This window comes from Dromiciops gliroides, chromosome 3 (genome assembly GCF_019393635.1).
Source record: "Dromiciops gliroides isolate mDroGli1 chromosome 3, mDroGli1.pri, whole genome shotgun sequence".
NCBI lineage: Eukaryota > Metazoa > Chordata > Mammalia > Microbiotheria > Microbiotheriidae > Dromiciops > Dromiciops gliroides.
Window position 1 is genome coordinate 653,556,982 of NC_057863.1, and position 144,179 is coordinate 653,701,160.

Below are 144,179 nucleotides of genomic sequence, written 5' to 3' on the forward strand. Positions count from 1 at the left end.
AATGGGGGTTAAGTGACTTGCCCAGGGTCACACAGCTAGTAAGTGTCAAGTGTCTGAGGCTGGATTTGAACTCAGGTACTCCTGAATCCAGGGCCGGTGCTTTATCCACTTTGCCACCTAGCTGCTCCCCCAACTTCTTACCATAGTATCCCATGGGAGGAAAGTTTCACCATGCTTCTGTGTCAATACACCAACAGCATCCCCTCCTTTCTCAGAGGCAAACAGATCCAATGGGAGGGAAATGTTGGAGAGACCCAAAGTGGGTGGGTTTGGGAGGGCCAATTTCAGAGTCAAAGGCATTCTGAGGCTCAGTGGGGAGAGCTAAGGGCTCAGGTCCAGGTTTCTTTAGGTCATCAAGGGCTGTGCATGAAAGATCAGGGATCCAGAGATGACAGTAGCCCCCAAACCAAAGAATGCACAGAGCTGACCCTTAGGATGTGGCACAGGAAGCTGAGTGATGGATGGTCTGGAGGGGGCATGACTTGAGTCAAGGCAGAGGCTGGATGGAGGCTGAATGGAGGCTGAATGGAGGCTGAAAGGTGGAGTCCCAACAATTTTCCAGAGGGGAGAGCAGACTGAAGTTTGTCTCAGGAGGCCTTGTGGTCTCCTGCTGCTAACCCTCTGAGAAGATAAATAGAGTCCCCAACCAAAACAACAGGGGAGAGGGAACAGAGGAGCAGGTCATGGACGATCTGTAATGAAACAGAGTCCTCCCAGTCTGAGGAAGAGAGGCCTTGTTTTAAAACCTGGGAAAAAGAGCTCAGTGCCTTGGCTGAACCTCTGTGGGAGAACAGTTCAGGTAAACTGATGCCCCTTCCAAGTGAAAGCAAAAATGAACTGGCTTTGGAGAGAAACCAGGACTGAGAAAAATGCCCTGCAGAAGTCAGCCACTGTGAAATGAGCAGCCCAGGGCGGGACAAGGTGAAGAAGAGTGTGGGGGTTTGGGATGACTGGTGCTAGGGGTATCACAGTAACATTAATGGCCCTAAGATCATGCACAAGTGGCCAGCCCCTGCCACCAGGCACCCACGGGGTCCCCACTGGGGAAGTACATGGAACCAGAAGGCCCTTGGACAAGAAGGCCCTGACAAGGGGCCAGACTCCCTTGGTATCCTGATTGCTAAGTGGATATTGAGGGATCAAGAGTAAAGGTTTAGAGGGGCCTATCTGCACAGTAATGGCTGGAGCAGTGCTGACTGCCCCAATGTCAGGAGGGGACTTGTGCTCTGAAGGGGTTAAAGGAAAAGGCCTATGGGAATGGGGACACTTTCAGTGGCATAGGGTATTGAGGACAATAGACACCAGGAAGGCGTCCCTTTAAGATCAAAAGAGATGGTAGACTGTATTTATGGAGCAGATCTCAGCCAAGCAGATGACTAGAGGCTCCAGGGACCAGGAGAGAAGGGTGAAAGGCATTAATCTCTCCAATAAAAAGGGGGACCAGCCTCAGAGACCTGGGTTGCAATAGCTTTGTTTAGCTATCTCCCCAACAGAGATGCACTAAAGACTTTGATGAAGGGGAGTAGGGAAGGCAGAAGAGTTTTGAACTGAAAGTGTGGCCCAGCATCAACAAGGGCAGACACCTCTTGTTTCTGTGTGAGCAATGAGACATCCCAAACAGGAGTCATGGGGATGTGAGATTTAAAATTGGATATTAGATCATAAATCTCCCCTACTTAACCTTTCCCTTAATTTATCTCCCAGACTAGTAAATGGAAGAAGCTTCTGGTTTTCTAGATAGAGCTTTTATTGTTATCGTAGTCACAAGGTGATGTTGATTAGAAGGATAGGAAAGTAGAAACACAATACAAATAGTCTTAAGTCTAAGCTTAGTCTATATTCCTTATAAAAACTCACCAAAACCGAAGGCCACCTTTGGAGAGAGAGAGACCGTCTGTGCTGCGCAGTCAGGAGACCAGCAGAGCAGGAAAAAAAACCCACTTCCGTTCTCTCCTTGCCTTTTAAACTCGCACCCCAGAAGTCGAGTGCGTAGCAGGCAGTCTGACATGTGCAGCAGGCACACTGGCGTGTGTAGCTCATGCCATTGGTCTCCTCCCCAAAAGGGTGGTCCTTCAAAAAACTGGCGTCTTTCAGTTATCCTGACTGTTAAAAAACTTTCATTTTTTTTTACCACATTTCCCCCCTTTGCTTCCTCAAGAAACGGAATGTTTCCTTGATGGAACAGTAAAAAGAATATAATAACTATTGCTAACTAATAATATGTGAATAACAATATAGAAAAGGAAGAAAGGAAAGTTTTGTCCAGAGGGGCATTTTTTTGTCCTCATGAACCGACGCTTTGACATTAGTCTGGCAAAGGGAGAGCCTCTGCAGAGAGTACATGTTACAGATAGTATATATTATAACAGAAAGGAGATAGTAAAAACTAATAAAGCAAAACAGTTCATATAAAGTCTCTGAGTTCTGTTGTCTTCTTGAAGTGGTAAGATGTCATCAGGAGGAAACTGGATTCTGGTCTGGAAAACTGGATTCTGGACTCTGGTCTGGAAAGCTGGATTCTCTTCTTTAACTGTTTGAATTGCTGTATTTTTTACTAAACCTTAGCATAGCATTGTCAATGATCAAATTAATAAATTCCATTACATTCCCTCCTTTATATCCTTAGACTTGTAATAGAGGGTTGAGGTAGTTATGGAATGTGTAACACTTTTTACCACCATGTGTCTGGATCAAAGTCAAATTTAGTATGTGTTCATGACACCTGAAAATGTTATGGAAAGGTTATCATACCATATCTCATGGTTCCGAGACAGCCAGTGATTGTGCTAGGCCACAGGGTGAGATAAAAAGATAAATAAGTTCAGTTAAATTAGGTTAAATTAGGAGGGAGAGAGGATGAATACTGGACTGTGCCTAGTAATTGTGCTCTACATAGTCACCATCATAAGCAAACCATGGACTTACGTATACCTGTCTCTCCTTTTGTTGCACATATATTCTCTCCGGGGCCTGCATCAGAGTTCACAGCAAGTTAGTCTCTGAAATGATAAGTTTCCATACTTCCGAAATCTCATTAATTTCACCAAAGACAGTATGATGGTAAAAATTCATGCTATGCTGCATAACTGAGAGTATATTCGTGATATATACAATAATTCCAAACCATACCCAGAGTATAATGACATATAAATAATAAACGAATGTAAATAGCTGATTATATTAAACATTATTACATAATCTTCTTTTAGCAAGTAGACCACATCATCTTATACATGAATTCTCTAGTATAACAGTAGCAGATACTTAAAGTGGTGATTAATTCATCAAAAAGAAATAAGACTTCAATTAGCAAGATTCAATATTCAATGTTTTCAGTGAGGTATCAAGCAATAGGGTTCAATAACCCTTTCTGGTCTTTTTTAGTTAAACAGAACAACATAAAAGAGAAAGGAGGAAAAAAAAATAAAAATAAAAACAAAACTCATTAGAACTCATGGTTCTCTCAAAAAGAAAGAGTAAAAAAAAAAAAAGAATTCTGGTAGCTTCTGAGGCCCGATGGCCTCACCCACAGCATATACTTAAAATGTCTCTGAATAATCACTTAGTTTACAAAATTTAGTTTTAAAGAAAAGCAAAAGAAGCAAAAGTCAAAAAAAAAACAAAGCAAAACCAAAAACCAAAAATAAAAAGCAAAAGATTCGCTAAGCACCCTTTTGTGCTCTTAAAGAACTTAAAGGTGTGGTCAATTCCAGGTCTTTTCAGTGCCTTTCAAAAGTCAAAACAAAAACAAAAAAAACAAAAATTAATTAAAAAAAATAGTTGAGGTGGGCCAGAAAACTAGGCCATGTGCTTTAGTGGTTTGCCTGTAGAAGGAAATGCTTGTTAAATTATAAGGTATTTAAGCTGCTAGAGTTTGGGGCATGCCACATTGTTTTAACTGATTCCCCAATTCTCTGCATGCCAAAGTGGCAGGGGTTTCTAAATTGTCATTGATCTTTCTAATGCTGTCATAATGTTCTTTATGGTAGAAAATGTGGAGTTCTCTAGCATCAGTTTTGTCTGTGCCACTGATTTTCAATAAAGGCTGATTTAACTGATGAACCACCACATTCAGCTGATGCTGCTTAGCAAATGCTACAATTGTATCATTTCCTCCCCACTTTCCAAATTTCTTTAATTCATCAACATATTCTTCAAAAGGGGAGTCAGTTACTCTAAAAGACTCAAACTCTTGTCTATGGTTAATCACATAAGAAGCAGCTTCTTATCTGTGTCTGAGATGATTTCTACAGTGACCTTCTAGCTGGTCTGCTAAAGTCCTAAAAAGGCAATTTCTGTCTCCTGATACTTTACGAAGGCTGAGTCCCAAAGCATTTAACTGATCAGTGGGATTATCAAATGGGAACTGCCTATTTCCTCTGAACTCTCTTTGCTCTTTAACAGTTGCTATCGTTAGGGTTTTTAGCTCTTTAGCGTCTACCTCAGGTCTATCTGAAATCTCTTCACCTATGAATGGTGCAGGCTTTACATGAGAGCAATGAATCCATGAGTCTTTTTCACCAATTTTAATGGCAGTAGGAGTTGTCAATAATACCTGAAAAGGTCCTTCCCAGGCAGGTTGGGTTCCACTGGTTCTCTGAAAATTCTTTACATATATTTTATCTCCTGGGTTGAGGTTGTGCAATGAAAAGTCTAATGGGCCTGCCTGGACCACAGCTCCTGCCTCATGGAGTTCACGTAGCCTGGTCTGTAATTCCTGTATATAGGAGGCAACAGAAGTATCACCTCCCACCAGTGATGTATAAACTGGGGAAAAAGTTTTAGCTTGGATAGGAGGGTGACCAAAAAGCATTTCATAAGGAGATATATGAAGTTCTCCTCTTGGTCTACTGCATAGATAGAATAATGCCAATGGTAGAACATCAGGCCATTTCAAATGGGTTTCAGTACATAATTTGCCAATCATACTCTTAAGCTCTTTATTCATACGTTCAACTTGGCCTGAACTTTGTGGATGGTAGGGCGTGTGGAATTTTGGAGTCACTCCCAAGAAAGAGTAGATTTGGGATAAAATCGAATCAGTGAAATGTGTGCCTTTGTCAGAATTGATGCGGGCTGGTGGGCCAAAACGAGGTACTATCTCTTTAAGAAGAATTTTGGCAACAAAGGCAGCTGTGGCTCGGGGGCTGGGAAAGGCCTCCACCCACCGAGGTGCTTCAGTGCTTTGCCTGTAGAAGGAAATGCTTGTTAAATTTTAAGGTATTTAAGCTACTAGAATTTGGGGCATGCCACATTGTTTTAACTGATTCCCCAATTCTCTGCATGCCAAAGTGGCAGGGGGTTCTGAATTGTCAATGATTTTTCTAATGCTGTCATAATGTTCTTTATGGTAGAAAATGTGGAGTTCTTTAGCATTGGCTTTGTCTGTACCATGAATTTGCCATAGGGGGTTATTCAACTGATGAATGATTACATTCAGTTGGTTATATTTCGCAAAGGCTACAATTTCATTGTTCCCAACAAAAGCACTAGCTTTTTTTCAGTATAACTTTCAAGCACCCTGGTTTAATTTCAGAGAACCTGAAGTTGTGGCTTGTGAGGTATTTAATGACTGCTGGTTTGATTCTAGCAACTCCTCCCGGACTATGCTTTCCTCTTCCCGTAATCACAGAGAGATATGGTTTACCACCATTCTGCTTATGCTCTTCAGTTTTTTGTTCCAATATAGCTATTAAATTATTTATGGCTTCATCTACATGGAGTCCATGGAGGTCTAAAACATTCTTTGGTAGTAGGGAAGCATTGACTTTCTCAAATATCTGCACAGCAGCAAGATGGTTGGCTTCTCTCATCTTCTCCTCATGGAGACTACCCTGCTGTGCATAAAATGTGGCAACATTTTTTTTCCCCGTGCGATAAGCTTCTTTTGCCTTGCTATAGCATTCCAATCTCTTTTGCTGGTGAAGGACAGCCTCTGCCCTATAGTCATCATACTTAGGGGTTTTGTGCTGACCTTTAGATGCCTGACCAGAAAGCACTGGTGCCAGAATGCTCTGTTTAGGCTTATTCTCCTCATTTGACTCAAAGACATAATTTGCAACTTCCTTAAGTCTATCAGCTGTTAAGCTCCTCCAATCTGGACATTGGGTCAGAAAATATTTGCGTACTTCTGGCAGTGAATTACAAATAAACATGTTGAGAATAATATAAGAATCTTTTGAATCAACTGGATCTAATCTGGTGTATTGCCTGGCGGTCTCACAAAGCCTATCGTAAAATCTGCTTGGTCTTTCATTAGCCTCCTGAAATGTGCTCATAAATTTCGTCCAGTTTTCGGGTTTTCTAGAGCATAATTCCATTCCCTTCAGAAGTGTTTCCCTAGCATCTTTTAATCTTTGGAAATCCCTGTCATTATTATAATTCCACTCTGGATCCTTTAGAGGCCATTCCTCATCGGCCTTACCCTTCGCAACAAGGGCATTTCCTGCTGAGATAATATCTGTAATCTCAGCTGGGGACAGTAAAGTTTCCATAAGGCAAGTAACATCAGCCCAAGTGGGTTGATATATATTAAATATAGTCCTTAACTGTGAAACTACACCATTTGGATGTTTCTCAAAACTAGGGAAGATTGTTTTCCATGAGCTCAAGTCAGTTGCTGTAAAGGGGTGATATTTTCTAACCTGAAGTGACACTCCCTTTTTATTAAATTCTATATCTTCCTGCAAGGGAAGTAGTTTCAGCTGATTTGATTCTAAAGACTGGCCAATATCCGTTTCTGTAACTGGGTTACCTCCAGTAGGGGGAGCTATCTTAGCGTCTCCCTCACCACGTGGTGAGGCTGGGTTACCTTCAGCAGAGGGAGCCATCTTAGCGTCTCCCTCCACACGTGGTCTACCTTTAATCTCTTCCCACATTACAACCATGATAATACCCATAATGAGAGTTATAGTCATGTGAACTATCGTGAGTATGGTATTACAATTTATTTCAACTGCAGGCATAAAATTCCTACTAATATTAAACACATTTTCAGTGGAAACAGTTACACTCATACCATTATACCAAAAAGATTTTGCTGTGTGAGTGAGGAGGAGACCGATAACACAATGAAGGAATACCGAGTAAACTAGATGTCTAAGTTTGGACAGTATGGTACCCCAACACGCTCCAATGCAAAAAACCGAAAAAACCAAAGGGAAAATGACATATTCGATCATATTTTAAACTGGACTGGCTTTTTCCTTTAAAACAAGGCTTTTAGAGGCTTAAAGTCTTTAAGGGAGATTAGACAAAGGGAAAATCCGTGGGAGGGGGGGTATTTGGAAAATCCACTGAATTAGCCGGGCTGTGGCCAAACTAGGGAGGGTGGGAGGGTCCTTAAGGTCCCTTCAGGGTCGCCAAACTGTGAGATTTAAAATTGGATATTAGATCATAAATCTCCCCTACTTAACCTTTCCCTTAATTTATCTCCCAGACTAGTAAATGGAAGAAGCTTCTGGTTTTCTAGATAGAGCTTTTATTGTTATCGTAGTCACAAGGTGATGTTGATTAGAAGGATAGGAAAGTAGAAACACAATACAAATAGTCTTAAGTCTAAGCTTAGTCTATATTCCTTATAAAAACTCACCAAACTGAAGGCCACCTTTGGAGAGAGAGAGACCGTCTGTGCAGCGCAGTCAGGAGACCAGCAGAGCAGGAAAAAAACCCACTTCTGTTCTCTCCTTGTCTTTTAAGCTGGCGCCCCGGAAGTCGAGTGCATAGCAGGCAGTCTGACATGCGCAGCAGGCGCATTGGCGTGTGTAGCTCATGCCATTGGTCTCCTCCCGGAAAGGGTGGTCCTTCAAAAAACTGGCATCTTTCAGTTATCCTGACTGTTAAAAAACTTTCATTTTTTTTTACCACAGGGATGACCAGCATAGTCTGAATGTTCCCCTCCCTGGGCCATCCTGTCATCTGCCACCCCTCTCCAGAGTCTACTCACACTGAATGGTGAGGGTTGTGGGGAAGGTCTCTCAATATTTTCTGGGTGTCTTTCCCTTCTTCAGCATCTACTCTACCCTTCCTTTTACCCTCTGACTTTCAGTGGCCTGGTTTTCTACAATAATGACAGGCTCCTAGCTTGTGTTTCAACTTATTTAAAGGAGCCTCACTCTCCTTTTCTGGGGATGGTGCTGAAGGGAAATCAGAAAAACAGGTTGTTATAACTGCATGGTAGTTGCAAGGAAAATTTTTCTTTTAGCATCTCTGAGTTCCTTTTTTACTGATTTCAGCCTCCTCTGCCAGAGTGGCAGCTAGCCATGCTGCAGACTGTAAGGAGAAACCCAGTGTCAGAATGTGTCCATTCAGAAATAGCTTAATTTGTTTAGAGACAGGGATATGGAGATTTTTTTTTTTTTGGTGAGGCAATTGGGGTTAAGTATCTTGCCTAGGGTCACTCAGCTAGTAAGTTGGCAAGTGTCTGAAGCTGGATTTGAACTCAGGTCCTCCTGACTCCAGGGCCAGTGCTTTATCCACTGTGCCACCTAGCTGCCCCAGGATATGAAGATTATTAACAAAATAGGACATGAATTGAGCCTGCCCCACAACATCATCTTACTGGAGACCAGCATTAACCTCAAAAGCCTGGACAATCCTGTCATAAAATTGGTAGAGGGAACCCCCCCCCCCCCCCCCCCCCCCCCCCCCGCAAGGCCCTGCTTGGTATCTCAGACCTTTGTTAGATCAATAGGCTGGGAAAAATAAAGGGTATGACTTCCAGGAGCTTATCACTCATAGCTTGGCCAAGTTGATAGTGCTCCTTACCCCAATTCTCCATGTCCGGTCTGTCTTAAGTTCCTCCTCTGGTTCTTTCCAGCCAGCTTTTTGGCAGCATCTTTTTGTTTCCCCTTTCCCAAACTGGGCAATGACGAGTTGGTACAAATCAGGAAACTCTGGTTTATATAAATATATAATGAGTTGGGACTGCTCGGCCAAACCCACTGGGTCCTCCCTGGGGTTGAGTTACTCCTTGGCAATAGCTTGGAGTTCCCCAGGTTGCCTGGGTGTGAAACCATAGGTTGTAACTAAGCAAGTGTCATCAGAGGAATCTCCCTGGATAAGTTTGGGGCTCTCCTTGAAGGGAAATGGGTGGGGTATTTTGGTAGGGGCAGATACAGTTTGGGCCACTGAAAGGTTTGTGGGCCATCAGGGAGAGATTTTTCAAATGACTTGATCCACTCTCTTCATGGGCTCTGGCTCTGCCCTATGGTCCTTTTCATTCCCCTCCAAATACCATTTGTTGAAATTATTCCCTTTGAGAGGCAGAGTTCTCAAGTTCATTAATTTCTGCCCCAGATATTCTAATTTGGCCTTATCAAAGCTACCCCAATGGGGCCAGGTGAATTTTGGTTCATCTTTAGTCAAATTTATCCAAGCCAGGGGCAGCTAGGTGGTGCAGTGGATATAGCACCAGCCCTGGATTCAGGAGGACCTGAGTTCAAATCCAGCCTCAGACACTTGACACTTACTAGCTGTGTGACCCTGGGCAAGTCACTTAACCCCAATTGCCCAGCAAAAACAAACAAACAAACAAATAAATAAAGGGGAAAGAAAAAAAAGCATGACCAAAAAAAAAATTCATCCAAGCCTGCTGTAAGAGGGACCAACAGAGCCATGTCTCTTATACATTTGAAAGGTGCATGTTCTTTTAGCAGAATCCTCAAAACCAACTCCATCTCCAAGGTCAGATTACACAAAGACAAAGAACTATTTAACATCACTTATTACCATCATACAGGTAAACGACTTAAGCACTTAAACAACAAATACAAGCATTCCACAGAGGTCATTTTGGCCACGGACCCAACAAAACCAGCCATCTGTTGGGTGAAGCAAGTCCTTCACAATGGGCCCTCCACCTTTTCAGTCTTCTTGTACCTTCAACTCCACCACTTGCTCTGGGATCCTTACTCTAATCTGTTAGTACCTCTCCCAACTTTGGGCATTTCCTCATGCGTAGAATTGTTTCTTTTCTTTATTTTTATTTTATTTTTTATTTATTTATTTTTTATTTTTGCAGGGCAATGAGGGTTAAATGACTTGCCCAGGGTCACACAGCTTAAGTAAGTGTCGAGTGTCTGAGGTGGATTTGAACTCGGGTTCTCCTGAATCTAAGGCCAGTGCTTTATCCACTGCACCACCTAGCTGCCCCGGGAGTAATTCTTTAAAGAGGAATACCTAAGGACCCCCACCACAACCATTTTCCCCATGATACGTATGATATAAGTATGGTTGAATAATTATAAATATGAGATAATAATAACCTGGAAAATATTTTGAGGAGAGATAATTTAGGAACCATGAACTACATGAGCAACATAAGGCCAGATGTGATATTTTAAGAAAATAGCTTGGATCTGCTAGAAATAGAATACAAAGTATAAATAGGGGGAAAAAAACACTTGTTGCCTTCTTAGGACTTCCAGATCAAAGGAAAACGACTTGCAGTAGCCAGAAAGAATTCAAGTACTAAGGAAAAATTGTGGGGCTCACATAATATTTAGCAACCACAAACCTGAGAAGCACAGAGGGAGGGTAGAATACGTCAAAGATATAAGTTACCCAGTGAAATTTAGTAGAATCCTACTGGGAAAGTAAAAGACTTGGATGAAATACAGGATTTTCAATATTTCCTAATGCAAAGTCATATCTGAGGACAAACATACCATAACCAACACAGAAATAAAGAGAGAAAAAAGTGATAAATACAAAGGAGCAAATGGCAGGCACATTTTAAAAGGTGAGTTATTTACATGCTAATAGTGGGGAGGGGAAGGTAATCCAAGTGTTTTTTCAGGATGATAATATTGGGTGTTATAGAAAGAGGTAAATTAGACAACGGGTTTGGGAATGATATTTTTATGTTCTGATGATGTTAAAAGAAAGGAATGGCAGGCAGGAAGGGATGTAGTAGGGAAGAAAAGGGGAGGAATGGGAAGAAATCTCAAAGAAAATTAACTCACCCAATCAGGGCACACAAGAAAAATATGCAAATAAGGAAGGACTGGTGGAGGCTGTTATTACTGGAACCTTTCATCTTTCACTGAACAAACCAGAATAGGAGAGAGGGGGGTAGGGAGAGGGAAAGTGAGGGAGAGCTCCAGAGCAAGAGACTTAAAGAGTATGGTACAAAAATATATAGATTCCTTCCTTGTTTTTTCTTTTCTTCTCATTGGTAGAGTCCACTGCATTGATTGACAGCGTGGTTCAGGATAAGAAGGCATTTCTGTGAACAACATCTATAAAGTCTGGGGTAACTCTAGTCTAAGGATATTCTTTAGTTAGAAAAGAATATGTTTTCACCTTCCCCTTGAAACATGAGAGAATGCTAATAGGAACACAAACTAACTTTCAGAATTGTGCCTGACATCCAACTTGAGATTGACTCCCCTACCTCTGTTGAAGAGATTCTGCCTTCTACCCAATCCCCAATAGTGTCCTGCCACATCTCATTGAGGAGTAAGGAGAACTCATATCTTCTCGTGTTATATCATCTACTAATGTAGGATTGTTAACATCTGCTGTACCTATAACTAAAGGAGGGACTCCACCCTCTAAGCCCCAAATACCCCCTATCTAAGGAAGCCATAGAAGGTACTGAACCCCATTAACCCTCTCAGAGATCAAGGTATTATTATTCCATCGAAGTATTCCTGCAATACTCTTATAGTACCTGTTAAAGAACCAAAATTGAGTCCTAATGGAAAACCAGTTTACTGATGTGTACAAATGGTGTCTTTTCACCCCTAACCTCTATATAATCCTCCAACACTCAGTGGAACCTAATCCTGCTACTATTTCCTGGAATGCAACTTGGTTTACAGTAATAAATCTTTGTTCAGCCCTTTTCAGTATCTCAGTCCCCCCAGATTCCCAGTATCTCTGCTTTCACCTGGAAAGAGACTCAGTAGACAGGACCCCGACGACAATAACCCTGGGAATAAAGCACTATTAGTAGTTTATCCTATTTTATACATAAGGAGGCTGAGACTCCGGAGGTAAATGATTCCCCAAGGATCACCAAGCTGATAACAGGAAGAAATGACTGCTTCTTGAATCCAATTTTCTCTCCAATAGGGTGTAAACCTTTCCTAAGGAAAGATGGAAAAGATAGAATCTTATTGCAAGTAGGTCTAGTAGTCCTGTCTTCAGAGGCTGAACTGTGAATCTGGACGAGTCAGACACAAGTGTAGGCTTGAAGGGCCTCCAGCTTGCTACAAATTCGAAGTGTTAACTGGCCTCAGTGCCAGAGCACTAGAGCAAAGAGGATTCCAGTCAAGGTGAATTCACACCTTTCCAAATCACGGTGAGTTGTCAAGGAGTCAAGAAAGGGGGTGGAGCTACTTCCTAAATAAAAGGACCCGACAGTCAGATCAGACAGATTTCCTTTGGGGGACTGAAGGTCAACAGATCCCAGCTGCCGCAGGAAAGAAGCAGTAGAGCCAAGGAAGATGTCTTACAAGGGCAGGCCAGCCCTGGCCGGGCTGTGGCGCGCGTGTTGGGGTGCGGGCGCGGCGCCCTCACGGGGCAGGAGACCCCGCGGCATGCTGGGGCGCACTTGGGCCAATGCGGTGGAGCCGCAGCTGCCCTGGCTGTCCCGGATCGCCGGCCCCGACGACAAGGAGAACATTCAACCAGACGAGTGCGGCGGGCGGGCCGAGCGCACGATTCGTGAGAAGCTGGACCTGGTGCAGACCCCCAGCCCCAGCCCCAGCCCCCGCTGTGCCCTTGACCTGGCCCTGCAGAAGCCCCAGAGCCTGGGGGGCGTTGCTCCTCTCTCTGATTCTCCCGTTCATGATGAGCAGGATATTGGCCCATCCCGCAATCCCACCCGTGAGCAGGCTGCTTTCACAATTCATGGGAATGATCCAGGGCGGGAGAATGGAAAGCAACTCCCTGTCCCTAAAAAGGTGGAGCCTGAAGATGATGTGCTGGATTTCCTGTCAGCTGTGTCCCCCGATTATCCAGGGGATGGTCGTTTTGAATCCCCCCTTCCTATGGACACGTCTGCGGTACTGGAACCAGAGGAAAAGCCACCCAGTGTCGTCGATGAAGCCCTCGACTACCACGAGGACATCTATGTGTACCTGAGGGGAATGGAGGTTCGGTGCAAGCCGAAAGCGGGTTACATGAAGAAGCAACCACACATCACCAACAGTATGAGGGCTGCCTTGGTGGACTGGCTGGTGGTGCTGGGGCAGGAACTAGACCTCCAGAACGAGACTCTGCACTTGACTGTGAACTACACTGACAGATTCCTGTCCTCCATGTCAGTGTTGCCGGAGAAGCTTCAGCTGGTTGGCACTGCTGCTATGCTGCTCGCCTCAAAGTTTGAAGAAGTCTACACGCCCACAATGCTGGAGTTTCTGTACCTGGCAGATTACATGTACACGAAAACGCAGTTGTTGAAAATGGAGCAGATCATGCTGAAAGTGCTGGCTTTTAACCTCGGGGCACCAACAACCCATCAGTTTCTCACGCAGTATTTCCTACATCAGCAGCCGGCCAGTTCTCAAGTGGAAAGTTTAGCAATGTTTCTGGGAGAGTTAACTTTAATCGACGCTGACCCCTACCTGAAATATTTACCATCAATTATCGCGGGAGCTGCCTTTCATATAGCACTCTACACAATCACTGGGCAAAGCTGGCCTGAATCACTGATCCAAAAAACAGGGTACACCTTGGAAAGTCTGAAGCCATGTCTAATGGACCTCCACCAGACCTACCTCAGAGCACCACAGAGTGCCCTCCAGTCAGTACTAGAAAAGTACAAGATGCAAAAGTACCACCGTGTAGCCCTCCTCAAGCCTCCAGAGACACTCAACTTGGAGTGAGGGAGACAGGCAGGGCTGTCCCTGCAACAGAAGCCTTGATGTACTTGTCATCATAGTTCCAGATGTCTTCACAAAGCACAAGTTGCCACTGATTACAGATTATGAAGGACCTTTTTTGTTGTTTTTATGATCTTAAATATAAATCTTTTGTATACACAACTGTCCTGTGTGTTTACCTACATGTGTAAGTGGTTTTGTTTATTCGTCGTATTAACCAAGCCCATACCTTAGGATAAGAGTTAATGTGGTCGCCTCTGGCTAACAAGTGTAAACTGTGGTCAGAACCTGTCTCACTTACAGGAGTCTGCAAATCAACAGTGTGCTGCAAGAGAGCCCAGGAGAAGGGTTTTTCAGGATAAAAAGTTTATAACGGGGGGCAGCTAGGTGGTGCAGTGGATAGAGCACCGGCCCTGGAGTCAGGAGTACCTGGGTTCAAATCCGGCCTCAGACACGACACTCACTAGCTGTGTGACCCTGGGCAAGTCACTTAACCCCAATTGCCTCACTAAAAACAAACAAACAAAAAAAACACAAAAAAGTTTATAATGTTGGCTACCCTCCCTCTCATGTCTGTTTTCCTTTTTTGTCTTCCCTAGACATGGCTACCATTAGACACAAATAGTTGGTGTATACATACATATATATATATATATACACATATTTATATAATTATATTACATGTAATTCTAATAAAGTATTTTTTCCCATTACATGTAAAGATAGTTCTCAACTTTTGTTTATACAAGCTTTCCAATTTCAGATTTTTCTCCCTCCCTCCCCCCTCCCCTAGACAGCAGGTAATCTGATATAGTTTTTATATATATATATATATATATATATATACACACACACACACACATAATAACATTAAACATATTTCTGCATTAGTCATGTTATAAGAAAAAAATCAGAGCAATGATGAAAAACCTCAAAATAGAAAAACAACACCAAAGACAAAAGAAATAGTATGCTAAATGAACCATACTTTCTTTTGTCTTTGGTGCTGTTGTTTTTCTATTTTGAGGTTTTTCGTAAATCCTTATTTTTAATAGCATTCTTAATAATATAAAAGAACCTTACGATCTTTTGTCAGATCTGATTAGATCAAGGGTTTTTAGCCAAGGTTTTTCATTCGCAGAAGTAAAAAAAAATTTTATGTATTTCAGTATAATTGGTTTTCTTTGCAGTCCTATGAGTATGAGAAGGGGTCTATAGGCTTTACTAGCCTGACAAAGGATCCAGGACTTAGAAAAGCATATGATCCCTTCGATGAGATGTTTTGTTTGGCTTTACCTTAAGGTGCAGCTGATGCTACTAATATAAGGAACAGGAGAAAGAAGGGCCAGCTTTACTCATTTCCCTACTCATTTTAGAAGAAGCAGGATATGGTGGCAAGCTCACAGAACTCAATGTGAAGAGACTAATTTTCTAGAAATAACCAGTTGTGTCACACAACTGAGGTCTAACTTACAAAGAGAAGAACCCTAGTTTTGAATGCATCCCCTACATATTTTACTTAGTCTGGGACAACAAATCAAGCTATCAATTAGAACACAGCGACTAAAAAGCTAAAATAGGAAGACAGCTCCTCTCTCAGGAAAAACAAAACAAAACAAAACAAAATTAAAAGAAAAAATAACAACCAAATACCTTAAAGCAGTCAGAGAAGAATTTCAGTTTATGAGGTATACAAAGAAATGGGTACATTTTGAATATAATTCAGTTTCAGATTTTGTAGCTTCTTTGTGTCGATGAATTTTAATAGTCCTGGATTTATCATTTCATAGTTCTCCAGATAGTTTTCTTTCTCAGTCTTTTTTTTTTTTACCCTATCCCTATTACCTTGTCTTCTCCCCCACTCTCCCACCTCCCACTTCATCCACCCCTCTAAGAATTCTCCCATCTCCTTCCCCACCCTCCCAAACCCCAGGCCACATACCCCTCTAGAAGTCCCTCCCCCACTCTGTCCCCCAGTTTTCTCACCTCTCTACATGTTCAGAATACTTCTACAACATTTCCTCTTCTACCCCAATGAGAATAAGGTTCCAACATTACCAGCCCTCCAGCCCACCTGCTTCCTCTGTATTAGTTCTTCCATCCATGGTCCATTTTTATAATTGAGAATTAATTATTAATAACTAATGTCATGGGGAAATTCTCACCCCCCTTTTTAAATTAATGTTGTTATTTAGTCTTCCCTTTGTAATACTTAAAGATTTAGATTCACTGTCCTGCACCAGACCATACCCAGGTGGAAGCTATTGTGCTTTGATCAGCTTTGAGGTGGGGGGGCCTACATTCTTTTTCTGATGTCTCCTTGACCAAGATTTGAATGACCTAAGTCACATATCCCAAGACCTCACTTTAATATAATCCATCTCCAATCATGTCAGCCAATTAGATTTTCTTGCCATTTGATGAACTACCTACTATTTGGAAGGGTATGTAAACTGTGAGTCCACCCCTATTTTGGTCTTTGGTCTGAGAGAGATGGTCACTGATCACTTTTATAAATAATCTGCCAACCTTATTAATAAAATGATCACATTACCCCAAAACTATGTCTCATGCTTTCAATCATCATATAATTGCTCCCTTTTACCTTTTCCTACCCAATTTTGTTTTTTAGAATCACCCCGTCATATACAATTCAGCCTCAACTTTTCTTTTAAACTAAGTTAGTAATGAGGACGGTTTTAAGAATACTGATAACAGGCGGCAGCTAGGAGGTGCAGTGGATAAAGTACTGGCCCTGGATTCAGGAGGCCCTGAGTTCAAATCTGAACTCAGACACTTTACACTTACTAGCTGTGTGACCTTGGGCAAGTCACTTAACCCTCATTGCCCTGCTCCCCGCCAAAAGAATACTGATAACATTTTCATATGCAGAATAAGTAAACAGTTTGATCTTAATGAGTGCCTTTTAGTGAGTCCTTAATGTTTTCCTTATACTTCTTCTGGATCTTTTATATTGAATTTTTCATTGAGTTCTAGTCTTTTTGTTCTAATACCCGAAAGTCTTTCAGTTTGTCAAATTAAAAGGTAAAATACTGAAGCTAAAGCTTAAATGCTTTGGCTACATAATAAGTAGAGAAGACTCAAAGGAAAAGACCCTGATGTTGGGAAATACTGAAGGCAAAAGGAGAAGGGGATGGCAGACGATGAGCTGGAGAAATAGTGTCATGGAAACAACAAATATGAACTTGTAGACTTTGGGAAATAGTGTGGGCCTGGTGTGCTTGGGTCGATGGGGTCAAAGAGTTGGACATAACTGAATGACTGAAGAACAACGAAGAAAAGACATTTTCAAGGAGTCTTTTAACCTAAGTATCATTTGGTACTTTTTTGGTGCTAAAACATTATGTTTTAATATTTCCTCCATATCTCTAATTTATCTTCTTGTTCCTTCCCCCCCAATTCTCATATCAACTTAACTAAAAACAACAATAAGAAACAAAAAACTATTGCTTCATTTCTAGAAATTTCTATAGATCTTATGTCCAAGCTCTATTTTGCATTTAGGCCTTACTTTTTGTTATTTTAAATTCATTTTTCCCTTCTGAGTTTTTATTTTTGGCATCCTAATCATTGCAAGAGCCTTATATCCATTTTGTTAAATAATTATCCTAACCTTCCTTCCCAGGTTTCAACTTTGGGTTAGGACCAGGTCCTCTAAAATTCTCATGGTATTGTAATAAACTGGAATCGACTGTCTCTCAGGGACCCCTCCTCCCCCTTTTTTGGTGAGGCAATTGGGGTTAAGTGACTTGCCCAGGGTCACACAGCTAGTAAGTGTCAAGTGTCTGGGGCTGGATTTGAACTCAGGTCCTCCTGAATCCAGGGCCAGTGCTCTATCCACTGTACCACCTAGCTGCCCCAGGGACCCTTTTACTACTTTCTTTGGAGTTGTGTATTCATTAATGATCACCAGGACAGCTTGAGCCAGAGATGCACACTAGTCACTCAGTCAGCTTTTCTTAAGTGCCTACCAGGTGCCAGGCACTGGGCTATTCTCTGGGGATACAAAGAAAGGAAAAAAGCCCCTGCTTTCTGGAAGCTAAATCCTCCATGCAAATAACTGTGTATAAACACGTTGAATACAGGGTAAATTGGAAATAATCAACAAAGAAAAGACACTCAGAAAGGCACTGGGAAAGGTTTCCTTTAGATGATGGGGCATTAGTCGTGACTTGAAGGAATTCAGGAAAACCAGGAGGCTGAGATGAGGCGGGAGGCAATTCTATGCAGTGAACATCCAGAGAAAATGCTCTGAGTTGGGAGAGCTGCTGATGCACCCGTGGCCAGCACTCTCCTCTAAGAAGCACTCTCCTTTGCTCTGTAGATTTGGCCCCTTCCATGGCCCTTTCCCACTGTGCTTCACTTCCATAAATATACCAATTCCTCTAGGTTACAGAGCGGACAGTGACCCACAAAATGACCCCCACCATATCCCTGATTATGGAACCTACTACCGAGCTTTTCCCCTTCCTCCCCCGTGGCTTCATGCCCTCACTCTCTGCCAGGTGCTGGCTGCCTCTATAAGCTCTAACTGCCCACTCCTGAAGCAGTACCAATATCCTCTCCAGCCAGCAAATCCCCGCAGACAACTAATACAAAGCTCCCATTTCTCTTCCAGGAACATCTCTCTTTACTCCTAGGAACATTCATCATTGGCATCACCTCCCACTACATAAACAGCTTTCTCCTTTCCCTGCTCTTTCTGATCTCTACCCATCCTCCTCCGTGACTCCCCCCCACCCCCACCCCAGGCTTTCCTCTTCTTGAGAAACCACAGGAAGCCCTTTCCCCTCCTTATCAGCTCTCAACTTGATCAGGACACATCACACAACCCAGCATGCTCATAGACCCCTGCCCCACTGCTATTCTACCTCTCATTGGGTAATTTAGTCCAACAAAAACTTTGAATTCCCCGAAGGGGGTGTGCCCAAAGTTCATTACATAATGATTTCCCTTATGATCTCGTCTTCCACCTTCACCCCAGTCTCCTTGTATACATTTAGAAAGAAGTTTCTTACTGGTCTCTCTGCTGTCACTTGGTTGCTGTTGCTTTCTTTGTCTGTTGCATTGGTTTTGCCCTCCTGAATTTCTGTTATATTAACTTTTTGAGAAACAAATATACCCCTTGGTAAGGTACCCTGCCCTGTTCCCTCTTCTCCTCTTTTCTCTAGCAAAGCAGCACAGAATGTTGCCACCCTACGGCTATCGAAGCCTGGCTGATTGCTGTCCTTTGCAGTTTGGATCTCTGTGAAAATGGAAGGAGGTGGGGGTCAGGGTGTGGAGCTGAGCTCTGGGATAAACCTAGGCACATACCCTGCCCAGGACTCTCTGCAGGATATAGCACTTGTACTATGTTGGCCATCCTGGCCAGTTTGGAGTTTGGATCTCCATAGTAATAGAAAGGGAGAGGAATCAGGGTGGGGGATTACTTAGATTCTTTGGCAAGTCCATGAGTAGAGTTAGCTTGTGCATCCTTACTGTTGGGAGGATCGTGAGTGGGGGGAGAGGGAGCTGAGTGAGCAGGGATTAAACACTGGCTCCTTGAGATTTTATTTTGAGTGTTTAATGTCCTAGATGTGGAGACTCCTGACACTTCTTTATACTTGGTGCAGTTCTTGTTCAGAGAGGGTTGAGAGGTCATTTGGAGTCCTACATACTGATGACCACACGACCTGAGAAATCTTGAGATTTAAAAATTAAATAATTAACTTAAGGGTGGAAGGAGGGATGAAGTTCTAATTGCTTTTAATTCCCTCCCTCCTCTCCTCTTGTTATATAAATTTGCTATGAAAGGGAAAAGGAGAAACAGGCGGGAAAATTTCCTGTTCAGAAAGGATATAGCCCAACGGGGAAACTGGATCAAGAGGATACTACTTTGGTGAATGAAATTCTTAAAGACAAAATTCCAGGTGTTATTAATTAATGCATTATCAAGGCTAGGATCACCAATAAATTGAGGTCATTGATTTCTCTAGATGTTCAAAGATGCCAGGGGAGCATCCTAGGCCCTTTTAAATCCAAATGTCTTTCTTCTGACAGCACATCATTGAAACTACCCCTAACAAGTGACAAGAAACCCTGATTAGTGGACATTAAATGAGGAGGTGGGCTGAGTTTTCAACTCCACCCTATTACTTCATCATTGGGGAGGGAAGAGGGGGACCAGGCAAGTCAACTGGGGAAGGTAGCCTGGTCATGAGATTCAGCTGCCTCTAGCAATCTAAACTAGGAAAACCACCCTAATCAGGATCTCCCTGACTTCGTTTCCCCTTTGTAGACCAAGTCACTCTCCATGTAGATCAGAAATCAAGGACACAAGAATCGCCCGTGGTAGTATGGATGGGCTCAGCCTGGCTTCTATGCTCATGGGGTCAATAGAGAGTCCAGCCCAGGCCTTGGGAGGGGCTGCAATGTGATCACATTCCTTAGCAAATTTGGGCTGGGAGAGGTTTCTCTATTTGAGCTAAACTGAAAGGTGGGGGTTTTGACAGAAAAGGGAGCATTATATATTAAACTAATAGTCAAATTATACAGCATTAGAATTAATTTTCCTCACTTACCATTGTATTTCCATTGTCATCCTCTCAATTTTTCCAGGCACAGATATCCACCTAGGATAGTTCTTAGATCACACACATGACATTTCCCTTGAATGGTGTATTATTAGCTTTATGAAAATTCAAACAATCATACCTGAAATCAAAACTCAGAACAATATCAAATTACAGTTCCAAGAGATGTTTTTCCTCATGTCCTTGCAATAATAATAGTTAACAAGAAATACACATGAAGTCTTATCTTATTCATCCTTTCTAGTTCAAATCCATCCTGGAGAAGAAATCAATAATTAGAAATGAAGAAAATAATCACATTCTGAAGTTTTATAATATATTGAATACAGGAAAGTTCACTCAAAATCTAGAAAACCACTGGCTATTGTGAGCCTTCAGGCTTGACAGATATGTAAAGGTATTTGTATGTTAACCCCTAAAGCAAAAATAAATTCTTTGAATCTGGGATTTGTTGACAAGAAGTTGGCTCAAAGATACTATTACATAATAATTACATATCATTACACACTATTATATACTATTACACACTAATACATACTATTCAGGTGTAATTCCATATTTTTCATAAGCAATGATCACAAAGTAAAATCACTATTTAAAAAAGAAACTTGTTAGTCCCTTCAGCTCTGAGGTCCTAGTTTCACATTAAACTACTTCATTATTTTAGAAATTCACATCATTCTTTCAGTAACTTCTCACATCAAGCTGATAAAATTTTATGACCTTACTAAGCTAAAAATCCAGGGGACTGCAAATCTGCAAAGCCTCCAAAAAACTTCAGATATTTACAAAGTCTGGGATACTTTCCCAAACAATAACTATTATTATTCATTTTAAAGCAAAATATACCCAATTAAATACTTGAAAGTTTGTTTTAACCATAATGACAACAATCTCTATCAAAAGAGTAGGTTCTTTTCCAATGATAAAAATTTGCATGGGCAGCTACATGGCAAAGTAGATAGAGTGAGTGCCAGGCCTAAAGTCAGGAAAAGTCATCTTCTTGAATTCAAATCTGGTCACAGACACTAGTTGCATGACACTGGGCAAATCACTTAAACCCTGTTTGCCTCAATTTCCTCATCTGTAAAAGAAGCTGGAGAAGGAAATGGCAAATTATTCCAATAACTTTACCAAGAAAACCCGAAAAGAAGTCACAGAGAGTCTAATGCAACTGAACAGCTATATGCATATATGTGTGTGCATGTATGCACACACACATACACATATGCCTGAACATATATACATATGCATATGTGTCTTTGTATGTGTATATATACACATGCATGTATTTGTGTATATGGTTTGAGAAAATAATTATTAATAATGGGTTTTGGGGGACCAGCTTTCTCTCTACCTCTACCCCCTTCAGAGGTAAATTTTTAGTAGAGAAAATTCTAATCTCTTTCAGGGCCTAATCCTGTGCAGGGTATACAAAGAATGGAGATAGAAACCATACCTATCTGAATATGCCTTTGCCCACAGGGGGTCTGTCTTTCACTAGACCTTGATGCCATCATGCTAGAGCTTATTTTAATATGGACCACCCTCAGTCAATGGAACTGAATGACACTGACCAATTAGCTTTGATCAATATGTAGCGACACACCTCTATTCAAAGAGGATAACAGTCAGGAGCAGAGGAGGTTCCTGGCCAGCACCATCTGGAACTCACTTTTGGTCGGGACCCACAGTCAGTTGGTGAGCACTCTGCTCATTAGGTAATGTAGGGCTTGAGGCCATGTGCTTTCTCTCTTAGAAATATGGCACCCGGGGTTTTCAGCTTGGGTTAAATGCCAGGAGGTCAACTCTTAGTACTAACATTTAATATGATTTAATAATAAATGCTTAATACCTAAACTGGTGTAATAACCAATTTAGAAAAACCTAGTCTGGCCCATAATGATTTAGCAAAAAATAATCTAGTTCCCCAATAATTTATATAACTCAATTTATATGAAGATGCCTTCTGGGTATTAAAGAACACACGTCTATCACGTGGTGATTGTGTATGTAACAATCTTGAATGAGTAAACTTTAGTGCACTTGTCTTTCTGTACCCTGAGTTGCCTTATTCATGGTATGGCTAAAAGGACTCCAAAAATTCTTGCAACAGGATGGTTATTGGGAAGATCAAATGACATAATTATAAAGCCCTTAGCATACTATGAGGCACAAAGTAAGTGCTATATAAAGTTTAGCTATTATATCTTAAAGTCATGAACAGAATAAGAGCCTAAACATCCTATTAAAAACAAAACAAAAAAACCCCAACAACTGTCCAGGTCTCTTTAGAACGTGAGGTCAAAGTAGAGATAGAAAGAATTCACCTGTCACCAATGAAAAGCAACTCCACAATGAAGGTCAAAGAAAAAATACTGCAAGCATCCAGAAAGAACAAATTCAAATGCTGAGGAGCTATAGCTAGGATCATACATGATTTAGCAATCACTACTACAAAGGAGTAAAGAGTTTGGGAACATTCCAGAAGACAAAGGCTTACAACCAAGAATAATTTACCCACAAGAAAAAAGTATAATCCAACAAAGGAGAAAAATATCTTAATGAAATGGAGGGCTTCTGACCATTGGTAGTAAAAAGCCAGGGCAGAATAGAAACTTTGAAAAACAAAGACCAGAGTCAAGAGAAACATAAAAAGGAAATACAAATAAAAAATAATTGACTAAAGAAGGATAAAGTTCTTATATTATAATATGGAGAGATGATACATATGCCCCCATGAACTCAAGCATATCAGGGGTGATAAGAGGAATTATACAAAAGATCTGAGAATGGGTGTATGATGTCTAGATGACCTTAAAAGAATGGAAAGGGAAGGGAAGAGGCACCCATTGGGAAGAGTAGGGTTAGGAAAAATCATGTCCCATAATCAAGAAAAAAGGATAGAAGTCTATACCACAAAAGAAGATTTATTTGGGGGATGAGCTGATATTTAAACCCCACTCTTATCTCAACTGAACAAAGGAAGAACTCACATATAGATTTGGGTACATAAAAACATAAAGGATATAGAAAAAGTATTTATCTCTTTTTGCAATGATGAAGAATTAAAACCAGAGAAGGGATGCCCATCAATTGGAGAATGGCTGAACAAGTGATGGTATATGAATTTGATGAAATACAACTGGGTTGTAAGAAAATATGAAAGGGATGGCTTCAGAGAAACCTGAGAAGACTTCTATTAACTGAAGCAAAGTGGAGTGAATAGAGCCAGCAGAAAAATTTATACAATAACAAAAATATTATAATAAAAAGAACTCTGAAAAATTGAGGAACTTTGATCAATATAATTACAAACTATGACATCAGAGGACAAATGCTGAAATATGCTATGTACCTCCTGATAGAGATGCAGGATTCAGAGTGCAGAATAAGACATGGTTTTTTTGGACTTGGACAATGTAGGAATAGTGTCCTTGATTATACATATCTCTAATAGGGGGCTTGTTTTCCTTTCATGCTTATGTGAATTGGGTGTAAGAGGTAGGTGGAATTTTCGTTGACATATAAAAAAAAAGCCTAGAAGAAAATCTATTCAGGTACTATTCACAATTTGGCTTGAGTTTTACATCTGACATAGATTTTGTTTAAAAAATAGATAATTCTAAGTATATAAAATTTAAAAGGTTTAAATATAGGAAATGAAGATCAAATAAGAAAAAAAAATTGTGGAGTGAAGAACATATCAAATGTGACATCAAAATGACCAATAAAATTAATTTATATCCAAAATATATACATCAACACCATTGAGTACTAAGAGCCATTGCTAATGAGCATTGAACAGATATGAAGTTTTCAAAAGTACTGAGAACTATGAAAGACCACATAAAAATACATCCTAAAGTGCCAATAGTAAGACAAAATCATGTTAAAATCATTTTGCAATTGCCTGTCATGCCTTCAAAATTGGTGAAAATGACAAAAAGGACCATCAATATTTATTTTGAATTTTGAAATTCACAAACATCAAATAGGAACACTTTATATATGCCATGAAATATGAAAAGAAGATTACACATGAAACAAGTTCTCACATACAGAGCTGGATTTTTTTTTTGAGTAATTAGAAAATTTAACATAGCACTTTCTTTTTCTTTTTTTGAGGCAATTGGGGTTAAGTGACTTGCCCAGGGTCACATAGCTAGTAAGTGTTAAGTGTCTGAGGCCATATTTGAACTCAGGTCCTCCTGAATCCAGGGCTGGTGCTCTATCCACTGTGCCACCTAGCTGCCCCTAATATGGCATTTTCAAAGCTATACTCATCCCTTCTGACTTGTTCCTGTTCTATTGCATGTATTTTAAAAATCCAGCAATTTCCTTTCCTTTTCTTCTCTCTCTCTTTTTTTGGGGGGCAGGGCAATGAGGGTTAAATGACTTGCCCAGGGTCACACAGCTAGTGTCAAGTGTCTGAGGGCAGATTTGAACTCAGGTCCTCCTGAATCCGGGGCTGGTGCTTTATCCACTGCGCCACCTAGCTGCCTTTTCTTCTTCTTTTTTTTTTAAAGTGGGGGAAGGGCAATCCTATTCCTAATCTCCTTTAGTGCCATCCTCTCCTACCTAAAATTTAAAACAAAAAAAAAAGGTCAGGAAAGCAGTTAACCAAAATAAATTCCCACACTGTCCATGTCCTAAAATCTACATATTATATACATCACCTCTCATTCAGGAGGCAGGTAGTGAAGACTTCTGCAATAAAGGTTGGTCATGACAATAATTAGAATCACATCTTTCAAACTGATTGTTCTTTACAACAATGTTATTATTATCAATTAGTCATTCATTGTTCCTTTTCCTGACATACAGAGCACGACAGTATTTGTGGAAGGATTTGAACCTGTCTTCCTGATACAAAAGGCAGTGTCCTACTGTTACAATTAGTGCCTTCCTCTACCATGTTCTGAATATCAATTTGAACTAAAAGTGACTATCTACATTTTAGCCTACTAACTCTACTATGAGACTTAGAGCTTATAAAATAAATAACAATACCTACTTTTTTCCATTGTGACTTAATACTTGCAAAACTCTTTACTGAAAATACTGTCTCCTTTGTTCCTTATATCAACTGTAGGAGGTAACTGCTATTATTATCCCATTCTATAGATGGGGAAAATCAGGCAGGAATAGGTTGTGACTTCCAGGGTCACATAGCTAGTAGTGTTAGAGACTGAATTTCAAGTTAGGTCTTGTGGCTCCAGGCACAGCACAATGCTCGTTGTGCCACCTTGTGTTTTATGAAATCACTACAGAAATAAATGTCCAACAGATATTTATATCAGGACTAACATTTATACCAGGACTTTTTGCATCACCAAAGAACAGGAAACAAAATGAATCTTAATTAATTAGGGAATGGCTAAAGAAATGCTATGGAATATTATTGAAGAATAAAGACAAACATTAGGATTTCAAAGAAAAAATTATTATATTTATAGGGCTTTATGAACAGTATGAAATTTGGGATGTTTAAGAAAGTCTGTACCACAGCAAGAGGCCTACCCTCATTCTTTTCTTTTCTTTTCTTTCTTTCTTTCTGCAGGGCAATGAGGGTTAAATGACTTGCCCAGGGTCACGCAGCTAGTAAGTGCCAAGTGTCTGAGGTCAGATTTGAACTCAAGTCCTCTGAATCAAGGGTCCATGCTTTATCCACTGAGCCACCTAGCTGCCCACCTCCCATTATTAAGATCCAAAAGTTTTATCTCCAGGATGATTTCTCCATTTTAAAATCAAGCATGAGTTTTATGTAAATGCCTTGACATTGGTAAAAGGCATTGCTTTGATAAGCCTTCTTTCCAGTATGAATATTCTCATGTCTAGTGCTCTCTTTTTTCCAGAGAAAACCATAACCCCAGTAAGCAAGTTCATAATATTTCTCTCCACTATGAATCCTCTGATGTAAAGTAAGAGATGCACTCTGATTGAAGGCCTTCCCCCACTGAGTCTATATAGGGCATCTTCCCAGAATTAATATTTTGATGCTGAACAAGCTCTATAGTCCATTTGAATGTTTATTCTCATTCATTGTGGCGATAAAATTTCTATGGTATGGGAATTTTTTAATGGGAAATAGGGATGACTGTTAGTTGAAGGTTTTGCCACATTAATTATATATGGGAAAATATGGGCCCCCCTCAAAAGCTGATTGACGTTGTCTGGGGAACAATTAATGTCTGGGAAATGAATATCAGTTGGGAGAAGGGTGCTTACTAATGGTTCTTTTCCTCCCCCTTCCCCAGCAATCAGGATCACATGATGAGAGAGACCCAAGGCTGGTCATGTGGGGGAAGAGTTTAGAGGGCTGTTCCTGCCTTGCCTCTGAGGAAAAAGGGAGGAGTTTAGAAGGCTGCCCCTTTGACTAAGAAGGGAAGAGTTTAGAGGGCTGCCCCTTTGACTAAGAAGGGAGGAGTTTAGAGGGCTGCCCCTTTGACTATACTGCAATCCAATTGGCTAGCATTTGTCACCAGTGTCTTGGCTCAAAGATTGTGACTGAGGAAAAAGGGAGGAGCCAGCTGGGTTAAGAGATAAAAGGGCTCCTGAGCCCCTCGCTGGAAGCCATTTCCATTAGGGAGCTGGCACATCCATGACTGAATGTATAAATAAAGACCTTTGATACTTCTCCCACACTGAGTCCCAGAAATTTTTAAATGGGGTCTCTCATATCATATTCATAAGGTTTCTCTCTAGTATGGATTCTTTAATAAAGAGGAAAACTAGAGCTGTCTGAAAGCTTACCAACACTGATTACATTCCTATAATTTTTCTCCAGTGTGGATTTTCTGATGTTGAGCAAGCGAGACCCTCTGTCTGAAAGTCTTTTCACACTGATTACATTCATAAGGTTTCTCTCCAGTGTGACTTCTCTGATGTTGAACAAGAGTGGAGTTCTGTCTGAATGTCTTTCCACACTGATTACATTCATAAGGTTTCTCTCCAGTGTGGATTCTCTGATGCACAGCAAGACTGGAGTTCTGTGTGAAAGCCTTCCCACACTGATTACATTCATAAGGTTTTTCTCCAGTGTGGATTCTCAGATGGTGAGCAAGATTGGAGTTCTGCGTGAAAGCCTTTCCACATTGATTACATTCATAAGGTTTCTCTCCAGTATGGATTCTTACATGATTAGCAAGATTGGCCCTATCTCGGAAAGCCTTCCCACATTGACTACAATCATAAATTTTCTCTCCAGTATGGATTCTCTGATGTATGGCAAGAGTGGACCTTTTTGTGAAAATCTTTCCACAGTGATTACATTCATAAGTTTTCTCTACAGTGTGAATTCTCTGATGAAGATAAAGACTGGAGCTCTGTCTGAAAGTCTTTCCACAGTGATTACATTTATAAGGTTTCTCTCCAGTGTGAATTCTCTGATGTTCACTAAGACTGGATCTTGTTCTGAAAGTCTTTCCACATTGATTACAATCATAAGGTTTCTCTCCAGTGTGGATTCTTAGATGGTTAGCAAGAGTGGACCTTTTTGTGAAAGTCTTTCCACATTGAATACATTCATAAGTTTTCTCTCCAGTATGGATTCTTTGATGATGATAAAGACTAGAGCTCTGTCTGAAAGTCTTTCCACATTGATTACATTTATAAGGTTTTTCTCCAGTGTGGATTCTTTGATGTTCACTAAGACTGGATCTCGTTCTGAAAGTCTTTCCACATTGAGTACAATCATAAGGTTTCTCTCCAGTGTGGATTCTCTCGTGTATAGCAAGACTGGACCTATTTGTGAAAGCTTTTCCACATTGATTACATTCATAAGGCTTCCCTGAAGTGTGAATTTTATGTTGGCCAGTGAGCTTTGAGTTCTTGCTGAAGGTCTTCCCATCTTCATTAAATATATAAACCATTTTCTCAGTGTAATTTCTCTTATGTCTAATGAGGTCTGAACTCAAATTAAAGGTCATTTCCTGGTTATTACCTTGGCATATTTGCATTTCAGGAGGCTTCTCAGAAGACTGTATAAGCCCAACCTTTTCAGTAAAGCATTCTCTATCTTCATTATATTGAAAACACTCATTCCTGGAGGTCATTTTCTTACACTGAATTAGGACTGAATATTGTCTGAAACCTTTTCTATCTTTATCACATTCATAGTGATTATTTAAATTTTTCTCTATCTTGATATTCAAGTCACAGATTTCTCTCAAATTGAAGTCACAGAGACCACCACTCATCAATCTTTGCTGGTGAGAGTCTTCCACAGACAGGCTTAGCTTTGCAGTAGTCTCATTCACCTCAGACCCTGATTCCGCATCTAAAGGAAACAAACATATTTATAGATCTACAGACATGTAAATAAATCTTCTCTCCACTGGAAAAAAAGTAAACTGACTTATATTTTATCCCCCCGGTCAAAAAGAAGAGTTTTCAAACTTAATGGGTAGAATCAATCAATTAAAAATACCATTAAGTCACATCTACAGGATGATTTAATTTATGAAGAACTTCACAAACAATAACATTGGACCCCACAATAAACTTTGACACAGGCAGTGTGGGATTCTCATTACACTCTGCTGTTCTGAGCTCATGGCTTCAGTTTTAGAGTGACAAAACCAACATCCCTGCAAGTGAGACTAGAACTCAAATCCTGGGACTGACTATACTCAATCCCCAGTACTAGATGGCCTTATTCCACTTCATTTGCAATCCTTCACTGACATACCTTTTGCTAATTATTCTTTTTATTTTATGGTACTCAGGAAAGCTTTCTGCTCTTCTAAACTGACCAGTTTTGATGCATTAGCACTTTGTAATCCTTTATAAATTTCATTTGTTAAGCTAAGAAATAGTTTACAGTTTTCACCTGTTCTATTTATTTTCAGTGTTACATTCAACTCTTCTTATCTTCTATTCAGATCCATAGATATGTCACTTGCTGCACAGATACTAAAAACCAATATTATTTAATTACCTACCATATCTTTGAGCATAATGTAATGTTCCTGGTGATCTTTTTTAATCTAATTGGTGGTTCATGAATACTTTGGGGAGTTCATAATTATGGTCTAAGAGAGCTAAGCTAAAAACCCTTTAGTGGCACCTTAAGCAGTAAATGCCCCATTTTGTTACAAATATATTTTTCCCTTGGGATAAAATAAGCATGTCCATGTTGGAAACATAATAGTTTTCTTTATGCAGTGATTCCAAATAGTCATGATCAGGCATAAATTTTGGTGTTCACATAGTGATTATAGCAAACTTTGACTCTTTTCAACTAAGTAAAACATATCAATTCTCAACCTATCATCAAATTGTTTCTAAACTGCCAGAAAAGTTTGATATTCAAGCACAAATCAATGCCCACTGGATGGTCATAGATATGGACATACCTTCATTTGCTACCTATAGTACACTGGACCAGAGTAGTTCTCTTATTCCAGGCTTGCCTCGGAATTGTATCTCATTAGTGCTGTAATCATCCATCAAGATGGTGCAAATGGCAGAGTCTTTGAAAAACATGCTCACTAGGCATGAGTATTACAAGACATCTTGAAATCATCAGGGACCATCCCAACCATTCTATAAAAAACACCTGGGGGCAGCTAGGTGGCCCTGGAGTCAGGAGTACCTGAGTTCAAATGCAGCCTCAGACACTTAACACTTACTAGCTGTGTGACCTTGGGCAAGTCACTTAACCCCAATTGCCTCACTAAAAAAAACCCCCAAAAACCCCCTTATATTGTCGCTTATTGCAATGTTAAAACTATTTTAAAAATTTGAACTTTTCTTCTTCTACCACACAGATTTTCAAAGGATCTGACTGGCAACATAAGGCCAGTCATTTGACAGGGTTTCTAAGAGAGTGGAGACAGTGAGCCAGTGGTAGAAAGAAGAAACTTATGTCTGAAGAGTTCTTTCCTTACAAATGTTGCTTTATATAAAAGCATTCTGTTAAAAAAAAGCAAATTTCAAGGAAATTTATCACTTAATACACTACTTGTCATTAGCAAATAAAAAAATAAATATTTTATATATTAACTAGTGATTCGTTTTGGTGACTGGTTTGTGGGCTAAAAATAAAAAATGAATTTCCACCCCTCAGCAAGAGAGGTTGTAAAATTCTCCTACCATTTTCCACTTCATCCATGTATGAGTGAGCATTTTCACTGTATTCTGGTTACAAACCAAAATTCAAATGGATTAGAGAACTGGGTGTGGCAGTCAGGAAGACCTGAGTTTAAATCCCACCTCAGACATTTATTAGCCCTGTGATCCTGGGCAAGTCATTTAGCCTCTTCTTGCCTCTGTCTCCTCAATTATAAAATGGGGATAAATAACATCATCTATCTCACAGCATTTTGAGGATCAAATAAAATAATATCTTAGTCCAGTGTCTGGCACACTACAAATACTATGCAAATGCCATTTATTAGTATAATTTTTATTGTTTTTCTTAGTATTAAATAGACTTGTAAGCAGAACCACATTGAAGATTGAGTTTGGCAGCTGCTGAAGCAAATAGTGCACATTTCTGTTCAAAGATAAAAACCCAACTTTGAAATGAATTTCATATATTACACTATGGTTAACAAATGAGATAATATTTGTAAATCATTTGACACATAGGGTCTATATAAAACCTCTTATCATCCGTATTTTGATTTTGATTATTTCCTCACCAACTCTGATCTCCTTAAACTTTTCTTGTCCTCTCCTCTTCTATTCACTTATTTCCTTATTAAACCAAATGTATTTCCATGCCAAAACATCCTCCTTTGCTTAGATCAGCTAAAAGTGAGGTTCCTGATTTGCTGTTCCTTCTCAAACCATTTCTATGTGTGTATACCACGTTGTGAGACTGCCTTTGTATCCTCAGAGCTGAGCACAGTGTCTAGAACATAGTAGGTGTTTAATCAATGTTTACTCACTGACCAATCCCAGGGTTGATAACACAATCCAACCTCTTCCTTGTTCCCTGAATTCTGGTCTCCTGCTTAATCCTCAAATGCAGGTTCTGGCCTCAGCCCTGTATCATCTATTTCTTGCATCTTATCACCTACAAGGAACTACTTTTGTGTAGTTCAAACCCAAATGGAACTTGACCAGACCAAATATAGGACATCACAAAGGTTTCTAGGCTGCTGGGATGCCTCTGAGTCTCTGACTTTCACCTCAGTGAAAGTGGCCTAGACAAAATGGGTCATCAAGATCAGGAAAGGCACTTAAGTTTATGACACGTTCAGCCTTGGATGATTAATTCCAAGTAAGGGAATGGCCTTCCTTCCTACTGATATGCTGCTGAATGGAGACAAAAACTTCATGAAAACCACTTGGCTGGGTCCAATACAAATTTAGGTTACATAAGATCTGCTAACTACTCATTGTGGCAAGTAATCCATCGACATCTCCCTATTCCACTCATCACAGCATCTTTTCTAAATCTTTGCATCCCTCCTCAACTCTCCTTTTTGGTTTACTCCCCTCCAAACTCACCTCATGTTTCACCGAAAAACTAGACATTTGTCAAGAGTTCTCCTTTTCCTTCTTTACCCCAGCCTCCTGTGAAGAGGTGGCCCTTCTGCTGACCAAGGCAAACCCTTTTATTTGGATAAATGATCCCAATCCATCCCATTTGAACTCTCCCAGCTCAAGCTCAAATCACCTCATGTCATCATCATGTTGGCAACTCAAGCACTGACTGACCCCATGCTCCTCAGCCTGCTCTACCCTTTGAGGGCTGGAGGGTGGAATGCCGAGCTTTTCCCAATGCCTTCCTTTATAGAGGGCAGAAATTGGACTTGTCACTTACTCTACTCTGCTCTGCCTAATTTGAACTGTACAGAACAAGATGCCCCCACACCACATCTTGAAGGTCTAGGGGAGAGCTAAGACAGGACAGCCTCAGCCCTTTCTGGATGCTTTCAGGAGATTTCCACGCCCTCAAGTTCTAAACAATAACTTCTTACAGGACAGTAGATCCATCAGTAGAAGGGAAGTGAAAGGGCATGGGGTCCAATTCCTAATTTCACAGATGGCAAAATAGGCTCAGAGTGACATGCCCAGCATCATGGTGCTAAAAAGCATAAAAAAATAAGAATTCCAAGTCACGCCTTCCTGCCCCCAAGCCTGGACTTCCCTTCACCACAACACAGATGCTTCTTGTAATAAAAGCCCTCACATATGGGCTTTCATCTCACTCACCTGGGCAGGAGTTCCTCAGGCCTATTTGACTGAGGATCCATGATGCTTCCCTTTCCTCAAAATGGGAGATCAAATCTTCTCTGAGAACTGGAATTCCTTGGCATGGAGAATAAGGAAGGGATGAGGATGGAGAACAACTTATACCTTACTCCTCTTTAGGGAAAGGGCACATGCAAACAAAGACCACAGGATGGTTCCCAGTACTCCTCAAGGATGGTTGTTTATTGTTGGGAGCTTGGAGGTAGGGGGAGATCACAGAGCCAAATTGGAACAGGAAAATTCTGTCTTTGTTTGCTTCCTCCATAGAAAGATGGTCACATTCCATAGCTGCCATTATTTAGAAGTCAGTGTCAGCTACTAGTTCAGTGGTAAGAGACCTGGGCATGGGGTCAGGAGACTCGCCTTTAAATCCAGCGGCAGACACTTAGCAGCGGTGCGCCCCTGAGCAAGCCACTTAACCTCTGTTTGCCTTGGTTTCCTCAACTAAAAGATCAGGATAATAAGAGCACCAAACTCACAGGGTCTTGTGAGGATCAGATGAGATAAAATCCATAAAGTACATAGCACAGAGTAGGTCTGTTTAAGTTTATATCTTTTCCTATGATCTGCGCTAAAATTTGGGGGAAGAATAAAGAACAAAGATATACAAAGCAGGACTAGGAGTAATCAGCTTTACATTTATGCTTGTTAACAAAAAGAGCTTAAAGACTAGACCTACCCAAGGAGGAAGGGGTGGCCTTGTTGGGTAGGGGGTTTGCTTCACTGACCATCTTCAAGGAAAAGGTGCATGAGTAGTTTTCAGAGCTTCTGCAGACAAAATTCATTTTCCAGGCAAGGGCCAGGCTAGATAATCTCTGAGATTAGTTCCAAGTCTGAGATGCTATATATAACCCTTGTTTGTTTTGTAACCTGAAGTTACTTAAAATAGGAAAGTTTCCTATCACAAAATGCAAAGACCTCTTATCAAGAAAACAAGGCAGCAGGAGGACCCTGTTGAGAGACCACCATTTCTGCCTTTCCAATAATTGATTACTACTCAAGCCCTGTTTACTGGGGAAGGAAGAGAGACACTCTTTTGATGACAGATTCAGTTTCCAAGGGGAAGTTGTGCTTACCCAGGAAGAGCAGGTTCTGGGAGTTTTCCACCATCACTTCCTTGTACAGCTCTTTCTGAAAATGGTCCAAAAGGCACCACTCCTCCTGGGTGAAGTCCACAGCCACATCCTTGAATGTCAGTGACTCCTAACCATCAGAATTCACAAGGCTTAGAGCTGAAAAAAACTTCAGAATTGACCTAGTCCAACCCTCATCAATTTACGTGAGGAAACTGAAGCCCAGAGAAGAGATTTCCTAAACATCATATAATTTTGATTGTCAGGAACAACACTTAAAACCATAGTCAAAATTTAGAGCCCAATGGAACACTGAGAAAAAAGCATTTTATAATCTGCAGTTGAAAGAAAGTTGACAAATATATTACTATGAAATGTTTCTCCCTTTAGAATCAGGGAGAAGGTACGTGTTTTATAAAATAACTTAGGTCTTTGCTTGATGATTGCTTTCACTAGTTAATGGCATATACTCATTAATATTTATATCGAGTTATATAGAATGAGAGTAATTATGATGGGGAAAGAAGGGCCCCTTCAAAAGGTAATATTTCATTGCTTGAGGTTGGAGATGGAGCTAATTCATGAGGAAGACATTACCAGTTTATGAGAAGTAAGTTATCTAAACATAACTCTAAGACTCTAGGACACTGGATGGCAAGAGTAAGGATAATGGGTTAAGAGGCAGATGGATAATTGAAATACAAGAGTGGCCAGATATAAAAATAACTTAATACTTGAGAGGGGTCATCTATTTTTCCAACTGGCTACATGGACAACACATGTTTAGCTAATGCCTTCTTATTTGATACTGTCTCATTTCATTATCTGCTATTTCCATTAGGGTTATGATGGATTTATTTAGAGGTTCCATTATTTATGGGCAGCTAGGTGGCACAGTGGATAGAGTGCTGGGCATGCAATCAGGAAGACCTGAATTCAAATTTGGCCTCAGACACTTACTAGCTTTGTGATCCTGGACAAGTCACTTAACTCTGCTTGCCTCAGTTTCCTCATTTGTAAAATGAGCTAGAGAGGGAAATGGCAAACCACTCCAGTATTTCTCTCACGAGAATCCCAAATAGGGTCATGAAGATTCAGACATGACTGAAACAAATGAATAACAAATTCCTTAGGAACAATTTTTGATCAGGTAGATAAAATTGTCTTTTCATCATTTCATTTTTCATTATTTTGATTACCTCTTTAACACATCTGGTTTATAATTTTTTGAAATCCATATTTTCCTTTAACTTCCTTTATTTCTAAATTATTTAACTTCTCAGTAATTAGTGCATTTATTGCTCTTTTCCCACTTTTTGAGATTCCCAAGAATTTACAAACCTTTTCTTTTTTACTAGGGTCCCTTGAATTTTAATTCTTTTTTTTTTTAAATAGAATTTTATTTTCCAAAATATATGTAAAAACAAAATTTTAACATCTATTTTAAAAAAACTTTGTGTTCTAACTTCTCTTCCCGCCTCCATTCCTACCCTCCACCCACAAGAACTCAAGCAATTCAAAATAAGTTACACATGAGTAGTCATGGAAAAATTCCCATATTAGCTAGTTGTGAGAGAAAACAATAAAAAAACCCAAAACTTCAGATTAAGGAATTGTCAAAGAGGAAATGAAAAAAAAATTTTAATGTGTTTCCATCTGTTTTCAGATACTATCAGTTCTTTCTCTGCAGATGGGCTGCAATCTTCATAAGTCTTTCAGGGTTATATTGGATCATTGCCTTGCTGAAAATAACCACATGCTTCCCAGCAGATCCTCCCCCAATATTGCTGTTATTTTGTATACAGTACATTTCACTCTGCTTCAGTTCATGTAGGTCTTTCCAAGTTTTTCTGATAGTCTCCTGTTCATCATAACCTTTACATAGTACCTTAAGCTTGACAGAGAATTTTCTTCATAAAAGCTCAGCAAAGTAGGTACCACATGTTTTGCCATTATAATAAATCATCATAACTATTTCCCTCCATCCCACTCCCTTCCCATGACATTTACTCTATCTTCTTTTTACCTATTCCTCCTCAGAGGTGTTTTACTTCTGACTATCCTCTCCCTCGCTCTGCACTTCCTTTTTTCACCCTTCCTTCCTTATCCTCTCTTCCCCTCCCATTTTCCTACAGGGTTAAATAGATTGCTCCCCCCAATTGGGTATGAAAGCTATTCCCTCCATGAACCCACTCCAATGAGATCAGGGTCCCTGAGCTAATTCTGTGTTCTAAATTTTTCTTCCTCCCTCCCTCCTCAACCCTCCCTATGAGATCAAGCAATTCATTATGTCATACTGGTGCAGTAATGTAGAACATCTTCATCCTTGAAAGTGTTTTTATTTTTACTGCTCTCTCCCCAAATTCGCCCTTTCCTCCTTCCCTTCTCCACCCCACCCCAGGGCAAAAATATATTACTATACCTACTTGAGTATCTATGTTAGTCCTTCTTTGAGCCAATTCTGATGATATTAAGGTTCACTCACTCCCCAACTCCTTCCCCCTCTTCTACTCTCCTCCATAAGCTTTCTTCTTGTTTCCTTCATGTGAACTACCTCTCCCCAGACCATCTCTCCCCTTCTCCCTCTCCCAGTTTATTCCTCCTACACTTCAACCCTATTTTAATGATATCATCATGGATTAGTTAGGTGGCACAGTGGACAAAGCACCAGCCCTGGACCCAGGTGGCCCCAAGCCCAAATCCAGTCCCAGACATAAGACACCCCACCCTGTCTGCCCTACAAAGAACAAAACAAATCCTTTACAGATATCTTCCCTTTATATTCAGTTCAGCCCTGTCTTCTGTGATTTTCTTACTGAGATAGTTCTTATGATTTCAAAGTATTATCTTCCCATGTAAACAGTTTGATCTTTTAATATCCCTCATGAAGTCTTTTTCCTGTTTATCTTTTTATGCTTCTCCAGGATCTTGTATATGAAAGTCAAATTTTCTATTCAGTTCAGGTCTTTTCATCACAAATGCTTGAAAGACCTCTTTCTCATTGAAATCCCATTTTTGCCTCTGAAAAATTATACTCAGTTTTGCTGGGTAGTGATTTTTGGCTATAGTCCCAGTTCCTTTGCCCTCTGGAATATCATATTCCATGCCCTTCGGTCCTTTAATGTAGAAGCTGCTAGATCTTGCTTTATCCTTGTTGGAGCTCCACAGTATTTGAATTCCTTTTTTCTAGCTGCTTGCAGTATTTTCTCCTTGACCTGGGAGTTCTGGAATTTGGCTATAATATTCCTGGAGGTTTTCCTTTTTGGAATCTCTTTCAGGAGGTGATCAGTGGATTCTTTCAATTTCTATTTTAGCTTCTGCTTCTAGAATATCAGGGCAATTTTCCCTCACAATATCTTGGAGGATGGTGTCTAAGCTTTATTTTGGTCATGGTTTTCAGGTAGTCCAATGATTTTCAAATTATCTCTCCTAGATTTATTTTCTAGGTCAGCTGTTTGTCCAAGGAGATATTTCACATTGCCCTCTATTTTTTCATTCAATTGGATTTGATTTACTGTGTCTTGGTTTCTCATAAGGTCACTAGCTTCCATTTGTTCAATCCTAATTCTTAGGCATTTATTTTCATCTTTTTTTTGGTGAGGCAATTGGAGTTGACTTGCCCAGGGTCACACAGCTAGTAAGTGTTAAGTGTCTGAGGCTGCATTTGAACTCCTGAATCTAGGGCTGGTGCTCGTCATCAGACAGTTTTTTTAATCTCCTTTTCTATTTGGCTTTTCAAACTGTTGACTTTTTTCTCATGACTCTCCTGCATCGCTCTCATTTCCCTTTCCTCCTTTTCTCTACATCTTCTATTTCTCCTACTTTCTCTTCAAAGTCCCTTTTGAGAGCTTCCATGGCCTGAGACCAGTTCATATTTTTCTTGGAAGCTTTGGATTGTTGGAGCTTTGACCTTGTTATTATCTTCTTCTTCTGAGGTTGTATTGTGGTCTACCTTACCTTCTGCTTTCTCTGCCTACTCATCCTGGCTTACTATTTCTTGGCTTTTAACTTCTTCTTAAAGTGTGACGCTGCTTCCAGGACACACTGTTGAAACTACAGCATGGCCCGGGGGATGGTTAGGCTTCTTCTCAGCCTGCCTGGCCTCGCTTTCATTTGATTTTAAACTCTCCATTTCGGGGTGTGTGTGTGTGGGGGTGGTGGCTGTTTCTTGGCTCCACTCCTGTTCTCAGCTTCAGAGAGTCCCAGGTGTTTTGGGTTGAGGGGGGGGCAGGTTTTAATCTCACCTGGCCTGTTCTCAGGTCTGGACATAACCTCAGGCGTACTTTACTAAGCAACCAACCAGCAAAGCTCTCTGTGGTGTGGTTCTCAGCTTCTGATGAGACTGCTCCCCTGCTCCCTCCCCAACCTGGGTCTCTTGCCGCTTAGAATTTTTTCCTGGTTCCCTGCTGGGGTGGGACAGTCAAATCCTTCCCCCCAGTCCACTGGTACCCCTGCACTTCCCCCCCACCCCTCAGCCTTTCAGTCCGACCAAGTGCTCAGTTCCAGAAGACACCAGTGCTGCAGCTGATTCAGAGGCACTGGGGCAAATTCCTCTGGCGGGTGGCTGGTGTGTCGGCCCGATTGCAGGGTTAGGCTTTATTCGTGGCCCAGCCCGGCCCCCTGAAATCTATCTATAGCTGGAGAAAACTCTCAGCCCGTATTTTTGTGTGTTTTTCTGCCCAAAGGGTTCTTTTATTGCTATTTTGGGGGTGACTGTATCAGGAGCCCTGTAGGTTTAATGTCTTTCCTCCGCCCCCTTAATTCTTTATTGCATGGTATTTATTCATTCTATGGGCTCTCACTAGAAGGTGGTACTTTTATTGACTGATAATTCATGCCTAATTGATTCTCTAAGTCATGATAGAAGCTGTTGCAAACCTCTTCCTTCTCAAACCTTCCACATACACCCTTCACCACCATGCAGTGAGGTCATGAACCCCACATGTCCTTTTAAGGAGAAAGCTCAGCTCACACATCTCAATTCTCACCTGACACCATTACCTTTGGACTTCTCTGAAGGCCCTCTTCACCATTCTGCAGGAAGCTTATTCTTGGGACAACATTATCCTGTAACAGCTTATCAGCTCATCACTATTTCCTGCCTCTCTCAAAAGAGGGTGGGGCCATGAATTCCAAACTTCCATTGGAGAAAAGGCCGAGCTAAGACATTTTCTCACCTTGCTACACTACTTTGGGACTTCAGACTCACTTCTCTACTGTGCTCCAGTGTCTGTTGTGTTCTCCCCTATCCGCTTGTGGGCTTCTTTTTGTATGTTGTCTTCCCCTTTGAGATGGTAAACTCCATATGGTCAAGGACTGTCTTTTTTTGGTATTTGGATCCTCAGCCCTTAGTACAATACCTGTCATATAATAAGCACTTAATATATGTTATTGACTATTGACGACACAAACACTCTCATCTTTTATTTTGTTTTGGGTTTTTTTTGTTGTTGTTGTTGTTTTTGCGGGGCAGTGGGGGTTAAGTGACTTGCCCAGGGTGTCACAGCTAGTAAATGTCAAGTGTCTGAGGCCAGATTTGAACTCAGGTCCTCCTGAATCCAGGGCCGGTGCTTTATCCACTGCGCCACCTAGCTGCCCCTCCTCATCTTTTATTTTACTTTTAAAACTGAGGCCCTTCAGCCTCAGTCACGTCTGACCACAACTTCCTTTCAGACATCTCAAACTGGATGTTCAGTAGATATCTTACATTCAACATATCCCAAATGGAATGCATTCTCTTGTTCCCTTAAGGTTCTGCCACCCTCCTCCCTTCCCTATTACTGTTAAGGGCAAAAGCTCATAAGATGTTACAGGATGATGGTGTCCCAAACCTTAGAGCTCACAACTTATGTCTCATCTTCAACTCCTGTACCTTATCCAGTCTGTTGCCAATACCTATTCATTTCACCTTTCCAACATTTCCCAGATAAACCATCTTCTCTCCTCTGATGTTGCAACCACCCTGGTGCAGACCCTGATCATCTCATCCTTGGATTATACCAATAACTTGCTGGTGGACTGGCCTTCCTCAAGACTCTCCCCAGTCCAACATGTCTTCCATTTGTGAATTTCCCTATATTTTGGGTCCATCCATGTCATTCCCTCCTCAACAAAATCCAGTGGTTCCCTATCATCTCCAGGATCAAATACAAAATCTATGACCTAGAAATAACCTGCTTTTATGGTCTTCCTGTTCCTTATAATCCATCACCTAGTTTATGATTCAATGATACTAGTCTCCTTGGTATTCCATAAAGAAGATACTCCATCTCTAGGCTCCACACACTTTCTCTGGGTGTGCTAAATGGCTGGAATTCTCTCCCAACTAAAATCTCACTGGCTTTAACTACTGAATAGGCACTTTCTCAAACAAACTGAGACCCAGAAAAGACCTTAGCTTAAAAAGGCTAAGGTCTCCCACTGCATCTGGGGCCAATGCCAATCGTCTTGGCATATGTCTTGCCACTGGACTCAGATAAATCTAGAGGAGAGTAAGAGGATGATGACTCCACAGAGCTCTAATCTAATTAATCTAATCTAATTCACTTGCAAGTCAAGACATCACCCTGCTGATGTCATCAGTTCTCTTCAAGAACCAAGGAAGAGGGGCAGCTAGATGGTACAGTGGTTAAAGCACCGGCCCTAGATTCAGGAGTACCTGGGTTCAAATCCGGCCTCAGACACTTGACACTTACTAGCTGTGTGACCCTGGGCAAGTCACTTAACCCCCATTGCCTAAAAAAAAAAAAAAAAAAAAGAACCAAGAAAGAACAACAAAATCCCACCTTCCATAGGAATCCTTTCCCAACCCCTCTTAATTCTAGTGCCTTCCTTCATTAATTATATGCTATTTATCCCAAAAAGGCTTGCTTCTACATATTTGTTTCCTTGTTGTCTCCCCTATTAGATTGTAAGCTCCTTGAGAAGAGATATTTTTGTTTTCCCTTTTTTATAGCCACAGCACAGTGCCATGATTGTCTTTGGTCTAAGAGAGATGGTCAAATGACCATCCTTTTATTAATAAACATGCTGACCTTATTAATAAAATCATTAAATTATCCAGAAACTATGTCTTTTAAACCTTTTTAATCTCCACACCTGGTTCCTGAAACTGCTGGATCCTTCCCCACCCACCTATACTGTTTATAGCTTTTATAGGTACAGCTGCTTAAATGTTGTCTCTCCCACATTAGACTAGGAGCTCTTTGAAGCCAGGATTGATTTTTCCTTCCTGTGTATCCACATGAGGTTTGAATAGTGTCTGGCACAGAGGAGCCACTTTCTAAATGCTTATTGACTTGACCTAATAAATGGCAAGTGATCCAAGTCATTCCCCAATTTAGAAATGGTCAAAGGATATGAACAGGCAGTTTTCTTATGAAGAAATCAAAGCTATCTATTGCCATATGAAAAAATGATCTAAATCACTATTGTTTAGAGAAATGCAAATTAAAAGAACTCTGGGGGCAGCTAGGTGGCGCAGTGGATAGAGCACCAGCCCTGGAGTCAGGAGTACCTGAGTTCAAATCCGGCCTCAGACACGTACTAGCTGTGTGACCCTGGGCAAGTCACTTAACCCCCACTGCCCCACAAAGAAAAGAAAAAAAGAAACTATGATCAGGTAGATTTCAGAGAAATCTGGAAGGACTTACATGAACTGATGCTGAGTGAGATGAGCAGAGCCAGGAAAACATTATACACAGTATCAACAACATTGTGTGTTGATTAACTGTGATAGACTTGACTCTTCTCAGCAATACAATGGTCCAAGATAGTTCCAAAGGACTCATGATGGAATATGCTCTCCAAATCCAGAAAAAAAGAACTGGGGAATCTAGATGCAGATTGAACCATACTATTTCTACTTTTTTGTTTTTCTTTTTTGAGGTTTTTCCCTTTTGCTCTGATTCTTCTTTCACAGCATGACTAATGCAGAAATATGTTTAATGTGATTGTACATATATAACCTATATCAGATTGTTTGCTGTCTTGGGGAGGGGAGAGGGAGGGGAGGGAGAGAGAAAAATTTGAAACTAGAAATCTTATAAAAACAAATGTTGAAAACTATCTCTACATGTAAGTAGAAAATAATAAAATACTTTTATGATAAATAATAATAAAGAAATGGCAAATGGAGAGAGACTCAGGAAGACTTGTGTGAACTGAGGCAGAGTAAATGTTTGCTTTTTTTTTTTTAATTTTTTTTTTAGTGAGGCAATTGGGGTTAAGTGAGTTGCCCAGGGTCACACAGCTAGTAAGTGTTAAGTGTCTGAGGCTGGATCTGAACTCAGGTACTCCTGACTCCAGGGCCAGTGCTCTATCCACTGCGCCACCTAGCTGCCCCTGAGGCAGAGTAAATGGATCAGAACACTGCAAAGAAAACCAGCTGGGCTCTGCTCTATCCAAACAGAAGGCACATGGGAAGCGCTTTTTCTTGACCTTCAGTTGCTGTAAGGGAGAGCTTTGCAAAAAGAAACATAGAAGAAGGGGAAGGGGAAAGAGTGTCTGTGAGTGTGTGTGTGTGTGTGTGTGTGTGTGTGTGTGTGAGGTATGCACAAAGAAAGCAAAGAAGTGATCTTTATGTAATAGAGATTAATGAATGAAGTGGTTTTGATAGTTGTAATGAAGGAGAACTTAATAAAAAACAGAAGGGTAGGAAGTTTGGTGGGCAGCTATTGCTACAGATGAAAAAGAACTAATCAAACAGTTCAAAACACAGAAGGGGGTAGGGCAGTGTTGTTACTGTATTCTATTTCATATGTGGGTTTTTTTCTTAAAGAAATGATAGGTAAGAGAGATAGGCAGCTTCATAGACAATCTTCTATATCTATGGAAATGACCACGTTTGCTGACGTCGGTCAAGTCTGTGGTTGCGCTGCACTCACCCGCCGTGGGGGTCTTCGGGGTCCAGGGGCCATTCTCTCAGGCTCCCGCTTGGGCCGGGTCTTGGTCCTCTTCAGGCTAAGCAGGGGAGGGAGCAGGATCCCAGAGAGGGAGGCGTCTTTCCCTTTACTTCCCAGGTTGGGGGCTGCCCTACAAGGATTTACAGAGGGTGAGGTCCCAAAGGGGTTACAAGGCTCCTGGCCCTGCCCTCAGGGCAGAGACTCCAACCAGAAGAGGAGGGTAGCAGGCTGAACAGGGTGACCACTTTCCACTCTCTCTTATTCCTTCTCTTCTGTCCCACTCCCCTCACCCATGGTCCCACAGAGACCCAAGAGGCAGGAAGAGATTTCATATCTCAGATGGAGGAAACCAGTCAGTCTCAGTGACTCCTGAATCAGAGCTCTTCCTCCCACTGAGGCTCTGGGCAAGGTCTGAATGTTGTGAAACCGTGACCCATTGGTAAAGCAGGGAATGGTGCCCTGGACATTTGGGATGTGATGGGAAGCCTAGACAAGAAGAAGGGGCTGGGAGCTGGCCTGGAATGAATGGGACCTGGCATACCTGTAGGACAGTCACCAAGAGGTCAGAAGGGAAAGATAAGGCCAAATGGAAAGGACATGCAGCAGAAGCAGGGTACCAGCAGGGGTCCTGACTCAGACCTATAGTCAATTCTCAATTTTCCTAGAAACATCATGAAGGTAAAAAAACCACGAATGCTGATACAGTGAACTTTTAGGAAATAGGAAGTTAGGTCCCTGCAACTACCAAAAATTATGATCTTCCACTAGGGATTGCTGGAATTACACTCTCCTCCATATAATTCTTTATGACAAAATATTAATTATGATAATAAATACCATTTCCAACCTAGTAACCATGAAATAACCCATAAAATTCAGTATACAAAATAAAAGTGGTACTATGCAAAACCTTTTTTTTCCCGCTAGTAATTCCTTAGAATTCTGTGATCTCTTGTCCTAACATCTCAATTAAAAAAAAATAAATTTTCTGACAATGTTCACTTACCATCAATACTGTGTCACACATAAAAATCTTAAAGCAAACCCTTTCTAACCAGAATCTTACCCTCTCCTGTGTCAGAAGGCAGTATAAGGATGTTGTACTATATACTACACAGCCGTAAACCTCTCTATCTTGCCCACCCTCTGAAAACCAAGGGAGAGGTGGCTGGGCACTTTTGTCTCTCAGCCCAGAACCCCAGCATGATCACTTCCATGTGCTCATGTGGTAGTTGCAGGAACCTAACATACTATTTCCCAAAAGTTCACTGTATCCACATTCATGGTTTTTACTTTCATGCTGAGAGAAAAGACCTTATTTGGACTTTTCTCAGAGCCTCAGAGAAAGAGAGTGAATCTAGTTTCAAGCCCCACAACTTTGTTGCCTGAACCTCCCAGCAGGGGGCTGCCTGGCACACAGGGCTCTGAGGAGCCAAGGTCCTGGGCCTTAGGCCTGAGCAGGGCCTGGAGTGGGGCCTGCACTTTGTGGGAGCCAAACTAGGCTGGGAGTTCACCTTTAGGCATCCAAGGTGATTTCCATGTGACCCCAATGTTCAAACCCCAACTTATGTTTTGTTTCTTGACCAGTTATGTATGGTTATGTGTGTTAACACAGCACTGTTCTAGTGAGGAATGAGAACATTCTTGCCCAGAATAAGGTTAAGGTCTAATGCCGCAATCTGATTGGTTGACTGGTACAATCTGATTGGTTGTTAATGGGTCAGTCTGATTAGTCAACTGATACAATCTGATTGGTCCTTATAGTTACCATATATGGGAGGTTGGTACTATATGCTGTGATTGGTTGTTTTTGCAATGTTGTATGTAAATAGGAATTGTAATGTCCAGAAGGTCCAGAGGGACCCTTGGTGGGTGGGTATAAATAACAGTGCAGGACCTCACTTTGATGTACTCTCTAGCACATTCAGAAAAGTGTCCATCTTCAAAGATAAATAAAGATGCCTTTATCCACCCTCTGCTGCCTGCTTGGATTCTCTGAGCTGTGAGCTGCGTTTCTAACAATGCTGGGTGGTGCAGTGGATAGAATGAGGAGGCTGGAGTCAGGAAGACCTGAGTTCAAATGTGACCTCAGATACTTACTAGTTGTGTTACCCTAGGCAAGTCAATTAACTTTATTCCAATATCTATAAACAGGATTAATCATAGGTGAAATCATCAGTTGCTATTACATGGTTTGTTAAAATGAAATGATTATTTCGACATTTCCTTTTAAAACTGTTCATTTTATCTGTGTATCTTTCTGAAAGTCCTTCTGTTCCCTTCTGGGCATGTAGAAAAAAAAGCTTCAATGACTCTCTTTTCTTTCTTTTTTTTTGGGAGGGAGGGAAGGACTTAGAGACACTGGGGAAGGAGTACCCCTAATCAGCAGAAGCTGGTGACTCAGTGGATAGAATCTTTCTTTTTTTTTTTTTCCGGGGCAATGGGGGTTAAGTGACGTGCCCAGGGTCACACAGCTAGCAAGTGTCAAGTGTCTGAGGTCGGATTTGAACTCAGGTCCTCCAGAATCCAAGGCTGGTGCTTTATCCACTGCGCCACCTAGCTGCCCCCAGTGGATAGAATCTTTAGCCTGGAGTCGCAAAGACCGGTGTTCTAATCTGACTTCAGATACTTACTAGCTGTGTGATACTGAGTAAATCATTAACCACTGTTTATCTTAGTTTCTTCACCTCATAGAATTGTTGTGAGGGCTGTCAAAAGTGGATGTCTGGGAAAACATAACTGACTCCACTTTTCCTATCATTATTTCCTTGCCTTAAAGCCTAACGCCTCTTTTACAGTACTGGATGTCTCCCTCAGTACCTCTCTTCCCCCATTAGACAAGAAAACTCAGAACACCTGGAATAGTTCCAGGAACTCACTGCCTTCACTCATGGGCTATTTTGTTGATTTCATTTTTTGTTTTCCTCTTTTTCATCGGAATAGCTAAATTATCAATTTGATTAGTTTTTTTCAAAGAACCAGTTTTTAGTTTTATTAATCATTTCTAAGGTTTTTGGTTTTCAATTTATCCATTTCCTATTTAATTTTAATATTTCCTCTTTTGTCCTTATTTTAGGTTTGTTAAATTTTTGATTTTGTAATTTTTAAAAAAATGCATATTTGGTTCATTGATCCATTTTTAAATAATGTTTGTAAGGGTATGAATTTTCTTGAGTCCTGCTTTAGTTGCATCTCTGACATTTGGTTTACTGTTTCATCATTATAATTTTGTTTTATATAAGTATTATTTTTATTATTTCTTCTTTGACTCATTCATTATTTAGGATTTCATGATTTAGTGTTCATTTGGGTCTGTAGCTTTTGATTATGGTTCTTGAACCTATGTATTGCATCATGGTCTGTAAGGGATATATTTCTTATGCCTTTTTACATTTATTTGAAATATCTCTGCTCTATTACATGGTCAATCTTGTAAGAGTTTCATGCGGTACATAGAAATATGTTTATTCTTTTGCTATCCCACTTAGAAGATGCTATGAGGCTTTTAATTCTATTTTCTCTAGAATCCATTTAATCTTTCTTTTAGATTTATCCAAAACTGATAGAGGGATATTGAAGTCTCCTGTCAATATTGTATTGTCTTTCTTTTCCTGATGCTCAGATGTTTCCTTTATGAATTTGGATCTGAAGGCATTTGGAGTATATGTTTATTATTGATTTTGGCTTAGCTATCTGGTTGCTTTCAGTATAATATATTATTGCTTTTGTTGTTGTGCAGTTATTTCAGTTGAGTCCAACTCTTCATGACTTCATTTGGGGTTTTCTTGGCAAAGATACTGAAGTGGTTTGCCATTTCCTTCTCCATCTCATTTTACAGATGAGGAACTAAGGCAAACAGGATTAAGTGACTTGCCCAGGGTCACACAGATAATAAGTGTCTGAGGCCAAATTTGAACTCTTCCTGATCCCAAACCCAGTGTTTTATCCACTGTGCTACCTTTTTATTTTTTGAATATTTATTTTTGTTTTGTGAGATACTATGATGACAACTGCTGCTTCTTTGGATTCACTTGATCCCTATCCTCTCAGCTTTATTTTGTGAATGTCTTTTTAAAAAATTACTTGGAATTATTGCATAATTGTATATTATATTCTGAGTCAAGGCAAATTCACATTTTTTGCGGTCATCGTTATCGTCAGATGTTAAATTCATATGAGACTTGGATTATGGGAACTTACCATTTGAGACATTAATTGCCTTCATTTTGAGATACCAGATGCCAGTTGGCCAAGATGTCAGCTATCCACAAGAGGAATGCGTCCAAGAGCAGGCATTGAACTGTCACAGAAGGGGAGACATGCACTGCCTTGGGAAAGGCCGAGAGAATGGCCATTGATAAGAGTTAAGGTTGGATTCTCTTGGTTTAATTTTCCCCCTACATAGCATCAGATGGCCAGGCTATGCCATCTCATTCTACACCTGACTTCGATTGCCCCTCCTATATGCCTGATGTCATGGACATCTCAATCCTATGCATCTGATTAAGCCTGACTCAGTTTCCCCTCTATTCTTTTATGGTAACCCCAGAATTATCTCAGATGTCATGATAAATACAATGTTGGATTTGGCCTTGACATCCACTACCAATTATATTAGATCCTTTAATTTCTCACAATGGCATGAGGATAATTAGGCGCATGATGCAAAAAGTCATGAAGCAAAGGTAAAAATTATTTTCTAAATTAATATCACAATTGTCTTTTCCATTTATTCTCCATAGGGTTAAGTGACTTGCCCAGGGTCACATAGCTAGTGTCAAGTGTCTGAGGCCAGATTTGAACTCAGGTCCTCCTGAATCCAGGGCCAGTGCTTTATCCACTGTGCCACTTAGCTGCCCCAAAGAAGAGGTTTTGAATGCCATTAGGCTCCTCTTGTCTGACAAAGCAACTGATGCAGATTCTATTCCAAGAGAGATTTACAAGGAAAGGGGTCCACTTCTCATACAAAAGCTAACTGAAATCTTCCAGGTTGTATGGCAAGAGGAGGTTATCCCCCAAGAGTTTAAAGATGCCTCCATTATCCATCTCTGTAAAGGAAAAGGAAAGAGGTTGTATTGTGACAATCACAGAGGGGGGTCTCTCTCTCAGTCATTGCTGAGAAGATTCTTGCTAGAGTCCTGCATAATAGGCTGATCCTTTACTAAGAAGAAGGTCATCTACCTGAGAACCAGTGTGGCTTCAGAAAGGGCCAAGGAACAATCCATATGGTGTTTGCTGCCCAACAATTCTAAGAGAAATGCCAGGAGCAGAATAGATTTCTGTACACAACATTCATTGATATGATCAATGCCTTTGATACTGTCAGTCATGAAGGCTTGCAGAAGATCATGGCAAACTTTAGTTACCTAGAAAAATTCCTTAGTATTGTATGTCCGTTCCATGACGGCAGCATACATGGGTTCTGGATAATGGACAATGCTTTAGCACTTTCCCAGTCACCAATGGGATGAATTAGGACTGTGTGCTTGCTCCCATGCTTTTTAGGATGATGTTTCCCGTGATACTGTTGGACACCTTCAAGGAGGATGAACATGGCATCAAAGTCAGCCACCGCACCAACAGTAAATTATTTAACTTGAAAAGGCTACAAGTAAAGACTAAAGTGCAGAGGCAGCTGATATGTGACTTGTTTGCAAAAGATCATACACTGAATGCAGCCTCTGGGACTGAGATGCAACAGAGTCTGGCTTGATTTTCTGCTGCTTATGCTAATTTTAGCCTGACCAATGACACCAAGAAAACTAGGGTTCTCTACCAGCTAGCACTTCACCATCCATATGCAGAACCACTGTACAGCAAATGGAGAATTTTTTAATACTGTGGACAAGTTCGGTTACCTCGGCAAGATACTTTCCAGGGATGTACACATAGATGACGATGTTGACACAGGCACTGCTAGAGCCAGTTGCGTGTCTGAGAGGCTCCGAGGCAAAGTGTGGGAGAGAAGAGGTATTAGGCTGCCTAACAAACTGAAGGTCTACAGTCATTGGCTGACCTCATTGTATGCCTCTGAAATCTGAGTAGTCTACTAATGCTTTGCCAGAAAATGAAGTTGTTTCCATTTGCATTGTTTTAGGAAGATTCTGAAGATCGCCTGGTAAAATATGGTATTGGACACTGAGGTCCCTTCTCAAGCTGAACTGCCAGGCATTCAAACTCTACTACAGAGAGCACAACTCCGATGGGCTGGCTACATTGTTCCAATGCCAAATGTACACCTGTCTAAAAGATTTTTACAGAGAACTCACACAAGGCAAGCACTCGTAGGGAGGTCAGAAGAAGCAATACCAGGATACTCGCAAGGTCTCGCTGAAGAATTTTAGAATCAACTACATGAAGAGGGAGACACTGGCATAAACCACCCAGCATGGTATGCCCATATCAAAGAAGGTGCTGTGCTTGATAAGCAAAGCAGAACTGCAGTAGCTCAAAAGAAATGTGAGGTGCACAAATTTAGAAACATTTCCATTCCAAATGCTCATAAGGACTGTTTGTTCCAACCCAGGGTAAAGCCTTCCAGGTTCATATTAGTCTGATCAGCCACTGCTGGACACGCTATACCTTGACCCCACATAGTAATTTTGGTCCTCTCCAAGGACGAAGGACAACAACCAATCAACTGGGCATCTAGAGCTCAGGTCTCTAGAAGAGGTTACACTAGGGCAATACAGTCCATAAGAAAAGAAGATCTATCAGCTCTAAGAACTCATTTAGCATTTAAAGGATACAGAAATTCCAACTCACTTGGGTCCTGCTGGTCAAGAATATAGAGCCATGTCCCTCCTCAGTGTTCCCCTCTTGGGCAAGTACAGAGTCCTCAGAAGGCAGAGCTGGGAAGGAAAATGTAAAAGATCAGTATTTTGCAAGTGCCAAAGAGCCCCTACATACGTTTCCTCCCTTGGGAAAAGGGAGTAACAATATTCCTTCAAGACCCAGGATCTGTCGCCTGCCCTGAATCGTTAAAGGCCCTGAGAAGACTCTACCCTGAGACTAAACCTAGAAGGATAATGAAAACCCACCTAAACTCATTACTCAGGGATGAACTCTACCCCCTCCTTCACCATCATGATTCAAAGCTCACTCCCTGTGCCCAACTGCCCGATCCCTTATTCCCATTCCCCTGAAACCAAACCCACTGAAGTCCTACTTCAAAGCTACCAAGCCCCACCACTGGCTCTCTGGCAAAGCCGCTCCAGATTCAACAAACTTACTTTCATCTTAAATGGTTCCTCTCCCACTCCTTTCATCTGCTGGCAATCCCTGGCTCCCTTGTGATGACACAGTTTCCTTGGCTTCCAGTGTCGGCTGCACCCTCACTCCTTCCCTCCAATTTACTAGCTGGGGTAGGGAAGTTGCAGTATTCCTTTCCCCCCACGGCCACTTCCAGATTCCCCCTCAACCACCGTCAGTAACCTCTCCTCCTTTGAGGCCCACTCAATCCATATCTACCAGCCAGTCAAAATTCTGGGAGCTGTTGTCCACCAACCACCAGGCCACTCCCCTTCTTTCCTCAATGAGCTCCATACCTGGCTCAGCACCTTCTCCCTCCACAACTCCTGTTCTCATACTGGGGGATTTCACCATACACACCCCTCCCCCTCAAGCATGCTTACCTCCCAGCGCCTCATATTTCATATGAGTAAGTACTCATTTCACCCCACTCCAGCCACAGATGGTCAGGGCGCTGGCCTTGTCATCACATACACATGCACCACATCCATGTTCATGGACTCTGAAACTCCCTTATCGGATCACAATCTATTTTTACTCCATGTCATGCTATTATTATGTACAGTGTTCTCCTAGTTCTGCTCACTTTACTGTACTTGAGTTCACATAACTTCCTAGAATTTTCTGAAACCATCCCCCTTCATCATTTCTTATCATATTCCATCATAATCATATACTACAACTTGTTTAGCCATTTCCTAGTTGATGGGCATCACCCTAAATTCCCAATTTTTGCCAAAATTGTTCTGAGAATTGTTGTTATACAACCAAAAAAAAGTTGTGACAAATATTTTTCTATGTATACTTTCTTTTCTTTTAACTCTTTGGAATACAAACCTGGCAGTGACATTACTGGGACAAAGAGCCTTTTGGACATAGGTCCCAATTGTTCTTCCAACAAATTTTGCTATTTTTTCTGACTCTTTAAAATAATTCTTTGGTGGTTTGATTTGTATGACACTGGACTGATTAATTTAGGGAATACTGCCATTTTTATTATATTGGCTCAGACTAACCATTAGCAATTTGGACCAATTCACAGTTCCACCAAGAATACATTAGGGTACCTATCTTTTCCATATCCCCTATAGCCAACTGTCCTTTCCTTTTTTCTGTCATGTTAACCAATCTGACGAATGGCAGATGCTACATCAGAGTTGTTTTAATTTGCATTTATCTAATTATTAGTGATTTAGGGCATTTTTTCATGACTATTGACAAGCTTTAATTTCTTCTGAAACTGCCTATTTGTATCTTTTGACCATTTATCAACTGGGTAATGGCTCTTACTTTTATATAATTATCCCAGGTCCTTACATATTCGAAAAATGAAGCCTTTATTGGAGAAACTTGCTGTAGTTTTTCTCCCAGATTCCTTTTTTCTTTCATTTTGGCTGTATTGATAGTTTGTGCAAAAATATTTTAATTTAATTTAATCAAAATTATCCATTTTTCCTCCCACAATCTTCTTTATATCTTGTTTGGTCATGAATGCTTCCTTTATCCATAGATCTTTCAGGTAATTTTTTCTCATGCTCTCCTAATTTATTTATGACATCACTTTGTATGTCTATAGTGGACTTATTTTAAGGTTACTTTGGTATACTATAGGAGATGTTGGTATGTGCCTAATTACTTTCTTTTTTTTTTTTTTTCGGGGCAATTGGGGTTAAGTGACTTGCCCAGGGTCACACAGCTAGTAAGTGTCAAATGTCTGAGGCCGGATTTGAACTCAGGTACTCCTGAATCCAGGGCCGGTGCTCTATCTACTTCGCCATCTAGCTGCCCCTAATTACTTTCTTTTTAAAAAATTGTTCAGTATTTTATTATTTTCCAGTTACATATAAGGATAGTTTTCAACATTTGTTTTCATAGGATGTTCAGTTCCAAATTTTTCTCTCACCCTCCTTTCCCTCCCTCCCCAAGACAGAAAACAATCTAATATGGATTACATATACACAATCACATTAAACATATTTCTGCATTAGTCATATTGTGAAAGAAGAGTCAGAGGGTCTGTGCCTAATTTATGTCAAATTTTTTCTAGTTTTTATATAATTTTTTTGTTAAATACTGAGTTTTTGACCCAATAGTTTAGATTTTGGAGTTTACCAACATGAGGTTACTGTGATCATTTACTCTTGCATATTGCAACCTAATCTATTCCATTGATCATTTACACTTTCTTATCTATAATCAGATTGGTTCAAAGAAGACCACTTTGTAACATAGTTTTGAGATCTGGTACTGTGAGGCTGCTGCCCAAGTTGTTTTTTCCCCATGAATTCCACTGATATTCTTGACTTTCTGTTCCTCCAGATGAATTTTGTTATTTTTTTTTATTTCTATAAAAGAAGTCTTCGGTCCTTTGATTTGTATGGCACTGAATAAATTAATTCAGGAAGTATTGCCATTTTTATTATATTGGCTCAGCCTACCCATGAGTAAGTAATATTTCTTCAATTGCTTATATGTCCATGTGTGGAAAATGTTTTATAATCGTGTTCATATAGTTCCTTTGTGTGTCTTGGCAGGTAGACTCCCAAGTGTTTCATACTCCCTGCAGTTATTTTAAATGGAATTTCTCTTTCTATCTCTTGCTGCTGGGTTTTATTGGTGAAATATAGAAATTGTCATGATTTATGTGGGTTTATTTTATAAACTATAACTTTGCTAAAGTTAATTGTTTCAACTCACACTTTTTACTTGAACATCTAGTAAACCATCATCTGCAAAAAGTGAAAGTGTTGTTCCCTGTTGCCTATTCTTATTGCTTCAGTATCTCTTTTTGTGTCTGTGTCTTATTGCTACAGTTAGCATTTCAAGTATAGTATTGAATAATAATGGTGATAATGGACACCCTTGCTTCATCCCTCATCTTACTGGAAAGGCTTCTTGTTTATTACCACTATAGATAATACTTGGTTTTGGTTTTAATTAGGTACCACTTAAAGTTTTAAGGAAAGCTCCATTTATTCCTATACTTTCCAGTGTTTAACTTTGTCAAGAACATTTACCGCATCTATTTTTTTTTAAGCTTTTTTTTTTTAAAGTGAGGCAATTGGGGTTAAGTGACTCGCCCAGGGTCACACAGCTAATAAGTGTTAAATGTCTGAGGCTAGATTTGAACTCAGGTCCTCCTGACTCCAGGGCCGGTGCTCTATCCACTATGCCACCTAGCTGCCCCTATTGCATCTATTACTATAATCATATATATGATTGTTGTTTTTGTTATTGACATGGTCAATTATGCTTTATAGTTTTCCTAATATTGAAGAAACCTTGCATTCCTGGTACAAATCCAACCTGGTTATAGTGTATAACATTTGTGATATATTGCTGTAGTCTTCTTGCTAGTATTTTATCAGGCTAGAGAAGCACTGTAGAATATGGAGACAAGATTCCTCTCTCCCTGCTGGTCCAGATCCCACATGGATTTAACACAAGTGGTGGATTTAGGTGGTGATGTAAGAAACAGTAGCAGCTTGGGAGTTCTCAAGCCAGAGATGGTAAGGGGATCTGGAAACTACTCAAAACAGGGACCCTGGTACTATTATTGGATGCAGAACCAGATGCTTTTTTGACCACTCCATTGCCTATACTCATTTCTGGATCATAGTTCAAGGGTGAAGTGTCTGAGGCCAGATTTGAACTCAGGTCCTCCTGACTCCAGGGCTGGTGCTCCATCCACTGCGCCACCTAGCTTTTCTGACAATGACATCTTAAAATACAAAACTGGCCAAATGGTAGGTAAAAGAGCCACAAAAATTCACTGATGAAAGGAAATGTCTTAAAAAGTAGAACTGGTCAAATGGAAAAAGAGATACACAAGCTCACTGAAGAAAATCATTCCTTAAAAATTAGAATTCCACAAGTGGAAACTAATGACTTCATGAAACATCAAAAAACAAAGTGAAAATAAAGAAAAAATTGAAGAAAACCTGAAATATCTCATCAGAAAAACAACTAAGCTGGAAAATAGATCGAGGAGAGATAATATAAAAAATTAATGGAATAGCTGAAAGCCAGGATCAAAAAAGAGCCTAAAAGTAATATTTCAAGAAATTATGAAGGAAAATTGCCCTGATATCCTAGAATCAGAGGATAAAATAGAAATTGAAAGAATCCATAAATCAACTCCTAAGAGATCCCAAAATGAAAACTCCCATGGATATTATACTCAAATTCCAGAACTTCTAGGTCAAAGAGAAAATACTGAAAGCAATAAAAAAAAAAGAAAATTTAAATACTGTAGAATCACAGTCAGGATCACACAAGATTTGGCAGCTACCACATCAAAAAAGTGGAGGGCTTGGAATATGATATTCTGGAAGGAATAAGAGCTGGGATTGCAAACAAGAATAACCTAGCCAGGAAAATGGAGAATAATCCTTTGAGGGAAAAATAGATATTTAATGAAATAAAGGGCTTTCAAGTATTCATGATAAAAACAAACAAAAAAAACAAACCAGAGCTGAATAGAAAATGTGATTTTCCAAGACAAGAATGAAGAGAAGCATAAAAAAGTAAATGTGAAAGAGCAATCATAAGGGACTCAATAAGGTTAAACTGTTTACCTTTCTGTATGGGAAGATGATACACTGATCTTCTAAGAACTTAATCATTATTAGGGAATTTAGAAAGATTTTACAGAGTTTAGGAATGAGAATATATGGGATAATGTAAAAAAAAAATGGATAGGTAGGAAAGAGGAATACCCTGTGAAAAGGTAGAAGGAAAAGTTAGAATGGGAAAATTCCCTTACACAAAAGAGGCACACAGGAAAGAGCTTTTACAATGGAGGGGGAAAAGATGGTGGGGGCAACAGAGGGCAACACTTAAACCTCATTCACATCTAAAGTGGTTCAAAGAGAGAAGATACACACACAAATTTAACTGGTAATAGAAATCCATCCTAACCAACAAGGAAGTAGAAGGGGAAGGCAATAAGAGAAAGTGTGTGCGTATGTTGGGGGGGGCAGATAAAAGAAGTCAGTGGTTAGAATTAAAACAGACTTTACAGGGGGGACAAGACAAAAGAGAAAGACAGAGAGGCAGTGGGGCAGAAGGGAGAGAGATAAACAGAAGAGGATGGAGGGTAATACACAGTTACCAATCATATCTGTGAAATGAATGGGATGAACTCATCCATAAAATGAAAGTGGATAGCAGAATGAATTAGAAAACAGAATCCAACAATATGTTCTTTACAAGAAACATACTCGAAACAAGAAGACACATAAAGAGCTGGAGCAGAATCTATTATGCTTCAGCTGAAGTTTAAAAAAAAAAGTCAGGTCATGATGGAAAATGCTCTCTATATCCAGAAAAAAGAATTGTGGGCTCTGGATGCAGATTGAAACATACTGTTTTTACTTTTTTTTGTTTGTTTTTTCTTTCTTGACGTTTTTCACTTTTGTTCTGATTCTTCTTTCACAAGACTACTGCAGAAATATGTTTAATGTGATTGTACATATATAACCTATATCAGATTGTTTGCTGTCTTGGGGAGGGGGGAAGGGAGGGAGAAAAATTTGGAACAAGAAATCTGATAAAAATGAATGTTGGGGGCAGCTAGATGGCACAGTGGATAGAGCACCTGCCCTGGAGTCAGGAGTACCTGAGTTCAAATCTGGCCTCAGACACTTAATACTTACTAGCTGTGTGACCCTGGGCAAGTCACTTAATCCCAATTGCATCACTTAAAAAAAAATGAATGTTGAAAACTATCTCTACATGTAACTGGAAAATAATAAAATATTTTTATGATTAAAAAAAAAAAAGGTCAGGTTTAGCAATCATGATCTCCGACAAAGCAAAAGCAAAAATAGACCTAATTAAAAGGGATTAAGAGGGAAACTACATCTTGCCAAAAGGCACCATAGACAATGAAGTAATATTAATATGAAACACATTACACCAAATAGCACAGATCCAAATTCTTAAAAGAAAAGTTAAATGAACTACAGGAAGAAATAAATAGTAAAACTATACTAGTGGGGAACCTCAACTTTCTCCTCTTAGAGCTGGATAAATCTAACCATAAAATAAATAAGAAAGAAGTGAAGGAGATGAGCAGAATCTGAGAAAAGTTAGATATGATAGACCTTTGAAGAAACTGAATGGGAATAAAAAGTTTTTCACAGCTGTACATGGCACCTTCACAAAAACTGACCATGTTTTAAGGCAGAAAACCCCCACAACCAAAGGCAGAAAAGTAGAAATATTAAATGCATCCTTTTCAGACCATAATGCAATAAAAATTAAATTTAATAAAGGGCCATGGGAGCATGGCTAACGGTCCACTGGAAACTAAATAATTTAATCCTACATAATGTGTGGGTCAAAAAACAAATGATAGAAACAATAATTTCATTAAAGAGGATAATGACAATGAGATAACATTCCACAACTTGTGGAATTCAGCCAAAGCAATATTTAGGGGAAATTTTATATCCCTAAATGCCTAATCAATAAAAGAGATAAAGAGTAGTTCAAAGAGTTGAGCATGCAACTAAAACAAGTTAGAAAAAAAAACAAATTAAAACTCCCCAATTAAACACCAAAAATGGAAATTCTGAAAACCAAAGGAGAGAGTAATAAATTGAAAGTAAAAAATCCATTGAACTAATAAATAAAACCATGAAAAAAACCCCCAACAAATTAGATAAACCATTGGTTAATTTGATTTTTAAAAAGAAGAAAATCTCTGTTGTCCAGGGGGAAATTACACAGCAATAGACTTATATTGTGGCTAGCTTTATTAGTTCCTTTGGTATCTCTATAACTAATTTCCAAATCATGGCAACAAAATTATGAGTTTACTTCAAGTAACACACAAGACTCTTAGCAGGCAGGTCATCCATAGCGAGGCTGTTCACCTGTGCTATAAAGAACATGCTCCTAAATTGTAAAGCATTTCCTATTCTGAGACCCTACTGCAAAGAACTGGCTAATAAATGAAAATTTTAAAGAAAAAACCCATGAAATTACTACAATGAAAAATGAAAAGGGTGAATGCACCACCAATGAAGATGAAATTAAAGCTATTATTAAGAATTATTTTGCCCAATTATATGCCAGTAAAACTGACAATCTAAGTGAAATGGATGAATATTTACAAAAATATAAGCTACCCAGATTAACAGAAAAGGAAATAGAATATTTAAATAACCCTATCTTAGGGGAAAAAAAATGAAACAAGCCATCAATGAGCTCCCTAAAAAACCAAAAACCCAGGACCAGATAGATTCACAAGTGAATTCTACCAAATATTTAAGGAAAAATTAATGCTAATACCAAGAGAAATTATTTGGAAAAAACTAAAAGAGTTCTACCAAATTCCTTTCATGACGCAAGTGTTTTGATACCTAAACCAGGGAGAGAAAAAATGGAGAAAGAAAATGATAGACCAATTTCCTTAATGAACAGCAATGCAAAATTTTAAAAGAAAATACTAGTGAATAGAGTATACTGATATATCACAAAAATCATACACTGCTGAGGAAAATTAATATGTGAATCCATCTATTTCTTCAGGTCCCACTTCTGAACATCAGGCAGTTTCTGAAGGGTATTAAGTAAGGAATTTAGTGCCTGAGCAAGGGACTCTTGCATCTGTTAACAACCACATAAGCAGAAGCCAGCTTGAGCCAAGCCCCACCTCAAGACTAGTGTGTCCTCTCATCAATGTTTAGGGTGACCTGGTCTCCAACAGGGATATCAAGCCAGTTTTTGAGATGGCTTATGTTCTTCTTGCCATGATTACTAGTCAGCTGGTCGATGTTACAACTAGCATTCCTTGAGTTTTAGGGGCATGATCAACTGCAACTGAAAGCCAACCAACTTTCCCTAGCTACAGACTATTCTTGAAGATTGGTCCAGACCCTGAACAATGAAGTAAAAGGGAGGAACAGAGAATAATAACTAACCCAATTCCTTATTAAAATGTCCGCCAATCCAGGTCCTTATGCTTGCTGGGGGGTGGGGTATGTGTGTGTGTGGGGGAGAGACTCCAAATGATATACTGTCAACTCAATCAGAAGAAAGACACACCTAGCTTTAAAAGGTGAAGTGGGCCCTCCCTTTGAGTCTTTGGTGCAAATGTAGTCTAGCAATAAAACCCTTTTCTTACCAGGTTGCATTCTCGGCTAATAAAGGATATCTCCCTCAGAGAATTGTGTCACTCTGTCCTTTGTTAAATTACTAGCAACACTTCCAACACTACAACAGCTGGGATTTATAACAGGAATGCAAGGCTACTTCAATATTAGGAAAACTTATCATAATTGACTATATCAATAACAAAAATCATGTCACATTAATATATGCAAAAAAGCCTTTGACAACATACACCTCTCCTTACTATTTTTTTTTAATTGGTGAAGCAATTGGGGTTAAGTGACTTGCCTAGGGTCACACAGCTAGTAATTGTTAAGTGTCTGAGCTCGGATTTGAACTCAGGTCCTCTTGAATCCAGGGCCAGTGCTCTATCCATTGCACCATCTAGCTGCCCCTCTCATTACTATTAAAAACAATAGAAAGCATAGGAATCAACAGGACCTTTTCATAAGTAACATTTATCTAAAACCAAGAGCAAGCATTAACAGAAATGGGGATAAACTTGAAGCCTTCCCAATAAGTTTGGGAGCGAAGCAAGGGTGTCCATTATCACCAGTATTATTCAGTGTTGTATTATAACCACAAGCTATAGCAATAAGACAAGAAAAAGAAATTGAAGGAAGAAAATTGGGCAATAAAAAGCCAAAACTATCACTCTTTGCAGAAGATATGATGGTATATTGAGAGATGCCTAGAGAATCAACTAAAAACTACTTGAAACAATGAACAACTTCAGGAAAGCTGTAGGCTATAAAATAAACCCATATAAATCATTAGTATTTCTATCTACTTCCAACAAAATCCAGCAGCAAGAGATACAGAGAGAAATTCCACCTAAAATAACTGTAGGCAATATAAAATACTTGGGAGTCTATCTGCCAAGATATACCCAAGGATTATATGAATATAACTACACGACACTTTTCACACAAATAAAGACAGATCTAAACATATGGAGAAATATTAACTGCTTGGGGTAGGCCAAGATAATATAACAACAGGTCTACCTAAGTTAATTTACTTATTCAGTGCCATACCAAGTAAATTACCAAAAAAATTATTTTATAGAGACAGAAAAAAATAGCAACAAAATTAATCTGGAAGAAAAAATAATATCAAAAGAATAAGAATAAAAGGGAAAGATGGCAGCCTAACATTTCCAGATTTCAAACTATATTACAAAGCAGTAACCATCAGAACATTCTGGTAGATGCTAAGAAATAAAGTGGTGGAAAAGAAGAATAGATACACAATAGTCATAACCAAAGTCATCTAACATTTGATAAACCCAAATCCAAGCTTTGGGGGTAAGAACTCAACATTTGACAAAAATTACTTGGAAAACTGCAAGCATTTTGGCAGAAGGTAGGCACAGAACAACATCTCACATCATATATCAAGTTACAGTCAAATTGGATAAATGAAGTACACATAAAGGATGATGTCATAAGTAAAGGGAACATGGAAAAATGTACCTCTCAGATCTGTGAATGAGGTCAGAGTTTATGATAAAACTAGAAATAGAGAGGATTACTGGAAGTAAAACGGATTTTGAAGACAAGAATTTAAAAAGCCTTTTGCACAAACAAAACCAATGGAGCCAAAATTAGAAAGAAAACAGGAAACTAGGAGGAAAATTTACAATAATTTTTTTTCTAATAAAGGCCTCATTTCTCAAATCTATTTACAACTGATCCAAATTTATAAAAATGACAGTCATCGATTGATAAATGAGTCAAGGATGTGAACTGGTATTTTTCAGAACAAATCAAAGCTATCAACAGTTACATGAAAAACTGCCCTAAATCATTACTGATTAAAGAAATGCAAATTAAAATAACTCTGATACACCTCACACCTAACTAACTGGCTGACATGACAGTATAGGAAAAGGACAAATGCTGGAGAGGATATGGAAAAATTGAGATACTAATGCACTGTTGGTGAAATTGTGAACTAATCCAACCATTCTGGAGAATAATTGAAACTATGTCCCAAAGTTTATAAAACTGTGTATATCCTTTGACCCAGAAATACCTCTATTAGATATGCATACCAAAGAAAGGGGGCAGACCTATTTGTACAAAAATATTTATAGCAGTTCTTTTTGTGGTGGCAAAGAATTGGAAACACAGAGGATGACCATCAGTTGGGGAATGGCTGAATAAGTTGTGGTATGTGATTGTGATTAAATACTATTGTGCTGTAAAATGACAAGCAAGATGTTTTGAGAAAAAGCTGGAAAGACATGAACTCATGCAAATTGAAGGGAACAGAACCTGAAGAACATTGGACACAGTAAAAGCAATATTGTAATGGGCAGCTAGGCGGCGCAGTGGATAAAGAAACCGGGCCTGGATTCAGGAAGACCTGAGTTCAAGTGCGGCCTCAGACACTTGACACTTATTAGATGTGGGACCCTGAGTAAGTCACTTCACCCTCATTGCCCTGCAACAACAACAAAAATTTTTAAAAATTAAGTTTTTTAAAAATTGTAAAGATGATTAATTGTGAGAGAATTAGCTGCTCTGAGTAGGGCAATGATCCAAGACAATTCCAAAGATTAAAGCATACTTTTAAAAAAATGTCTTTGTTATTATTGGTTTGTGGGTTTTTTTGCAATTCGGCTAACATGGAAATTGCATGATTTCACATTTATAACCTATATCGAATTTCTTGCTTTCTCAAGGAGAGGAAAGGGGCAGGAAGGAGAGAATTTAAGTCAAAATCTTTTAAAATAATTGTTAACATGTTTACATATACTTGGGTAATGTTTAACGAAATAAAAATATTTTTTTAAAAAAAGGCTCCTTCCCCACCCACTTCTTTGACAGTGGTCACGCCTTTCCCCTTGGGGCCAAAGAATGTGCCCCTTCCCCAAAGTCTGCAGCCTTCCCCTCGGGCCCCTCCTGTTTCAACCCCCTTCCCATCTTTCACTCACAACCACCAAGGAGCCCACACTGCGGGGGAGCGGAGGGGGAGGGGGGCCGTCATACTCCCTCTCCAGTTCTACCTATCACACCTGTCCCGCTCTTTCCCTCCCCAACTACCCTCCTAGGGTAACGGGGCTGCTCCCCCGGGCCTAGCACAACCTCCGGCCTCCCCGACCTGATCACGCGGGGGTGTGGGCGGCACCGCAGGAATAGGCAGGGATTCTGGGGCTCAGGGGCCTCTTCCAGCTCTGAAGACGTAGGAGCACCCTTCCCCCAGGCCGAGGAAGTACGCATGCGCCCAGACCTACGTTTCCCAGGATGCTCATACAACGTCTATCACCACCACCCCCGCCCCTCCTTCACCTCATTCCCTCAATTCTCACAGATTGGGGTAATGTGGGTTCTCCCAAAATTCCTGATTGGACACAAGATGGTTACATGCAGGGGCAAAGGCTGTCAAGCCTGGGAAGGACGGTTAGGCTGTAACTCTTTACTGCGCTTGCCCCGGAAGGGTAGAGCGGACGCTCACGGCGCTCTCGCGACTGCCAATCAGAGGACACGCTGAACTCCCGCGACAAAGGTCACCCTACGCTCCCGTCAATCAGAGGACGCGCTACCCTCCATTCTATCAGAGGATAGGATAGGATACTCTCCCGTCACTCAGAAGACACGTTACGCTCCCGCCTATCAGGAAGCACATAACCTTCCTGTCCACCAGAGACCGCGTTACTCTCCCACCAATCAGAGGACGCGCTTCCCTCCATCCTATCAGAGGATAGGATAGGATACTCTCCCGTCACTCAGAAGACACGTTACGCTCCCGCCTATCAGGAGGCACATAACCTTCCCGTCAACCAGAGACCGCGTTACTCTCCCACCAATCAGAGGGCGCGCTTCCCTCCATCCATTAGAGGACCGGCTTTCCGCCGCCAATTAGAGGGCTTAGTTCCCTCTGCTCTCTGGGGCGAGCTGCTTTTTGGGGTGACGTTTGAGCCCCGAAGTGACGTGAACCACCTTCCTTCCTCCTGCGTCTCTGTGGGGCTTGGGTGAGGGGAGTGGGACAGAAGAAAAGGAATAAGGAGGGGAGGAAGGAGGTCTTCAAGTTCACTTTATTTCCAAGCCTTACTCCACCTGCTGCTTCTCCTGCTTATAGTTTGTCCCTTAGGGCAGGACCTGCGGCTTTTAACCCCTTTGGGACCCCACCCTCTAAATCCTAGTAGGGCAGCCCCCCTCCCCAAGGGGAAGACGCTTCCCCCTCCGGGGTCCTGCTCCCTCCCCGCTCAGCCTGAAGAGGACCAAGACGCGGCCCAGGAGGGAATGTCCCCTGGACCCCGGAGCCCCCCACTGCAGGTGAGTGCAGCGCAACCACAGACTTGACCGACGTCAGCAAACGTGGTCGTTTCCATAGATGTAGAGGATTGTCTGTGAAGCTGCCTCTCTCTCTTACCTAATTATCATTTCTTTAAAAAAAAGAAATATGAGACAGAATAGAGAAATAACAGCACTGCCCTGCCCCCTTTCTGCTTTGAATATTTTATTAGCTCTTTTTCATTTCTAGCAATAACTTCCCCCTGCCCCCCTAACTGGCTGCCCTCTTGTTTTTGATTTTTAAGTTCTCCCTCATTACAACTGACTTCATTAATCTCTATTACACAGAGATCCTTTTGATGTAGGAGGCGAAAAAAGGGTTAATAGAAAAAACCCAAGATCCAAGCTCTAGTTCAGATATTAGCTCTAAAAGGGAGTCAGATCCCAGTTAATGGATAACATGTTAGGTTTTTGTACCCACAGTGATCAACGTCCATAACGGGCCACAAAGGGTCAGGTCAAAATAACAATAAAGGAAAAAGACAACCTATAGAAACTCTAATGAAAAATGATTATATTTTTAAAGTAGCCATGGGAATCAGAAAGAGACATGCGCAGAAAAGGCCAAATTTGTCCCCAGAGTCACCTTATGATGTGTAAACCCCCAAGACACACCTCCACTGAGAAAGGTACCCATCTTGGGGGTTGGCTTAGGACCCCAGGAACTCCAAATTAGGATAAGCCCTCCCCTGTACCTCCCAGAAGTGGAGAATATAATGAGAAGGACAGACCCTCCCCTGTACCTCCCCAAGGTGGAGATTATTATAATGAGACTGATAATCAATTTGTTCATACTATAAATGTAACTAACTGTCTTTCCTTTCCTTATTTGAGAGATACCTTTCCAATATTCTGGTTCTCTCCTTGTGGTCATCCACAGTATTGCAATAAAACGGGAAACTGAGTCTCTGAGTCTTGTAATTCTTTTGGGACGACTCACAATCAATTTCACCCCAAATTCTATCCCATATCACTTTCTTTGCCCTCTGCATTCCTTGCACTCACACTTGCCCTTCTTCCCCTTCCTCTGTTTCTTTTTTCTTTTTTTCTTTCTTTCTTTTTTTTTTTTTTGGCCAGGCAAGGAGGGTTAAATGACTTGCCCAGGGTCACAGCTAGTAAGTGTCAAGTGTCTGAAACTGGATTTGAATTCAGGTCCTCCTGAATCCAGGGCCAGTGTTTTATCCACTGCACCACCTAGCTGCCCCCTATGTTTCTTTTTTCAAAGCTCTTCCTTGTACCGACTGAAAGTCAAGAAAAAACACTTCACCTACGTCTCCTGTCTGGACATGGCTTGAGCAGAACCCTGAAGTCTTCCCTAGCCATTTTTTCCATTGCAATGTTGTACTCGGAGCAAAAGTCCTCCCCCTGGTCCATTCTGCCTTAGTTCACACGAGGCTTCCTACGTGTCTCTGAATCCCTCCAATTTGCCATTTATAGGTCAAGTCAATAAACACTTAGAAAGTGGCTACTTTGTGCTAGCCACTGTTCAAATCTTTTGTGGATATAAAGGAAGGAAAATCAGTCCCTGCTTTCAAAGGAGCTCCTGGTCTAATGTGGAGACATGTAAGCAGCTGTGCCCATAAGAGCTCTAGACAGTGTAGGTGGGAGAAGGATCCAGCAGTTTCAGAGACCAGGAAAAGCTTTGCTTTTAGGTGAGACTTGCAGGAAGCCAGGAGGTGGAGGTGAGAAGGAGGGAGAACATTCCAAAGCAGGAAGGCCCAGAGCCAGGACCCAGGCAGGGTCTTAGCCGGGTCTCAGCCGAGAGGTTGGTGTCAGTGGGGGGGGGGGGGGGAGATGAGGTGTACACAGACTGGAAGGTGTTTGGGCCTAGTTAGATGGCACCTTCTGTATTCCAAGTGTCTCACAAATATTATCTTATTTGAACAGGTTACAAGACTTTTCAGGGTCCTTGCTCCCCAAGGTCAGATAAAGCAGCACAGGATATAGGCAGGCAGGTAAACTGCAGTTTATTGAGTAGTGGAATAATGTGGTTGTACCTTTGGTACAGGAAAATCACTCTTTTGGCTAAAGGAAGATGCACTGGATTTGGGAGGGGGGCTCATCTTGAGGCAGGCCAATCCACTAACAAGCTATTGCTATAGTCTAAAGATGAGGTGATGAGGGTCTGCATCAAGGTGCGTGCAATATAAGATAAAGTACTTTTATTTGAGAGATGTTGCTGAAGTGAAATGAAGAGGTATTGGCAACAGACTGGATAAGGGGGATAATAGATAGGAGTCAGGGCAGCTAGGTGGCACAGTGGATAAAACACCAACCCAGGATTCAGGAGGACCTGAGTTCAAATTTGGTCTCAGACACTTGACACTTACTAGCTGTGTGACCCTGGGCAAGTCACTTAACCCTCATTGCCACACCAAAAAGAGAGAAAGAGAGAGAGGAATCTAGGATGACACTTAAGTTTTGAACTCCAGGGACTTGGAGGTTGGTGTTGCCCTTAACAGTAATAGGGAGGGTGGGAGTGTGAGGGGACCTTTGGGGGGCCAGATAATGAGTTCCATTATGGGCGTGTTGAATTTAAGATATCTACCAGACATCTACTTTGTCTGAAAGGAAATTGTGATCAGAGGTGATTGAGACTGAGTGGCCTCAGTTTTTAAAAGAAAATAAGAGACAAGACATTCAGATGAGATTGTTGGTCAATAGTCAATAAAAATTTATTAAGTGTTTATGATATTCCAGGCATTGTGCTAAAGACTGAAGATTCAAATGCCAAAAAAGACAATCCCTGACCTCATGGATATGACAATCTCAAGGGGAAAAACAATGCAGGAAAAGAATCCTACAAATGGAAGGGAGAGAACACTGGGGCATGGTGGAGAAGTCAGTCAGAAGGATTCATGGCCCACCTAATCAGAGGCAGAAGGTAGGGATGAGGTAGAGTATGAAAGCTGGTAAGATGTTACAGGAAGATGTCCCAGCAATAAGCTGCTTGGGGAATAGTGCAGATGCCCTTCAGAGAAGTCTAAAAGTAGTGGCATCAGCTGAGCTTTCTCTGTAGATGTAGTTTGGAGTTCATGGCCTAACCCCGTGGTGGTGAAGGATGCCTGTGGGAGGTTTGAGAAGGAAGAGGTTAGCAACAGCTTCAGTTGTGAGTTAGAAAATCAATTAGACATGAACTATCAATCAATAAAATTACTGCCTTCCTCTAGTGAGAGCCCTTACCATGAATAAATACTATGTAGTGAAGAATTGTGACTCAAGAGGCCCTAGTGAAAAGGAAAGGTTTGTAAATTCTTGGCAATCTTAAAAAGGTGGGAAGAGACTAATAAATGCCTTAATTGCTTAGAAGTTAAATAATTAAGAAATAAAAGGAAGTTAAAGGAGAAATATGAATTTCAAAAAAAGCATAAATAAGATGTGTTAAAGATCAAAATGATGAAAGTTAAAGGACAATTTTATCCACATGATCTAGAATTGTTCCTAAGTAATACAACCTCTGAAAAAGCAAATCATAAGCCTAATGGAAATGACAGATAATGAAATGAAAAGAGCATCAGATAAGAAAGCATTGGCCAAGCCTGTGTTCTTCATGTAGCAGGTTTAGAAAAATAGATCACCCCTCTCAAGTATCAAGGCATTTTCACATCTGTCCAGTCTCTTGTATTTCATCTGTCAGTCTACCCTTTTTTTTTTTTTTTTTTGGTGAGTCAGTTGGGGTTAAGTGATTTGTCCAGGGTCACACAGCTAGTAAGTGTTAAGTGTCTGAGGTCAGATTTGAACTCAGGTCCTCCTGACTCCAGGGCCAGTGCTCTATTCGCTGTGCCACCTAGCTGCTCCCATCAGTCTACCTTTTAACTCATTATCCTGACTTCTGCTCTCCAATGTCTTAGAGTTTTAGACATATTTTTAGATTACTTCTCATAAGCTGGAATTTTTTTTTCATGAATTAGTTCAGTCTCCAACCCCAGGTAATAAAATATTACATTGTTAATAAATGAAGTAACCCTCTTTTCCCCATCATCATTATTCATTTCTATGTAATGAAATATGAAATTTTAAAAACATTTTTATTGATATTTTTAAACTTAAAAAATTTTAATACTGTTTTTCCCAATTACATGGAAATACAATTTTAAACATGCATTTAAAAAAAATTTAATCCAGATTTTCTCCCTGCCTCCTTCACTTTCCCCCTCCCTAAAACAGTGAGCAATTTGATATAGATAATATATGTACAATCATATATAACAGATTTCCTGATTAGTCATGTTGTGAAAGAAGAAACAGAACAAAAGAGAAACACACACATAAGGCAACGAGGTGACACAGTGGATAAAACACCAGCCCTGGATTCAGGAGGACCTGAATTCAAATGTGGCCTCAGACACTTGACACTTATTAGCTGTGTGACCCTGGAAAAGTCACTTAACCTTCATTGCCCTTTATAAAAAAAAAAAAACTAACTAAATAAAAAATAAAGTGAAAATAGTATGCTCCTGTCTGCATGCAGACTAAACCACTTCTTTGGGTGTGGATCGCATTTTCCATCATGAGTCCTTTGGAATTGTCTTGCATCATTGCATCGCTGAGAAGAGCTCTTATTAATAGTTTAGCATCACACAGTGTTGCTGGTACTGTGTACAGTGTTTTTCTGGTTCTGCTCATTTCACTTTGCATTAGTTCATGTAAGTCTTGCAAGGTTATGAAACATAAAAATTAAGGAATATATGCCATTAACAAATGAAAGCAATCATAAAGTGAAGACATGAGATATTTTGCAATAAGTTTTATCCATGGTCACCTCTGACCTTCACTATAACAATAAACAACTTTTCACTCAACTCATGATCTCATAGTACTCAGTACAGTTCAGCTTATTATTATCTCTTATGAAACTCTTCATGGTTTTTTTTGTAGATTAAACTTTATTTTAGACTTTTAGGAAAATTAAATTGTCTTTTTCTTTGTTCTCTTTTCAGTGATCAAAGATGATGTCTTTACCTCTCGAGTACACAGTACTTGACAGCTTTTCACAAACTCTTCATAGAATGTTCTTAACATCACTATGAGAATTCAGATGAAGGGAAAGTTTCACATCACCTCTCTTTCTCCTCTGTACATTCTCATATCTCATTGATTAAATACATATCTTCTTGTTTTGTTTTTTGTTTTTGGCAGGACAACAAAGATTAAGTGACTTGCCCAGTATCACACAGCTAATTGTCAGGTGTCTGAGGCCAGATTTGAACTGAGGTCCTCCTGAATTCAGGACATATCTTCTTTATTCCATAGGGAGAAGCATTTCACGATAAGATATTTGTCAACATAATTCCAACTGCAAATATAAAATGCTTTTCTCATTCCATTTACTTTTGGGGGGGGGCAATGGGGGTTAAGTGACTTGCCCAGGGTCACACAGCTAGTAAGCGTCAAGTGTCTGAGGCCAGATTTGAACTCAGGTACTCCTGAATCCAAGGCCAGTGCTTTATCCACTGCACCACCTAGCCACCCCTCCATCCTCATCCCTTCCTTATTCTCCATGCCAAGGAATTCCAGTTCTCAGAGAAGATTTGCTCTCCCATTTTGAGGAAAGGGAAGCATCATGGATCCTCAGTCAAATAGGCCTGAGGAGCTCCTGCCCAGGTGAGTGAGATGAAAGCCCATATGTGAGGGCTGTTATCACAAGAAGCACCTGTGTTGTGGTGAAGGGAAGTCCAGGCTTGGGGGCAGGAAGGCCATCTTTTTTTGATGCTTTTTAGCACCATGATGCTGGGCATGTCACTCTGAGCCTATTTTGCCATCTGTGAAATTAGGAATTGGACCCCATGACCTTTCACTTCCCTTCTGCTGATGGATCTACTGTCCTGTAAGAAGTTATTGTTTAGAACTTGAGGGCATGGAAATCTCCTGAAAGCATCCAGAAAGGGCTGAGGCTGTCCTGTCTTGGCTCTCCCCTAGACCTTCAAATCGACAAGCATTATGCACCTGCTGTGTGCCAAGCCACAGGTACAGAGAAAAGCAAGGGTCGACCTCTGTTCTCAGGGAGTTCACAGTCTGGTGGGGCAGACAGCAGGCAGACAGTTCTGTGGAGACCTAAAGCAGACCAAGAGGGAAGGCACAAGAGTCACGGGGCACTGCAGAAGGCTTATTGCAGAACGTGGGGGAAGCCCAGTGCGAATTCTAGCCATGAGGAGCGGTGAGGGAAACACCTGGAGGCAGGACATGGAGGAAAAGAAAGGGGGCCTGTACCGCTGGATTATCACACATGGAGGAAGAGGAAGGTGAAAGAAGAGTGGACATGAGGGGGAGGGGAAGATGAGGAAGGGCTATAGCCACTGGTTCTGGTGATAGGGAGCCACTGCAGCTCATTGAGTAGGGAGTGACATGGTCAGAAGGGTGCCTTTTTTAAGAAGATGGATTTGATAGCAGCGTGGAGAATTGAGTGGACTGGAAAGAACTGAGGCCCTGAGACCAACCAGCAAGCTCTTGAAACACTACAGGTGGGAGGTTATACAGGCCTGAACCACTTTATAGTGGTTCTAGTAGTTCTAGTGGCGGGGTTGGGAGAGATATCAGGCAATATCTAGTGAGGATGAACAGACCAAGTGAGACTTCTTTGACTATCAGGAAGACCTGGATTTGTTTTTAGCAGTTGGAAGGGAGGTCTGATCAGGTCCAATCAGGGTTTGAACCAGAAAAAGTGACTCCTTGTAGGTGATAAGATGCAAGAGATAGACAGAATTAGGGCTGAAGCCGGAACCTGCATTTGAGGATTGAGCAAGAGATCAGAATGCAGGGAACAAGGGAGAGATTGGATCCCACTATTAGCCATCAGTCCAGTGAGTCAGGAAACATCAGTTAAACACCTGCTACTTCCCAGGCACTGTGCTAAGCTGTGGGGATACAAAGAAGTGTAAAAGACAGTCCCTGCTGTCAAGGAGCTCACAGTCTGGAATACAAACAAGTGGTTTGAGAAGAAACTACAGATTATGAACCACACTCTTAGGAAATAAGTGAATAGAGGATGAGAGGACAGAGCAGTTTAAGGAGGGAAGTGTTGGTGAGGAAATAATCAAAATACTGGTGATAAAAGGAAACATACAGCACCTGCTATGTGTCAAATGATCTCATTTGATCCTCACAGCAACCCTGGGAGGCAGGTGCTATTATTATCCTTATCTTACTGATGAGAAAAGAAGGGTAAAAAGGTACTGTGACTTGCCCATTGTCACATAGGTAGCAGGTGTCAGAACCTGTATTTGAACTCGTTTTCTTTACTCCAGGTTCAGTGCTCTCTCTGCTATGCCACCCAGCTGCTTCAAGATGGAAACTTTCCCCATTAGAGGGTGCTTCAAACAGTTGAGATTAAAAAGATAAGGGATTTTAAAGATTCCATTACAAGCAGTTACCTAGGGCTTGAATGGATGACAAAGTGGGTTGAGGAGTGAGGATCATGCCATTTCAATTATAGATGACTAGTGTTGATCCCATCTCTTTCCCCATCTGTTTTTTGTTTCTAAAGATTGAGGCAGGGATATGATGGAGAAAACTTCACTGTCATAACTAAAATGTTCATGGGATGAATTTACCCATAGTAGTGGAGAAAGGTTACAGAAATCATTAGGAAGCAGAACCTGACTATATGTTTTGTGTAAGAAACACCCTTAAAAAAATTTAGCCAGCATTAAAATGAAATAATTTCATTCTGTAATACAGTTTGGAACTTTGCTCCCAGAATGACTCATCTGTATGTCCTTTGACACAATGATAACCAGTAATGGACCTATCAACAAAAGAAATTAAAGAGAGAAAAGGCCTATAGACACAACCCAAAATTCTAGCTGATAATTTTTTGTCATTTCAAAGAAATGGATTCGAAGATGGTCACCATATATTGGGAAGTGTTTAAGCAAATGATTGATGGTCTAAATAGGTTGTTCATCCTTAAACAATAAAACGGGGGCGGATAGAGTATTGGCTTGGAGTCAGGAAGACCTGAGTTCAAATCCAGCCTTAGACACTTGACACTTACTAGCTGTGATTCTGGGCAAGTCACTTAACCCCCGATTTGCCTCACCAAAAAAAAAAAAAAGAAAAAAGATCCAATAAAAGGCACAGTTTTAGGGAAACCTGAGAAGACTTGAATTAACAGATACAGATAAACGAACAGAATGAGTAGTTTGTTTTGTTTTGTTTTTTGCAAGGCAATGAGGGGATAAGTGACTTGCCCAGGGTCACACAGCTAGTAAGTGTCAAGTGTCTGCGGCTGGATTTGAACTCAGGTCCTCCTGAATCCAGGGCCATTGCTCTAGCCACTGTGCCACCTAGATGCCCCGAGTAGTTTATTTTATTTTTTAGTGAGGCAATTGGGGTTAAGTGACTTGCCCAGGGTCACACAGCTAGTAAGTGTCTGAGGCTGGATTTGAACTCAGGTACTCCTGACTCCAGGGCTGGTGCTCTATCCACTGTGCCACCTAGCTGCCCTGAGTAGTTTATTTTTTATGGAGCAACATTCATCAAAGCAGTGAACTTCAGAGCAATCGTTGCCCAAATCTTTGGTTCTTAGAACTTCTCAACAATAACAAGTGTGTTGTTAATTTCCCCAGTCATTTAAGCTACTATTCATGTTATCCTTATTATTTTTGCATTTAATTCTTCCAAAAATGACCTGGGAAACATTTGCCTGCCCTAGCCCCAAATCAATATTTTCATTTCAGTGTATTATGATAAACTGTAAATTTTTATTCTGCTTATATGATGAAAACAAAATAAAAATGATAATATCCTAAGTATAAAATAATTATGAAAGTTTTATATAGGGATTACTGCAAGAATTCTTGGTTTAAAATAGAGCAGGGTTTCTTATCTGTAAGACTTCAATTTAAATTTATTTTTTAGATTTTGATGACTATAAATAGCTTTTTTTACCAAATAAGTTTTAACTTGGAAGGTGTTAAACATAATGCAATATATGAAATTCATTTAAAAGTTAGATTTTTTTTCCTTGAAGGAAGGTTTGCAGTATTTAGTTTGAGCTATCAAACTCAATCTTCAATATGGTTCTGCATCCAGTTGATTTAATAATAAGAAAAAGTGCAACAAAAAGGATAATGAATAGCATTTATGGAGTACTTTCAGTGTGCTAGGCACTGGGCTAGGTGCTTTACAGACATTGACTCATTTGATACTCCCAATGTTGTAAGGCAGATGCTATTATTATCTCTGTTTTACAGTTGAGGAAACTAAGGCAAGAAAAGATGAAGTGCCTTGCTCAGGGTCACAGTGTTTAAAGGAGGATTTGAACTCACATCTTCCTGATTACTAGGCCCAGCTCTCCCTAGTGTTTTTTGGTTTATAACCAGAATACAATGAAAATGCTCACTCACACATGGGTGAAGTGGAAAATGTAGGAGAATTTTACAACCTCTCTTCCTGAGTGATATAAATTCTCTCTCTCTTTTTTTTTTTTTTGCATTAGTCATGTTATGAGAGAAGAATCAGAGCAAAAAGGAAAAACCTCAAAAAAGAAAAACAGTAGGGGGCAGCTAGGTGGTGTAGTGGGTAAAGCACCGGCCCTGGATTCAGGAGTACCTGAGTTCAAATCCGACCTCAGACACTTAATACTTACTAGCTGTGTGACCCTGGGCAAGTCACTTAACCCCCATTGCCCCGCAAAAATAAATAAATTAATTTAATTAAAAAAAAAAAGAAAAACAGCAACAACAAAAACAATAGAAATAGTATGGTTCAATCTGCATCCAGATTCAACAGTTCTTTTTCATTTTTTTCTTTTTATCCCACAAACTAGTCTTCAAAATAAATCACTAGTTAATGTATAAATGATTTTTCTGTTTGTTAATGACAAGTAGTGTATTAAGTGATAAATGCTTATATTGTGTTGCTTTTTTAAAAAACCTATGCTTTCGTATAAAACAACAATTTAAGGAAAGAAATCTTCAGACATGTTTCTTCTTTCTACCATTGGCACACTATCTATGCCCTCACAGAAGCTCCACAAAATGACTGACCTATTTTACCAACTAGATCCTCTGAAAATCTGCCTGATAGAAGAATAATAATATAAGCAGATGAGTTCAAATAAAAAATAGCCATAACACTACAATAAGTGGCAATATAATTTTTTTTTTAATTTTTGTCGAATACTTGGGAATAACCCCTGATGGTTTAAGCAGTCTTGTAATACACATGCCTAGTGTGCATGTTTTTCAAAGAAGCTGCCATCTGCTCTGTAAAAACACAAACATTTTTAACATCTCAATCTGATGATTATAGCACTGGAGAGATGCAATTCCAAGGTAATCCTGGAATGAGGGAAATGCTTTGGTTAGGTATGTTCATACCTGTAACCATCCAGTAAGATTTGACTTCTGCTTGAATGTCAAACCTTTCTATCAGTTTTATGACAGGTTAGGAAACAGATTATATTTAAAGGAGTCAGAGTTTGATGCTATCACTGCATGAATACCAAAATTATTTTATACCTAATCATGAATATTTGGAATCATGGCGTAGGGGCAGCTAGGTGGCGCAGTGGATAGAGCACTGGCTCTGGAGTCAGGAGGACCTGAGTTCAAATCTGGCCATAGACACTTGCCACTTACTAGCTGTGTGACCCTGGGCAAGTCACAACCCCAACTGCCTCAAAAAAAAAAAATCGGCTCAGTGGAATCATGGCATAAAGAAAGCTATTATTCAAACATACACATGCTTATTGTCCCAGAAGAAAAATATATTTGTAACAAAATTGGGCATTTATTTACTGCTTAAGGTGCCATGAAAAAAATGTTTTAGCTCAAATCCTTTAGACCATAGTCATGAACCTCCAGTGTGTACATGCACCACTAAATGGGAAGTGCATGCTGTCTATTTCCTGAAAGAAGGATGATGGTCTGAGGATACAGAATGACATATAATATTTTTACACGTGGGAAATGCATGGATTTTTTTTATTGGGTATATTACAAGGACTCTGGTTTTTCTTTTTTTATTTTTAAATTTAGGAAACATGGACATTCAAAGATAAATTGTTTAAAATAAATGAATAGTAGCCATCTTAAAAGAAAAGTCATGGCCCATAACAGAATCTTATGCCTCTGGTGAATACAAAAAAACAATAGGTTTGGCAGTTAAGATGTGATCTTAGACATGGCAACTGAAAAAAATAAAACTAAAAAGGATCAACAGGAAGGTTGCATTATGGTTGGAGCTATGGTAGGTGATGTAATCATATCAGGTTTTAGCATACATATGGCAAATGGCATATCAATAAATTTGAATAGAATGTAAAAAGTTGAACACTGAAAGCTAATACATGACAGGTGAGAAACCCAAACCTATTATATGAAATTTACAAAGGATGACCAAGTGATAGTACATCAAAACTAGTCATAAAAGAAAAGCAGAAGGCTTTCCTGAGAACAACAAATTAAAAAGAATAATCAAATGACTTGTTGTAGCCATCTAGTGCTGAGGAATGAGCACATTCAGTCCCAGGGTTTGAGTTCTGGTGTCTCCTGCAGGGATATTGGTCATGTCATTCGGCTATTCTGAGCTCATGGCTTCAGCTGTAAAATGTAATGAGAATCTTATGTGTGTCACAGGTTTGTTGTGAGTAGCCAATGTTAGTTAGTGTTTGTGAAGTTCTTAATAAATGAAATCATCTTGCAGATGTGAGTTAATGGCATTTTTAATTGATTGATTTTGCCTATTAAGTTTGAAAACTGTTCTTTTTGACTGGGGAATAGAATATGTCAGCCTATTTTTTCTTCCAATAGAAGTAAGAGGAGGTTGTTTTTCTTGTTTTTTAATATGCATGTGTGTCTGTCTATGTGTATTTTTTTCCCTTCAGATGCAGAGACAAGGTATACAGTGAATGAGACTGCTTTGAAACTCAGCATTTCTGTGGAAGAATCTTGCCAGCGAAAATTCAAGAGTGATGGTCCCTGTTACTTTAATTTGAGAAAAATCTGTGACTTGGGTATAAAGATAGAGAAAAATCAAAATAGTCACTGTAAATTTGGTAAAGATGCAAAGCATTTCAGACAATATTCTACCCTATTTCAATGTAAGAAAATGACCTCAGAGAATGACTGTTTTCAGTATAGTGAAGATAGGGAATGCTTCAATGAAAAGATTGGGCTTATTCAGTCTTATGAGAAACCTCCTCAAATGCAAATATATCAAGGTATTCAACAGGAAATGACTATGAGCTCGAGTTCAGACCTCATTAGACATCAGAAAAAGTATAATGGAGAAATGGTTTATATAAAGAATGAGGGCAGGAAGGACTTCAGCCAGAACTCAGAGCTCATTTACCCTCATAAAATTCACACTGGTAGGAAACGTTATGAATGCAATCAATGTGGAAAGCTTTCACAAAAAGGTCCCTTCTAGGGGGCAGCTAGATGGCGCAGTGGTTAAAGCACTGGCCCTGGATTCAGGAGTACCTGAGTTCAAATCCGGCCTCAGACACTTGACACTTAATAGCTGTGTGACCCTGGGCAAGTCACTTAACCCCCATTGCCTAAAAAAAAAAAAAAAAAAAAAAAAAAAGTCCCTTCTTATTATACATCAGAGAATTCACACTGGAAAGAAAATTTATGATTTTAAACAGTGTGGAAAGACTTTCAGAAAGAGCTTCAGTCTTGGTATATATCAGAGAATCCACAGTGGACGGAAACCTTATAAATCTAATCAGAGGGGAAAGACTTTCACAAAGAATTCTCAAATTTTGATGCATCAGAGAATCTATACTAGAGAGAGACCCTATGAATATAGTCAATGTAGAAGGACTTTCAAAAGGCAGTTGAGTTTGCATGAACCTCAAGAAATTCACACTGGAGAGAAATCTTATAAATGTAGTCATTGTGGAAAGACTTTCAGACAGATTTCTATTCTTTCTAAACATCAGAGAATCCACACTGCAAAAAAAAACTTGAATGTAATCAGTGTGGAAAGACTTTCATAAAAAGGTCCAGTCTTGCCGTACACCGGAGAATGCACAGTAGAGAAAAACTTCATGAATGTAATACAGAAGATCAGACTTTTGGCACATCAGAGAATCCACACTGGAAAGAAACATTATAAATGTAATCAATGTGAAAAATATTTTACAGAAAAGTGCTGTCTTGCTGTACATAAGAGAAAACACACTGGAGAGAAACCTTATGAATGTAATCAAGGTCAAAAGGTTTTCATATCCAGCTCTTGTCTTGCTAAACATTGGAAAATCCACATTGGTGAGAAAACTTATGAATGTAATCAATGTGGAAAGGCTTTGGAATGTATCTTTGAACTTGCTAAACACTGGAAAATCCTTCATGGAGAGAAACCTCCTGAGTATCATGAATGTAGCAAAGTTTTTCATGAATATGCTTCCCTTATCGCACATCAGAGAATCCACACTGGAGAGAAAACTTGTAAATGTTATCAATGTGGAAAGGTTTTCACACAGAACTCCAAACTAGCTGTACATCTGAGAATCCACACTGGAGAGAAACCATATGATTGTAGTCATTGTGGAAAGGCTTTCCCATATAGGGCCAATCTTGCTAACCATTTGAGAATCCACACTGGAGAGAAGGCTTATGCATGTACTCAATGTGGAAAGTCTTTTACAGAGAAATCCAATCTTGCTGTACATCAGAAAATCCACATTGGAGAGAAACCTTATTAATGTAATCAATGTGTAAAGGCTTTCACACAGAACACCAGACTTTTGTCACATCAGAGAATCCACACTGGAGCAAAACCATATGCATGTAGTCAGTGTGAAAAGGCTTTCACAGAGAAATCCAGTCTTGCTGTACATCAGAAAGTACACACTGGAGAGAAACCTCATGAATGTAATCAGTGTGGAAAGATTTTCAGAATGAGAACCATTCTTGTTCAACATCAGAGAATTCACACTGGAGAAAAACCTTATGAATGTAATCAATGTGGAAGGGCTTTCAGAATGAGAACCATTCTTGTTGAACATCAGAGAATCTACACTGGAGAGAAGCCTTATGCATGTAGTCAGTGTGGAAAGGCTTTCACACAGAACTCCAATCTTGCTGCACATCAGAGAATTCACACTGGAGAGAAACCTTATGAATGTAATCAGTGTGGAAAGGCCTTCCAAATAAGATCAATTCTTGTTGAACATCAAAGAATTCACACTGGAGAGAAACCTTATGAATGTAATCAATGTGGAAAGGCTTTCAGATCCAGTTTCTGTCTTGGTAAACATCAAAAAATACACACTGAAAAGAAATCTTATGAATATGATCAATGTGATAAAGCCTTCAAGTAATAGTCATCTCTTATTTCCCCCTAGAGCATTGGTATTAAATAACAATTTTGTAACTGTAATGAATGAGGAAAGGCATTCAAATGACTACAGAGTTTGTTCAACATCAGAAAATTAATTTTGGTTAGAGGAATATGGACAGAAGACTTTCAACCAGAGATCATCTATTTTATATCAGAGGATTCATAGCAGCCTTATGAATTTTCTCAGAAGAGTCATGATTTTTTTCTGGAACAAGGAGATTACTAGACATGAGACTATTCATAATGGAAAGAAGTCTTATAAAAGCAATGCCTTTTATCAGTGGCAAGGTCTTTACTTAGAACTAGTTTTTAATTATACATTGGAGAAATCATGCTGGAGATAAAACTTATGGATCTAAGTAATGAGGTAAGGCCTCTTGCAATTTTTCCTAGCATACTGTAGTGATTAGAAAGTCCTGGTCCCATGGTTGGAGTCTCTGGATTTAATGGCCTTATCTCATTACTTAGATCCATAAGTGATGCAGTATAGACTTTGTTAGACATCCCAAATGTCATATTGTTCACAAAGCCCTATAAATATAATTATTCTATTAAAATCCTAATGCTTGTCATTATTCCTCAGTAGCATTCTATAGTATTCATATACCATGATATCTTCACCCATTCCATAATTTATATAGTATTCTTTGATTCCTGTTTTTTGGTGACACTAAATGTCCTTGTATAAATATTTTTTATCCATTGGACATTTATTTCTTTAATGACTTCTTTAAACAGCTAGTTGGCATAGGGACTAGTGTACTGTGCCTGGAGCCAGAAGACCTGAGTTCAAATTACCCAATGATACTTACTTACATGACCCTGGGCAAATCATTTAACCTCTTCCTCCCAAATTTTCCCATCTTAGAATGGGGATAATAATAGAAAATAGAATAAATGAGACTATAAGAGTAAAGAGCTGGGGCAGCTAGGTGGCGCAGTGGATAGAGCACCGGCCCTGGAATCAGGAGGACCTGAGTTCAAATCCGGTCTCAGACACTTGACACTTACTAGCTGTGTGACCCTGGGCAAGTCACTTAACCCCAATTGCCTCCCTAAAAAAAAAAAAAAGAGTAAAGAGCTTTGCAAGTATTAAATCATAGTGGAAGGGCTAGCTCTTGTTTTTTATTTCTTTGGCTATAGGTCTCATAATAGATTTAGTGGGTTAAAATACGAAGACTGTTTACTCATTTTTTAAAATTCAAATTGGTATTCAGAGCCATATAGAGGAAGATGCTAATTGTACCAGATAGGGCACTAGGTTTTGAATCAAGAAGATGGGTTCAGGGGACAGCTAGGTGGCACAGTGGATAAAGCACCAGCCCTGGATTCAGGAGGACCTGAGTTCAAATCCGTCCTCAGACACTTGACACTCACTAGCTGTGTGACCCTGGGCAAGTCACTTAACCCTCATTACCCTGCAAAAAAAAAAAAAAAAAGATGGGTTCAAATCCTGCTTTAAATGTTCCCTACTTCTCCATTTTAGGGAAAGGAGCAACTACTTAGAAATTATCTTGGAAAATTGAATAGATCAGGTGCATCATACACACAAAAAAAGAGTATAATAATCATGACTTCATTAAATCCAGGGACCCCAAGCATGGGACCAGGACTTTCTAATCACTACAGTATGCTAGGAAAAATTGGAAAGCAATCTGGCAGAAACTATGTATAGACCAATATCTTACACTATACCAAGGTTAGCTCTAAAGGGTACGTGATTTAGATATTAAAAAATCCTTTCAAACATATTGGAATAATCATGAAGATGTTTTTCAGTTTTGGATAAGGGATGTGTTCATCACTAAATAAAAAACAGAAAGGATCACAGAAAATAAAATGCGCCATTTTCAGCACATTAAAAAAATATCCCAATGCATCTAAAATGAAATAGAGCAATTAACTGGGAAAAATCTTTGCAGAAAGTTTCCCTGATACATCCATGGTGTATATCCAAGATTTATAAAGAACAAATACAGATTATACACAGGTACATAAAGAATGGATATAGAATAAGGTCAAAAAGCATGAACAAGAAGTTTTCAGGGGAAGAAATACAAAGTATAAACAATTCTATGAAAAATAAGTTTCACATCTGTAATCACTAATGCAAAAATTCTTAAATTGTTTTTGGGTTCCCCCCCCCAGGGCAATGAGGGTTAAGTGACTTGCCCAAGGTCACACAGCTAGTGTCAAGTATCTGAGGCTGGATTTGCACTCAGGTCCTCCTGAATCCAAGGCCAGTGCTTTATCCACTGTGCCACCTAGCTGCCCCTAAAATTCTTATATTGTTAAAGGTGATAAAGAATAAATTATTGGGGGTAATTTGTTTTTCTTAAACAAGAATTTTGTATTTTTTTCTTTTTACCTGTTGGAGGGCTGGTCCAAAATACAGAAAATATTTGTTAATTTAAAAAAATAAAATTTAAATTAAGAAAAAAGCTCTAAATCACTAATAATTAGATAAATGTGATTTAGTCAGCTGTCATATTCTACCTCATGCCCTTGCAATTGGCAAAGATGATAAGAAAACCAGCACTGGAAACAGTGGGATAATAGGGACATGCTTTAATTTACTGCTGGTGAAGCTGTGAAGGTGAAAAAGTCACAATTCTGTATACTCTTTGAATCAGTGATGCCACTAGAAGGCATTCTCCCAAACTAATGTGTGATGTCCTACAACAGGGCAGTGGCTGAACAAATCTTGGTATATCAATGGAATGGAACACAGATATGCCCAGAACCAGACAATTTCAGTAAAATCTGGCAAGAACTGTATGAACTAATGTAGCCTACAGTTAATAGGATCAAGAAACTGATAACAGTGTTGTAAAGGTCAATACATTTGAAAGATGTAACAACTATGCAGATAGTTTTTCCCTTTATATGTCCTTTGTAGTTGATTTGAATAATATTCAAAACAGGTTAGTTATTCAAAGTTTCTCTTCAAACAATATTGTTACTGTATACAATGTTCTCTTGGTTCTACTCATTTCACCTTGTGTTATTTTATGTCTTTCTATGTTTTTTTCTGAATCCAATCTGCTCATCATTTCTTAGAGTAATATTCCATCACAATCAAATAGTACAACTTATTTATCCATTCCCAATTGATGGGCAACCAATTCTTTACCCCACATAGAGTTGCTATATATTTAAGAACATAAAGGTTTTTTCCTGTTACCCTGATCACCTTGGAAAACTGACCTAATAGTAATATTGCTGGTTCAAAGGTTTACACTTTTATAATTTTAGGGGAATAATTCCAAATTCTCCAATATGGTTGTTTCAGTTTACAATTCCACCAACAGTGTTAGTGTCCCACTTTTCCCACATCCCCTCAAGCATTTATCATTTTTGCCTTCTATCACTTTAGCCCAATCTGACAGGTGTGAGTTAGTCCCTCAGAGTTGTTTTAATTTGTATTTCTACAATTATTGATTTAGAGTTTTTTCATATGACTATATATAGATTCAGTTTCTTCCAAAACTGCCTGTTCATATTCTTTGACCATTTATCAATTGAAGAATAACCTATAAATTTGAGTTCTCCATATATTCAAGATGAGTCTTTTATTTGAGAAACTGGCTAGAAGAATTTTTTCCCCAATTTTCTGCTTTCCTTCTAATCTTGGTTACATTGGTTTTATTTGTAAAAAAACTTTAAAATTTAATGTAATAAAAATTATCCATTTTACATCCTATAATACCCTCTCTCTCATTTATTCATGTTCTTCTCTTATCCATAAATCTGATACATATATTCCATGCTTCTCTAATTTACTTATATTTTCCTTTTTTGTCTAGGTCATGTATCCATTTTGAACTTATCTTGGCAAATAATTGTAAGCTATTGGTCTACACCTAGTTTCTGTAAGACTGCTTTCTGGTTTTCCTAGCAATTTTTACCAAATAATGATTTCTTATCCCAAAAGCTTAGATCTTTGCATTTATCAAACATTAGGTTACTTTGCTCATTTACTATGATATAGTATTCTCACTTTATTCCACTGATCCACCCTTCTATTTTTTAGTAGCAAATATTTTTGATAATTACTACCTTCTACTACAGTTTTAGATCTGGTACTGCTATATCTCTTTCCTTTACATTTTCCCCCTAAATTTCTTTGATATTCTTGACCTTTTGTTCTTCCAAATGAAATTTTGTTACTATATTATAAATTAGTTTCTTGGTACTTAGATTGGGATGGCAATAAATAAGTATATTAGGTAGAATTGTCATATTTGTCATATTGGCTCAGCCCACCCATGAACAATTAATATTTCTTCATGTAAATCTTTGTATTTTTTTGTTTTGTTTTGTTTTTTAAGGGAGGCAATTGGGGTTAAGTGACTTGCCCAGGGTCACACAGCTAGTAACTGTTAAGTGTCTGAGGCCGGATTTGAACTCAGGTACTCCTGACTCCAGGGCCGGTGCCCTATCCACTGTGCCACCTAGCTGCCCCATGTAAATCTTTGTAAAAAGTGTTTTATAATTATGTTCATATTGTTCCTGGATTTGTCTTGACAGTTATACTCCCAAGTATTGTAAAAAAATTGTTAATAACTATAACTAACCTGGGAAAATTATAATAACTGGACTTATGAAAAATTATAAGTATATGAAAAATGATAAGTTTAGGAAAATTATAATTGGGCTGTAAGTCCTGCCGTGGTCGCCATTCAAATGGGAAAATATTTTTGATGATGAGCCTAATTTGGGGGGCTAAAACTGACTAGCGGACTAATCTGGGGACTATTGACTGTTTGGCTGACTTAGTTAATTTAATGTGGGCCGTTTATAAAGTTCCACCACACTGCTCCCAAATTGATAAGCACAGGATTAAGAAGCCTCTTAACTAAATAATCAAAGCAGAGTTTATTTATGAGATACTATTTAAAATTAAGAATACAGGGAAATAAAATGTACAACCTGACTGCTTTCCTGCGGTCTCTTTCCAGGGTGTCTCTTTCCCACCTGCTGTTTCGAACTTCTTGAATACAATAAGGGCCTTAGCCACCTCTGGCCTCAGGGCACATTACACTTTCCCTGGTCAGCTATTTTCTTCTAACTCATCTTAATCTTCACTTTCTCCAACCTGTACCCTGTGCTGACTGCTTCTCTGCTCTCAGCTGCCTCCTGGTCAGTCTGTTTTCTGCTGCCTTTGCTCCTGGTCCTGCGTTGCTGTTCGTCTCCCCCCCCCCCTTCTAATCTCATCAGCCACCCTCTTGACCTCTTCTCAGCCCCCTGTCTCCTTGTCCCAACCGAACCACTCTGTCCTTGTCTGCACCCCCTTGCTCTCTAACTCCCAGGTCTATATATACCTTTTCTTCTCTCCACTCAAATCTCGGGGCTTCCTGCGCCCCCACAGACCAAGCTAATCTGCTAACCAGGGCTGCGGCTGGTGTGATGCTCCAGCATCACGTGCCTCACCAGAGCCCAGCCTGGACAAGCCCGGTATCTCTCGGATTCCTCAGCTCAGGTCAGAGGGAGCTGGGGCTTTTTTCCCCCAGCTGTCTGACCTGGCGTCTTGCACAGCCCACAGGGCTTTTTGGCTCAGCTGAAGCTGAGGAGGAGGGGAAGAGACCCTGAGGGCCTAAGGCTTTCTAATCTCAGCCTAAAGGTAGGGTCCCCAAATCAAAATAAATTTCCACAGTATCTTATATTGTCTATGGCTATTTTAAATGAAATATCCCTTACTATCTCTTCTTGCTTGGCTTTGTTGGTAATATATAAAAATGATAATGATAATGATCTTTTGATAGAAAAGAACTTTAACTGCCCAAAGAAAAAAATTCAATGGATTGAATAAGGAGAGATATTTTATTCCAAAGGCATGCCAGTCTGGGTTTTCTCTAGCCTACTAGTCTAGGCAGTGAGAGCAATTAAGATGAGGAAGCCTATTGGCCCATACCAAGGAAAGGTTTATCTCTACTCCCTATTATCTTAAAATATGGAGAACCCACAGGACTTCCAGGAGCACATATGGAGGAGACAAGATATTTTTTTCCTGCCCATGTTACTGAACTATGTGCTATGGTGGAATGGTGGAGAGGAGCATGAAGTTCCAAATCAAAAGATCTGGATTCAATTCTCAGGTATGCATCTTACCAAATATATGACCTTGAGCAAGTCACTTAAGTTCTGTGAATTTCCAATTCTCTATAAGGTGACTCCCTACTTCACAAGGTAGTAGTGAGAATCAAATTAAATAATCCTACCATCATGAGAAAAGACCAGAGAGCTAGTGTGGCTTGTGTTATTTGTGTGTGGTTCAGTTTAGCTCTAGGCCCTCATCACCAGCTTTGTAGCCTACACACTGTACATCTCCACCAGGAGAACAAAGACCAGGAGGGAATGGTTCCCACTCTCCCTTGCATTCCTCACTGATAGGTCTCAGGATTAAGGAGAAGAGGTTAAGTTCTGGACCAAAACTATAAGCATAAATGACCATGTTAATAACAAAAATAGAAATGAAATCATACTATTTCAATAGATGCAGAAAAAACTTTTGACAAAATACTATACCCATTTCTGTTTAGAAAAAGAAACACTAGAAAGGATAGGAATAAATGGAATTTTCCTTAAAATGGTAAGCAGTATCTATCTGAAACCAAGATCTAACAATATATTTTATTTTTTTGTTTGTTTTTTGTTCAGGCAATGAGTGTTAAGTGACTTGCCCAAGGTCACACAGCTAGTAAGCGTCAAGTATCTGAGGACAGATATGAACTGAGGTCTTCTTGACTCCAGGGCCAGTGCTCTATCCACTGAGCCACCTAGCTGCCCCCTAACATATTTTATGAAAGCTATCAGGGTTAAGTGACTTGCCCAGGGTCACACAACTAGTAAGTGTCTGAGGCTGGATTTGAACTCAGGTCCTTTTCACTTCAGGGCCAGTGCTCTATCCACTATACCACCTAGCTCCCTCTCTAGCATTATCATTAATGAGAATAAGTTTGAAGCCATTCCAGTAATACTAGGGATGAAGGAAGGATGTTCATTACCACTATTACTTTACTATTCGATATTTTACTAGAAATTTTAGCTATAGCAATGACAAGAAAAAGAAAGTGAAGGAATAAACAAACATAGGCAATGAGGAAATGAAACTATCACTTTTTGAGAATGATATGGTTTACACTGCAGACCCTAGAGAGCCAATGAAAAACTAGTTGAAACAATAACTTCAGCAAAGTACAGGATATAAAATAAGCCTACACAAATCATCAGCATTTCTGTGTATTACCAAAAAAAAATCAGGAAAAGACAAATTTCATTTAAAATACCTACAGATGATTTAAAAGAATTGGGAATTTACAATCCAAGACAGACACAGGAACTTTATGAACATAATTACAAAAAATTCTTAACACAAAGACATAAATATTGGAGAAATATAAATTGCTCACAGCTAAGCTGAATCAATGTAATAAAAATGACAATACTAAATTAATTTACTTATTCAGTGCCATAACAACCAAAGTACCAAAAAACTATACAACTAGAAAAAAATAACAAAATTCATCCAGAGGAACAAAAGTTCAATAATATTAAGGAATAAAAATGGGAAGGAAAGGAGCTTAATAGCACCAGATTTCACACTATACTACAAAACTATAATCATTAAAGCAATTTGGTACTGAAATCTGGGTAGGAAAAATGGTGATCAGTGGAAGAGATTAGATACAGAGCATAAAGAAGCAATGAACACAATAACTTGCTATCTGATTAACCCAAAGATCCTGGCTATTGGGGCAAGAACTTTTGGGAAAAATAGAAAGTCTGGCTGAAACTAGGTATAGACCAACTTCTCACATTATATACCAACAAGAGCTGAAAATGGGTGCATGATTTAGACATAAAGAGTATATCGGGCAGCTAGGTGGCTCAGTGGATAAAGCACAGGCCTTGGATTCAAGAGGGCCTGAGTTCAAATCCAGCCTCAGACACTTGACACTAGCTGTGTGACCTTGGGCAAGTCACTTAACCCTCATTACCCCACAAAATTTTTTTTTTTTTAGTATTAGGGAGCAGGGAAGAACTTACCTTTCAGATCTTTGGATAGGGGAAGAGTTTATGACCAAACAAGAAAATGAGAAGTTCATAGGAGGTAAAATGAATAATTTTGTTTACAGAAAAATTGTTTCTGCCTAACAAAACCAAATGTATCTAAAATTAGAATGGAAGCAGAAAACTGAGGTGGACAAAAATATTACTGGCAAGTTTCTCTCATTTCTAAATATATTGGTAACAGTCGAATTTATAATAACAGACATTCTCCAATTGATAAATGGTCAAAGGGTACGAATAGGCAATTTTCAGAGGAAGAAATTAAAGCTATCAATAATCATAAGAAAAATCCTCTAAATGACTAATAAAAGAAATGCATATTAAGACAACTTTGAGGTACCACCTCATACCTATCAGATTGGCCAATGTGATCAAAAAAGGGAAAATGACAAATGCTGGAGTGGATGTGGGAAAATGGGTACACTAATCCACCATTGGTGGAACTGTAAATTAATCCAAGCATTCTTGAAAGAAATTTAGAACTATGCTCAAAAAGCTATTAAACTGTTCATCCCCTTTGACCAAACAAGACTGTTTAAGAAGGAAAGGACCCATATATACAAAAAAAATTTAGAGCAGCTCTTTTTATGGTGGTAAAGATTTGGGAACTGAAGAAGTGTCCATTAATTGAGGAATGGCTAGACAAGTTATGATGTGTGAATGTCATGGAATATTATTGTGCTATAAGAAATATGAAGGGGCTAATTTTTATTTTTTTGCGGGGCAATGGGGGTTAAGTGACTTGCCCAGGGTCACACAGCTAGTAAGTGTCAAGTGTCTGAGGCCGGATTTGAACTCAGGTACTCCTGAATCCAGGGCCAGTGCTTAATCCACTGCACCACCTAGCCGCCCCCTGAAGGGACTAATTTAAAGAAAACCTGGGAAGACCTATATGAACTGATGCAAAGTAAATTTAGAAAGACCAGGAGAACATTCTACTCAATATTGTAATCATAATTAACTGAAAAATTTAGTGATTGATCAGCACAATGACCCTCTGGAATTCCAAAGGACTTATGATGAAAACTAATCTCCACGTCCATATGGAATATTTTTTTCTTTTTTCTTTTTTTGGTCCTTTTTGTTTGGGAGGTTGGGGGGGACATGGCTAATGTGGACATTTGTTTTGCATGACTATACATATTTATAATGGGTTTTGTTTTTGCCTTCTTAATAAGGGGGCAAGGAAGGAGGGCAAGGAACTAAAATTTGGAACTAGAAAAAAATTAGAAAAAAAGTCTGTGGGGAGCAGCTAGGTGGCACAGTGGATAAAGCACCAGCCCTGGATTCAGGATGACCTAAGTTCAAATCTGGACTCAGACACTTGATACTTAATAGCTGTGTGACCCTGGGCAAGTCACTTAACCCCAATTGCCTCACCAAAAAAAAGAAAAAAAATATATATGTATATATAGGTTATTTTTCATGTAAATACAACTTTAAATGTAAATACAATTTTAACACCATTGAGAAGGCAAATAATTTGATATAGGCTATACATGTGTAGTTATGCAAACATTTCCATATTAGTTTTATAGATCATAAAAAATAAAACAACCAAGTTTTACATGTGTATTTGTCATTGGGTAGATTTGGAGTCTTCCTGTTTTGCAATGAGAGGTTAGGGACACATTTTTTGTCTCAGTTCCTCATCTGTTACAAACAAATTTGAATCAAAGACTTGGAGTGCACTGCACAAATTCATTGAAAAATAAACTGGAAGTTTTTTAAGCTTCCATTAAATATGTACATTATATTTAATATAGTGTTTTATATTAGCATTAAAAGGGAAAATCATCAATTCCTACAAATATTTTTTCCTTTTAACAGAAACTCCAGTCATTTACAGTTTGGTTTCCAAGTGAATGTCAAGTTTTCACATGTGAAATAGGCAAAATATCTATTTGCTCTGCAGGTGAGATAGCTAAGGGACATAAGTATTAAAATACTTTTTTTTTTTTTTTTTTTTTTTGCGGGGCAATGGCGGTTAAGTGACTTGCCCAGGGACACACAGGTAAGTGTCAAGTGTCTGAAGCTGGATTTGAACTCAGGTCCTCCTGAATCCAGGGCCTGTGCTAAATCTACTTCATCACCTAGCTGCTATCTAAAGTACTTTTTAAAAGACTCAGATTTCATAATGTTGGAATCCCCAGATGCCTAAACAAAAACACCAATAAAAGGCCCAGTTGCTTTTGCCAGTCACTTCAGCTCTGTGCCAACAAATCCTGTCACCCCAAGCCATCTCTTCCAAAGCAGTTTACAAACAAGAACAAAATGAAAAAGCTTCCATCCTACTTTCTTCATTTTCTCTTTTGTAATGTGGAGACGGTGTTGGACTTATAGCAGAAGAATACTGGGTTAGAATCCTGATGCTAACATTCAGTAGTTGCTTGGTCTTGGGTAAATCAATCCACCTTCATTTTTGAGCTGCAGGTTCCTCATCTGTAAAATGGAGGTGGTAATAATTGAATTACTTGCCTCACAGGATTGTTATTAGGAAATCATTTAGCAAACCTTTAAAATCTATGGAAATAAATATCCCTTTTTCCTTCATACTCAATCTCTTATGTTATGAGATTATCTATAACCAAATGAGAAATGAGATAATATTTTTAAGGGGCTTGGCCCAGGGTCACAAAGTTAGGAAGTTTCTAAGTGTGGGTTTGAACTGGGACCTTTCTGACTCAAAACCCAACTATCCATCCACTGTACCACCCAGCTGTCATAGAAATCTCAACTATTATTAATTATGTGTCGTCTTATTTAATAAGCAGGCAGTAAGGGGGTGCCATAGTACATAAAGTTCCCTGCCTGGAGTCAAGAAGACTCTTCTGAGTTAAAACCTGGCCCCAGACACTAGTTGTGTGACCCTGGGCAAGTCACTTTACCCTGTTTGCCTCAGTTTCCTACTCCAGTGTCTTTGCCAAGAAAACCGCAAATGGGGTGATGAAGAGTCTGAGACAACTCAACACCATTTATTAATAATGATACCAACTTCTCAGGGTTATTGTGAGGATGCAATGCGATAACACTTATAAAGCCTTTTGCACATTTTAAAGTGCTGCTAAAGTAAACTAGCTGTGCGACTCTGGGCAAATCACGTAACCCATATTTGCTTCAGTTCCTCATCAGTAAAATGAGGACACGCTGGATAAAGAAATGGCGGGGCAGCTAGGTGGCGCAGTGGATAAAGCACCCGCCCTGGAGTCAGGAGTACCTGAGTTCAGGTCCGACCTCAGACACTTGACACTTGCTAGCTGTGTGACCCTGGGCAAGTCACTTAACCCCAATTGCCTTACCGGAAAAAAACAAACAACAACAAAAAAAGAAATGGCAAACCAGTCCAGTATCTTTACCAAGAAAATCCCATGGACTGCCATGACGACTGGGACACGACTGGACAATGACAAGCGGCTTTTCGCCCCGTTTTTCAGATGAGGAGGCTGATGGTCATGGTGATTTCAGTGACTCCGCACAGAGTGACAAGGTCAAGGATGTAGGCACTAGGAGAAATTTGGGGGGTTTCCAAACAGAAACACACCCCAAACAGGGAAGTGGAGGGAGACAGAGGATTGTGATTGGTGGAGGAAGCTAGCCGTCTGATTGGCGGGAGTGCAGCGAGCACTCTGATTGGCCGTGGTGAGGCCGCTCCGCGATCCCTCTGCCGGCCCTGGTCTAGTGCTAAGAAGGAGTTTGAGCCCAATGGTGGTGCGCGGTCGGGAAGACCAGAGCAATCTGGAGCTCTGGGGGGAGCTCTATCGCGGGAACCTGTGGGAAATGACGGCAGAAGGTGGGGTTGAGAAGGCACCCTGAGAATTCTGGGAGAAGTTGGAACAGGATGGGGGAGGAGGAGGAGGAGGAAACGGGCGAGGGTGTACGCGTGCGCAGGTGTGCAAGGATTACGTCTTCCAAACCACCTGGGGTCTGGAGCAAGTAAGTTGCTGCACGTTCCTGCTGTGCTGCCCATAGTTCTGCATGATACCCTCCTGGAGGCCCGCACTTGGCATCGCTGGCGGGGCTGGGGGCTGGGGGGGGCTTTCTCTGTTACCGCAGATGGGGTGGACGGAGAGGGACAGGGAGGTCAGTGGCTGGAGGCATGGAGGAAGGGCGGGTGTGACCAGGAGGATGGGGGAGGGGGTATGACAGCCCTGTTAGTTGAAAGAGAAAGATGGGTAGGTGGCAGAGGCAGGAGGGGGTGAGCCAGGCTGGGAGGAATGCAGCAGTCTCACTGGAAGGGGCAGGTTTGGTGGTTCAAGAAGGCGTGACCACCCTCTAGATGGGGATTCAGAGAGGAGTCTTGAGCTGCAAGTTCTTCCCATTGCTTCTCCAGCCCAGTATAAATCCTTGTTGTTGTCGTGGTCATCTTCGTCAACATTTATATAACATTCTATATAAACTATTTGAAAATATTTGGAAAATAGTACTACCAAATCCCTTCTGTGACTCAAACATGGTTCTGATACCTAAGCCAGAAAAAGTAAAAGCTCTAGATAAAGAAAACAATGGGCTAACTTCCTTAATTGATATCGATTTTTTAAAAATTGTTTACAAAATACTAGCGAAGAGACTTCAGCAGTATATCACAAAGATTATACCCTATGGCCATGTTGGGTTTGAACCAGGAATCCTGGGCTGCTTCAATATTAGGAAAACTATAAGCATAATTGACCATATCAATAACCAAAACAACAAACATCATATTATATTAACACATTCAGAATAAGCTTGTGACAAATACAGCACACATTTCTATTAAAAAAAATACCCACTGGAAAACATAGGAACAAATGGACCTTTTCTTAAAATTATAAGTGGTATCTACCTAATGAAGCAGGTAGGTGATACAGTGGATAGAGCACTAGGCTTATGTAATGATTGGAATGATGCCACCTACTGGAGACTTGCTGTGGGAAAACTCCACCATGAGGAAAATGCCTCAGAGGCATTGTGGCTTTTCCTTGGGTTTGCTCATGGGTGCTGTCTATCAAGGCTACCAGCCAATCAACTTGAGGAGCCTCCTATTTTCTGGGAGGAGACAGGAAGGAGGAGAGGGAGCCTGCGCAGAGAGCTCTTGTGTTTTTTTGGGTTCCTGACTTGGTGGTGGTGGCGGCAGAGGACTTCACAGGAAATTTGAGGAAAGATAGGAATGCCAGGCTGTTGGAATTCTGTTCTCAATCTTTTTCTTTCTATTTTCCAATAAACCCTTAAAAACCTAAACTCGTTTTATCAGTGATTTTAGTCAGTTTCCCCCAAAACTGGGGGAACAGATTAGAATCCACATTTAGAATCTTAAATTACACACTTAGATTCAGGAAGACTCATCTTCTTGAATTCAAATTGGACCTCAGACAGTTTACTAGCAGTGTGACCCTGGGCAAGTCACTTAGCCCTCTTTGCCTCAGTTTCCTCATCTGTAAAAATGATCTGGAGAAGGAAATGGCAAAAGGAAACTAGTATCTTTGCCAAGAAAAAACCCAAGTGGGGTCAAAAAGAGTCAGACACAACTGAACCAACTCAGCAACAACAAAAATCTACCTAAATGGCAGGCAGCTAGGTAGTATTAGTGGATAGAGCACTGGGCCTGGAATCAGGAAGACCTGAGCTCATATCCAGACTTAGATACCTATGAGCTGAGTGAGCCTAGGCACAACTTCACCCTTTTTGCCTCAGTTTCCTCATCTGTAAAATGGGGATACTATAGAAGGAAATGGCAAACCACTCAAGTATCCTTGCCAAGAAAATCCCATGGATAAGTCCATGGGGTCACAAAGACTCAGACATGACTGAACAACAAAATCTACCTAAAACCAAGAGCAAATATTATGTGAGATTTAAAATAGGATATTAGATCATAAATCTCCCCTACTTAACCTTTCCCTTAATTTATCTCCCAGACTAGTAAATGGAAGAAGCTTTTGGTTTCTAGATAGACCTTTTATTGTTATGGTAGTCACAAGGTAATGTTGATTAGAAGGATAGGAAAGTAGAAACACAATACAAATCGTCTTAAGTCTAAGCTTAGTCTATATTCCTTATAAAAACTCACCCAGGGGGGCAGCTAGGTGGCGCAGTGGATAAAGCACCGGCCCTGAATTCAGGAGTACCTGAGTTCAAATCCGGCCTCAGACACTTAACACTTACTAGCTGTGTGACCCTGGGCAAGTCACTTAACCCCAATTGCCTCACTAAAAAAAACAACAACAACAAAAAAAACAACTCACCCAAACCAAAAGGCCACCTTTGGAGAGAGAGAGACTGTGCAGTGCAGTCAGGAGACCAGCAGAGCAGGAAAAAGCTCCAATTCCGTTCTCTCCTTGTCTTTTAAGCTCACACCTGGGAAGTCCAGTGTGTAGCAGGCAGTCTGACATGCGCAGCAGGCGCACTGGCGTGTGTAGCTCATGCCATTGGTCTCCTCCCCAAAAGGGTGGTCCTTCAAAAACTGGCGTCTTTCAGTTATCCTAACTGACTGTTAAAAACCTTTCATATTTTTTTACCACAATTATCTGTAATGGGAATAACCTAGAAGCCTTTCCAGTGTGATGAGGGCTGAATCAAAGATGTCCATTATCATCATTAATGGTGTGATGTTTAAAATCTAAATTGTGGTCGCCTTAAATCAGAAGCTTCAGCACCAGTCTAGCCTAGAGTTCCAGCCTGGTTGGGTTCTTCCTGAAGTCCTCCTCCACGAGCCTGCTTTAATCAGGAACCCACTAGCAAGCTGTTTGTGGAAGCTTTTTATAGATCTGGAACAGAGGCAGTTCTTACACACTGCTTCAAGGTGATTGGTGGCACCATCCAAATCCATTGGCTTTGAAGGTGTTCTCAAGTTGAGTTCACAGTCTAGTTTCTGAGAACAATACCTTCTTAAGGTGTGATTATAATCCAATTAACTTGAAGTAGGCTTAATTAGCAGTCAATCACTCTCACTTGATTCAATCAGTATAGATTAATCTCCAGGTGGGTCTTTCAGCATCTGCTAAATCTCATTATTTCATCCCATTCCCCCCTTTGTTTCTTCTAGGAAGAGGTGTTCCTAGATGAAACAGTAAAAAAATAATTAAGTCTTTGTAAGTCTTTTCTCAGTTCTCTTGTCTTCTTGCAGTGGTAAGATGTCATCAGGAGGAAGCTGGATTCTGGTCTGGAAAGCTGGATTCTTCTTCTTTAACTGTTTGAATTGCTGGATTTTTTACTAAACCTTAGCATAGCGTTGTCAATGATCAAATTTAGTACATTCCATTACATTCCCTCCTTTATATAATAGAGGGTTGAGGTAGTTATGCAATCTATAACACTTCTTACCACCATGTGTCTGGATCAAAGCCAAATTTAATAATGTGTTCATGACACCTGAAAATGTTATGGAAAGGTTATCATACCACATCTCATGGTTTTGAGACATCCAGTAATTGTTCTAGGCCACAGGTGGATGGATTCTGACTATGCCATCAGACTTAGTGAAAGAAAAAGAAAACTTTTAGAAGGGAGAGAGGAAGAAACTGGACTGTGTCCAGCAATTGTGGTCTATATAGTTGCCATCATAAGCAAACCATAGACTTACATGTACCTGTCTCTCCTCCTGTTGTACATATATTCTCTACAGGGCCTATATCAAACTCATTGTAAGAGCAGTTAGCCTCTGAGATGATAAGTTTCCATAATTCATAAATCTCATATTAATTTCACCAAAGACAGTATGATGGTAAAAATGCATGTTATGCTGCATAACTGATGATATACTTGTAATATATATAATAATTCCAAACCATACCCACAATATACATAGTCACAATGACATGTAAATGATATATGAATGTAAATGACTGATAATATTAGACATTATTACATAATCTTCTTTTAGCAAGTAAACACATTATCTTATACATGAATTCTCTATCTAGTATGACAGTAACAGATACTTAAAGTGATAAACAATTTATCAAAAAGAAATAAGACTCAATATTCAATATATCCATTGATAAATCAAGCAATAGGTTTTAAACATAATACCATAAACAGACTCATTAAACTCATGGTTCAAAAACAAACAAACAAACAAAATTTACCTGCAGAAGGAAAAGCTTGTTAAGGTTAAAGTATTTAAGCAGTCAGAATTTGGGGTATGCCACATTGTTTTATCTATGTTCCATTCCTCCCCTTCGTCTTGTCAATCCTGTGCCCCCCTTTGAGGGAGTCCATGGTTACCCTGATTCTGGTTCTGTCCTTCTGTTCCTCCCTGATAGGGTCTACGGTTATTCTGATACTGTCTCTTTGTATCCCCCTGAAAAGATTTATATCCATTTTGATTCTGCCTGTAATAAGGCCTATAATTACTCCGGTTGTTTCCTTTCTGATAAAAGTTTCCAAAATTATTTCGATTTCCCCCAAAGAATTCCTCAAGGCTCTCAGTCATTGTCCTTTTAAGGTCTTGTTTTCTAGTTCTACATTCCCTCAAGAAGCGTCCTTGTTTTTTGCAGTACTCGCAAAATTTAGGGGGTTGATAGCGATTTTCAATTTTCCAGTTTTGCTGCCTTCTTATTTCCTGTACCGGAGCTAAAATGTCCTGTCTGTTCCTTTCTTCTCTCTCATTTCCTTCGTAAATATATGTTGCTATTTCTTTAAGTCTGTCAGGACTCAAACTATTCCACCCAGGACATTGCTTTTTAAAATATTTCCGAATTTCTGGTAAGGACTGGTTTACAAAATGAGAGCAGATAATATGGGCGTCTCTACTGTCTAATGGGTCTAGTCTAGCATATTGCCTGGCATACTTACACAGCCTGTCATAAAATCTGCTAGGTCTCTCATCAGGTCCCTGAACTGTATCTATAAATTTTTGCCAGTTATCAGTCTTTCTAATACAGGATTCCATTGCCTTCAGCAATGTTTCCCTTGTATCTTTCAACATATCAAAATGTTTAGGGTTATTGGGGTCCCAGTCAGGGTCTTGAATAGGCCACCCAATATCAACCTTTCCCGTGGCTTCCAGGCTGTTTGCTGCAGCTACTATATCTGCTCTTTCCCCTGGGGACAATATTGTTTCCATAAGGTCAGTAACATCATTCCAAGTGGGCTGATATGCTCTAAAAATTGCTCTAAACTGCCTGATAACTGCTGTGGGATCTTCATCAAATTTAGGAGTGCTTTGTCCCCATAAAGTCAAATCCTTGGGTGTAAAAGGTGTGTATTGTCTGAGCTTACGTATAGTACCTTTTTGACCATGGGTGAGGATCTCTTGAAGGGGAAAAATTCTTACTTTCTCTGTCTCCTCTACAGGGGAATCATTTCTTTCTTTCTTTCTTTCTTTCTTTGGCATGGAGGAAGTAGAGGGCATGGGAATAAGAGTTGGGTCATTTGGAATTTCAATCTGAACGGTCTTGCATTCAATCTCGGGTTTGGAGGTTTGGGAGGCCATGTCTACAAGCTTAGGCTTGTCAATTTGGGGTCTGGATTTTCTTCGTCTTATATTTTTAGTATGATAATTTTCGCTTGCTCTGGCCCAGATTTTCCAATAACGTAAATATTCAGGTGGACATCTACTTAGGGTTCTTTGCAAATGCTTCAATGTTTTGGGATCAAATGACCCATATTTGGGCCATTCTTCCTGTAATTCCTCATGCCACATAAAACACAGTCTGATAAGCCCTCCTCTGGTCATGGTTCTATTTAGTCTAAGTTTTCCCTCATTCCAATCCATAAGTAGCTTTCATAATGGGGAATCCCAGGGAATCATCTTTATTCTAATATTATCTAGGGCATGCCAAATTCTCCATACCGCACCACAAAGCCCCACAAAACCAAAAAGAGTAATAAAAATATATTCAAATTCAAACTGGCCAACATCTCTGATTAGTGAAGGTAAAGCTAGAAAAGGGGTACTTTAGGATGTTTAAAAGATCCATTTGAAATTTAAAACAGCCTATACTTGGCAGTACTTTCCAATTTAAAGGGACAGGAGAGGGGAAATCTTGCCCAATCAGAAGATCAGAAGATGAACATTCGGTTTTCCTCTTCGTAGTCAGCCAAACTGTGATGTTTAAAATCTAAATTGTGGTCGCCTTAAATCAGAAGCTTCAGCTCCAGTCTAGTCTAGAGTTCCAGCCTGGTTGGCTTCTTCCTGAAGTTCTCCACGAGCCTGCTTTAATCAGGAACTCCCTCGCAAGCTGTTTGTGGGAGCTTTTTTATAGATCTAGAACAGAGGCGGTCCTTACACACTGCTTCAAGGTGATTGGTTGGCGTCATCCAAATCCATTGTCTTTGAAGGTATTCTCAAGTTGAGTTCACAGTCTAGTTTCTGAGAACAATACCTTCTTAAGGGATAGCCAGGTGTGATTACAATCCAATTAACTTGAAGTAGGCTTAATTAGCAGTCAATCACTCTCACTGGATTCAATCAGTATAGATTAGTCTCCAGGTGGGTCTTTCAGTATCTGCTAAATCCCATTATTTCGTCACAATGGATTAGAAATTCTAACTAGCAATAATACAAGAAAAAAAATTGAAGGAATAAAAATAGGCAACAAGGAAACAAAACTATCACTTTTGGCAGCCGATATGATATACTTGAAGAACCTTGGAGAATCAACAACAACCAAAAAAAACCAAACTAGTTAAAACAATTAACATCAGCTACTTGCAGGATATAAAATAAACCCAAATAAATGATTAATTTATTATTGCTAGTTAGAATTTCTAAATTTTACTAACAAAACAGGAAGAAGACAGATAAATTCCATTTAAAATAACTGCAGGCAGTATAAAATATTTGAGAGTCTACTTGCTAAAGTACACACAGGGACCATATGAACAGAATCAAAACATTTCAGACAAAAATGATGTATCTAAATAATTGGAGAAATATTAATAGCTCATAGGTAGGCTGAGCCAATAAATTTATCTTTTTTTAAAAATTTTACTAAATTTATTATTTAGTGCCATACCAATGAAGCTACCAAAGAATTATTTTATAGGGTTAGGAAAAAAAAATAACAAAATTCATCTGGAGGAACATGAGGTCAAGAACATCAAGGGAATTAATGAAAAGATGTGAAGGAAGGCAGAATTGCAGTACCAAATCTCAAACTATACTACAAAAAGTAATCCTCAAAACAATAGATACCAGATAAGAAATGGAGTGGTTGATCAGTGAAATAGGTTAGGTATACAATATGTAGAAGTAAATAATCACAGTGTTTAATAAACTCAAAGATCTAAGCTTTGGGGCCAAAAACTCACTATTTGATAAAAACTGCTAGGAAAACTAGAAAGCTTTCTGGCAGAAACTGGGCATATACCAGCATCTCATAGTGCATATCAAGAAAAGTGCAAAACAGGCACATGATTTAGAAATGAGGGTAATATTAGCAAATTACAGGAATGTGGAAAAAATTACCAGTCATAACTGTGGATGATGGAAGAGTTTATGATCAGACAAAAGATAGAGAGCATCACAGGAGGCAAAAATGGATAATTTTTATTAAATTAAAATGTTTTTGTGCAAGTAAAACCAATAAAGCCAAAATTGGAAGAAAAACAGGAAACTGAGCAAAAAGTTTTACAAGTTTCTCTAATAAAGGTCTCATTTCTCAAATGATCCAAATTTATAAAAATAAGAGCCATTTCCCAATTGATAAGTGGTCAAAGGATATGAACAGTTTTCAGAAGAAATGGAACCTATCCATAATCATAAGAAAAATACTCTAAATCACTAATAATTTGAGAAATGCAAATTAAAACATTTCTGAGGTGCCATTTCACACCTATCAGATTGGGTAACAACAGAAAAGGAAAATGACAAATGCTAGGGGATATGTGGAAAAATAAACTCTTGGTGGAGCTGTGAACTGGTCCACACATTCTTGAGAATAATTTAGAACTATGCCCAAAGGGCTATAAAACAGTTTATCCCCTTTAACCCTACATACCATTCCTATGTCAGTATCCCAAATAGATCAAAGAAAAAGGAAAAGGATTCACATACAAAACTATTTACAGCAACTCTAGTGGCAAAGAATTGGACTTTGAGAGGATGTCTATCAATAGGGGAATGGCTGAACATGTTATGGTATATGATTGTGATGAATTATTATTATGCTATCAGAAATGAAGAATGGGTTCAGAAAAATCTGGGAAGATTTGTAAGAATTAATGGAGGGGGCAGCTAGATGGCGCAGTGGTTAAGGCACCGGCCTTGGATTCAGGAGTGCCTGAGTTCAAATCCGACTTCAGACACTTAACACTTACTAGCTGTGTGACCCTGGGCAAGTCACTTAACCCCCATTGCCCCGCAAAAAAAAAAAAAAAAAAAAAAAAAGAATTAATGGAAATTGGAGCAGCTAGATGGCTCAGTGGATAAAGCAGTGGATAAAGTGGAGTCAGGAGTACCTGAGTTCAAATCTGGCCTCAGACACTTAACACTTACTAGCTGTGTGACCCTGGGCAAGTCACTTAACCCCAATTGCCTCACCAAAAAAAAAAAAAAGAATTAATGGAAATTGAAGTGAGCAGAACTAGAAGAATATCGTATACACAAACAACAATGTTGCAGTAATCAACTGTGAAAGACTTAGCTACTCTGCTCAACACATTGATCCAATACAATTCCAAAGGACTCCTAATGACAAATGCCTCCAGAAAAAGAATTGATGAACTGAGTTATGATTGAAGCATACTTTTTTTTCCACTTTATTTTTTATGCTTTTTTAAAAAACAACATGGTTTAATTGGAAGTACTTTTTGCCTGACTTCAGTGAGAAATGATTACTAATAACCAATAATTTTGAAGGAAATTCAAAGCTCTCCCCTTCTTCAAAAGTCCTGACAGTCCAGGTTTTCTTGAATCTCAATCACTGATAATGAGATTGTACTGATTCTCCTAGATCTTGGTTAGACCCCAACAAACCTTGCTAGGAATTTAATCTAAGGTGTGTTCTACTCAAGCTTCAGTGGAGACAGATTCTTTTGTCTAGATATCCAAGGCTGGGGATGGTCTCAATAGAGATAATTTCTCTGTTCAGGGATTACTCAGCCCCCTACTCCCTCCCCGCCCCCCCCCCATTGGAAAGGGTACACTTTATTTGAATTGATAGCCTAAAGCTATGGGGGTGATCTAGTATAGAGATACTCAACCCTTCCTTTTAATATAGCCCACCTCCAGTTATGTTAACCAATTAGATTCAATTACTGTCTGATGAACCACCTACTATTTTGAAGGGTATATGAACTGTGAGTCCACTGCCATGATTGTATTTGGTCTGAGAGAGATAACCAAATGACTGTCTATTTATTGATAAACTTATTCATAAGATGCCCTGATTAATAAGAATGGGTATCATATTTCTTTATGAGTGGGTAAGGGAGGCATGAAGGGAAGGAGAGAATTTGGAACTGAAAATAAAAATTAAAAAACATTTTTAAAAAGGGGCAGCTAGGTGGCACAGTGGATAAAGCACCGGCCCTGGATTCAGGAGGACCTGAGTTCAAATCCAGCCTCAGACACTTTACACTTACTAGCTGTGTGACCCTAGGCATGTCACTTAACCCCAATTGCCTCACAAAAAAAAAAAAAAGAAAAATTAAAAAAAGAAACTCCCCAGCCCATTTACAGATCATTTTCCAGTTTGCAAAGCCCTTTACAAATATTATCTCATTTCTCATTTGGTTATAGATAATCTCATAACATCAGGGATAGAGTATAAAGGGAAAAGGGATATTTATTTCCATAGATTTTTAAGATTTGCTAATAACAATCCTGTGAGGTAAGTAATTCAATTATTACCACCCCCATTTTACAGATGAGGAAACTGCAGCTCAAAAATGAAGGTGGATTGACTTACCCAAGGTCAAGCAACTACTGAATGTTAGCATCAGGATTCTAACCCAGTACTCTCCTGCTGTAAGTCCAACACCGTCTCCACATTACAAAAGAGAAAATGAAGAAAGTAGGATGGAAGCTTTTTCATTTTTTTCTTGTTTGTAAATTGCTTTGGAAGAGATAGCTTGGGGTGACAGGATTTGTTGGCACAGAGCTGAAGTGACTGGCAAAAGCAACTGGGCTTTTTATTGGTGTTTTTGCTTAGGAATCTGGGGATTCCAACATTATGAAATCTGGGTCTTTTAAAAAGGACTTTACTACATATGTCCCTCAGCTGCTATCTCACCTACAAGGCTTGATCTTGATGCACTGGGATATGGACCATCTTTAATATGCAAAGCAAATGGATATTTTACCTATTTCACATGTGAAAACTTGACATTCACTTGGAAACCATAAATGACTACAGTTTCTGTTAAGAGGAAAAAATATTTCTAGGAATTAGTGATTTTCTTGATTCTTTTTAATGCTAATAAAAACATTATATTAAATATAATGTACATATTTAATGGAAGCTTTAAAAACTTTCAGTTTGTTACTCAATGAATTTGTGCAATGCAAACCAAGTCTTCAATTCAGGGCCTTGTTTCCCTTTCCCCAGCTTTTCACACATGTTTGTCATTGGGCAGATTTGGAATCTTCCTGCATTACAATGAGAAGCTGGGGTTTAAAGGTTTTTATGCTTCTCAGTTCCTGCATTTGATTGTGAATGTCTATATCATATATAACTGAACCAGTTCCAAGAGATCTTTTTATAGCTTGCTCAAGAAGAGGATTGCCTGGTGCTCAGTTTGTAGGTCATTTGTATGTCTAAGAAGTCACCACAGTTCCTCCAAGATGGTTGAGGTTTCTGGGTCCATCCTTCTAATTTTCATGTTTCTTTATTTTGATCCCCTTGGTAGTGCACAAATACCCATTTTAGAAATGCTAACTCCCTATTAGGGATAGGTTTTAATTTTTCATTGAAAGCCTTAACCAGAGAGATGCTGCCTCTGAAGAAAATGATGTTTATATATCCAGACCCCAAAATTCCTACTCTCTATGAACAAGATAGAATCTTGGGAGTGGATGTCCCCTGGAATCAAGAAACCAACCAAGGAGAACAGGAGTCTGACCTTGAGGCTTCTCGACAGCGCTTCAGGTTTTTTCGGTACCCAGAAGGGGCTGGACCTCTTGAGGCCCTGAGCCAACTTCAAGCACTGTGTCATCAATGGCTCAGGCCAGAAATTCATACAAAGGAGCAAATCCTAGAGCTGCTGGTACTGGAACAATTCCTGAATATCCTGCCTGGGGAAATCAGGGCTTGGGTGAAATCACAAAATCCAAAGAAGACTGAGGAGGTGGTGGCATTGGTAGAGGATCTGGCCCACATGCTAGAGGAAGGAGGTGAGACTTAACAATCCAATGGGCTGAGTAGGGGAACAAAATAAGCATCCTAGAATGGCTCTTCCAGAGAGAACAAGATGCTGCCCAGTGTGGGCAATGAATATTGATGTTTAAGATTTATGGCAAGTAAGGCTTTCTGTAGGTGGTGGGATTTTAACTGGGACTTGAAGGAAAATGGGGGAGCCAGGAGGCAGAATTGGTAAAGAGAGGATTCTAGGCATGGAAAGTAGCCAGTGAAAATGCCCAGCCAGGAGATAAGAGTGTCTTGAGAAGTAGCAAGGAGGCCAGTGTCACTGGATCAGAGCATAGGGGTGTTGTTGATTTGGGTCGGGGGGAGAATAAAGTGTAAGAAAGCTAGAAAGGAAGGGGCAGGGGCATATTTTGAAGGACTTCGAACATGAAAAAGAGGATTTTCTATTTGATCTTGGATGTGATAGGGAGCTACTGGAGTTTATCAAATGTAGGGGTGGGAGGAGGTGACATGGTCAGACCTGTGCTTTGGAAAGATCATTTGGTAGATGTATGGAGGATGGACTTCAGTGGAAGATGAGAGCCTGAACCAGGTTGGTGGAAGTGTTAAGAGAGAAGGGAATGTAGGCAAGAGATATTATGGAGGTAAAATAGGCCTTGGCAACAAATTACATATGAGCTATGATGGCGTCAGGAGTCAGGGTGACTAGAAGAATTGTGTTACCCTCAATACTAATAGGAAAATTAGCAAAAGAGGAGGTTTTTTTTTTGGGGGGGGGGATGAGTTCTTTTTGGACATGCTGAATTTAAGATGTCCATGGGACATTCAGTTGAGATATCTGGTTAGCAGTTGAAGATGCAAGATTGGAGGTCAGCGGAGAAGTTAGGGTTGGATAAGTAGATATGAGTCAGCATAAAAATGGTTGAGTCCATGAGAGCTGATGAGATTCCCCAAGTGAAATAGTATAGAGGAAAAAGAAAAGGAGGCTGCAGAGGGGCCTAGAATGAGGATTGAGAAAGGGACATTTGTTTGGTCATATCCAACTTTTCATAACCCCGTTTGGGGTTTATTTGACTAAGATGGTGGGGTGGTTTGCCATTTCCTTCTCCAGCTCATTTTATAGATGAGAAAATTGAAGCAAACAGGGTTAAGTGATTTGCCCAGGGTTACAAAGGTAGTAGATATATGAGTCCAGATTTGAACTCAGGTCCTCCTGACTCCAGACCTGGTTCTCTATCCATTGTGCCACATAGTTACCCAGAAAAAGACATGGGATTTGTCAATTAAGAGATGACTATTAGTAACTTTGGTGAGAGCAGTTTTGGTTGAATGACAGGTCAGAAGTCAGAGTAAAGAGAGTAATAGGAATGGAAATGGAGGTATTTTTTGCAAGTGGTCTTCACAAGAAGTTTAGCCACAAAAAAGGAGCAGTGATATAGGGAGGTACCTAGGAGAATTAGATGGATCAAGTAAGAGATTTACTGAGGATATGGGAGACATGGGTATATTTGTGGGCAGTAGAGAAACAACCATTTCACAGAGATAGATTGAAAATAAGTGAAAGAAGGGGCAGCTAGGTGGCGCAGTGGATAGAGCACCAGCCTTGGATTCAGGAGGACCCGAGTTCAAATCCAGCCTCAGACATTTAACACTTACTAGCTATGTGACCCTGGGCAAGTCACTTAACCCCAATTGCCTCACCAAAAAAAAAAAAAAAGAAAAGAAAAGAAAAGAAAAAAAAGAAAAGAAAAGAAGCGAAAGAGTGGGGATGATAGAGGGAGGAGCCATAATGGAGAAGGATCACTTGTGTTGGTAGAAGAGTTTGCTTTGTCAGGGAGAAGGGTTATATTTTCAGGTGAGATGGGTAGAGGATAAGATAGTGGCAGAAGACATCTGGGTGATATGAAATGAAGAGAGAAGAGGGAGCTTCCAGAAAATGGCATTTTTTCCAGTAAAATATGAGGCAAGGTTCTCCTGAGAGGGTGAAGGTTGAGGTGGTCTAAAGAAAGTTTGAGGAGGATGAAAAGGTTCAAAAAAGCCACTATGCTAAGTGGGAATTGTGAGTTAATTAGGAAGATGTAAAAATGAAGTCTCAGTTGAGATGATGTAGCATAAATTTGTAGTAATGGGGTGGTGGAGGGGAACAGTTCATCACAGAGTAATGAGTTTAGGTAGACTTTCATTGTCCATATATGTTTGGTCTCAGGGTAGAGTCCTCTTGTTGTCTTCAGCAGTTCAAGGAAAGTGACAGGTGTTGGAGCTGAAAGAATGGTGTTACTCCCCTTCCCCTAAGGAAGGAGACATTTAGGGGGAAGAAAGGGTGGTTGTAAGAGAATTCTGATCGACATTTTCCTTCCCAGTTCTGCCTTCTGAGGCCTCTGCCCTTGTCCAGGAGGGGATCCCTGAGGAGAGACATGCTTCTATGTTCCTGACAAGCAGGGCCCAGGTGAGTTGGAATTTTTGTATCCTTTAAATGCCGGACCAGTTCTTAGCACTGATAACATTATCTTGTGGAATGGATTGCCCCAGTGTAACCTCCTTTAGAGACCTGCTCTCTTGTTGCCTGTCACTTCAATGACTAACCCCATCTTCCTGGAAGATGTGCTGTATGTGGAATGGTCTCCACTTGATGAATGTCTCTCCCTTTATTATCTCCCTCAACTTTACCCAACATTCATGCATTCACTCAGCAGCTCCTTCTGGCTTAATCAGTGATATTGTATTGTGCAAGGTACTATGAAATTTGTGAAAGTAGCACTGAGAGAATCTTTGCATCCTTTGAGCTGCCCATCATTGGAAGAGATATCTGAAGTGGAGACTGAGCCAATGTGGAATAATTCATGTGAAACCTTCTTTTTTTAAAGGGCACCAGGAAATCTATGAGTAAGAGCCAAACTGAGCTACAGGCAATAAATTCTGTAGAAGAGAGATCAATTTAGGATAGAATGGGTAGGGAAGGGTTCATGAAACATGAAAGATAATTAGCTGGAGGATATCAGTGGGGTGGGAGGGGATAGAAGGAAAGTTCAGAGTTGAGAGAAAACACTGGCAAAAAAAAGTGCAAACAGTAGCCTGGGAAGATCAGATAGTTTATGTTAAGAAATCATGTTACACTTGATTGGAATAAGATTGTAAGAAGCTTTCAGTGCCAACGAAAGGAATTTGGATTGTTTGATTCTTGTCTTTATTTCCCCAGCAATGGGAGATATTGCTAAGAGGTGAGGCCCTCTTATATGGAAAAACTTGCAACAGATATCTGAAAGTGGAATAGGCTGTCTTGGGAAGTAATGGGTTTCCCATTATTGGAGATCTTCAATCAAAGGCTGGAGGACCACTTGTCAGGTATACAAAGGTGGGGCTCATTCAGGCATGGCTAGATTAAATTCACTCTTAGGGCTCTTCCAACTCTAGGAGTCTGAGATCTAAAGTCTGATCTCTTTCTTTGTAAAATCTTCCATTTTTATTCTGCCTCAGGTTGCCCTCTGCCTTCTTTGAATTCCTACATTTGCAAACTTTGATGGATCTGGGATCTCATTGATATGAGTGTTCCCTCCTGTGTTACACATCACACCCCAGCCACACCTCATTCCCCACAGCTCTTATCCAGGTCCTTATAGAAATCTTCCCCAGAAGGTCTACCCAATGTGCAGAATGCCTTCCTCTAGATCCCTTGACATTTGGTAGATGCCAGTGGAGTGTGTGGTCTGTCCTTTGGCTAGCCCTTGCTCTTGATACATGAAAGACCAACCTCCTTTTCCAGTCATAGATCTCTTTTATCATCCTTTGCACTTGGTAGTACATTGCTATCCACCTGGTACCTCTCCATTGCTTTGTAGGTGACACAGAACTAATTCTTTTGTGATTTTTTATGATTCACAGCCATATAGTATCACCTCAAGACCAATAATGTTATAAAGATGTCACTTCATTTCAGGAGAACATTGGTTCATGAGAATCACTACCCAGTTTCCCCAGTGCAAGCCATCCTTACTTCTTCCTCATTCTATTTCAGGCCCTATTCATTATCCATCTACAATGTCTATCCAAGACATATATACTGAAGGAACAGTTTTCTTGTGAGATTATGGATCTGGAGATTAGGAAGTTCTGTAGTACTCAGGGGTTTAATACAATCAATACAACATCATCCATAAAGAGGGTACCTGGAGTACCTCACCATCTCTTAGGAAACCCTTTTTGCATCTTTAGTCAACACTGGATGTTCTGCGCCAGTTGAACACTTCTTTGGCAAATGTATATCTTTTTATAGATTAAGTGATGTTAATAGCCAGAGGTCAGAGGAATAAAGTTATCCCTTTTATCTTTTACAGGATTTCATATGGTTTTGATGTAGGCATTATTGATGCCTGTTAGAGGAGACTGACATTTTGTTCTACTGAATGAAATGCATTATTGTTGTCAACCAACAAGAAACAAAGTGGGGATCTTGTATTCTTTGCACTTTTTGGACACTTGCACAACTATAAAGATGTGGTCTGTTACAGAGTCTAGAATGTAATCTATAAATTATGGAAGCTTACCTGTTACCATCTCATATCTTTAACTATGGCCTTGATACATCCAATGATTATTATCATAAATATGTATTTTGCAGAAGACATATAAGTCAGTAATTAGTTAATTTGTAAATGCAATTTTGTTGACCATTTTTGTTTTTATGTCACCTCCATTTGCCATTGTGTTATCCCTTCCCCACTTCCTTCCTGAGGGCTGTCTCTTATAATACCTTCTTTTAAAAATTAAGAGGGGTGACTAGGTGGCACAGTGGATAAAGCACCGGCCCTGGAGTCAGGAGTACCTGAGTTCAAATCCGGCCTCAGACACTTAACACTTACTAGCTGTGTGACCCTGGGCAAGTCACTTAACCCCAATTGCCTCACTTAAAAAAAAAGAAGAAAAAAGAATAGTTATTAAGTGCTTACTATATTTCTTGTGCTGTCCTAAGCTCTAAGGATATAAAAAGGTGAAAAACTGGTCCCTGCTCTTAAAGAGCTCATATTCTGATAAGGTAGACAAACTACTCTAGACCTACAAGGTAAATTTAGTATAAACCATTGTTGGAGCAAATGGAAGCTACAAAGCATCTTTGTGGTGGTTTGTTGGCTCATTCTCATCATAAGCACTGAGATTCTGAAAGAAGATTCAAGGGCCTATGAAATGACATTTCTTTTTATCTTTGAATGTGTGATTGATAAATCAACATCAAAAGCTCTTTTATCTTCTTCTCAAAGGATATTTGATGAGTTATCATTCCATTTAGCTACAACTTTTTTTGTCTTTTGGTTTCATTTATATTAAGAATTCAAAAATGACATTTATTTTCTCCAGTAGAATGTCCCATATTTGGTCACAAGACAAGAACTTCACATTTGGGTGCCAACAGTTAATGTTTGAAATACTCTTAACAACTGTGATTCTTAATACTCTTTCCCCAATTTGTTGAAGCATGAGTAGCCATGTAAACTAAGATCCATTTGGTATTTTGCTTTGGGTCCTGGGTTTCCTACAAAGTTCCTGGATATTGGGGAAAAGCCTGTCTATACTTAACCAAAATTTCTTCCTTCTACCATAGTTATTGTCTGATTCTAGGATTATAAGGCAAACCATTCCAATATCTTTGCCAAGAAGCCTCCATAAAAATGGGATCACAGTCAGAACTAACTAAATGACTTAACAACAAGGATTCTACTCCAAGCCTTTCCAGTTTAGTAAAACCTGCAAGAACTCCTAGGCTCCTACATAGACCTTGAAAAGCCAGAAAGTCCTCCTTGATACCAAAAAAAAAAAAAAGAAAGAAAGAAAGAAAGAAAAAAGCCCCAAAAAATTCAGAGTAGGACTTTGGTACTGATAAGTGATAGGCCTAGCCCCTAAGGAGGAAAAACTGGATGAGATAAAGCTCTAGAATGGATGGCTGAGAAGACTTATGTAGAAAGTCTAGGATTAAGCCAGTCTGGTAGCTGAGTTAGGTTGAGAGCTGTAACTATACAGGAGAACAGAAATAGAATTAGTCAACAAGCATTTGTTAAGTGCTTTGTGGTTGACACTGGAAATGCAAGACAAATGAAACAGATCCTACCCTCAAGGGAGACATGGAAGTATATACAAGATAAAGTATGAAGTAATTTGCAAAGTGAGGTTTTAGCTTCTGAGAGAATCAGGGTGAGCCTCCTCTAGAAGGTTGTATTTGAACTGATCTTTGAAGGAAAGTAGGAATTCTAAAGAGATGAAGATGAGGGAGAGCAATCCAGACATTCAGGATAGTCATTGCAAAAGCAATGGGATAGGCATGCGAGTATTATAGGTGGAGAAAAGCCAGCAGGGCAATTTGTTTGCACTCCAGAGTGTCAAAAAATGGTTAGCTAAAATGTACAGGTGAGTTATCTCTTTGGGGGCAAGTAAGCACCCTGTAAAGATTTCTTTCATTCTTGGCAATCAAAAGTGAATTATTGGGCACTTCCAGGTGATGTGAGCAACAAAATGGCGGATGAGACATTTTCTCCAATCCTCATGGCCTCTCAGAACCTTCCAAAACAGGAATTTGCACCAAAGATAAAACAACTTCATTTGTTTCCATGGTCTAGAACACCTAGAATCCAAAATAAGGTTAAAAAAAAAATCTCCCCAAACATAGGAACTGATGTTCACTTAGCACTCTTCCCACCTCCCACACTATAGGCAGTGAGAATGCACTAACAGACTCATGGACACAAAACGGGCTTATATCAAAACTTACCCCTGCACTCCATTTCCCCTCTCCTTCCCATTGCTGTGGAGAACCTGATTATAGACTGTGGAAGTTTACTTGGGTTTTGGCAGTCAAGTTGCTCAGAGATCTTCAGGAACAAAAGCCTGCCAAGGACTATGAACCAGAAGCAGAGGTGCTAGGGAAAGCAAGCTGTGAGCACACCAGTGCCAGGCCAGAGACCTGAGGAACAGGGGGAATGGAACAGGTTACCAGAATGAGACATGTGTGAGGGACCTGTGCAACATTCCACCAAAACTGAGGGAAAGAGTACAGCATTCAGCTGGGACTAGTTTTAACTACCCATAAGTCACTTGGTGATTCATAAAATTCCAATAGTAAGTGGAAGTTGAGACTCTTTGAGATCCAGCCCCTGAAGAAACCACAATCAGAGGGGAAGGATTCAGAAAGTGACTAATAAGGAAAATAAGGTGGGGGAGGAAGACTGAAGTTGCCAAAGATTTTAGGAAGAAAACCTTGATCATGAACAGATAAATCAACAGGAAAAACAGTAACAATAGAAGGAAATATGGCCTCCAGATCTAGTCAACAAATTCAGATATCTATGAATAGACTGCAAAAAAAGAAAGAAATAATGATCCAACACTTGAGATAAAGTTCAAAGAGGAATCTGTGGGGCAGCTAGGTGGCGCAGTGGATAAAGCACCAGCCCTGGATTCAGGAGTACCTGAGTTCAAATCTGGCCTCAGACACTTACTAGCTGTGTGACCCTGGGCAAGTCACTTAACCCCCAATACCCTGCAAAAAAACAAAACAAAACAAAAAAAACCCAAAGAGGAATCTGTGGAATTGAAGAACAACAAACCAGTACATGCTGTTCCTAAGTGGTTTAAAAGAGAAATGAAAATTTTGAGTGTAGAATTTTGTTCTGCAGAACAAAAGTCAGGAGGATAACAGAAAAACATGAATCTGCAACTGCAAGTCTCACCAAAAAATAGGTAGGAAACATGAATACACAGAACTAAAGGAAAACCTAAGAGAAGAGAAGCAAACAACAGGAACATTAAAAGAAAATATGCTATGTAAGCAAAATGTACTGAACTGGAAGACAGTATGTTCAGAGACAACCTATGGATCATAGCTCTCCCAAGAAAATATGGCAGGACCAAAAAAAAATCCTTAACATGATTATGAAAGAAATAATCGAAGAGAACTGTCTAGAACTTCACATAGAAAATGAAATTCCAATTCAAAGAATCCACAGATTGCCTCCAGAAAAAGAAAAAGCCCAAGGCTGCAAACTTCAAGACAGTGGTTAAATTTAACAGTTCAATTCTGAAACAAATTCTGCAAGCCATCAGGAGAAGACCTTTAAATATAAAAGAAAGGATATTCAGATAATTCAAGACTATTCCACAACCACCGGAAAAGGAAGAGAGACTGGAAGAATAAATTCTTAGAGCATTGGAGCTCAGGATGCAGCCCAATGTGACCTCTTCTGCAAATATGAGTCTACCCATTCAGGATGAAAGGTGGACATTCCATAATAAAGAAGAGTTTGAAACTTCTTAGGAAAAAAGTGAGATTATTTGCTTTTTTTACACCACCAAACAACAGAAATGCAGCAGGAGTGAATAAATGCTGTAAACAAGGACAATAATAACAACAGAATGACAATGGAGAGACCAGTAAAAGACTTCTTTCTAAGTGAATAAGGAGACAAGAGTAAAGGTAGGAATCTGGTAGAGGCAACAGTGAAGAGATGGATGATAGTATTATGTTTTTTGTTTTGTTTTGGTGAGGCAATTAGGGTTAAGTGACTTGCCCAGGGTCACACAGCTAGCAAGTGTCAAGTGTCTGAGGCTGGATTTGAACTCAGGTCCTCCTGACTCCAGAGCTGGTGCTCTATCCACTGCACCACCTAACTGCCCTGATGGCAGTATTATGAACAGAACCTGGCAACTCCCTGCCTGCAAGTGAATTCTGCTTTTGTAGGACTACATTACAAATACATAACATGAGAGGATACATAAAAGGAAGGAAGGGAAGTAGCGGGATAGAGAGGAGTGAGTGATGCACCAGGCTTAAATTGAAGGCTAGCAATGAGGGTAAAAGATGATCACTTTGATCTCAGGAAGAGAAGATCCTACAAGGAAGTGAGTGAGGAGGAGAGGGGAAAGATTGAAAAGGAAGGGAAAAGGAAGGAGACCCTACTTGGGAGGTATGAGGAGATCCCACTGATGAATGTCTCTATGAGGGAAGAGAAATAAGTGGTCAAGGGAGATGAGGACTTTACACTGAGTAAGGTCTAGTGTATTTGGTGCTTGAAAAGTCTGCATGTGGTGGGGGTGAAGGGAAGGAGTTGGAACCTCCTCTGGGGGCATCTGACTCCCATATATTCAAAATATTTATACCAGCACTTTTTGTGATCACTAAGAATTAGAAACAAAGCAGAAGCCCATCAATCGAACATGGCTAAACAAATTATTGTATAGGAATGTAATATGCTATAAGAAATGATGTGTGTGATAAATACAGAGAAGTATAGAAAAATCTACATGAACTGGTGCTGACTAAAGTCAGCAAAGTAAAAAAAAGCACTACACAGTAACTACAACAATGTAAGTGGACAGAACAATGGCATATCATAAAATCAAAAGTAAATGTAAGAAAAATCATAAAGATCAAGTAACTGGGACTCAAATGAAGTGAAAAAAGAAGACACCCTCAACTTACTTCTTGGAGGTGGGAGGTTCACAGGTATTAGATTGCACATGTTTTGGGACTTTTTCAATGTTTTGATTAGTTGTACTTCCCCCACCCACCCCCCCCCCCGCGTTTATCAAAAAAATACTGTTTGTCATATGGGTTGGCTCTCTAGGAGAGAAAGGAGGAATCCGTGGGATACTATGATGAAGGGAAAACCACAAAAAATGAAAACTTATTTAAACAAAAAATGAATTATTTTTGTAAACAAGGAGATACTTGTTGAAGGGAGATATTGGAAACCTAAAACTTTTCATACAGTGTTAGATTTGGATTAGGAATACCTACTTTGAAATCTTGTTTCTGATAATAAGAAAGTCACAAATCTCTCTCTGCCTCAATTTCCTGAACTTGTACCTCATAATGCTATTATGAGATCAAATAAGATAATATAAAGTTCTTTACAAACCTTGCTATATGTGTTATTATTATTGTTGATTTTACTAATGAAGTACTATACATATTTTCTTCTTTTTTTCCTTTTTTTAATACATATTTTCAAAGTAGCATGGCATAGTGGAGAATAAGCTAGTCTCAAAATCCTAAAGCCCTGGGTTCAAGTCCTACCTCTAAAACATACTGACTGAATGACCATGGACAAGTCCCTTAACTTCTCAGTGCTCTGGGCAGCTCTGTTAAGAGCTCTTAAGTTTCAGAGATGGTGCTGACCAGAATTCCCAATAGTATTGTAATTAAATCCACTTCCTATCCCCTATATCAGGGTTTCTTAAACTTTTTCCACTGGCAACCCCTTTTTGCCTGAGACATTTTTATGCAATCCCAGATATATAGGCAGATAAAATAGGTATATATAACCTTTTACTGTTGCCAATTTTTTGTGACACCCCCCACATTCAATTATGTGACCCCATATGGGGTCACAACCCACAGTTTAAGAAGCTTTGCCCTATATAAATGTTAGCTTTCTTATGAAAAGATTCTGGACAAGAGTATTTCATATTTATTAGTAATGGAAGGTACTTATTTTATTATATTTGTTAATATGAATGTATGGATCACCTGGATTTGATGGAGGTGACTTATTATCCAAGGGAATTTTATGAAACCCTGGATTAATAGGAACAAAATGTCCTTCAACTGAACTCCAAACTGAACCCAGATAGCTAGCAGATAAAAGACCCTACCTGGTGACTTCTTTTCCCTAAGGATAGCAAGTTCCTATATTATGGGGACATCTGAGCATCCTCATCCTTGCCAAACCCTTTTTTGGAATCCTGTAATCTTATGATGCTTCTGTGTTTCCTCCATATTTGTTATTACTGAAATTGTTATACTGCTTTTGCTTCTGGGTCGATTTTTATATCATACTATTGAAACTGACAACGCCCTATAACCAGTGGACAAAAAAATATCATATGGGGGCAGCTAGGTGGTGCAGTGGATAAAGCACCGGCCCTGGATTCAGGAGGACTTGAGTTCAGATCCGGCCTCAGACACTTGACACTTACTAGCTGTGTGACCCTGGGCAAGTCACTTAATCCTCCTTGCCCCACCAAAACAAAACATTCCCCCTCAAAAAACAACAACATATACCCTCAGAAAGAGGGAGTTCCCAAGCCCTTTTGGAAGGGTCTCCATATGATCATGTTCTTTCTTCTTGGGACAAAATAAAGTGGTATTATGTTTTTCCTGTCTGTCTCTGATCTGGGTTATCCCGTAGGAGATATTATGTTGTCTGATCTGAGTTTTGTTCTGTGGGAGACATGTCTCTCTTTATTATTATTAATTTTTGTAGGAGATAATTATAAAATTTATTTCTCTGATCTGTTTATTAATTTTTTAGGAGCTAGGCAGATTGAACTATATTTTAATTTTCAACATATTCTTCTAAAAAGGGCTTATGATGTAGTGGAAAGAGCTCTGAACTTTTTGTCTGGATACTTGGGTTCAAGTCCCTACTCTCAGACTAGCTGAGTGACCCTGGACAAGTCCCTAAACCTCTTTTTTTTTTTTATGAGGCAGTTGGGATTAAGTGACTTGCCCAAGGTCACACAGCTATTAAGTGTCAAGTGTCTGAGGCCGGATTTGAACTCAGGTCCTCCTCACTCCAGGGCTGGTGCTCTATCCACTGCTCCACCTAGCTGCCCCTTCCCTAAACCTCTTAATACTTTGGGGTACTCTGTAGCATTAGAAATTGCAGAACAGTAGCAGATCACTCTGTCTGAGGTAGTTTCCTACCCTAATGAATTCACAGGTCCACACAACAGCAACAACAAATACTTGTGGTGTCTCCCTCACTGAGTTAAACATGAAGAAAACAATTTGCAACCCTCAAAGCACTGTATACCTGTGAGTCTTTATTGTTGAAGCTCTTTGAAAATGAATATTCAGAGGGATGGGAGGGAGGTTGAAAACTATCTCTACATATAACTGGAAAATAATAAAATACTTTTATAGAAAAAGAAGAAAATGAATATTCAGAATAGGATTTCTGATGCTAAGATTGTATAACCCAGTATGAGATGTATATTTTCTGTGGTTTGGAGGCCTAAATCTCATTCAGGTAGATGTTTGAAGGGAAGTTTTATTAATAAATCAGAACTATATACATGTCATGAAATGCCCACATGACTGAGAACCCTCTGAAAGAACCCTTAAAATGGAGCACTGCTTTGTGTATATGCTGTAATCCTCTCTTTCCTTGCAATGACCAAATAAAGGATGATGAGTAGTCTGGAACCTGTTTGGTATTTCAGGAAGCAGTGACATTCCAGGATGTGACTGTAGACTTTTCCTGGGAAGAATGGGGGCAACTGGACCCAGCTCAGTGGAATATGTACAGGGATGTGATGTTGGAGAACTATCAGAACCTGATCTCTCTGGGTAAGTGGAGCTTCCCCCATAACTCAAAATCTGTTCTTTGTATTGTCTTTGCATCTTCATTTGCTGGAGGCTGTGAGGTATCTAAAGTGCTCAGCTGAATTCTGGCTTGAGGTACAGGGAAAGAATATTCTTTATACCTCTGGTACCAAGAGGCAAGATGTCTGTGCTCTCTAATCCCATGAGGAAAGTCCTGATGTGGATCCTTCTTGATTATCTTCTCCATGTTCTGAGTATTCTTCCTCAATATTCCAGTGCCTTAAGGTATAAAAATTTCTCACATAGAGAGGCAGTATGGAACTTTGGAAAGAATGTGAAACTTTGATTCAGATGATCTGGATTCAAATCTCATCTCTCCAACTGAATAATTTTGTAACATGAGCAAGTCACTTGGCTTCTGAGTCTTGATTTCTTCATCTACAAAATGTGAATAATTATATTATCTCTAGAGCTCTCAGGGATTTTTGTCATGTACAAATGAGATATTTTAAAAGTGCTTTATAAATGATAAAGTCTTAAATAAATAGAAGTTGGTGTATTATTATCATTATTTATTACTATTAATATCATTATTATTACTTCTGCCCCCAATCTACTTTGTGATCATCTCCATACACACTTCCATAGTTCAGAGTGGCTTTCCAAGGTACTCAGTACCAGCCCTTTGGCCAGGAGATCTTGATGATTTTTTAAATTAAATTAACTTTTTTTGTTGTTGTTTTGTTGAGGCAATTGGGGTTAAGTGACTTGCCCAGGGTCACACAGCTAGTAAGTGTCAAGTGTCTGAGGCCATATTTGAACTCAGGTCCTTCTGAATCCAGTGCCAGTGCTCTATCCACTGCACCACCTAGCTGCCCCATTCTTGATGATTTTTTTGATGAGATGGACCCCTTTGGCAATTCAATGAAACTTATGGACTCTTTCCCAGAATAATGCCTTAAAATACAGAAGGCATTCCTCTACCTCAGGCGAAGAGCTTCTGCCTTAGACCTGCACAGCTCACATGAACTTGCCAATGGAATGGACTGAGATGGCTCTGTATTTCTGTCTCATCGTGTGCCCCTTTCTTCCTGCATGAGCAGGGCTTCCTGTTTCCAAACCAGACCTGATCTCCCAACTGGAACAAGAGGAAGCACCATGGGCTCTGAAGAGAGAAGCTGCCAAAAGTTCCTATCAAGGTGAGTGAGAACTGGGCAGGTGGAAGTCTGTGTAAGCAGCAGCTCAGCAGATCTGTCACAGATGAAGCCCCTTAGAAATGGCGAAGAAGGAGCCTTCCTCCCAGCAGCCTGGGAATTGAGCCAAAGCCCACAAGAGTTGTCTCTTTAACCATTCTTGAGGATTACATTTTCCTTAGATGTTTCCCTGCCTCACCCTTCTGAGCATTCAGTGAGTGCAGGAGGATGGGGAGATATATGTGTAGCCACTGCTTCAGGCCCGGAGGAGAAATGTTTCAAAGCATGAAATTGGTTTACTATCCTTGAGGATGTTTAAATGTGGTTGGAAAGAAAAGGCCTGCATGAAAGTAAAGGAGCTTAAATAGCAGGCCACTGCAGAGGGGGAGAGAAGAAAGGGGGAGGGGGACAGAATGAAGAAACATGGCCTGACTATATTGGAGAATGCTTGCTTCCAGGCAAGGAGACCTAAAGTTGACTACCTAGGATTTAGTCATATTTCAAGGACTTTTAAATGACTGGCTGAAGAATTTTTCATTTTTCCTACAGGAATGTTGGGCAAGGGGAATTAGAGTATTCAAAGGGGGAGGGGGCAGGATGCATTTCAGGCAAGAGGAGAGCTTGTGGCATAGCACAGGAATGGGATAAAATGTTAAGGTCGAGAAATAGTTACTGGGCTACAGAATCAATGAAATGTAGGATTAGAAAAGATCTCAGCAATGATCTAGACAAACCCATATCCCAAAAGGAATCCGTATTACAGCACACCTGCCAGATGGGCATCCAGATTTTCATTTAGCTTCCAATAAGAGAGATCCTACGAGCGAGCGAGCGAGCGATCCTACCTCCTCTCAAGGTAGCCTATTCTGCTTTGAGGTGGCTCTGATTGTTAGAAAGTTTTTCCTACTGTCCTGTCATCAAGTCTCAATTTACCTGTTTTAAACTTCTCCCTGTTATTTCTTGTTCTGCCTTCTGAGACTAAACAGAACAAACTGAATCTATCTTCCACCCAGCCACCTTTCATATGCATGAACATAACTATAACGTCTCCCACTTGGTCTTCTGTTGTCCAGTCTAAATAGTCCCACTCTTTCAATCCATCTTCATATTATATGTATATTCAAGGTTCTTCACCAGCCTGGTTTTCTTCCTCTGGCTGCTCTATAGTTTATCAGTGTCCTTCTTAAACTGATACCCAGAACTGAACGCTAACTAGTCTATATGAGTCTAACCGTGGTAGAACTGAGTGATGTCACCTCCTTACTCTTGGGGACTTGTGTTTCTCTAAATTTAGCCCCAAATTACCTTAGCTTTTTTTTTTTTTTTGGCAGGGCAATGAGGGTTAAGTGACTTGCCCAAGGTCACACAGCTAGTAAGTGTCAAGTGTTTGAGGCCAGATTTGAACTCAGGTACTCCTGAATCCAGGGCCGGTGCTTTATCTACTGCGCCACCTAGCCATCCCCACCTTAGCTTTTTTTTCTGCCACATTACATGTTGATTCATATTGAGCTTGTAATCTGTTAAAACCCCTAGATCTTTTTCAGAAAATTTGCTATGTAACCACATCCTCCTTTTGAAGTTGATTTTTTGAGACTGAATGTAAAACTTGACATTTTCCCCATTCATTGAGTTTAACCATTTTAATTTTAGATTCTGCTCAATGCTCAAACCTATCAAGATCTTTTTGGAATCTTCCTCCCCCAGCCCCTAGCCTTGTATTATCTGCAGAGGTGATGAGCATGTCATTTATGCTTTTATCTAAGTAATTGACAAAAATGTTTAGCAACACAGGAACAAGCACATATCTCTGGAAAACCTGCCAAGTTTACTTTGACCTATTAATGATGATTCTTTGAGCATGACTATTCAATCAGTTCCCAATCCATTTAACTATTAGTACCTGACCCATATGTCTTCATCTTTTCCATAAGAATAACATGAGATATTTGTCAAATTTATTTACTTAGATCAAACATATTTGTCAAATATACTAAAACTTCAGTAAACTGGATCTACAGCACATCCTTGATCTGTCAGCTGAATAGGTATGCAAAGAACAAGAAAAAAATAGTTTGACAAACTTGATCTTGATGAAGCAAGCTTTGCTGGCTCTTGGCAATCTGTTTCCTTTTCTAGATATTCACTAGCCATTTTGATGGTCCCTAGCTTTCCTTATTAGCTTCAGCTTATTATGAATGTTAGCATACCTGATAATATTTTTAAATAGGACAGTGTAGCCCAGGATTGGGATTTGGTCAGAAGTAAACAATGACAAGACAAGAAGAAAAGAGATTTTTAGGGCATGGGTATCATTGGAATTGTTAACTATAGGATTAATTTTTTTTTTTTTTTTAGTGAGGCAATTGGGGTTAAGTGACTTGCCCAGGGTCACACAGCTAGTAAGTGTTAAGTGTCTGAGGCCAGATTTGAACTCAGGTACTCCTGACTCCATGGCTGGGTGCTCTATCCCCTGCGCCACCTAGCTGCCCCTTAACTATAGTTATAGTTATAGTTTAATCCTATAGGATTAAAACTGTGAAAGAGGAAAACATCAGAGCAAGGGTGATAGACTGAGAGAACAAGGAGCAGAAGAGAGACCACGAGTAATGGTGCTGATAGAGAATAGGGTTAGTAAAAGTGAAGTGGAATGATAGATGAAAGAGTAGGAGATTATGGTTGGAGAAAAAAATTTAACTTATGTCTTTGAAGGTGACTGAGAGAAGATAAAAGTTTAGGTCATGGTAGTTGAGAAGACCAATGAGTTGGAGGCGTGTTAACATGGTTATTGAAGTTTACAAGAATAAAGAAAGGAGTGGATAAGATAAGATAGGAAGAACATGAGTCAGAACTCTTGAGAAGAGAGGGAGAATGACATAGAGACTAATAGAAAACTGTAACAAGGATCTCAACTGGCTGATGTAGAGGGTTCAGATGAACCCTAAAGGAGAGATTGCTGAGTAATGGCCATAGAGGCTTTAGAATAATGAGGCATGATCATCTAATGCTTACTCCTTTTGTCCCAGTGTGTTGGTTAGTCCATCAGTAAGCATTTGCTAAGGGCCTCCTATGTCCTAGACACTGTGCTAAGCATGAGATATAAAGAAAGACCAACAAAAAATTCTCTGTTCTTAAGGAACTCAAATTTCTAGTGGAGACAACATGCTCTAACAAATACATAATAAAGTTTTATGATCTGAGAAGAGGATAGGCAGGATCAGCTACAAAATGAGGAAAGCTCATCTAGTAAAGAGGGTCTATGAGATAGAGTCTCATTTGTTAGAGCCATGATACCCTCAAAGACTGTTTTCTGTCTCACTTTATTCCTCATTCAACATAATTCAAATTAGCAAATGTTTATTAAATACTTACTGTGTTCAGAGAACCTCATCCAGTTCACACCCTCTAAGTGTAGGGGTCTCCCAGGGTTCTGCCCTAGGCCCTCATCTCTTCTCCCTTTGCAGTACTTAACATGATCATCTCAGGGCCCATGGACTTAATTACTATCTCTGCATTGATTTTCAAATATAGCTATTCTGACCTAATCTCTCTGCTCACCTCCAGTCTCATACCTCCAACTGCCTCTCACACATCTCAAACTGGATGTTCATTAGACATCTTAAACTCAACACATCCAAAACCGAACTTAATATCTTTTCCAGTAAACCCTGCTTCCCTTCTATCTTCTCTATAACTGTCAAGGAAAACCCCATCTTCTCAAGTCACCTAGGCCCTCAACCTAGGTATCATTCTCGATTTCTCACTCTCTCATTCTACCCTCCCTACTACCACCACCATATCCAATCTGTTGCCAAGGCCTATTTCACCTTTGAAACATCACTCGAATATGCCCCCTTCTCCAATACTTCCACTACCCTGGTGCAAGAACACTTGGCCTCATATTTAGATTACTGTAATAGCCTGCGAGTGGGTCTGCCTGCCCAAGTCTCACCTCACTCCAGTCCATCTTCCATTCAGACACCAAAGTGACTTTCCTAAAGCAGACATCCCCTTAGTCAATAAACTCCTGGGCTCTCCATTACCTCCAGGATCAAATATAAAATGTTCTGTTTGGGAGTCAAAGCCCAAGACTCCTTTTCCATTGTTACAACTTATTCCCTACTACATGCTCCTCAGTCAGTGACACGGGCCTCCTTGCTGTTCCATGAACAAGACACTCCATCTCTTGGTTCTGAGCATTTTTTCTGTATGTCACCTTTTATCTGGATGTCTGGATTGTTCTCCCAACTGAAATCCCATCTTCTATAGGAAGCCTTCCTCAACCCCTCCTAATTCTAGTGCCTTCTCTCAGTTATTTCCTATTTATCTTGTATACACCATTTTTTGCACATAGTTGTTTACTCGTTGTCCCCCCCACACCCTTAGATTATGAGTTCCTTGAAGGCAGGGAATGTTTTTGCCTTTTTTTTTGGTATATCCAGCACTTAGCAGACTACTTGACACATAGTAGGTTCTTAATGAATGCTTATTATCTAACTGATGAGGAAAATATAAAAATCAATGAGACACAATTCCTGTTCTCAAGGAATGGCTGCTCTAGTAGTGGAAGACTGAAAATACGAAGAAATCATATTGCAAAATAAATCATAAACATGATAGAGGTACAGGTGATGTACTATTCAAGGATTGAGCACTATTTCTCTTGTGGCCATTTAGTTATTTCATTATTTAGATAAAAATGAATCTTGAGTTTGTATCCTTACAATGATCTAGCTGTTTGCAGTTGCACTTTTATGTCTCATATGCTAAGGTACTCAAAAGAGGCATACATCCAAGCTTGGGACCCTTCCAAGTATATCAGAGAAAGTAGCTCAGTCATAAAAACAGACTAAATCTTCTCAGGAAAGGAGGTATGTGGGGCAAGGTGTACACAGAACTGCTCCTCACCTGTGTTCTCAGTATAATGATAGAATGTTGTGGGGGAGTTTTGGGTAGTATCCATAGAATCTTCTTTTTTCTTCCCTTTCAGGTTGGGGAAGTAGACATGAGACCAAGGATTCAAATTCAAAGCAAAATATATCTGGTGAAAAATCATCCCAGGAAAAACTAACAAGGGATTGTCCTGGGCAATTGGCCAAGGATTGGGAATACGATGGCAGATTTGAGAGAAAACAGGAAGGGAACTTGGAGAGAAAATCAAGGCAAGTACTAATTATCCACAAGAAAACCCCTAATACTGTGAAAGAAATTACACTGCAGAAAATTTATAGTCCGGGATCAATCCTTGTGACACAACAAACTGTGCCTGGGGGAAAGAGTTTCCATAAACATAGCACACGTGAAAAGACCCTCAAAAAGTTGTCTGACCTAATTAAACGTAATAGAATTGCTTCAGGGAAAGAATCTTGTAAATATGACAAATGTACTAAAGCCTTCAGTTACCAACCAGATATTATTGAGCATCCTAGGATTAAAGTACCTGCTGAAGAGAAATCCTACACATGTAATGAATATGAAGAAGACTTTAATCAAAGGGAATACCTGAATCAACAAGAGAAAAAGCATAATAAAGAGACCTCTAATTATAATGAATGTAGGAATATCTTCAGCCACATGGAATACCTTGCTAACCAGAAGACAATTAATATCGTAGACAAACTCGATAAATACAGTGAATGTGGGAAAACCTCTCATGATTCATCTCTTACTAAACCTCAGAGGATTTATTCAAGAGGAAAACCTTATAAATGTGATGAGTGTGTGAAAGCTTTCAGGAAAAAGTCATCTCTTACTCAACATCAGAGAATTCATAGTAGAAAAAAAAACCCAAACATATAACTCATGTGGAAAAACCTTCCACCAGAAAACAAATCATATTCAACATCAGAGGATTCACGCAAGAGACAAATCCTATAAGAATGAAGAATTTGGGCAGGCTATAGGTAAAAATTAATTCCTCTCTGAACATGAAAGAATTCATATAGGAAGGAGAGCTTATAATTATAATGAACATGGAAAAGCCTTCAGCCAGACAGGACATAGTACTAAATAGAGAATTAATACTAGAAAAAGAATCTAATAATTTGTGTGCATAAAGATGAGATTATGCATCTCGTGTGAAAATACTTGTTTCAGTTTTGGGAGTAACAATCATGTTCTGAAGTAACCTTGTGTATCATGCCTAAAGGAGGGTCCCACAAAGAATACCAGAGATTAAGGGAGAGCAAAATAAAGCTTTAGAAAGGGAGTGGTCAGATAAGGAGTAGTAGTAGTGCAGGTGCAACCACCAACCAGGCAGTTAGGAGACAGACATACACGTCTGGAAGACCTTTGCCCCATACCCTGTAGATGAGAGCCCTCAGACACTTTTGGTCCAGCTCTACCATGCAAGTCTCGTGGTGATTACAGAAGTGATGCTGAAACTCCATATCCAGCTTACCAGTCAAAGACTATTTGAGCAGTGCCCTTCATTGCCACTTTCTCCAACCCATCTTGCCTTCAACACATTATTGGAACATTCTGGCCACTCCTGCAACACAGTTAACAGAATTATCAGTCATTGTAGACTGAGCAAGGCCAAGTATTGTCCAGCAATTTGCAGAATCCATGCTCATTTGACACTTTCATGAACCCTTATGGAATCTCATGCAAATTCATCCTGACATCGCTCAACCCATTTTCTTACTTCCCAAGAATATCTAAGGAATCCTGTTGGACCCTTGAGAAAGCAACCCTGGAGAACTTATGATCTTTCCTATTCAGGAAACATGTCTCTCAGGCAATTAAGTAAATTTAGCTATGGATCACAGTCTTCCCCCATATCTTTATCCAGCTATCCCATTAAGCTTTGGGGGTCAGGGAGTAAGAATATGGATAGCATCACAAGGAAAGGATGAGGGGTGAGACAAGACTGTCAATCCCAATGATGCTGAAGAATACGTATTATAGAATTGAGACCCAAGGAGATATGTTGTGAGCAGATGCTCTTATTTGGCCTCATGGCTTGGGTTGGAGCAAAGACCAAAGTCCAAAAATTTGCACACTATTGTTACTCAGGAAGCAAGTGTAATCATGAGCTTTATTACTATGTGACACAGCAATCAGGCCAAACCAAAAGTACCAAATACACAGTGTAGCAACACAGAAAGATATTAGGCCACAAAGAGCCAGAGCTACTCACACATAGGAAGCATGGTGTCAAAATCTCAAGCGGGGTCTGAAGAACAAAATTTTATACCTTAAAAATGAACTTGGTTGAGAACAAGAAATTGGTGCCAGATATAAGAGGAGGCATTCCAAATCAGATTCATTTGTGGTGGGAAAATTGCCTTGGTTGCTAATTGATACCAGAGGTGGGTGGGGGAGTTTTCTGATTGGAATCAGAGATAGGTTGAAGATCTGAATCTATAATTAGGGATTCCAAAAATGAGTATTGGCATGCAGCTACTGCACTTGGCCATGACCCTCATCCAGTTAGGAGCCATGATCCATTTATGTGTTTGACATAGGGTCAAGAATGAGTCAGCAGAGAAGAAAAATACAAGCTGTCATTGCTTATATGTTTATTGTCATTACAACCACATGTTCTAAGTGACTTCATGTTGGAATCCTGTCATTTCTATTTCAACATTAAGTAATTTATTTCAAAATCCTAGTTTTCATAGCAGAAGTACCCTGGACACCCTGAATGTGCAGTGGCCTGTTTCTTTCCCTCCCTTGAGAGTAAGGGGAGAATGGGGCAGCTAGGTGGCACAGTGGATAGAGCACCGGCCCTGGAGTCAGGAGTACCTGAGTTCAAATCTGGCCTCAGACACTTAACACTTACTAGCTGTGTGACCTTGGGCAAGTCACTTAACCCCAATTGCCTCACTAAAAAAAAAAAAAAAGAGAGAGAGTAAGGGGAGAATAAATGGACCAGGTACCTATTTCAGCACTTGTTCCTAGGGTTACTGCTTCCAAATAGGTCAACTATCACCAAATATACTTGGAGGCAGACTCTAGCTTCATAGAAAATATCTTGGGGGCAGCTATGTGGATAAAGCACTGGCCCTGGATTCAGAACAACCCGAGTTCAAATCCGACCTCAGACACTTGACACTTACTAGCTGTGTGATCCTGGGAAAGTCATTTAACCCTCCTTGCCCTGCAAAAAGAAATAAGAAAAAATATCTTGTCTCATCCCCTCCTCTAATGGACCTCTTCCCTCCACTGCAGTATTTTTGTTTTCCAAATCTGTTTTTCTCTCTTTCACCTCAGTAAAGTTCCACTGTATATTCATTTTTTTTATTCTGCAAATTACATTTCTAAATTTTGCATTGAGTCTATACTTGTTTGGACTTGTCATTATTTCTTCTTTGATGGTCTTCCTTTTACTTTAAAAACAATCAAGAGTTACTTGTGTTTGTTTTCATGCTCTTTTCAGAATCAAGAGTTTTATGTACTTCATGAACTTTTCTTGTCTTCATTTGTTAAGCAAGCTTTATATTCTCTATGAAGGCATCCTTCCTTATTGTTTTAGGAGGCTCTCAACTTAATTGCCCATAGTCTTGGCTTTAATTGAATTTTTCCTCCTGAAATCTCCGGGTTTCAAGATTTTTTCAATTTTTCATATTCCTTATCATTTCATTTCTGGGTTCTCCTGATTGCCAGTAATCACAATATGACCCTGAGGCCAACCTCCACAGAAAGAACATCTCTACTCTTGGAATTCTTCACTAGCCTTTGTTTCTACCCCCAAGTACTAAATGAGAAGAGTCCTGAGACCATCTTGGTTTTCTTTCTGTTGCCTTCAGGCCTTGCACAGCCAATGACATTGGCCCTCTGCCCCAGTTCCTTCCTTCAATTTTTCTTCTCATCAGAATCAGAATCTGTTGCATTTGCAAAGTGATACAGGGCAAGAACAAAGTTCTTTGAAAAGCCTCTATAACCTCAAGGAACTTAATTCTATGGGCAGTCCATATTATGGGCAGCATGTTTTCAGCACTTATTTCTTGTTCCTCAACAATATGCAGAAGGGGGAAGGGGAGTATTGGGGATAGTCTCCTCATTAGGGGTATGGCAGGACATCAAAAAATGTGGACCAGTCATACTACTGCAAGTCAGTTTGTCTCCTTATTTGTGTAAATTCTTGTTTTTGTTTTTGTTTTGTTTAAGTGAGGCAATTCGGGTTAAGTGACTTGCCCAGGGTCACACAGCTAGTAAGTGTTAAGTGTCTGAGGTCGGATTTGAACTCAGGTACTCCTGACTCCAGGGCTGGTGCTCTATCTACTGCGCCACCTAGCTGCCCCTCTTGTGTTAATTCTTAAGGATTTAAAATATTACAGATTCTCTCCTTTTCCTATAGATTTAGTTCTTATAAGTCTATATGTATGATACATATATATTTTCTTTTTGGGGGGGAAGTTGGAGGTATTTAATTCTGTGTACTAGTATTTTCAATGCCTATTATAGTATCTGGCATATAGCTGGCACTTAAATATGCCTGTCGATTAATTGATTGGAGTAACTAATCTGCACTTTGCTGGTTCAGTGACACCTATCCATTATTAGTGATATTACTTCTGAAAAACAATTCTGAACATATCATAATTAACATTTCTAATTAATAGGATTTTAAATAGGCAAGGGTTCCAGTGAGACCAATTTGGGCTTGATGCCCAGACTTGACAAAGCCAGAATCCCAGCTACTATCATAAGAACATACCATTTGACAAAAATGGAAGGCAATCTGGCAGAAACTAGGTATAGAATAATGTCATATATCAAAGTCAACTCCAAATGCTTGTGTAGTTTTAAAATTAAAGATGACACCACAAACAAATTAGATGACATCCAGTAAGTCCCTAAGTTGATGTACTGACTCCTTACTAGGACCTTCTGTGGCTTCATAGGGTGAACACAGTGCTCAAGCACTTCAGATCTGGTGTAGGAATCATTCGTGAATTTAACTTATTTCCTGTGATTCATACGAGATTCATCATGGGAAGCACTTTGTGAAATAAGGATACAAATAAGATCTGAAGGACATGGTCCAATTGGAAAACCTGCTTCACTATTTTCGTGGTATCAAATTCTTTCAGCCTCCTTGAAAGTATGATTAGGGCTACTATTGGAATGACACATGACTGACTATAAATAAGCCTGATAGGATGTTTATAAGGATAGACTTAAAGGCTATGTTGCAAAGGGATCCTGAAGAAAGAAGTGGCTTTCTGGATTATCTGGGGATATAAACTTAGCCATGGCCTCTAATTGTTCTCAGTCATAGTTTATGACATGTGAGGACATTGATGGAGATGAATGAGGCTCACCTCCTGGTCATGCAATGTTGTGATGTTTTTGTGTCTTGGCCCCAGGCCACAGAAGTTCCAGGAAAATACATGGCTTTCAGCTCTGCATTTCAGGAAGTACACTTTTTGTTTATTTCCTACATGTAGCTCTTTTGGTGATTACAGAAGCAGCATTTGCACGTCTAGCTTGCCAGTCAAAGGCTACTTGAGTAATCTTGGTAAGTGGGTAGAAAACCAGGCCTTGAGTCAGGAAGACCTGAGTTCAACTGGCCTCAGACATTTACTATCTATGTGATTCTGAGAAAATCACTTAACCCTGTCTGCTTCAGTTTCCTCATATGTAAAATGAACTAGAGAAGATGGCAAGTCACTTCAGTATCTTTGCCAAGAAAACCCTAAATGGGGTCAAAAAAGAGTTGGACATGATTTAAACAACTGAACAATTTTCACTGCCAATTGGCTATCAACACATTATTGAAGCATATTGACCACTCCTGCAACACAGTTATAAGGGTTCTCAACCATTGTAGACTGAGCAAGGCCAAGTGTTGTCCAGCATTTTCAGCTAGGGCAGAATCCTTGTTCACTTCATTTATTTACCTATTCCCATGAGCTCCTATGAAACATTATACAAATTCATCAAAGAATAACTCAGGTGACTCCCTTACTTCCCAGGAATATCCCAGGAACCCTGCTTGGTGATCAAGAAAGTTAAGCTTTGGAACATTCAGCATCTTTCTAGTTAAGGCACCCATGCCATCTAAGACAAGAATCTCAAAATTTCAGCCCTTACTTACCAAAACTCTCCAATAAGCCATTCTTAACAGCCATTGCAAGATTTCTTTGGCAAATTTAGCACTGGATAATAGTCTCCCATCTTTCATAGTTATACAACTATCTAATTTAGTTTTGAGCATTAGTGTTTGGGATAGAGATAATGGTCCAAGGAAAGATGAGTGAAAAAGGATTGGCAATTCCAATGAGGATGAAGAATATTTATTGGAGAGTTAAGGCCCAGGGTAAGAAGCCAGTGAGTAGGTAGAGGCCCCTTATTCCCCTCTTTTGGAGGGGGGTATGAGGTAGAAAGATGCCTATTAAGACACTTGCTCCCATACCCCTGCCTGATTGCTTTTTACAAACAGTCCAACCAGTAGAACTTACCTAGGGGCAGAATCTATCTCCATAAACAAGGTCTTGCCTCAACTCACACTCTGAGGAGCCTCTTCCATTCACTGCAGTATTTTTTCTTTTTGAAATTAGTTATTCCCTATTTCACCATTATAAAAAGAATACCAAATTGCTTTTTTTACATCCTGCAAATTGAGTTTTAAATTTTGGGGTCAAAAACAATAATTTCTAACCCATCATCATGTGTTATTCTTTGATATATTTCCTAAAACTTTTGAAACATTCCAGAGTTGTTTCATGTCATCTTTGAAATCTTGAGATTTTTGTGTTTCATTAGACATTAATGAACTTTCCTTTGTCTTCATTTGTTAACCAAGCTTCATATTTTCTTTGAGGATTTAGTACTAATACTTCCTTATTTTATTAGGGTACTCTGTTGTTTTAATTTATTGTGGTCTGGGCTTTTGTTGGATTTTTCCATCTGAAATCTTTAGTGTTTTATGCTTTTAACAATTTTTATGATATTCCTTATTATTCCATTTTAGGGTCCTCCTAATTGCTGGTGTGAGCCCCTTGAAAGCAGGGACTGTTTTTTATCTTTCTTTGTATCCTTAGGACTTAACACAGTGCCTGGCACTTGGTAGGTGCTTAATAAATGATTACTGATTGACTGAACTGACTACAACTTGACCCTAAGACTGGGCTGCATAGAGGCAACATCTTTATGCTAGGAATTTCTCCTATCCTGAGTACACCCTGAGAAGACAGGACTGGAACTTTCTGGGTTTCATTTTCATTACATTCAGACTTGACACAGACCACGGAGCTGTTCTCTCCCCTGTCATCTCCATTTCTCCTCATTTCTGGGCAGAATTATAAACTACTCCAGTTGTAAGATGGTGAATATCATAAATAAATTAACATCTCTAATTAGAAAAACTTCTACAACCTTGGAGAAACTTATTTTATAGACAATCCACAATCTGAGAGCAGCATATTTTCAGCACCTTCAATTCATTTCAGTTCAATTACCATGTATTAAAAGTCCACTATGTCCCAGGCATTCTGCTACATGCTGGAGAAACAAATATGTAAAAGAAAGAGTTCCTGCCCTCAAGGAGCTTACAACCTAATGGAAGAAGACAACACACAAAAGGAGGCAGAAAAACAAGAGGGCATCACTGAGTATCCAGAGTGGGGAAATGCTGCTCTGTGGAGTCCAAACCAAGCAGAGCTGCTGATGGATAATTCTGAAAGTTCAGAGCCCTTTATGAAAGAAGGCTGGCTTTGGGAAGAGTTTAGTGCTCTACCCTCTAGTCCTCCATTCAAAAAAGTCACTGAGGAGTTCAGACTGTGCTGAGTATCAGCATGGTGAGATTTCAGTTGATCAGTTTTATCTTCAGTGGAGCATACTGTTCCATGGAGATCATTCTTTTTGGGGGGGGGGGGGAGACAAGGCAATGAAGGTTAAGTGACTTGCCCAGGGTCACACAGCTAGTAAGTGTAGAGTGTCTGAGATCACATTTGAACTCAGGTCCTCCTGAATCCAGGGCCAGTGCTTTATCCACTGTACCACCTAGCTGCCCCCCAAAATGTCATTCTGTTGTCTTGTTGCTTACAGTATTTTCTCATCAGCCAGAGTGCTTTGAAATTTGGCTATGATATACCTGTAAGTTTTCCTCCTGGAATCTCTTTCAGGTGGTGTTGAATGGATTTTTTTCCCCTTTGCCTTCTTGTTCTAGAACTTCAGGGCAATTCTCCTTTATAATTTCGTGTAATATATCATGCTTATTTATTATCATAATAATAGTCCAACCATTTCTTATATTAGCTACTCTGTTATATGTTCTTCAGGTCAATTGTTTTTCTGATGAGATGTTTCATATTCTCTTCTGTTTTTTCATTCTTTTTATTTTATTTTATTATTTCTTTTAAAAATATTATTTATTTATTGCAAATAGTATTTATTTTTTCTAATTACATGTGAAGATAGTTTTCAACATTCATTTTTTATAAGATTTTGAGTTCCAAATTTTTCTCCTTCCCCAAGATGGCAAGCAATCTGATATAGGTTATACATGTGTAATCATGTTAGACATATTTCCACATTAGTCATGTTGTGAAAGACACATAACAGAGGGGAAAAACCATAAGAAAGGGGACCCCCCCCCCAAACTGAAAATACTACGCTTTGCATTCATACTCCATAGTTCTTTCTCTGGCTGTGGATAGCATTTTCCATCATGAGTCTTTTGGAATTGTCTTTGATCATGTATTGCTGAGAAGAGCTAATTCTGTCACAGTTGATCATCACACAATGTTGCTGTTACTATGCATAATGTTCTCTTTGTTCACTCAGTATCAATTCATGTAAATCTTTCCAGGTTTTTCTGCACAATAGTATTCCATTATATTAATATACCACAACTTGTTCAACCATTCTCCAATTGATGGACATCCCCTTAATTTCTAATTTTTTGCCATCACAAAAAGAGCTGCTATACATATTTTTGTACATGTGGGTCCTTTCCCTTTTTTTATGATCTCTTTGGGATACCTATCTAGTAGTAGTATTTTATTCTTTGTTGGTGTCTTAGAATGTCATCAGCTTTACCTTGCCCAATTCTAATTTTCAAGGAATTATTTTCTTAAATATTTGATTCTCTATTTCAAATTGGTTGACACTTTTCATAATTTTCTTGATTTTCTTGGATTGCTCTTATTTTTTTCCCCAATTTTCCCTCAATCTCACTTATTTGATTTTTAAACTCCTTTTTAAGTTCTTCTAAGAAATCTTTTTGTGCTTAGGACCATTTCACATTTGCCACTGAAAAAGGAGTGTGGTTTATTTCTTTAGCTCCATTATCTTCCTCTGAATATGAACCCAGGTCTTCTCTATTCCCATAGTAGCTATCTGCGTTCTTTCTCCTTTGCTTACTCATTTTTATTTTGTCTTTTTGTTTGTTTATTTGTTTTTAGCTGCTATTGGTATAATCAAGTTCTAGTTTCAAGGTATGGGGAATGATGCCCCAAGTCTCAGGTCCTTCTTACTATTATTTTCTAATGTCTGCCCTGGGCTCAACCTTGGGCTTTCCTCTCTCCTCCAGTCTGAACCTCTGCCCCTTGACATCAGGTCTTTCCTGGGGTCTTCTCAAGTTGTCTTAGGAGGACAATTGCTTTGCCCAGACTTTTGTTTATTTCTGCTGCTCTATGTTTCCTCTGAGGCAATGTTCTATCTTTTTTTTTTTTTGTGGAGAAAATTTGGAAAGCCAGAAATTTTCTGACCTACTCTGCCACCTTAACTTCTTTTTGTTATTTAGAATGTAAACACTTTATCATCTTTACAAAGACCCTTCCAATTTCTCATTTATTCTTGCTCATTTGTTTCTCTATTCCTGTGTTTGTATTCCATTGTTTCCCCTTAGATCTGAACTTTTCATTAGTAATGGCTGAAAGTCCCTTGTTTCATTACAGGTTAATTTTTTCCCATGTAGAAATACATTAAAATTTGCTAAGTTATTTTTTAATTCAATTTAATTTTATTTTCAGTTTCTAATTCTCTCTCTCCTTCTCTTTCCCCCCTCCCCCAAACATCAAGAATGCAAGAAAAACAAAATTTTACGTTACAAATATACATATATAATGAAGCAAAACTCCTGCATTATCTGTGTCGAAAAAGTATGCTTGAATTTCATTAAAATGTCTCAATTAGGGTTGTCTTATGTTTTCTGGGGGTGGTCCAAATAATATACTGTCAGGTCAATCAGAAGGAAGACACACCTAGGTTTAAATGGTACTATGGGCCCTCCCTCTGAGTCTTTGGCACAAATGGAGTCTAGCCACAAGACCCTTTTGTTACCAGGCTGCATTCCCCTGCTAATAAAGGATATCTTGCTCAGAGAGTTGCCTCACTCTGCCTTTTGTTAAATTCCACTGACCAGGTGGGATTTATGACAGGAATGCAAGAACTGGTTCAATATTAGGAAAAATTATTAGCATGACTGATAGTATCAACAAAAAATCACATCATTATATCAATAGATGCAGAAAACAGGTTTGACAAAATACACCACCCTTTCCTATTAAACCCAATAGAAAGCATTGGAATTAATGGAACTTTTCTTAAAATCATAAGTAGTATCTAAAGTGAAAAGCAAGCATTATCTGTAATGGGAACAAACATTAAGGTTAGGAGTGAAGCAAGGGTGTCCATTATCACTAGTATTATTCAGTTGTATAACTACTGAAATAAGAAATTGAAGGAATAAAAATGGGCAATGAAACAAAACTATCACTTTGTGCAAATGATATGATGGTAAATTTAGAGAAACAACTAAAACACTACTTGAAACAATTAACTTCAGCAAAGTTGCAGGCTATAAAAAAACCCCACATAAATCATTAGCATTTTGTGATGTTTAAAATCTTAATTGTGGTCGCCAAAAATTAAAAAGCTTCAGTACCAGTCTTTGGGCATTAAACATTTATTAAAGCATACAGATATTTAAAAAGAGTTCAGAAGGTTAAGAAAGAAAGAAGTCCTACCTAGCCTAGAGTTCCAGCCTGGTTGGGTTCTTCCTGAAGTCCTCCTCCACAAGCTTGCTTTAATCAGGAACTCTAGCAAGCTGTTTGTGGAAGCTTTTTATAAATCTGGAACAGGGGCGATCCTTACACACTGCTTCAAGGTAATTGGTTGGCGTTATCCAAATCCATTGGCTTTGAAGGTGTTCTCAAGTTAAGTTCACAGTCTAGTTTCTGAGAACAATACCTTCTTTTTTTTTATTTTTATTTTTAGTGAGGCAATTGGGGTTAAGTGACTTGCCCAGGGTCACACAGCTAGCAAGTGTTAAGTGTCTGAGGCCGGATTTGAACTCAGGTACTCCTGACTCCAGGGCCGGTGCTCTATCCACCTCGCCATCTAGCTGCCCCTGAACAATACCTTCTTAAGGGATAGCCTGGTGTGATTACAATCCAATTAACTTGAAGTAGGCTTAATCAGCAGTCAATTACTCTCACTTGATTCAATCAGTCTTGATTAATCTCCAGGTGGGTCTTTGAGTATCTGCTAAATCCCATTATTTCATCACAATTTCTATATACTACCAACAAAACCCAGCAGCAAGAGATAAAAAGAGAAATTCCACTTAAAATAACTGCAGAAAATATAAAATACTTGAGAGTATACCTGCCAAGATAAACCTAGGGATCATATGAACACAATTACAAAAAACTTTTCACACAAATAAAGACGGATCTAAACATTTGGAGAAATATTAACTGCTCATGGATAGGCCAAGTTAATATAATGAGAATGACATTTCCACCTAAATTAATTTACTTATTCAGTGCCATACCAATCAAACTAGCAAAAAAGGTATAGAATTAGAAAAAATAGTAACAAAATTAATCTGGAAGGAAAAAAAGTCAAGAATATGAAAAGAATAAGAAAAATATAAAGGATTACAGCCTAAGATTTCCAGATTTCAAACTATATTACAAAGCAGTAATCATCAAAACAATCTGGTACTGGCTAAGAAATAAAGTGGTGGATAACTGGAATAGATTAGGTAAACAATATACAGTAGTAAATAACCATAATAATCTAGTACTTGATAAATTCGAAGACCCAAGCTTTTGGAGTAAGAACTCAATATTTGACAAAAATTGTTGGGAAAACTGTAAAGCAATTTGGATAAAACTAGGCATAGAACATTTCCCATCACATGCCAAGATCCAGTCAAAATAGTTAAATCATGTACATGTAAAATGATGTCATAAGTAAATTAGGGAAGCATGGGAAAATGTGTTTGTCTGATCTATGGATGAGGGAAGAGTTTATGACCAAATTAGTGATATAGAGAGGATTACAGGAAGTAAAATGTATTTTGATTATGTGAAATTAAAAAGCTTTTGCACAAACATAACCAATGTAACCAAAATTAGAAGGAAAACAGGAAACTGGGAGGGGGGTTGCAATATTTCTCTGATAAAGACCTCATTTCTCAAATACATATACATACACAACTGATCCAAATTTATAAAAATAATAGACATTACCTAGTTGATAAATGGGCAAAGGATATGAACAGGAAGTTTTCACAAAAACAAATCAAAGCTATCACTGATTAAAGAAATACAAATTAAAATAACTCTGAGATTCCACTTCATACCTACTAGATTGCCTAACATAACAGAAAGGGACAATGACAACTGCTGGAAGGAATGTGGAAAAATTGGGACACTAACAGCACTGTTAGTGAAGTTGTGAATTAATCCAACTGTTCTGGAGAATCCTTTGAAACTATGCTCAAAAGTCTATAAAACTGTATATCCTTTGACCCAGCAATAAGACTATTAAGTATGTATCTCAAAGAAATAGAAAGGGGGGAGTTGGTGGCAGAGAACACCTATTTGTACAAAAATATTTATAGCAGCTTTTTGTGGTGGCAAAGAATTGGAAATCGAGGGGATGCCCATCAACTGGGGAATGGCTGACCAAATTGTGGTGTGTGATTGTGATTAAATACTATTGTGCTGTAAGAAATGACAAGCAGGATGGTTTGAGAAAAACCTGGAAGACTTATATGAACTCATGCAAAATGAAGTGAGCAGAACCAGGAAAACATTGTACACAGTAAATGCAATATCGTAAAGATGATCAATCGTGAAAGACTTAGCAGCTCTGATCAAGGCAATGATCCAAGACAATTTCAAAGGACTCATGATGAAAAATGCTATCTACCTCCACTAAGAACTTAAGAACTCTGAATGCAGATTGAAGCGGACTTAAAAAAATTTTTTTTTGCTTATTATCTTATTTTTTTTCTTTTGCAATATGGCTAATATGGAAATGTTGTGCATGACTTCTCATTTATAACTGTTATCTAATTGCCTGCCTTGTCAAGGAGGGAAAAGGGGCGGGGAGAGAATTTGGAACTCAAAATTTTAAAAAATATGTGTTCAAAATTTTTTACATGTAATTGGCAAATATTTAATGAAATAAATATATTTTTGAGACTCCTCCCCGGCAGCGGTCACTTTTCTCCATGGGGTCAAAGACTCAGCCCCTTCCCCAAAGTCTAAAGCCTTCCCCTCAGCCCCTCCTGCTTCAACGCCCTTCCCATCTTTTACTCACAACCACCAAGGTGCCCACACTGCGGGGGAGGGGGGGCCTGTCATACTCCCTCTCCAGTTCTACCTATCACACCTGTCCCCCTCTGCTCCTCCCCAACTACCCTCCTGCGGTAACGGGGCTGCTCCCCCGGGCCTAGCACAACCTCCGGGCTCCCCGACCTGATCACGAGGGCGTGTGGGCGGCACCGCAGGAATAGGCAGGGATTCTAGGGGCTCAGGTGCCTCTTCCAGCTCTGAAGATGTAGGTGCACCCCTCCCCAGGTCGAGAAAGTACGCATGCGCCCAGACCTACGTTTCCCAGAATTCTACAGCCTCCTCACCCCCTCCTCCCCTTACGCCCCGCTTTAGCACCGCTTTGGGGACGTAGATTCCCCCCGAGTTCCAGAAAAGTGGTCAAGACTGGGAGTGCGGATAGAACTGGGAGAACAGATAGCGAATCAGAGGCTGCGCTGAAGCCTCACCAATCAGAAGGGTACACTACCTTCCTGTCAATCAGAGGGCACGCGCCCTCCACCAATAGGAGGACAGACTTTCCGCCACCAATCAGAGGGCTCACTTCCCTCGCCTCTCGGGGGTGGGATCTGAGCCCTGGGGTGGAGTTTGGCTGCCTGCGCGAGGCCGGGGATGGAGGGCGGGGCTTCTGGCTGAGGGGCCGCCTGGGTCCTCCGCTAGTGGTCCCGAGTGCCATTGGAGGCTCGCTCCGGGGCCTCAGGGGCGGGGCGGGGCGGGGCGGGGCTCTAGGGCCTGGGAGGAGCCTCCCCGAGCCATTAGCTGGGAACCCGAGCGCCGGGGGGGGAAAGATCTCCCTTCCTCCCGGGATCAGGCCGAACACTTCCGAGCCCGGACCCTGGCCAGCGCCCTGCTTCTGCTTGGCTGCCCTTCCCACCGGGCCTCACCTCCCCGTCCGAGCTCTGGGTGAGTGCCCTGCAGGGGCACCAGGAGCACCCTGCCCTCCGGCCCCTGGGCCGGCTCCGGCCCCTGCGCCGGCTCCGGCCCCTGCTGCTTGTCCGGGCTCCCCATCACGTCCCAGGTGTCCTGGGGCTCCATCCCCGGCTTTTCCACTGGGTCCCGCAGCCCGACCCTCAGCGTCGCCCAGAGCCTCAGTCGGGGGGAGAGCCATATGTGGGGTGCGAACCCCCTCCCTGCCCCTTGGGTCTCTGGGACCGTGGGTGAGGGGAGTGGGACGGACGAGGAGGAATCAGAGGGTGGAAAGTGTATCTTTACTGTGTCCGGCCTGCCGCCCTCCCCTTGTGGCTGGATTCTGCCCCGAGGGCAGGGTCCTTGTAACCCCTTTGGGACCTCACCCTCTAAATCCTTGTAGGGCAGCCCCCTCCCCCCAACCTGGGGAGTGAAGGGAAAGACGCCTCCCCCTCTGGCATCCTGCTCCCTCCCCTGCTCAGCCTGAAGAGGACCAAGACCCGGCCCAAGCGGGAGCCTGAGGGAATGGCCCCTGGACCCCGAAGACCCCCACGGCAGGTGAGTGCAGCGCAACCACAGACTTGACCGACGTCAGCAAACGTGGTCGTTTCCACAGATGTAGAGGATTGTCTGTGAAGCTGCCTATCTCCCTTACCTAATTATCATTTCTTTAAAAAATGAAATATATGAAACAGAATGGAGAAATAACAGCCCCGCCCTGCCCCCTTTCTGCTTTGAGTTATTGATTAGCTCTTTTTCATTTCTAGCGATAACTTCCCCACCCCCACTGGCTGCCCGCTTGTTTTTGATTTTTGAGTTCTCATTACAACTGACTTTATTCATTAGTCTCTATTACACAGAGATCCTTTCTTTGTTCTTTTTTTTTTGTATTCCTGGGACAGACACACACACACACACACACACACACACACACACTTGCCCTTCTCCTTCCTCTATGTCTCTTTTTTTTCAAAACTCTCCTTCGTAACAACTGAAAGTCAAGGAAAAGCACTTCACCTAAGTCTCCCGTCTGGACAAGGATTGAGCAGAGCCCTGACGTCTTCCCCAGCTGTTTTCCTTTGCAATGTTGTACTCAGAACAAAAATGGTCCCCCTGGTCCATTTATTCTGCCTTAGTTCACACGTCTTCCTAGATGTGTCTGTATCACTCCCATTTACCATTTCTTAGGTCAAGTCAATAAGCATTTAGAAAGTGACTGCTTTGTGCCAGGCACTGTTCAAATCTTGTGTGGATTCAAAGGAAGGAAAAATCCATCCTTGCCTTCAAGGAGCTCATAGTCAGGGCTTCTCAAACTTTTTCCACTAGTGACCCCTTTTCCTCAGAGAAATTTTTATGTGACCCCGGGTACATAGGTACATAAAATAGGTATACATAATCTTATGAAGCTAGGGAAGTGGAAGACAGCATATAAGCAGCTCTCTCCATAAAGGCTATATACAGTATAGGTGGGAGAAAGGATCTAGCAGTTTCAGGGACCAGGAAATGGTCCTTTAAATAAAGTGATATTTGAACTGAGACTTGAAGAAAGTCAGGAGGGAGGTGAGGAGAGGAACATTCCAAGCATGAGACACAGCCAGCAGAAAGAGACTCAGCACATGGAGGGTCTTAACCAAGAATCAGCCAGGAGGGCAATGTCACTGGTTCAGAGAGTTAAGTAGGTGGAGGGGGGAGTGAGGTATAAGCAGCCTGTAAATGTGTTTGGACCTAGTTATATGGCATCTTCTGTATTCCAAGTGCATTATAAATAATAGCATATTTGACCCTTTTATAAGAATTTTCAGGGTGCTTGCTAACCACAGACATACAACGCAGCACAGGATATAGCCAGACAGGTATATGGCAGTTTATTGAGGGGGGGAATGATGTGGTTGGATCTTTGGTATAGGAAAAATCATTTTGTTGGCCTAATGGAGGGTGCATTAGAATTGGGGATGTCTTGAGGCAAGTTGACCCACTGGCAAACTATTACTATAAGCCAAGGATGAGGTGATGAGGTCTGCATCAAGGTTCTTGCGGCATCACAGAAGAGCCTTTCTTTGAGAGATGTTGCAAAAATGAAATGAAGAGGTATTGGCAATAGACTGGGTAAGGGGGATAAGAGATAGGAGTCAAGGATTTTGAACTGATGCAACTGGGAGATGGGTGTTGCCCTTAACAGTAATAGGGAAGGTAGGAGTGTGAGGGCATCTTTTAGGGATCAAGATAATAAGTTCCATTATGAGCATATTGAATTTAAGATATGTACTGAATATCCAGTTTGAGATGTTTGAAAGGAAGTTGTGATCAGAGTTGACTCACGTTGAATGGCCTCAGTTTTTAAAGTAAAATAAAAGGCAGGATATTCAGATGAGACCGTTTGGATGGTCAGTACTTAAAGGTTTACAATATGCCAGGCATTGTGCCTGAGGATTCAAATACCAGAAAAGAAAGACAGCCTCTGACCTTATGAAACTTACAATCTCAAGGGGAAAGACAATGCACAAAAAGGAGCCCGCTAAGGGCACAGGGAGAACACAACAGACACTGGGGCATGATGGAGAAGTCAGTCAGAAGTCCCAAAGTACTACAGCTAGGTGAGAAATGGAATGTCTCAGCTCAGCCCCCTCCTCCAGTAGAAGTTTGGAGTTCATGTCCCACCCTCAGAGAGGTAGTGATGGGGTAGAATACAAAAGCTAATAAGATGTTACAGGATGATGTTGTCCCAACCTGAATCCAGGGCCGGTGCTTTAACCACTGCGCCATCTAGCTGCCCCAGGAAAGATTTTTTTTAAGTTCTTGGCAGTCTCAAAAGTGGGAAAAAACTAGTAAATGTCTTAATTACTCAAAAGTTAAATAATTATAAAATAAAAAGTTAAAGGAGAAATAATAGATTTTTTTTTTTGCGGGACAATGAGGGTTAAGTGACTTGCCCAGCGTCACACAACTAGTAAATGTCAAGTCTTTCCTCCATTATAGTTACCCTTGTTTCTATATAGTGAAATATGAAAATTAATGAATATATGCCACTAACAAATGAAAGCGATCATAAAGTCTTAGCCACAGTCACCTCTGGCCTTCACTATAACCATAAATAACTCTTCATTAGTCTCATTACAATCTCATACTACTCAGTACAGTTCAGATTGTGACTATTCTCTCTTATGAATCTCTTCATTTTTTTGTAGATAATACTTTATTTTAGACTTTGAGGAAAATTATATTATGTATTGTTCTTTGTTCTCTTTTCAATGATCAAAGATGATGTCTTTACCTCTAGAGTACACAGTACTTGACAGCTTTTCACAAACTCTTCATAGAATGTTCTTAACATCACTGTGAGAATTCAGATGAGGGGAAAGTTTCACATCACCTCTCTCCTCTGTACATTCTCATACCTCATTGATTGAACACATACCTTCTTGATTCCATAGGGAGAAGCATTTCATGATAAGATATTTGTCAATGTAATTCCAACTGCAAATATAAAATGCTTTTCTCATTCCATTTACTTTTTTAGTAACTACGGTTTTATGTGCTGGTTCTGACAATCATAAATGAGATAAACTTTGGGAAATCCATTCTATGTGCTTCAGTTTCTTCCTGCACATTAATGAGGGTTGAACTGGATGAATTCTGAAGTCTCAGCTCTAAGTCTTGTGAATTTTGATGGTTAGGAGTCATTGACATTCAAGGATGTGGCTGTGGACTTCACTCAGGAGGAATGGTGTCTCTTGGACCATTCTCAGAAAAAGCTGTACAAGGAAGTCATGCTGGAAAATTCCCAGAACCTGCTCTCCTTGGGTAAGCACAACTTCCTTGGTAACTCTGAACCATCAAAAGAGTGTCTTCCTTCCTTCCCTAGTGTACAGGGCTTGAGTATTTATCAGTTATTAGAAAGGCATAGGTGGTGGTCTCTCAACAGGGTCCTCCTGTTCCCTGGTTTTCCTGATAATAGGTTTTTGCATGTTGCAACAGCTCCTGAAGCTGTCTCTTTCCTGTTTTAGGTAGCTTCAGGTTACAAAATTAACAAGGTTTGCAGAATTTCAGATTTGGAACTAATCTCAGATTATTGAATTTAGTCCCTGCCTGGACATGAATTTTGTCGGCAAAATTTCTGAAAACTGCTCTTGCAGATTCTCCCTAAAGATGGGCAGGGAAAGTAATCCCCCACCCAACAAGACAAATCCTTCCTCTTTGGGATGTAAATTTGTAGCTCTTTAATCTTAGTCCTGCCTTGTATAGCAAATCTTATCTCTGTTCTTCCCTCATTCTTCCCCCAAATTCCAGCACAGATGGTGGGAAAGGAATAAGCATTTATATAGTCCTACTATGTCCCAGGCACTGAGCTAAATACTTTAGAAGTATTGTCTCATCCGATGCTCATGATGCACTGTGAATTTAGTGCTATTATTATCCCCATCTGACAGTGGAAGAAACTAAGGCAAACAAAAGTTAAGTGGCACAATTACTAAGTGTCTAAGGCTGGATTTGAACTCAAGTCTTCCTGACTCCACACATAGTTCTCTTAACCAATGAACTAGTAACTGACTCTTTTTTTTTTTTTTTTAGTGAGGCAATTGGGGTTAAGTGACTTGCCCAGGGTCACACAGCTAGTGTTAAGTGTCTGAGACTGGATTTGAACTCAGGTACTCCTGAATCCAGGGCCGGTGCTCTATCCACTGCGCCACCTAGCCGCCCCTGTAACTGACTCTTAATTTCTAGATAATAGAAGCTATGGAATGTGACCATCTTTCTAGGAAGGAAGCAAAGAAAGACAGAATTTTCTCAATTGGTTGCATGATCTACTGCACCCAAACTTCCAATAACAAATGCCCTTATCAACCATCCTTGAGGAATCCGGTCAGCTCTCCTGTGGTCTTTGTTTGTATGTCCCCTTTCCCTAAAGAGAAGTAATATATAAGTTTCTCTCCATCCTCATCCCTTCCTTATTCTCCATGCCAAGGAATTCCAGTTCTCAGAGAAGATTTAATCTCCCATTTCAAGGGAAATGAAACATCATGGATCCTGGATCAAAAAGGCCAAAGGAAGTCCTTTCTAGGTGAGTGAGATGAAAACAGGTATATGAGAGCTATAATCACAACCATCTGTGTTGTAGTGAAGGGAATTCTAGGTTTGGGGGCCAGAAGACCTGACTTGGAATTCTGTTTAAGATGCTTTTTAGCGTCTAATCTTGAGAAGTCACTGAACCTCTAAGCCTCAGTTTTTCCCATCTGTGAAATTAGGAGATTGGATCCCTACGATCCTATAAGAAATCCACACAAAGGGGTTTGCTTTCATAAGCAGTAAGAGCAGTTCTTAATGCGAGATAAGGGCAAAGGGAAAAAGAAAGTGAGCATATAGCAAATGTCAAACTTTTCTATGAAGTATGAGACCAAGCTCTCAACTGAAAGAGAGTGGAAGGGAGAAAATTAAATTAAATTGGAGGGTTGGGGAGGGCCGAAAAGATTTAGAAAACATATAACGGGTGGAATAGTGAGTCTGGGAGATGTGGGACTACCTTGCCACAATGAGGATCCAGCTCAGTTCAAGTAACCTAAATTTGTAATGGACTCAGCTGAGCTGATTTCAAGATTTCTTCATCTCCATTTGGTGGCATTTGAGAAGAAATGAAGGCCATTGCCTTATTTGGAAGTTGGTTATCCAAGTCTGAGGCTTGCATAAGTCATCAGCCTAAGGTCATTTGCTGATCTCTGCTGCCCATTCTTTTTCTCCATTTTCATAAAAACCTTGGCCACATTCATTGAGGTGATCACCATCTTAAAGGTTAGGGAACTGGTAGGTAGAGACTCCCAGGCAGCCTATAGCACAAACCCTTCTGGTAACCTAGAACCTTTGTGATGTCCCATACTTGGTCTGGTCAGGTCCAATCAGGGTTTGAACCAGAAAAAGTGACTCCTTGTAGGTGATAAGATGCAAGAGATAGACAGAATTAGGGCTGAAGCCGGAACCTGCATTTGAGGATTGAGCAAGAGATCAGAATGCAGGGAACAAGGGAGAGGTTGGATCCCAGTATTAGCCATCAGTCCAGTGAGTCAGGAAACATCAGTTAAACACCTGCTATGTGCCAGGTACTGTGCTAAGCTGTGGGGATACAAAGAAGTGTAAAAGACATTCCCTGCTGTCAAGGAGCTCACAGTCTGGAATACAAACAAGCGGTTTGAGAAGAAACTACAGATCATAAACCACACTCTTAGGTGATCCTGGTGAAGGAAAGTATTTTTGTATGGAAATAAGTAAATAGAAGATGAGAGGACAGAGCAGTTTAAGGAGGGCAGTGTTGGTGAGGAAATAATCAAAATACTGGTGATAAAAGGAAACATACAGCACCTGCTATGTGTCAGGTGATCTCATTTGATCCTCACAGCAACCCTGGGAGGCAAATGTTATTATTATCCTCATCTTACTGATGAGGGAACCTGAGTCAACAGAATTACTATGTCTTACCCAATGTAACATAGATAGCAAGTATCTGAGAATATATTTGAACTCAAGTCTTCTTGGCCCCAGGACCAGTGTTCTATCCATTATGCCATCCAGCCGCCTCAAGATAGAAAATATTTCCGTCATAGAAGATGTTTCAATTAGGGGAGATTAAAAAGACAGGAGACTTTTAAGTAAGATAGTGTTATAGCCAGGCATCTGGACTGGGACAGATGACAAAGTGGGGTGAACAGTGAGGAGTGAGGATCATGCCATTTCAATTATAAATCACTAGTACTGGTCCCACTCCCTTTCATCATCTGTTTTTTTGTTTCTAAACTTTGAGGTAGGAGCAAAGAGGATAAGAGGGTATGATGGAGAAAACGTCATTGTCATAACTAACTGTGCATGGATAAATTCCCCCATTTATAGTGGAGGAGGATAGCAGAATGCATTGAGAAGCAGAATCCAAATACATGTCACATATAAGAAATACCCTTGAGGGGGCAGCTAGGTGGCGCAGTGGATAAAGCACTGGCCCTGGATTCCGGAGGACCTGGGTTCAAGTCCGACCTCAGACACTTGAAGTTTCCTGGCTGTGTGACCTTTGGCAAGTCACTTAACCTGCATTGCCCATCAAAAATAAATAAATTAATGAATAAATAAATGAGGAATACCTTGACCCTTGAAACAAAGATTCACCTAGCATTACAATGAAGGCATTTCATTCTATCTTTCAATCCAGTGATAACTACTAATAGACCCACTGACTTAAGGGATTAATTAAAGAGGGATTAAATCAATAAAAGACTCATAGACAACCAAAAATGATAGCTTCCATTTTTTCATTGTTTTGAACAACTGGGAACAAAGGTGGTCGCCATATATTAGGAAATGTTCAAACAAATAATTGATAGTTTAAGAATAAATAGAAGGGGGGTGGCTAGGTGGCACAGTGGATAAAGCAGTGGCCCTGGATTCAGGAGTACTTGAGTTCAAATTCGGCCTCAGACACTTGACACTTATTAGCTGTGTGACCCTGGGCAAGTCACTTAACCCCCATTGCCCAGCAAAAAGAAAAAAAAAGTTTAAAGAATATATAGAAGGGAGTGCACCTAGGTGGCACAGTGGATAAAGCACCAGCCTTGGATTCAGGAGGACTTGAGTTCAAATCCGGCCTCAGACACTTGACACTTACTAGCTGTATGACCCTGGGCAAGTCATTTAACCCCAATTGCCTCACCAAAAATATATACATATATATATAGTGGCATGTAAAATTAAATGTGGTCACCTATTTCTGTCCCAAGTGTAGGGAAAATTAGCTGATGTTTCTAATATATTTGTTACTTATAAATTAGAAGCTTTAGCACCAGCTTAGGGGCATTAAGCATTTATTAAACCATACCAAATATTAGTAAAAAGAGAACACCTGGGTCAGAAAGTTAAGAAAAGGTCTATCTAGCCTAGAGCTTCATCCTGGCCTGCTTCTTTCTCCAAGTCCTCCTCCACACGCCTGTCTGAGAGCCAAACAGAGTGGAAGCTCTCTCTGCATCTAGAGGAAAGGCAGTCCTTAACACATTGCTTCAAGCTAATTGGCTAGCATCACCCAAATCCATTGGTTCACTGGACTTGAGGGTGGTCCCGTGTTGAGCTCAGAGTTCACACCCTCTGAGAACACCCTCTTGAGGGCCAGGAAGGTTTGGTTTTAATTGAATTAACTTTAAGTGAGTTAATCAGTGAAGTCAGTCAATCCAATCAGTCCCCTCAGTTGGAGCCTTTGGGTGTTCCAAAACCCATTATTTTCTCTCAATATTTAAGTTCAATATATATATATATATACATATACACATAAGTTGAACTCCCAAGAGTTCAACTTAATGCCTGCAAGACTTCAATTTAAATTTTTAAAAATTTTTACAGATTTTATTGATTATGAATAACAATTTTCATCAAATAAGTTATGATTTAGAAGGTATTAAACATAATGTAATATGAAAAATAATTTAAGAATTGGACTTTTTTCTTTGAACAAAAGTTTGCAGTATTTTGTTCCAGAGCCACCAAACTCAGTCTACCATATGGTTCTGTATGCAGTTGAATTAATAATAATTAAAAAAAAAAACCTGACAAAAATGATAAGTAATAGCATTTAAGTAGTGCCTGCCACATGTTAGACATTGGGCTAAGTGCTTTACAGTCCTCATCTCATTTGATCCTCAAAATGCTAGGATGTAGATGATATTATTATCCCCATTTTGCAGTTAAGGAAACAAGAGGCAAGAAGAGGCTAAGTGACTTGCCCAGGGTCACAGTACTGAAAAGTGTTTGAGGTAGGATTTGAACTCAGGTCTTCCTGACTGTATGCCCAGCTCTCTATCCAATTGGAATGTTGTTTAATAACCACAGTGTAGTGTAAATATTTACTCACAAATGGATGAGGTGGAAAATGTAGGAAAATTTTACAACTTCTCTTGTTAAAGGATGGAAATTCAATTTTGTTTCTTTTTAGCCCACAAACCAGTCATCAAAATAAATCACTAATAGTTAAGATTTATTTTTCTGTTTGCTAATGACAAGTAGTGTATTAAGTGATAAATGCCTGTTATTTTGCTTTTTTCCCCCAATAAATACTTCTATATAAAACAACACTTTTAAGGAAAGAAATCTTCAGACAAGTTTCTTCTTCCTACCACTGGCATACTGTCTTCATTCTCAAAGAAACTACAGAATGACCGACCTATGTTACAAGAGCCTCTGAAAGTACCTGATAGAAAGAAGATAAGTTAAAACAAAAAATAACCATAACACTGCAATAAGCAGCAATATGCAGTTTTTTTGTAGAATGGTTGTGATGGTTTCAAGATATCTTTTTTTTTTTTGTGGGGCAGTGAGGGTTAAGTGACTTGCCCAGGGTCACACAGCTAGTAAGTGTCAAGTGTCTGAGGCCGGATTGGAACTCAGGTACTCCTGAATCCAGGGCTGGTGCTCTATCCACTGCACCACCTAGCTGCCCCCTCAAGATATCTTTTAATGCCCATGCCTAGTGAGCATGTTTTTCAAAGAAGCTGCCATCTGCTCTGTAAGAACACAAACATTTCTCATCTTGATCTGATGATTACAGCCCTGGAGAGATGCAATTCCAAGGTAACCCTGGAACAAAGGAGGTGCTTTAGTGCCATATACTACACAAAGCAAATGAGGGTATTGTGAAGTTTAAAATCTAATTGCTATGATTAAAAATCTAATGTGTGGTCACCTTAAATTAGAAACTTGTAGCACCAGTCTTTGGGGCATTAAGCATTTATTAAAGTATAATAGGGGTTAGTAAAGAGAACACATGGAGTTCAGAAGGAAAGACTCCCTTCACCTGCAGCTGCCCCTACCATGACCCCTGATCCTGTTTTCTGGAATGCTCCCTGCAGGACCACCCCAGTGCTGTCCCCACACACACACAGCTCCAAGCTAATTGGCTGGTAACATTGATTGACGTGACTTACAGTTGGTTCTATGAATAGATGCAGTTTCCAGACACTAGTCACATGCTTTCTCCTCAGGTCGGGGCTGCCCTGGATCTCACGCTGTCTTTCTCAGCAGGGGGATGGCACCCTGATTCTCACAGTATGTGCATACCTGTGACCAGCAATTGAGAACTGACTTCCACTTTTGACAGTTTGGAAACAATTTGATCATGGAGTGAGAAGCAGATTATGTTTAAAGGAGTCAGATTTTGTTATAATCACTGCATGAATACCAAAATCATTGTATGCCTGATTATGACTATTTGGAACCATTGCATAAAAAAACCTGTTATGTTTCAAACATGGACATGCTTATTGTCCCAGAGGAAAAACATATTGTAACAAAATGGGGTAATTATTTCCTGCTTAAAATGCCACTAAAGATCCCTTAGACCATAGTCATGAATCCTGAATATGTTCATGAAGCACTAAATGGCAAGTGCTGCTAGAGGATTAATAGTGAGTGATGCTATTCACTCCCTGAAAGAAAGATGATGGTCTGAAGATACGGGGCGAGATATAATATTTTTACACATGAGAAATGCATTTTTTGTTGTTGTTGTGTTTATTACAAAGACTTGGTTTTTCTTTTTTATTGAAGGAACACAGACATTCAGAGATAAATTTTCAAAAATAAATGAATAATAGCTATACTTGGGGGGGCGGTAAAAAATCATGGGCTGTAAATTAAATGTGGTTGCCCTATAATTGGCCCAAGTTTAGGGAGCATAGCTGGGGTTTATTTGTTACTGTAAGGGGCTAAAATTCTAGCTAGTCTGTCTAAAATATCTAATGAGTGGTCACCAATAAATTATAAGCTTTAGCAAGAGTTAGACTTTTAAGCATTTGTTAAGGAGAATAGGAATTTGGTGAAGAGAGAGAAAAAGGCCTAGATTCATCTATCTGTCTCGGGGAGCTACAGTTCTCCTGCTCCGCTCTCCATGAGAGTCCTGGAGAAAGAGAGTGAGAGCACCAGCCTCACCCCCCCCCCCTTCCTCCCACAAGCAAATGTCACTTCCTGATGCCAAAGAAAAGCTACATGTCTTGCCCTCAGGCGCCTTCTCTTCATGGTAGAGCTTTCCTATAGTAAGTCTCCAGCAGGTGGCATCACTCCAATCATTACATTACTTAGAAATTAGGGGCTACTGCACCAGTTTTGGGGTATTAAACATTTATTAAAGCATGTTAGATATTAATAAAGAGAGCACACATGGCTCCGAAAGATAGGAAAGCCTAGCTAGGATCTAGAGAAAATGGGGAACTACAGTGGACTGCATCTGCTCTCATCAAGTTACAGGGCCAAGAGGAGCGAGTCATTGTGTAAGCTTGCTATGGGCAGGAACAGAGCCCGCCCTTACACTTTGCTTAAAGCCAATTGGCTAGCATCATTCAAATCTATTGGTTCACT

At 39.8% G+C, this 144,179-nt stretch overlaps 4 protein-coding genes across 4 annotated transcripts in view; 3 read left to right on the forward strand and 1 right to left on the reverse strand.

Moving 5' to 3' along the window:
* The first annotated feature begins 12,545 nt into the window (after positions 1–12,545).
* On the forward strand, positions 12,546–13,835 carry LOC122748317 (cyclin-A2-like). Its single transcript, XM_043993978.1, has one exon. The coding sequence runs from the start codon at positions 12,546–12,548 to the stop codon at positions 13,833–13,835; it is 1,290 nt and encodes a 429-aa protein (XP_043849913.1).
* Positions 13,836–20,501: 6,666 nt separating this feature from the next.
* LOC122746905 (zinc finger protein OZF-like) lies at positions 20,502–61,125 on the reverse strand. Its single transcript, XM_043992990.1, has 5 exons — positions 61,076–61,125; positions 49,377–49,462; positions 33,712–33,838; positions 32,597–32,692; positions 20,502–28,706 (listed from the first exon to the last, which is right to left on the reverse strand). The coding sequence occupies exons 3-5, from the start codon at positions 33,743–33,745 to the stop codon at positions 27,199–27,201; spliced, it is 1,638 nt and encodes a 545-aa protein (XP_043848925.1). The 5' UTR covers positions 33,746–33,838; positions 49,377–49,462; positions 61,076–61,125; the 3' UTR covers positions 20,502–27,198.
* A 27,203-nt stretch (positions 61,126–88,328) lies between these two features.
* LOC122746904 (zinc finger protein 287-like) lies at positions 88,329–119,212 on the forward strand. Its single transcript, XM_043992989.1, has 6 exons — positions 88,329–88,585; positions 98,443–99,908; positions 102,240–102,325; positions 112,087–112,213; positions 113,293–113,388; positions 118,370–119,212. Exons 2-6 carry the CDS (start codon positions 99,506–99,508, stop codon positions 119,176–119,178), a joined length of 1,521 nt encoding a protein of 506 aa, XP_043848924.1. The 5' UTR covers positions 88,329–88,585; positions 98,443–99,505; the 3' UTR covers positions 119,179–119,212.
* Positions 119,213–132,167: 12,955 nt separating this feature from the next.
* The window catches only part of LOC122748318 (zinc finger protein 665-like), a 17,473-nt gene continuing 5,461 nt past the window's right edge, over positions 132,168–144,179 (forward strand). The window contains exons 1-5 of the mRNA XM_043993979.1: positions 132,168–132,183; positions 132,240–132,806; positions 133,213–133,367; positions 136,484–136,610; positions 137,773–137,868. Coding sequence (XP_043849914.1) covers positions 132,168–132,183; positions 132,240–132,806; positions 133,213–133,367; positions 136,484–136,610; positions 137,773–137,868 — 961 coding nt within the window. The remainder of the gene's footprint in view (positions 132,184–132,239; positions 132,807–133,212; positions 133,368–136,483; positions 136,611–137,772; positions 137,869–144,179) is intronic.

Bases quoted from the DNA above. Each gene is read 5' to 3' on its own strand.
- LOC122746904 (XM_043992989.1), top strand. From the start codon at position 99,506: ATGCTGCCTCTGAAGAAAATGATGTTTATATATCCAGACCCCAAAATT. The intron at 102,326-112,086 runs GTGAGTTGGAAT...TTGGTATTTCAG, and splicing joins TCCTGACAAGCAGGGCCCAG to GAAGCAGTGACATTCCAGGA. The intron at 112,214-113,292 runs GTAAGTGGAGCT...CTGCATGAGCAG, and splicing joins TCAGAACCTGATCTCTCTGG to GGCTTCCTGTTTCCAAACCA.
- LOC122746905 (XM_043992990.1), bottom strand. From the start codon at position 33,745: ATGGTGGAAAACTCCCAGAACCTGCTCTTCCTGG. The intron at 32,693-33,711 runs GTAAGCACAACT...CTCCATGCCAAG, and splicing joins CCAGAACCTGCTCTTCCTGG to GAATTCCAGTTCTCAGAGAA. The intron at 28,707-32,596 runs GTGAGTGAGATG...TGTTTCCTTTAG, and splicing joins CCTGAGGAACTCCTGCCCAG to ATGCGGAATCAGGGTCTGAG.
- LOC122748317 (XM_043993978.1), top strand. From the start codon at position 12,546: ATGCTGGGGCGCACTTGGGCCAATGCGGTGGAGCCGCAGCTGCCCTGG.